This window comes from Catharus ustulatus, chromosome 6 (genome assembly GCF_009819885.2).
Source record: "Catharus ustulatus isolate bCatUst1 chromosome 6, bCatUst1.pri.v2, whole genome shotgun sequence".
NCBI lineage: Eukaryota > Metazoa > Chordata > Aves > Passeriformes > Turdidae > Catharus > Catharus ustulatus.
This window is the reverse complement of record NC_046226.1, coordinates 19,187,331-19,331,485: the sequence shown is the minus strand read 5'-3', so window position 1 is coordinate 19,331,485 and position 144,155 is coordinate 19,187,331. Positions and strand designations below refer to the sequence as shown.

The following is a 144,155-nucleotide window of genomic DNA, read 5'->3' as shown; positions in this document are numbered from 1 at the left end:
GCAAACTGCTGATTGAATCTGGCTTATACAAAAAAAAAATACAGTCTTGGTGAGGGAACTGGTCACAGCCCCAGACTGACAGTTTTCAAGAACCATTTGAGCAATGCCCTCCACATCTGTTGTGACTTTTTGGGGATGGTTCTGTGCAGGGCTGGGAGTTAGACTGGATGGTCCTTGTGGGTCCCTTCCAATTCAACTTATACTGTGAGTCTGTGAAAGTGCATCAAAACAAAAAGAGAAGTATGAACAGAAGTAGCTTATTTCCCAGCTGTATAGAAGATGGGCAATACTTACACTGAAATAGAAGTTACACTTTAAGCTTTCATATATTAAGCTTTTTAAGCATGTTTGAAACTTCATCTGAATTATATTTTGTTGTAACTGTAAGATAGGTGCACCTTAGGATAGTCTATGTGCAAACTTGAGTATTTGAGAGTAGTGTATTTTTGAAATGCTATTGGTAAAACATAATTATTTCATCTTATCCCAAGTGGCCCACTATTCTGCGAGGAGGCAAACTAAAGCAACAGTTGAAATTAGGTTTTTTTTTTTCTCAAGGAAAAGGGGAAAAAAACCCAACCATGGATAATTAGCAGAAGATGAAGTGTTAATTATTAATTAAAATATTTTAAATTTTTTTCTATCTATATTTTTATTGGAATTTTAATGTACCGAAGGTGCTGTCATTCCAATAAAATAAATTTCATATCCTGCAGTTACAATACAAATAAATAAATTGACCATAATCTTAGTAGTCGATGTATGTAAGTAACCAGTTAGTTCAAAACTAAAATAAAATTTTAAAACTTGCATATACTTTGTCAGGTAAACTTAAATTGATCATATCCTTAATTAGATTGTATGAACATCAGGGATCACATTAATTTTTTTATAAATTTAGAGTACGTCCTGCATACTAAATGGACCTTCAGCATAGTACTGTCACTTGTATTAGAAAGTGACACCAGTATTAATTACCATAAAAAATGGAAGCTTCTCTTGAATTATATTTTAGAATCTCACAAACCTGAAAAAACCCCAGGCAAATTAAGGTAGAAGTAATGATGGGAACTGGACATTTTTGCTCCCATTGAATTCAGCCTCTGCCAGCAGGAGGCTATGTCCCTTAGCAATTACCAAGATGCTAACAATGCCAGCACTGCTGCTTTTTTCTTAGACATCCACTTTGAGTACTATCCCTTGACAAAAAAGATTATTCTGATAGTTCAGTGTCACCAGACTATTTTCAACTCTCAGCTAAGCTGGGAGTTCTGGGAGCTTGTGGCGCAGAAGGCCAGCACAAAGTTACATTGATAGTCACAGGAAAGAGACTTACATAAGTGTAAGAGAGATGACAGCAAAATAAAGAGACTCCCTCTTCTTCAGTGAACTAGGCAGCAAATATGTTGTGCAGAGTAAAGTACGAGTCCTTTGATATCTTCATTGTCTTGCTACTGCCCCAAGAACTGCAAGGATAACATGTGCTCCAGGCTACAGTCTTGGTTTCTTTGCAGCTGCAGTTCTATTTTGTTACATAATTTGTACTTTGGCTCTAGGAAAAGATTATAAATGAAGTGTTGCTTTCAAAGTTTCAGACATTGAGATTTTATTTTTAATATTATTATTATTCTGTTTGGCAAAGGTGGCTTTAATTTGACTTTCACAAGTGCAAAAACGTGTCCCCTCAGAAGTTGGTCAAACTATTAATTTTATGGCAAAGACAACAGAGTACAGTAAAACCTTTTCACAAAGCCAGACAGCTTAACCTAATTAAATGGCTGTTTTGGCAGGTGGTTTAAAGTGGAATGAATGCTATTGAAAATGGCTACAGAGTCATATACGATGAGTGTCTGTGTTTTTATGTGTGCAGGTGAAAATGTGACTGTGCGGGGGGTGACAATAGATCTGTGTTCATAAAGCATGTTTTTTCTCCAAAAGTTGCAGCTGTTCAAGATTTATAGATTTATTTCAATTAATTGTGTTGGATATATTGACTCAGGTGAATGACTACACCTGGACTATAGTAAAAGAAAGATGTTTATGGAGGTCTGTGATGTTATAGATCAAGGCATATGAGATGTACATTTTACAAGGGGAAACAAGCCTTGTAGAAAATATATAAACATTGTCATAAGGGATCTGATTTCTGGTTCTGCTCAACATCACAAAAGATTTTTGCCTCAGTAAAATGGTGCATTTATAGTAGGAGCTAATGAGCATTCACATCTCCAAAAGCATGCTGAAAGGGCCTTGAATCCATCAGAGTTTCAGCAGTTTGAACAGCAAGCCAGATTAGTAACCTTAATCCTACATGGACAAGACCTCTCATCATCCATCTCCTACCTGTCTGAATTCCCAAGCCCTCCCTTCTGGAACTGCTGCCTATGTATGCAGGATTGGCAGGAAAAGAGCTGGCCAGATGCAGTTGCAAAAACAGTGAGGGACTTAGGGCCTAAACTGCTATGTGGTCTCTCTATCCAGTTCTGTTTAATTCAGATAAAATCTTTATTATTTTACCTTTACAAGTCAAGCCTTGTGTAATTTCATAAAGTCATTTCATCTAGTCTTTATTGTCCTCTAATGGCAAGGAAGGCACTTTGCTATGCTTTCTCCTATGCATATTTTCAAGGAAGATTACCTGTTTCTTTTAAGTGATGAAGATTCAGCTTTAGTATCAGAACAAACACACTGCAGCAAGGTAACTTGACAAAACTATGGTATGATTTTGGCTGAGTTCACCTATTGTGTTAAGAAAGTTGAAACCACTTGCCCCCGTGTCTTTGAAGATTTTGTGTGGATTTGGTATGTGTTATTTGTTTGCTTGCTTTATATAGTGCTTTCAGCACTGAGGTTGTGCAGTGGATACAGTACTTTCTTTCTTTTAGCTCTATCTTTTAATATCTGCCTACAAAATGACTAATGAGAAGTAATTATGAAGATAAGCAGGCTGCTTGAGGTTAACGTTCCGTCTTCAATACTCTGATTCGCACTCTGTTCATATATTCAAACTTCCTTATCTCATTCTGTATCAGCTGTGGCATCTATTATATCACTGAAACAGAAGAAATACTTAGTCATCTGGACACCCCTCTGGTGGGGTTGTTGGTTATTTCTGTTTTCTTGTGTGAATGTTAAAGAGCAGTTCTGTCAGATAATGTGAGAATTGCAATGGTGGATATGACTTGTGAACTTCTAACCAGCATCTGAGAACTATTCATTCATTGGGAATTATATGTTATATGTCTTTTAAGTTATCAAATTGGTAATTAAAATGGAATAAATTCCAACAAACTAGAGAAATATATAGATGTCAAGCTGAGTAAAGACATATGTTATACAATAAATCAAAGGGAGACAGGGAAAAAAGTAGACATACTAAACAAAGCATAGGAAAATCTCATAGAGGAAGAAGATTCTATATTTCAGATACTTTATTTACATATATATAAAGCTACCTAATTTTTATAACAATACCTAAATATTTTACTCTTCGTCTAATTAATAATCGTTTTGTTCCAACTCACACTGCCATTTCGCTTTCCTCCAAGATATTTCAGCATTTTTTCTCTACATGTCTGTGAAGATAAAATAATTGATATTCAGAGGCAAAGTTTCCATGTTCTTTTCATGATAATAGGTGGCACATATTTTTCACTCAGTGTTGTGAGATCTCTAATAATAACATCAGAAGAAAATGCATGAAGGACAATATGTTCAAGAATCTAAGTTTCACTGTATCTTGATTGATGAAATAAATTAACACAAACCACCAACAGGTTAAAAAGTCCAGATACTATCTTTTATTATACCTGAATCCAGGAAACTGTGTTCTCCCCTCCAAGAACGGGAAAAAACCTTGATTTTTATTCAAACTTGGCTAAGGTTCATGAGGAACTTGTTGTCCCAAAACAATTTCTATTTGAGCGGTCTGCCTCTTACCTATGTACAGGTTCTTAGGGGTAATGAGGGATCAGGGGAAAGCAAAAGCTAAGAGAGAAAGAGCAGATAAAAAGAGAGAAAGGGCAGAGTAAGAGTTTGGAATCTTTTCCAACAGGTGTACAAACCACGATTATCAACAGGATCCCCTGTTTTACTGCCAATGCTCGTGGAGCTCACTGAAGTAATCCCAAAGTATGAGAATGCTGCCAAGGAGTATAGAAGATTTTCAGTTTCTATACATTTCAAACAATAACAGGGAAATTTCAGGTCAATATGGACTTGGAACATAATGCACTAGTGACAAATTAATACAGAAAAAAAACTGTCTTTTAAAATGTCTAAGCTGTCTTCTGTTTTCTATGCCTTCACATTCCACTGAGAGCAAAAATAAGAGGGTTTTGCTGCACAGGGAAAGGTTGGAATCCATTGGAATCTTGGCATAAATGTAAGGAAAAACAAATTTAAAATGGATCAAGGCCAAGGCGAGAACTGCAGGTAAGGAAGGACATTCAAGGAGACAATATAAATGCTTGACCTTGGGCTGCACTCAACTTGCCCAGGAAATGGGCTGTAATCAAAGAGAAATGTCATTTTTTTTGTCTGCAATTAACTCTTAAGGCCAGAGGTACTAGTTTTAAAATAATTCACTGGATGTGTCCCTTCAACATAATTCCAAACATGTCTTTTCATGGTCAATCTAAAAGAGCTCTTAAAAATTTGCCTCCATAACACATTTTCTTCAAGGTAAGCAAAGAACCATTTAACATGATTGTTTCTGGTTTTTATTTTATCATTGCAAAACAACTATGAGTGCTCTATGGTTAAGAAGGGTCACAGGCTTGATTTTCTGCAGGCCATTTTTCAGTCAATCTGCTTTGAAACATGGTCCAAATCCAACATTTCTGATATTTAGCATGCTCTATCTCAGCTTCATAGAATAATAAAAGATAAATCAGGAAAGGAATTTTCAATTTATTGCTTTTCATAAAATTAGCTTATTTTTGATTATTTTAAAAACAGAAAAATCCTAACTTTTCTTCCCTCTTTAAGTCCACAAATTCATTTCCTTTTACCTCTACATTTGTATTGATGGCATTGTAGAAGTTATAAAGAAATACCTTTTCATATATACAGTGCAACAGTTGAAAGAAAAAAATCCTCTCAGATATAGTGGACCTGATTTTCTTTTACACATTTCTGGCAGCATAAAAAAATCTTAGAGTGGGCATAAATTTTATTGAAATACACTCTAGGGTTCCTTTGTGCTGCCAGAATCTGTAAGGAGGTCTTTGTGTAAACAAGAATCAGGGTCAATGTGTTTGAGGACAATGTTTCTTTGGAAATCTTTTCTATACTTAAAGACCTCATATTTTGACATCTAAGACTACTCACAGATTAAGTGTATGAGACTCTTCCTACAAATCAACAATAAGTGAAATCATACACATACAGCCAACAGCTTATTTCCATTAAAAGAAATGGCAAAAATTCAGCAAGTAGACCTGAAATTTTCAAGGCAGTAGGAAAAGGAGATAGATTTTAATAAAGGTAACAATCAGCAACTCTGAATTTCTTAACACATAGGCACTGGCAATGCTCCATTCCTGCCATTTCCCATACTACTGGCATATTAATGTCTTCTATCAACATTTTCATGATGACAAGTGGGAAAAAAGATCACTGGAAAGAACTGAAAATTTTCCCAAAACTAATAACTCTTTCTGGGAATAAGAGAAACTTCATAATAGCCCCAGAAAAAAAGTATTATTTTCATGAAGCATTGAAGGACACGTGGTGAGCAACTACAGTGACTGAAATTTATGAAGGAACTTTTCTTTATCACCTCATAATTCAAATTGCAAGGTAGCCACATTAAATTCCGAAGGTCTTTCTTCTGTCGTGAGGGGCAAGAATGGCCTTTCTGATAAAATGTGATATTTATTCGTTTTATTTGATTTGACTTTGACAACACCTGAAAGTATTACTCATTATTTTCTCTATGAGTGTAATAATGCATATGTTGATTTTTATTAATGTTGACCTTTAAGGTATGCAATTCATTAAATTTTTACATAGGTTTTTTTCCAGACACATCTCAGCAACATAATGAGTGGATAAGTTTCTCATGCAGTAGCAACACATATTTGCCCAGCCAGAGTTTTTATTTCAAAATTGTTGAATTAATCATATTTACAAGACTGGAATAAAAACATTAACTTTTTCAAGGAATATTTTTTTTTCATAAATTTGGAATAGTCATTATTAAAAAGAAAGGTGTTTTTATATTAAAGAAAAAAACCCAAACAAACTAAAAAGTAAGAAATGTAGCTCAAAATGATACACGACAGATATATGTTAAAGATCTTGATAGTAAGTGGGTACTTGAGAGTATATAATGAAACTGGGAATGTTTCTGAATCTTAGCCATGGTCTTCAGTGTGAGGAAAACCAGCAGTGGTTGCAAGAAGGTAATTCATGTGTCTTATCTGAAATTAATCATGTGGTTTCACCAGGGAGTGAATTCACAAGGGCCCTGTATACCTGCATTCCAGTAACAGGTTTATCTACCTCCAAACATACAAGTGTTAAGCACTTGCTGTAAGATCCCAAATACTGGACCTTGGCTTTCCCTGTGGGATCTGGGGGAGACATCTGTCACCAAGCCACGGTGAGACCTGTCCTCCCCATTCACCTTCTCACTTTACACACGGCTCAAAGTGGGAAAATTTCCATTTCAGGAGATGAAATTTTTCTCATATCTGTCCAAAACAGGGACAAGAGACTATGAAGCCACCTAGTGTTACACTTGAATTGATTAAAGAAGAAATGAAATTAACTTTTCAGAGAGCAGATGATCCCAAGGTTATTATACTTTACTGATACAGGGGCAAAATAAAAGAGTGCTCTTTTCATCTTTTTAGCTCTCAAGTAAATACTCCATTCTGATAAGCAAATGATATCCATTTTGTACTGAAAATGTAACCACTAGAGGGTATCTGTTCAAAGTCACCACACACAACATCCTGGGATTTGAGCAATGCCAAAAGACACAGACAAATCTTGCATGCAGATGCATTAAGTTAGGTGAGGGAGGAAAATAATAAAGTGTCACTGCCTTGACTGGTTAGACTTTTCATATATTCTTCTGCAGATTCTTGACTGTCTTGTCAAAATGTAATTGTCCCTGCTAGAAGAAAAATTAATGATGTCACTATAAAAATGCTTTATAATATATTGATATTTATTGATTCTATTCTGCTGTATTATTTAACATCAGAATGAAGGATTGACACAATTTCCTACATTTCTAAATTAACCCTATATACATCCATAGCTATCACTAGTCAAGACATATTACTTTTGCCTTGAAATTTAAGTTACTCTAATGGCCAGAGTTACAACCAAGGTCAAATAAATACACAGCAGATTTAATTGTCAGATGCCTTCTTTTTCACATGTGCACTTTTGAGACCTTGTGTGGATTCACACTCAGCACATTAGGGACAATCTGTGAATGACAGGAAAAATGTGACTTTCATGGTGATTTTGAACCTATTCCCCATCCAATAATAGGAATGTAGGCACAATATGCACATTCTCTGTAATTTGAAGTCTGTGATTTTTTTACATGAACCTATTGTCTGCTTATCATTTTATTAGGTTCCTCAGCTGAAAAAAATAAATTATGATAATGCCAAGTAACTAGTTGACAGGATTCAACTAGTTTACGGGACAGTATTATATTACCATATAATATCAAATAATGGAATATTTTCTGTCCCTTGAAGATACTGTCTACAAGAACATATATGTTAAATGCTCATCTGTGTTAGAAAGCCATATAGCATCTAGGTTCTTTTACAAAAAATAGCCAAAGGAGTGATGTGGCTTTCTTAATTTTCTTACCATCTTTGATGTCTCAGCTGAAATAGTATGACATCTGTTTGTAAACAATCAAACTGGACATAGTTTATAGTACAGGCATAGATCAAGACTTAGACTCAAGTGAAAAGATTTTTCAGTGACCAGGTTGTAAACTGGGAATCTAAGTCACATGAGCTGCACTAAACTTTGACAAATACTGTGTCACAGTGCTATACAAGAGACTAGGATAATTAGTTTTCTCATTTTGAAACTGAAAATAATTAAGCAGTGAATTGAATTTTTGCTCCCTCCCCTCTCCCCCTCCTTCCCTCCCCCTGCCAAAAAAAAAAAAAAAAATGTTACTTGGAGAATCTTTCCTGGCCAAACACAATTCTGAAAAATTTAGATGTGTAAACACAGTTTCCATGTTTTGGTGAGCATGTAACCCAGCAAACCCCTGTTCTGACCTCTTTACTGCAGAGGGGATATGGTAGACAATGAATCCCAAACTTTTTGTCTGTGAGACCCTTGAGCACTTTGATTTCAATGTCAATTCTTGTAACTACTTAGTGACATTTAAGTCTTGAAGTTTCTGTACTTTGCTTCAGTACAGTTACATCAGAGTAAACTGACACTGAACTATTTGAATTCAAGCCCTTTCACTACCCAAACTTGATCAGTGCTATTTAATCATTTGTTGCTTTATTACTTAAAATTACTTGGCTTAAAGAAAAGTCTGTAGAATAAAAAATTGACAGGTCAGCACAAAGTTCACAGTGAGCAGACACTGAAGTTTATCAGCCAAGTTCTTTATTTCTTTAAATCTAAAAGCCGTTCCTCTATTTCCTAAATTATAATTATCCACAACTGATTTTTAAAAAGAAGTATTGTGCACATAATCATGTGAGACAAACGAACCATGCCAAGACCTGGATCCAGTCTTATCAAATTCCTTTATTTGATATAAAATAACATAATTAGGATCAGGTGCATCCTGAGATGGACTTTTGTCTTTGCCAGCTCTTGATGCTTCCTTTGGGTGACTGTTACTAATTTAATACATGCTGGACATTACGGAAAGAAGAATACGTATATAGGAAACTGCAAGAGTACTTGGTATTAGGTGCATTGACGTTAAAAAGGGCTTACAGTCAAGAAGACAGAGCTGTTTTAGCCCTGGATTGAATGCAAGTCATAACATTCTTACCAAAATTAAAGACAAAGTAATAACACAGAAAGTTAAGAAGAAAGAATAATGACTCAATTAAGAGTTAGATTTTGTTTAATACACTAAATATACTTGAAAAAGGGAATAAAACTCATGTTTCAAGACTAATTTTTGTGTTGCTGCATATATATATCAAGAATAGGAAACAGAAAAAATACTCCAAATCATCAGTGGAACAGCAGAAACAGCATGATTTTAGAAACTGCGGTTAAGACATGGTTGTTAAAAGCTTAAATTTTCACTGAAGATCATTGCAAACCATGTCTCTGAAAAATCTAGCAAATTCGTGTTGAAGCCTATGTGACCTGAGCTTTTTTGAGAATATGCCCATTGACCTCAAAGGCACTACTTAACTGAATTAAGTAACGAATTAGGTAACTTTTAAATTAGAAAACCGTGATAGTTTACTTAAGATACTTTAGCTGCAAGTAATCTTGTTAAAAAATGATTGAAGAATAGAAAAAATATGGATCTCTTCTCATTCCTCACATTCTAATGTCTTCATAGCTGGTTTCTGAAATACATATCAAGGTCTAGCTGACATGAAAATTAAGTTGAGGCATATTTGCCCTTCAGATCGCTGTCACTCAACCCTTCCTTTTAATATTACCTAATTGCACTGCCTTTGCTTAGTGGTTATGAGATTATCACCTCTTTTCAAAACAGTTTCAGAGGTTTTGGTGCATTAGTTATATCCCTTTCTTTATTCATTTTTCATCCTTACTAAGAAGGGTTCCTGTCTTACCTTTGTCTTTCAGTAATAAAGAAGAAACAGATAATTGTTTATTATTTTACAAAAGGACATTAACAACCTTGGTTTGCTCTGAGAACGTGAGAGAGGAGAGTGAGGTGAAATTGAGTGAAGGAAAATTTAGTTTGAGTATCAGGATACAATTACTATAATTGAAATTTATGTCTGTGGAAAAATTTCCCACAGGACCCTATACAAATAATGCAAAACTCATTTAAGTCATTTGTGGCTGTACTAAATCAGATGACCTAATATCTATTCACCACAAATATATGTGACTTTAGGAAACTGCATTACATGGCCTTTAAAACTAAATATATCAATAGTATCTTTAGTCAACACCCTTTTTCTCAAAACGCTAGCCAAATTGATAAACAGGAAGAGACTAATTTATCAGTGAAACACAACAACCATACAGCGGTGAACAGCTCTATGAACAAGGATTAAATTTTGAACAAGACTTTAAAAGTAACCTCATATATAAAAAAATAGTGATTGTGAGTCAATCTGAAATGTGGGGAAGATACAACCAGAATTACTACTATGCATAACAGATTTTATTTTTAAAATTTTATTTTTAAAATATTGTCTAATTGTGTAAAAATAATACATGAAGTAAAGGTCTTTTGCCTCATCAACACAGCCAGTAACAAGAGAGTACATTACTAAAAGACTTTGGTCTTTATTGATACAAAAGTTGGATACTAAATATCAAATAATTTGATGTGGTTTCAGTTGAATGTAGATGCTTTCAGTCTTCTCATATTCAATATTTTATAGAAACGAATTTTCATTACGAAAAATTAAGATTAAGATTAAAGAAATTGGTGAAAATAGCACCGTGAGTTCATGTAATTACATTGCAAATTTTATATGGATGCGATTAAGGTCAATTAAGCCTACAAAGATCGAGTCAATATCTATATTTTATGATCTTTTTAAATTTCTTAATGCCATGTTTAATAGTAAAATAAAATCTATGCTTTTTCTATAGTTCTAGTGGATTTATAAGAGTGTATACCTTTTTTAGTGTGCCATCATCTTTAGAAAAAATTCTTTACGGGGAAGTACAGAGGCCTTAAAATTATTTTTCTAATAGACCTTATTATTTAGTACAAACGTATGACTAAGACAAAAAAGTAAAAGCTGATTGCTTTGTCAGGTATTGACCAAACTGCATGGCTAACTTGTCCTAATGCTTTGTCTATGAACCTTTTCATTGATTTCTAAAGGCCTCATTTTCTGTGTAGTGTTGGCCTTCTGCACTCCAAAATTAGATCTGAGAAAAACAAAGGATTGGCCTATGCATTCTTTAGGGACAGGATAGTGGTATAGGTGCAGTGTCAGTCTAGACCAACGCAATAATTCTTTTGTTCTATTTTGATTCCTGTCAGTCTTTTTTACCTTTTATTAAATTTCTCCCTGTTTTCTTTCTAAGTTGCCAATCAGAAAAATAATTTCAGAAGGCAATTATAGTTGATACTTTGTGTTTAATATTTGTTACACTGTGTTTAATCGGATTCATAGTCCCATTAAAACCATATAATTAGATGCTGTCTAATTTTGACTGCAGCTTTCTGTTGAAATTTCACCCTGATTTTTGTTCAAACTCAATTAGTTTATTGACATTCTCTGAGACTTTTGTATTTCCTGACTGAAGGGCATTGAATGGATTATTATTTATGATTGTAATTTTCTCTGCCCAGGATATGATTGGTTTTGAGATCCATATTCCACAGTTATAAGCTGGAACTACAATGGTTTGTACTCCTGCTAATTTATCTCTGTATTTCATATGATAAATTATTCTCACATGTGATTAATTAACTTGGTATAATGCAAGTTTATTACACAGGCATCTTGGATGGAATGTGCAATATATTTTTACATCCTCTCTGTTCCACAGAGGCAGAAGATATCCCTTATCATAATTTGCTTTTTTTTCTGAAAAACACCCTCATTCTTCTGGTGGTACTTCCCAGTCACTTTACATCATATCTAGACTACATAGTCTCCTGTTTTGCTCTGTTAAATCTCAGATTGCCATTAATTGAAATGAAAACTAAATTCTCAAGGGCTCTATCTAGACTCATGTCCATATCATGTAATTAACTAACACATTTTGAACAATTACATTGTGGAAGGTATTACTATTATTAAAGTTGACCTGTAGCTATGTCAATAGGCATCCTGTAGACAGTTTTCCATGCTGCCAGCAATGCAGCTGAAAATGTACAGATCTGCACAGACTCATCTGTAGTGTTTGATTATGTATTTTCTGGCAGTTCTTTTATAATTGCAACTTTAAATGGGTTTTTTGCACTTGAAAAGTCATTACAGTTTTGTCAGAAAAGGATATGTAAGCATTTCTGCCTGCCTCTCTGCACTAGAAAATCACTGTGTAATTCAACAATATTTAGTCCTAAAAGATTTTGAAGGGTTTTAAAGCTAGAAACATTTCATTTAAAAGTTCATTTTTCAAGTAGAAGTGAAATCTATTAAAAAGTACCTCAGCTATTTGAATTGGTTCAATTATCAATTTTCTCACTAGTTCAATTACAGACTATGTGCTGGTGCTATCAAGCACCAGGAAAATGGGTTGGATGCAGCATGCATTTTGTAGTCATATACTCATATACTTTTCCAATGAAAGCTAAGAATATTCCAGAGTAACTGAATATTCATTACCAGAGTATGTTTCTCAGATATATAAAAGTTATTTGTAAGTAGGAGTTAGAAATGTGAACAGCTTTGTACTTGATCTGCTCCTGTACAAGTCACTGAATGTTTCACTACTGATTTCAGGGCAGAGACCTACACTTCATGCTTTTGAAAATTCCGTATTATCCATGTCATTTTTTCATATACGTTCAAATATTATTTTTCTTAATTTGTGTTTTATTCCATTTTATATGGAATGCTGATTCTATATCCTGTCACTTGATGTATGCCTATCTCAAAGTGTTTCTTTTTTGAGCTGAGCATTGAAAATGTAGCAAGGAAAGTTATCTCAAACTTGTCTACCTGTTACAAGATTTTAAATAATTAATTTTCTCAAATTGTCTGTAGAGTTTCTCATATAATAGGACTGGGAATCTAAATCATTCATTTATTTAAATTTTTGATGGTTTAAAGAAGTTTTGTATTTGCAAGAGCCTGAAGGTTGTCTTAAACAATTCATAGATGAATAAATAACCACTTATCAGTTTTTCTAGCTTATATGCAGAAAGTAAATTTGAAGCCAGACAGAATATCTACATTTTAAAATGTACTGGTTGTGATTCAGGACCCCTAAGGCAGGCTGCCCAAACCTCTTTGTTGGTGTTGTGGTGGTGGTGTCAGCAGATGATGCCTCCTTGGGTGACTCAGGCTCTCCAAGGGTGATCTTAGAGGCATAACTCAATTTCATCCATGATTATAGACTCGAGAGTAGAGTTATTCAAGGAGTAAATATTCCCCATGTAAATTCAGCAAATTCAAAACAGTCTACTGATGGTGATGTTCAAGCTCAAAACTTTGTCCATGTTTTAGAGTTCACAAACTCATTAGAGAGGATGGCCTACGTGGCCCACCTGTGAACTGGCTGCACCTACAAGGCCAAATGGCATCATGGTGAGAATAACTTCAGTAGGGATCCCTTGCAAAAAGAACTCCTCAGGACCAGTGCCTGCAGTCACTGATAGAAGCATCACAAAATTGCAGTGAAACCCATGAGGCTGTGGAAGTTGTGTTACCTCCTATGGGAGACCAGTTTTCTGTCACTACAACAATCGCTTTATTTTCTGCTGGACAGAAAATTTGGATAATGCCCTGAAGAACCACGGCCATGAGACAGACTGGTGAAACTGGGTGACAGGGTCAGAATCAACTGTGACAGTACCATCCTTTGAGCTAGGACAGGGGAGGGAGGTTCCTGTGCTCCTGAGGAAGGGATATTCAGCAGGTACCTGCACTGATATCTTCAGAGTGCTAAGTCAGATAGCAGCTAAGACCTTATGAAGATCACAGTTACTCCCACACTTTGTGCTCCTGTTTCCCCAGAGGCACAAGGAGGACAGCAGAGTGAGTGAGCAGCACAAATGTAGTCTTCAGAGCATGCCTTTAGAGGGGGGAAAACAAAAATCTGCTGAATGAAATAGATTATAAGAAACTTTTATTATTTGGGGCAGATGGATAGAATACATTAAAGAGTAGACTAATTGCTCTTAATTCACAAGCAGCAAATCTCATTAGACAGAACTGGGAAAAATCCAGATTAAATAATATTTTGTAAAATTATTAATGCTTTGGTGGGCATCTGATATTACTTCATTTGTTTATTGCAAGAAGAATTTTCTGTAATTTCAGATAAGGTGATAGAACTAATAGTAACTCTCTTTTCGTAACGTGATAAAATTTTCTGATATTTAAGGAGGGCAAATAACATACCTTGTCTTTTTTCTGAGGGAAATAACTGAGTTTTTATTATAGTATGTGCTACTAATTATTCTGGCAGATAAAAATGTTGCCAGCACCAAGGACTGAAATGCACAGATTATTCCTTAGAAAGTCATGAAATATACAAAGTCTCCACAATTTTAGCTCATGGTAGCTTTTGTATTTTTTTTTTTCTTTCTGGTATTTTGAACCTTCCAAATTCCTAGTTTTTAGCTTTTAATTTTCCCAAAAACTGCAAAGAGAAATTGTGTTACAGGATCCAAAAGAGAATATTTAAGAAAAAGATCAGACCCATATCAAGATCAAAATAATAGACAACACCTGAATCTCCTGGCTAGGAATATGTGCACCTCATTTCTATTGTGAAGAAGACATTTTCATGTTTGTTAATTATGCCACAAACATAAGATTTTGCAGAAATTTCATACTTCAGTTTTTATTTTCCTAACCCTCATTCCTCAGTCACCTAAAAAACATGAAAGGGATTTTTAGTGCTTGTTAAAATGACCTTTTTCCCCCAGATGGACCCTTATCATAAATATATTCAAGCAAAACTAATAGAAAATTTGTCTAAAATTAGCCTTATTAATATTGTTTTTGTGAAAACAATTTCACAGAACTCATACAGACACAAGAAATTGTATTTTCCTATACAAGGTAACTCTATTTGCCTGTATGAAAATTCATTACTTCTAGAAGTAAAATTATCTTGCTCTTTGGTTAATTCAGCTCATAGTTTCTCATTAGATTAGATTTCCTTTGTCTAAAAGTACCAAGGGTGTGAACTGACCTCATTTAGGCAGCAGCCAGAGTTGCTGTCAGTCAGAGTTTTCCCCTGCCACTGGTATTCTGCTTCAGTCTCACAGCAGGTTCTGCCCCTAGAGCAGCCCAACAGAATGGTATTACTTGTACTGCTAGAAGTGTTACCCTTTTGAAAAGATATGTAGAATAATGGTTCATAGTTTTTGAATGTACAGGAGATAAAGATTTTTTCTAAATATAGAGAAGACAATGTTTGTCTAGCCAGCATTCTACATAATAGAAGAAAAGGTTCTTCATATTGAAAGGGGTAGGACAAATGTCTCAGAAGAAACAGCAGTAGGCAAACCATTTTTCATCTGAAAACAGTAAATATAAAATGTAATAATTATTTAGGTTATTAACATACTTTTTGTTTTGTCCTCCACTATTTCTTTCTTGCTAAATCCAGAGTAATATTACATACAGTGAAAAACTTACTACCCATATTTCCTGTTTCTGCACTGGATGCCACATTTATATACTTGATGCAACATTTTATAACACACTTGGCATGTTGGGTTGACCCTGGCTGGACACATCCACCCAGCGTGGCATTCTCCGTGTGCTCCAAGTGACCTCTGCTCCCTCTGGCCCTCCGTGGCAGCAGGGGCACAGCTGCCTCACCATGGTGCCATGGTGCTCACCAGAGGCTGCAGAGGAACCCCTGCCCTGGCACAAGGAGTTCCAGTTCTTCCCCACTGACCTGGCTGTCTGCAGAGTTCTTTCTCTCACTTGCACTCACTCCCCTCTCCCACTGAAGATATGCAGGGTGTTTTCACTCATTTTAAATGCAGAGGTGCCACCGTTGTCACCAACTGGATTGGTTGTGCCCAGCAGCTGGTCTATCTTGGATCCAGCTGGCATTGGCTCTTTTGGACATAAGGCAAGTTTCTAGCAGCTTCTCACAGAAGCCTACCAAACTATGAAACTATGAAACCCTGGTACACTTGCATATCTCTATAAATTTGAGGATAGACAGCAAGATCTCCATCTGCAACAAGTTAAAAAATGTATCAGCTACAAAATAAAAATTTCCACGGGTGATTATTGGTTTGGTGGGTTTTGTGGGTTTTTTTTTGATTGTAGTTGTTTTGGTGGGGTTTTTTGTGTTATGCATCTTCAGAATAATTTTTTCATGTGAATTGCTTTGCCATGCGAAGTCAAGAAGTCATAGTGCTGGAAGAGACTAGGGTAAAACTCTCTGCATCACTAGCATTTTTATTTAATCCTGTTAAATGTTATATAAGCTAAACCAGTACTTACACTTTTCCCCTCCTGATTTTCTCTCTGGCAAAAGTATTGTGATGTCTCTTGAGCTCTTTTAAGGCAAAAAAAAAAAAATTTTTTTAAAAAATCTTCTGAAAACAACAGAAACAATCAGTTTCCATCAAAATTGTTGAAATGAAACGTTTTCTCAGCTTGGGGTCAGTGCACACATCCTGGTGCAATTCCATGCAAACCTCAGCCCAAAAAAGCTTATTTCCATGATCTGATAGAACCAAGTATTTTTCTGCCAGTAAAATTCATCATTACCAATCTGAGAGCAGTGCCAAATGTATAGAAACACACATTAGAGCACATTGAACATTTAAAGTGATCACTGTAAAAAAAAGAACAAAGACACAAAAACCTTGCAAATACTACACACTGACTACAACAGGCAATTTCCTCTCAAGATTCATGCATGGTTTTAATTTTGGATTTGGTTTGTAGTGGGGTAGAAAGAAGTTTGACAATCCTTTTTACCATGCTAATTAAATGCACATTTTTGCTAATGGGGTTTCAGTTGGCCGTGCCAGCTTGTACATTGCAGAAATCTAACATTCCTTATTATTAAATATATATGTCTGTGTGTTCCAGTTTCTGCATTACAAATTTAGTATGTACACAGCTTGAATTCTGAAAAAGGCAGGTGAAAAAATGCATCATTAAGTCTTTTAATCACTTATTCATTTTTGAACTGTGATGCTAGTCTTTTATTAAACCTCTCCCCCACATCTCCAAATTCAGATTGTATTTTGTTTGAGATTTATAGTCTTCACCAACACACTTTAGACAGATATTTAAAAATGTTGCCATTAACTCTAAAAGTGCATTTTTTCTCACCTTTTGCTGCTCATAACCCTGAATACTTCATGGATTAAATGCATGGGCAGGAAGAGTACCCAAGAGCCAGAATGTAAGATAATCACACTGGATGGGGGCTTTAGTTCTCTCCATCTGTAGCACAGATTCAGAATCCTCTCCTACCAACTTATCCTCCATGCTATCATAACTCCTGCATAATATTTATTTTTTGTAGCCTTGTCAGCTTTTAATGAGTTCTGTTTTATCCGTCACAGTGCATTTGTCAGTCTCTCTTTTTTCTCAGTGCGCAATAGACTTTTACCTGTTAGTTTCTTGCATCTTTTTGTGTTTCTTGCCAAGTTCTTACAAAAGCAAATAGTAATCATTCTTTGTGAATGTTGCTGATAAAGAGAAATGAGATATAAAATCTACATATAATTGTAGCTCTTCTGGGATTATAAGTGAACACATTTTTTTCCTTATCTCTTAGCTTCATCACCATTTTCTTTTGTTTTCTATAAGGGATGACAAATTATGAAAAGTGGGACAAGGAAGTGTCATTCCAAATCAAGTGTCAGTAAGTAAACCAGGGAATGAGATGGATGTCAAAAACAAAATTTCATATTCTGTTCTTGTTGTTTCCTAGCTCAAAAGAGAAAGAAATTTTGTGAGATTATTTGCTTTCACACAGGTTCGACAATTCCTAATCCTGGGCATTCTCCTAAATTAAGTTTCAGACACTCTTTTGTATTGAAAAAGACATGACAAAAACCCCCAAAGCACTCAAGACATATTACAACTTTAGGTTTTTTTTGTCAAAACTGTTTAGAAGTTTAAAAGGAGTTTTGTTTGAGTCTGGACTTTTACTTTAAAAAAAAACAAGCCAGAACAACAAAGCAACACAAAAAAAACCAAACCAAAACAAAAAAACCCCGCAAATCCCTAGTGCATCTATATCTCTATCCATACACCACTGAATATATTTCACTTTTTCTAGAAAAATACCCCAAACTATTAATCTCTCTATCTTTATCACCAACCATGCAATGCTGTAATTTTGGAAAACAAAGAAGCGTTTGTTATTCTGTTTTTCTTTGAGGAAAGAGTGATCTGCTTGTACAAACATCAGCTTTTCCTTCACTCATAAGGTGATGTAACAAAAGGTATTACCGTTTCTCTAATATCTTTCTCTCCCTCAAAACAATGGACCAACCACTATCTCATTTTCCTTCCAGTTAATGAATCAAATTTGCAAGGACTAAATAATCATGTTACTGTTCCTTTTACAATAATTTAGAAAGCTGCTCAAACAATATTACTCTCTGTTTTTTGTATTCAGGAGGTATTATGTTTGAAATTAAACAGCATGAAGGGTGTTGAAGGAATGGCAAGGGAAACTTAAAACTGTGGGGGGGAGATACAAAGTTCTGAGACTAACTCTGAGCACTCCAAGCAGCCGTGCTGTGTGATCCACAGTGTGCCAAGCACACACAGCAGCATGTGCAGCTTATCTTCATCATGTGCAGAGCACTCACTGAGCCAACTGCTTGATACAGTGCAAGATGGAAGAGGACCCTGGGGAAAGGTTCAGGATCAAAATTACAGTTAAACAGCAAAGCTTTTTTGCTGCTGACTGCATTCCTTCCGTCTGTTGTTTTTTCTGGCTTTTAATTTTAAATATAGTTGCATTAACTTCTGATGAGATAATAGTTGGTCCATCTCCAGATAGTTATTCTGGGATGATGTCTTCTGTTTCTGTTGACTCACAACTTTATTTTTTACAGGAGAATGTGAAGATGGCAGATTACCAGCTTGGTAACATATATTTCAGTCCAAGCTCGAATTTTTGTCCTTATTGCTATAATTACTGAAGGAAACAAGGATTTAAATTACACACAGCTTATTATGGAGACTTAAAGCACCAGTTGGTCTACACTATTCATCTTTCTCCTTTTGCTTCAGGCTGTGATGTGAAGAAGATAGAGGTCTCACATTAGATTACTTAGATAGGTCCATGTATTCGACTCCCACTAGAAGTAGACAGACATTGTTCAGCTCAATTTTGGTGGTGTTTTCTTATGAATATATATACATATATATTCTCTTCTTTTTGTTAACTTTCATAAACTACGCTTTCTTTGCAAATCAAATTTTATTTCCACAACAATAAAAGGAAAACAAAGGAGATTACAGAAGAAAAGGAAATTGAAATTAAGTTTCAGTCAAAAGATATAGGCTTAACAGTCTTGCATTACGATTTCTCCTTCTTCCCATTTTTTATGTACAAATTTGTTTCATCTTCTAGTCTAGGAGCCTAGGTGTTCTAATTAGAGAATGGAACAGAAAATATGTCATCAAAGAGCTGCTCATCTCACTTAATTGTCACTTGTTTATAAAATTAAATGAATTACCCTTTGGATGTATAACTTTCAACAGCATTTAATACAGGAAAGGAAAATTTATTTTCTTAGACTAGACATTGGAATTTAAGATAGCCTGAGTCATAAAGATAGGTTTTTATTCAAGAAGACTGAACACCTTTCACCCAGAAATAACATGTGAAATGACAGGGCAAATTTTATATACAGTAATTTCACGAATACAAGCCGCAGCAAGAAGACTAAAATTTTGGTGGAAACCCAGAAATGCGGCCAATATTCCGGTGCGGCTAATCTATGGACAAAAATGTGATATCTGCCCTTACCTAGTATCATGCTGGTCCAGTCCCGAGCCAAAACAGTCTGAAATCCATGGTTTCCCATTGTTCCGACCATGAACCAATCAGAGAACCGCTTATTGCCTGCCTGTGGATGGCGGCGTTACTGAGGGGCGGGGGTTGTTATCGGGGTGAGTTACCTCGGCGAGTTACCTCGGCAGTTCGATAAAAGTGTGTGATATTTCTCTGTACTTTTTAAAGTGTTTTCAGTCTTGTGCAGCTACGGGGCTGGCTGGGCTCGCAGGGAGAGGGCTGGGGGAGCCTCTCTCCCCACAGGGAGAGGGATGAAGCGGGCAATCGGCTCACAGGGAGAGGACTGGGGGAGCCACTCAGCCCGCAGGGAGAGGGGTAGAACGGCCACTCGGCTCGCAGGGAGAGGGCTAGAGTGGCTGCTCGCCCCACGGGGTCACGAGGGCTACAGCGGCCGCTCGGCCGCGGGGCTGCGAGGGCTACAATGACCGCTCACCCTGCGGGGCTGCGAGGGCTACAACGGCCACTCCTGTGCCAGCACGGAGATGTGGCTCCGCTCGGAGCTCAGCTGCCTACCCGCATGGCTGAGCGGCTGTTTAAAGGTAACGCGGATCCATTGGGAATGCTCGCAAAATGACCACACTATTGTTCCTGTCTTTTTCGGCTTGTAAATAAAGGGTGTGTCTTTTTTCACTTGGAAACAATGTTTCCGAGGTCGGCAGTAAGCCAGTAAGCCCCGGCGATCCCGTGATTGTGTTACTAAATGACGACTTTGTGAAAGTTCGCGGTGAACTAAAGTGTGGCTAATATTCCGGGTGCGGCTTATCTATTGACAAAGACATCAATGTTACCAACACACCGGATATGCGGCTTATACTCCGTGCGGCTTGTATTTGTGAATTTACTGTACTCTTTTCTTCCAGACTTTAAAAAGACTTTTCTCTAAAATTAAAACAAAAATTCAACATCTATAGTCATAACGTCTTTTAGAACTCTGTATGTATGATAAATGTGATATTTTCTACCTCTACATGAATACTACTTTTTGAAACTCTGGATGTAGACAGCTGTTGATTTTGAACAGAGACTGGCAGCTCATTTTCTAACAAACAACATTAAGCAACATCAACCTCCTGCTTTCTACCAATTTGTATTTCATTCAGAAGATTTTGAAATGTGAAGTTCTTAGCTCTTCCTGTCCCTCAGACACATAATTTATTTATTTATCCATTGTTGGTTAAAAATTAGATGGGTTTATTTTCCTAGATAGCTGTGAAATATACAAGCATATTTTAAAGTAATTTCTTACCTGAAAATCAACCTAGATATTAATTAAATTCCTGTAAGACAGATGCTAACATCCCACAGCTGCTGCTAGCAGGAATCTCTGCACCCCATGTGCTGCCATGGCAGTTCTGTGGACTTTCCTACCAGCTATAGCAACAATGCATGTTTTCTTCGCTTGGGGAAAGGTAATGAACAGGACACACTTCAATAAAACCCATGGGTTCCACCTATGAAAATATGTGCTAAAATCTGGCCTTTAATTTACCAAGGAGAGTTTTACATTCCAACTCTAAATTCCATAGTGACAGTCATTGGTTGCAGAACATTTCCAAATTACCTATCTGATTCCAAACCAGCCTTTATCTTCTTTTCCACCTTATGGGTGGTGAACTTAGGGGATAGAAACTCTATCTCCAAAAAGGCAAAGCTATAGGTTCAAATACTGTTTTTAAAACTTACAGTTTTATTCTTTTTGGGCTTTCTATGATCTAGATTTTGTACGATACTTGAAGCAAAAACTCAGAGTAGTTTGTCTGAGTTTGACAGAGGGCAAGCAATGATAAACAAGTACAAATTTAAAATAAAGAGAACAGACAACTGTAACTTCTAACTGATTTTATATGTACATATGTGGAAACTTATTAAAGATTTTCCTTCAATAAAAAAGGGTATCACCCAATTCAATGGCATAAATGTCAGTACATTTTTACTCTGACTCCTGTGGCATTTGACTTATCTAGAAGCAGATGAAAAGTCAATTTAAACAAGTGGTCTAAAGTTTTTCCAGAGGGTTAGGGAAGAGAACAAATCTTTCCAAAGGGGTCATTACCTGTCTGTAAAGCATGAATATGCAAATAGTACTTCCATTTCATTTCTAACATCATTTTTTCCTTGTTAGGCATATGGAAAGATACTCTTCTGTCAAAGATATTTCTTTGTCCACAGAGATACTGATATTTAATTTTTTTCTCTCATAATTTTCTTGCTGCTTCAAATTTTGTACATCTCATAAGAAATTCCCAAGTCTAATTAAAATAAAGCCCTGGTATAACAGGAAAGATATTTCGATCCTATATTTCATTGTAAAGGAAATACAACCCCAACAAAAATAAAATTAAAAAAAAATATCTGAATTAGAATACAGGAGATTTATCAAAAACTGCACAAAACACTTTCATCCAACAGCAGCTAAAGTCTAGATTTTAACAAGTATTAAAAACTTTTCACAAGCATTACCTTGAATAAAGCTTTTATCTACTTGAAAACATTTATTCACTTTCATCTGGAAAATATTTACAGAAATGTTAATTTCAGAAATATTTGCTACATAAAATAGAATTTTTTTACTTGTAATTCATCTAGCAATAGAGCAAAAACAAATCATTGGGGTGACACAATTCTCTGTTCAAACAGTGAGTTACCTTGAGCAATATTTAAATCATTCATGAACCAAGCAGAACTTGAAAGTTATTTTCACAAAGTTTTGACATAGATTTATAAACAATGAAGCAACTTGCTCTGATCAAAGGTAGAATAAAGACCAGCCCTCTGCTGTAAAATTATGTGTATGATTAGGGAAAGGAAAAACCAACAGTGACTATGGGTGTAAAATATAATACTAGATAACAATTTAAGTTCCTGTCTGCCAAACTTCTACTAAAAGAATACAGTTAGGATTACATACAGGACAACAAATTCAGGACATTTGCAAGTTCTCACATTAATCAAAGTTGATCCAGAAAATAGTTTAGTTTTTTAGATAATTTATCTAATAGAAAACTGTTCAAAACCTCACATTAAAGGCAGTTAAAAATTTTCTGGGTTTCACCCTAACTGTTATAACTGTGTTATTCAATTTTTCACTTTCTAACATTGGCTTCTGAGTTCTTTCCCATGGGACTGATAAGATGCACTCTTCCCTCCATTTTGCTAGGGAATTCTAAGTGCCTTGGAATGTTTTTGTGGAAAGCAATCTGTCTTGTATCTACTATCAATTTCAGGAGAAAACATTGCAACAAGCATTTATTAGCCTCCCTTAGGTGAATAACTCGACAGAGGCCATGGATGGGACATGGATGGGATGATTATACCAAATACTGTAACATGATTGAGACTGCACACACCATAACTGGACTGCAGCATGGGAGGATAATGCCCCCTTAACTGTTGATAAATCCACAACTTGTCACCTCTACCAGTGACAAAGTAGCATAACAGTACAGTTTGTTAAACTCCTGACCTTTCCTAAGGATACCAAAGTACTTTTGTGGTGTCCAAGCCATTTAGAAGAATAGAAATGGGGTCATCAATCAGTTTAAATTGAGCATGCAACAACCTCAAGTTAGTAATGTTGCCCATCAAAGTTTGTCTTGACACAGAAATGATGTGTGAACAGTCTATTAACCATCCCTTTGAGACCTTCTTTGCCACAGGTTACACTCATGTTTTTGTTTTTTTTTTAATCTAGAGAATAGCTCTGTTATTTTCACTGATACATAACAAGGTGAAGAGGTATGAGAATTTAGAGCCTAGGAACAGCAATGAAAAGTATCACAGATAATTTCCCTGTCTGTCATAAGAATATAAAATAGTTGCAGTTCAAATACTAAATGTTCATGAAGGACTGCGTTTCATAGACCTAGTCTGGGAGGACAGTTCTTGGGAATGGGTGTCAGCATGAAATGAAAATTGATATAATATTCAGCTTTTTCTCCATTTCAAACAATGTGTGGGTGATGCATAAAAAAAAAACAAAAAAAACCCCCTCAAAATCAAACAAACCACACACACACAAAAAAAACCAAAACAAAGAGAAGCATAAGCATAACATAAAAGTTACTACAATTTTTTTTAAAAATATTTTTAACATGAAATTAAATACAATTTTTTTTAAAAAAATTGTTTTTAGCATACTAAATAAGCATTCATTCAGTGAAACATTAAAATAGTAGTAAGCTATTTTAATATTTTCCCTTCACATTTATGAAAAGTTAACAATTTCTTCCTCGTCACTCTTTTTTGAATAATCTGTCAACTAAAAAGAATGCAAATTTCTTATCAAAAGTTTTATAGGCATCGTCAGTATTCAGTCTTTAATAATCTCAGAATGGTCAGAGTAGTCATATGGTGTTGTTTCTGTTCTGTGGGTGCATGCATAAAAAAGCATCGTTATTGTCACTTCTTGGTTTCTGCAGTTAGTTACAGACAGGGATCTGGAAGCTGCCTTCCAGAAGCATTACAGACAGCAAAATTCAAATTCAGTAGAAAATGCAAGTCCAGTGGGTGAAAATTCCATTAAGAAAACCACATTAAAACCTTTTTTGAGTAGTACAAACTATATAAAAATAATGAATTGTGTAGGCCATGGAGGCACTTGTTACCTTCAATGTTAATGGAACAAAACATAAAACCTTGAATTGTGCATGGAAACGACAATTTTTAATTAAAAGGTAAGTCTTGAAAGGCAATCAACTTTCTGTTTTTCTAATCAGATTTTCTATATGGAGCATTGCACTACTCATCTGCTCTGAGAGGACTCCACAAAAAGAGAAAAACAACAAATGTGAACCAATATGCATTTTGCATTCAAAAGAGCAATTCCCAGAACCAGGTCTCAATTAAGGCAAATTGAGATAGTCAAAAGACTGTGAAAGTGAGAATTAAATATATGATCTAAGGAAAGGAGGCAAAAAAAAGTTCAAAGAAACAAGAAAATAAATAGTAATTAAGAAAAAAACTGTAATGAAAATTAAAAATTAGGAAAAATCAATGTAATCTGTAATTTGTATGGAAACAGCATTTATCTCAATGATTCTGAAGTCAACTCTGTTCTGGGGAAAGTCTCACTGCATGCTATACCTCAGTCTCTTAACCCATCACTAAATGCAGCTTTTCAAAGGAAAAGGAATAGCAGATTTCCTCCTTGAGGGCTCTGAAATAAAGGAGATGAATCTACATGCATTTCTTTCTGTGTAGCGGTTTGTGTGCTAATTGAAGTCGACATGAGGAAATTGGACCAAATGGTGGTGTTAAATCCATTAGCAAAATGACATGCTCATATGAAAACAAAAAAGGTCTGAACTTTAACAGTTTGTGCAAGGAAAAAATGTACAACCAGAACAATTAACTCCCTCGTGAGTTATTATCCTATTAAGTATTTGTTTAAAGTTTCACCATATGTAGACACTTGGCACATGTTACAACTTGTGTTCAGAAGTTATTTAACAAGTGTCATCCTAAACCATCTTACAATTGGAATTATACCTATTTAATAAATAGAGCTAATTTAACAGAAAAGCTGTACTCTTGGACATGGATTTCTTTGTAAGCCACAGGATTTTAAATGTAGAGCATGTGATAATTTTCAACAGAAAAAATATTAAGGTGTAGAACCTACTTCAACAGACCTCATTACTGAAAATATTTTAGAGAACGACCTGAATCCCTCAGTGCATATATTTCCAGAATTGCATACATTTCCAGAATTGCATACATAATTCTAGAAATCTATTTCTAGAATTAAAAATATATAGCTGTTGAGGTGGTAAGAGACTCATAAATACTGCAGATTGCCTCACAGTAGCTTATCTTCCCCAAACAGAAGATGTTCAGTGCTCAAATGTTTCAGCTGCTGGTCCCTTGGGAAGCCTGTACTGATACCAAGGGAGCTACTAACAAAGGCACTGTCCAGTCTGGCTATGAAGGTAGTGAAGCTCTCAATGGTTTTGTGAATACTCTTTATCAGGCTTACATCATGAACATTGTCTAAGAGAGCTGGAAAACAAATGGAAAACAAAATTCTTATCATCTTGACACAACAGAGAATAAAAAGATTTTTGGGTAGGAACAGGGGGGTGTTAAAAACTAAGAACATAGCATAAAGATTCTATAATTCTTAAAAGAGCTGCCTCATCCTATAAGGAGTGGTAAGAATATCACTTTGTGAGTGGCAAACTGAGTCATGTCCCCAAATGATTCGTGCTGTGGTTTTCCCTGCTGTGACTGCATGAACTCACTCTCATCTCTGCTACAGTAGAAAGAGGTCTTGGTGTTTGGCCACAGCATCGTCCATCCCTGTGATGTCCTGGTGCCTGTGCTATCAGCTGTGGAGTTCTGTGTAACCCTCACCATGGCAGGGCTCTGCAGCACGGCTGGAGCCAGGACATGCAGCACCTGGTTTGACGAGCAGAAAGGCAGGTGCCACAGTCACTCCTGATATGGAGGCAGCAGGGATGTGCTGCTGAAGAGCTCCTCAGGCTTGTTGAAAACCAAATCCAGCTTTGGTCAGAGGTAAGGGTGGGAGACTTGTTATTCTTCTATCTGATGCTCTAGCACCCTGACAATGATTTTTGTTAAAATTATGTTTGGGTATTTTAGTTAGCATTTTTTGAAAAATACTGAGTTGTTTTTAGCAGTCCAGAAAATGAACTTTGTTTAGTAATACTATCTTTCTGCCTGCCTGTCCTTCACTATATCTTATTGACACATGACAGATAATTCACAAGGAAATGAAGTCCCTATGAATTTAGTGAAAGTACACAAACGTGTAAAAGAGGAGACACTGCCTGTCTCACTGATGGGACCATTCTGCTAATTAATGCCATTGTAAGGTACCAGAGAAAATGACAATCCTTAAGTTCAGCTACCTGTTATGTGAAATTTTAGATTGCAGTCAGGTCATGGTGATGTTGACAGAAGCAGAGGCATTCCATTTTGCAGGATTTCTCTAGAATCTGATACTTCACAGAGCTGCACTTTCTGGCAACTAGCTGTGTTAATGATCTCCTAACATGAGCTCACTCCATGCTGTCTCAGTCTTGTAGCTGGCAATTGCCATTAAAGGGAATTAGGTGATTGCTAAGGCTAAGTGCAATGTGGTGTAAAACATCCTTGTTATTACAATGTCGGTTTTGAGGTTACATCTAAAGTCTTTGGCAAAAAGCCTGATGTGCTGCATAAACAAAATGTAGTATTTGTAGAAAACACACGATGTCTGCTGTCAGAATCAGCCTGTCAACACATGAGCAAAAGTCAGGTAGACATAATTCAAAAGTAACCTAATTTATAGTACAGTAGTGCTGCTCTATCCCACTAAATCCATGAAATGCTATGGCTGCCAAAAAAGAGCCTTCACAAAATGAAGCAGGCATATTTCATTGCATTTACTCTTTTCTATTTTCTTGACGAAGGATTTGTGTCACAGATATTTGATAGTTCATAGGTACTGAAGAGGAGGAGATCTATACAAAACAGACTGCCCCACACTAACTTGTTTGGTATCCACATCTAAAATATAAAATAACTGACATTATTCTAGCTGCAGAGGTACATTCTCAGAAAGTGTTACCACATTCATCAAAAACTCAGCAAGACTGAATCTTCAGTGTCATTTTTGCAATTCAAAAATGTTCTTGAATGTTGAACAGCCCTTGTACCTGTGGCACCAAAGGGTGTAAGCACATTGCTTCTCTTTGCAGAGACACTGCATGATGCTTTTGGTTCCTATAGAAGCACAGTTAATTTTACTATAAGAATTTATTGTTAGCTTTCCTCCTATGTGAATTCTGTCTTGGATGCCTGGCACACTTCACAGATCATCTGTACTGAGAAGCTTTTGTTTACAGGAAATTAAGCTGGTGAGTCATGAATTGTGGTTCTTCATTTACCCTAGTGTGGTATGATTTCTAGCTGTATCCAGACAATATAGTTCTATTTAGAAGAAGAAACTGAAAAATATATTGAAAAGGTGAGAAAATATCCTCTACATATCAAGTTAGACAGTGTTTTCAATTTGAATAAAGAAGTTACAACAGAAATATTCAAGCCCCTGTGACAATACTCATGCATATACTGCCATGCAATTCTGAGTCAAGCCATTATTACCAACTTGAATCACTTTGCACTTACCAAAGTTTTATCTGAAACCATAATATTTAGAAATACTACATAGAAGTATTTAGAAATCCAATTCATTATTTCAGTAACATAGGATCTTCCCATGAGCATTCCCAAAGCCTGAATGCCAGATATCTTACATCTGCTTGTCTCCTGTGTCTTGCTACTTTTAAGAGTTGCAACCTCACTCTGAATTTTGTGTACGTCTTAAAAAAAAAAAAAAAAAATTATTCTAGCTGAGGAAATTATGTACTCAAAAGGAAGAGTGCTAAGGAAGTGAAAATTCTTTTTCAAGCTAAATGACAGGAATTGGAGTCTCCTTGTAATTAGTCACAAACAGGATATAACTTTACTGCCTTGCTTCTTATACATACATGCCTGTTTTTGGAAAGCTCAGCTTTGTGACTTTCCGCTTACAGCTATCTGTCACTAATGATTGGTTAATTAATTCTCCATCCAGACCACAGAAAAGTTATTTAAGCTTTAAGGATATTTTATTCATTTGAGTATATTTATGTAAATAGATGCTGTCAGGGAAAAGAGAAATTTTGTATCAAAAAGTCTGTGGATGTATAGTTTGGAAGTCAAATGTGTGTTATCATGATTTTGTGATTTCATGGTACATGGGATTGGATTAAGGTCTCCAGAAATGTCCCCCATTTAGTGGATTAAATTATGCTCTGTAGTAACAGACAATTGAAACAGTCTGTGCAGGTTTGTATGTTCCAGATTGGCCCATCCAGCTTTTAGTCTAACCCCAGAGCATTCATGATTTTTTAGGCGTCAATAATAGTGATCATACAAGTAACTCATGGCTTGGAGTCACATCAGCCAAGCTGGTCAGCTGGACGCCAGGGATGAAGCCTGTACCTGCCTACTGGTAACTCTATAGCTGCTATCAGTTCATTTTTGTTTGCAGCACAAATGGGAAAACTTGTCAATGTTGCATGTAACTTTTTAATGTGCTGTAGCACAGAGACTGCATAATTGTCATCCCTGAAGGAATGAGGTTTTAGTACAATTCTTCAGTAAAAGCCAATTACCCAAGAAATAAGTTCCAGCAGAATTTTCATATAAAAACAACATGAAAGGAAACCCTGCAAATTCTAAAGAACAACTGTTACTTAACTTAGCTAGAATCTGTCTTTCTCTGGATGTTTTCCAGGTGCAATGAGAAGCAACAAGACCTTGTCCAGAAATAAATGAAATAATTGACTGGTTGGTAATTACTTGTTTTAGACCATTGTGCGTGGCCAAGAACAGTCTTTGCATAACAGAAAAGATCCTCAAGCCCACATAATTTGATTCTGATCGCACATTCAGGAAGATTGATATGCTTCTATATGAAGATTGTTTATATTTGTAAAAGGAAACACTATTAATAAAAATATTTGCAGCAGTTATGCTAGAAATTCTAGCTCCTAAAATACAATATTTCTATGTGAACAAAACAAAACTCATTTGGAAAACATTTCTCAGCCTTAACTTGCACAGGGAAATAAAAATGCACACAAAGATATCAAATGAGGTCTTTGTGTCTTTCCATAAAATTTAGCAATTTAAATCATGACTAAATCTTTTTCTCACATTTCATTATTCCCCTGCTCACCAATGACTTCCATTTAAAACCGGAGTGAGTAATTTTAAAAAATATTTAGATAAAGTCAATATAGCCTTCAACCTTAGAAAATGACAGGTAATTTTCCTGCCCTGTAAAAATCAATTATTTAAATGTGGCTATAATTAGACCTCTGTTATTTTTAAGTTTCACTTTAGGTACAAGAGTGTATTGAATATCAGTGAAAAACAATGTAAATGCTTGAGCCAGTTATGGAATTGGTCAACAGTAACTGCTTTTACATTACATTAAAAATGTACATATTTTGTCACAACACCACAGCACTGTGTGCCAATGTTCAACTCACAGATTTTTAATAGTCCCTGCAACAAAACTATGCCTTTTTTTGTTTATTTGTTTGTTTTTATATGGATTTTTTTTAAGTTCTGGAAAGTTCCTTTTCCTAGTGCTACTAAAAATGATGGACAGCAGTCTGCACCAAAATTAGATGCTACTATCTAATAATTTCTGAGATTATTCTCCCTTCTCTGTTTTCCCTTAAGCAATGTTAATCAGTGCAAAAAATTGAAACTAGCTAAATCAGAATGGATGAAGAGAAATAACTGAATGCTTACCTTTTCTTTCCCCTCACAAATGGCAGCAGAACAGAAAGCTACTGATTCCTGATGTTGGATAGTGACTACCTGAAAACTCAGTGCTTAGTTGGTGACCAAGTTCATAAACCTATTCAACAATCTACAGACCTACACAGGACACAGATACTTAGACAGAATTCATGACTCCTTCTCCAAACTCTTTCTTTTTGTTGTCATCCCCACCTGACTCCATGAGACTGCTGCTCCATTAGGAAGCAGATTTTGGTTCAGAGAGATATTGTACCCTGCAGAATCCAAGGCAGAGCTAAAGCACCTTGAGCTGGCTGTGAAGCTGGGGCAGTGTATCCCACCTTGTCTGTGGGAAGCCTGGAGGGAACCTTCACTGAGAAGTAGGTTACAGAGACACATATGCTTTACACATAAATGTCACTGATAAAAACAAAGCTCTTTTTTTGATGCTTTTCTGTATGTCAGGGGACCTTTGTTGCTAGCTGAATATACATTATTTTCTCCCTTGCCACATAGGCGCATATGACATATTTAATCAGACACATAGAATATAATAGTGTCAACTATTCAATGACTGTGGGTTTGGATTAAAGCAGCACAGCTAGTTTTATTTTCAATAGGTCAAGCTGTCTTGTGCTGAGAATGAGATAAGTCAATTTGCCCAATGAAGAGAATCCATTCTGAAAAAGTGCCTAAGAGGCTTTTAAAAACAAAGAGAAATGTTCATAGACATGCTTATATGCAAGCCCTTAGAAATACCAAATGGTATGTCCTGTTAATATTTAAATCTGATAACACAGGCTAACTGGTAGCTGCAGTTCTGTGGGTTTTCAGCCATTTTGCACTGAGCCATCTTTGCATTCACTGTTCTATTTCTCAGCATGGAAAAAATATCACATGTGCTTCCAGCCCAATAACACTTTTGTTGGTCATATATCACTAACCTACTGATGCCATAAAAATGTAAAATGAACAAATGAATCATATCTAATGAGCTAACACTCTTAAATTTTTTTAAATAATTTTCTGCTTTTGAGTTGTTTTGGAAAGAAATAGGTTCATATCTGGAAATTGTTGCTTACTATTGCTAATAGTTACTAATTTGAAAACAGTTTCTCACTTGCTGGCGACAAAAAGAGGTAGGCCATTTCAAAGAACTTGCTATGTCTAAAGTGTCTAGTTACACTTTCTATGAAAAAAACCTGTAGACAATGGTTGTACTGAAATCGGACATATATTCTCTAGGTCAAAGTTCTCAACCTTTTAAGTGTCACACAGTCCATGTGACACTTTAATGAGTTTTCTCTGGAGATGACTTTACTTTTAAAAATAACTGTATTAACTAATATACTAATATATGTAGTTGTTATTATTATTATAGTTATTATTATAACTATCCCAACTATGGAGTTGGGATGCAGTAGGTCCAGAGAAATGTTGCCATTTTTTATAATCAGCATGTATTCTGTGTGGATCTAACCTTTTATGTCTATAGAAGAAATAGTAATTCAACACTCTGTTGGCAAAGCATAGAGATAAGGATAGGGGATTTTGCACTGACAACAAAGCAATTTATTTTTTTTTCATTTGACAGTGTCTGCTGTACCCATGCATGCATTTCTTTGTATGCATAACAGAACACACAGATCTAAAGAGAATAATGAATTCTAATGTGCTGTATCATTAAAACTGCATCTCTCAGACATGATGTCTGATTCATATGCTGCAAAGCAGAACATGGTATAAACTTCACTATAACCTTTCATTCAGTTTTACAGAATAAATTTGTATTAATTAACCAGTGCATAAATGAAATTCATTCCACAGTGCTGTGGTCAAGGATAATAGATTTATAACAATGATTCATTCAACTTTCCAAACCCCTCCCCACCCAAAAAAACCTAAACCTGTAAAAGAGAATTGGAATACTCCTTGAATTCAGAATTTTCTACCTCATTTAAAACAAGTAATCCTAGAGACCAGTTCTCAAGAAAGGCCTTTGTTTATTCCATGCCACAGCCTCAATCAAGGAAGGATTTCAGACTTCTTTTCCATCTGGAACACACAATACCCCATGATCACTGAGCTCACCAGTCACCAAAAACTATCTGAGAATGTAAAAGGTCACAGTGGGTGCACCCTTTTGATTTCAATTTATTATTATAACACTTAAGGGGGAAAAAACCCAAGCAATTTTACGTCTAGTATTGAAGTTTCCAATGCAAAGACTGAAAGCTCTTCCGCCTGCTTTACCAAGGGTGCTGCTAAGCTTCAGATTTCATGCCTTGTTTATTGTCAAGCTTTCTTAAAATAACCTGAAGGGATACAGATAGTGACAGCAGGCTGTCAATAGCACTTTGGGTTCCCATCTCCTACAACAATTCAGGAAGTTGATAAAGCAACAGTTGTAACAGCCTTAATAGTCCTCTATCATCATATGTGCAAAATGAAGGTTATTAAACATAGCCTGAGTTTCCTAGAAACTATTCATTTTTTATTTTTCTTTAGACAAAGATCCTCAGAAAATTGTCAGCTGATAATTTTGAGTGGCTGAAAACATAGAGAACTTCTCTTTGGTAAGGACTGATTTATTTTCTAGACATTTTCTGGGACATTTTTATATTGAATATTCAGTAGCTGCTAGTCTTTTGTGCATTTTTACCAAAGTTTAAAAGTACTTAAATGAAAAGCAAAGCTATAACTGTGTAACTGAAAGTAACTTAGTAGACAAAAACCCACCAAAGAAACACAAACGAAAAAGCTCAGACCTGAGGAGAATGTGAGATTTTTATTGGTTTTAAAGTTATTTTTGCCAACATAAATTAAGAATAATTCTACAGATTTCAGTGGACTTCAACTGGTATAAAATAAGCATTACATTAAAAGAGTGTCAATATTTAAAGTAATCAGCTTCTGAATCGGAGCTAAAAGTGTGTGATTGCTGAAAAGATCATTCATTCAGTTTCATGTTTCATTGAATAAAATTAAATTAAATTTCATTAAATAAAATATTTGTGGTTCCTCCAAATATTTATGTCATGATTTGCCTGGAAGTGTTCTTGCTCTCTGTTCAGGAAAAGATTTAGTGGATTTTTTGTCCAACTGAGTCCCCAGGTCAGCAATGATGTGACCCACAAAATCCTTTCACCTTTGCAAACTACAGTCAGCCCAACACAGGTTTTGTCCTGACCTAAAATGCTGAAATTTTGGGTATTTCCTGACTCTGGCCAGCACAATGATGAACGTTGTGTATTGCAATGGAAAAGTGTCTAGTAGTGGTTACAGCTTCACAGTCATCATCTTATTTGCAGTCCCTGTTATAGGAAAACAAAAAATCCTGGAAAGAAGTGGTGATGATTAATCATTCATTCCCTCGAAGTAAAGTTGGAGATGTGCTGTCCCCGAGATTAATTAAGCATAATTCACATATTTCTACATATTGAAAAGGACAGCTGTACTTTTATGAGGCATGGGTTAGAGTTCTTGTTCCAAGTAAAAATGTGTAAACATTTATATTTCAGATTTATGGACACATTTTTATTTTCATATTTTATATTGTATATTTTTCTGTAAGTATAATGACCTTCAGAGCTGGAGTGGAAATCTATTTAGCCTTATGCTTAATCCAGTCTTTCTTACAGGTAAGCAAAAGTTATTTCTGGAACTGCTCCTTCTGGCTTATTCATACACAATACTCTACTATATTTCCTATCGTCTCAAATTATTTTCCAGATTTTCTGGCACTCCACAGTGTTGTTTTAATGCTCTGTTGGCAAATTCTTCTCACATGGTTCCTTCTGTTTCTAACTCTTTAAAATAAATTCCTTTTCTTGTAAAAATGATCTTGTTTGTCCAGTGATATTCTCTTTGTAAATACTCATCTTTCTCTTCAATTTTAACAGTTGCATTTGTTATACCAGATTACCATGACCTAAACTGAAAGATGCTTTATGCCTATTGATAATGCCTAGAAAATTTCTGATTATATATATAATAGTCAAGACCTAATTCTACTTAACTCATGCTAAGATCCTTGACAGATATATAGGGAAGACTAAAACAGTACATATAATCCTAGTGCTGTTATGTTGAGCTATATCTGAAAAGTGATTGAAATAAAATATTAGTGGGTAGGGTGGTGTAAATATTATGCAATGCATTTAAAATACCTAGCCCTTTATTATGACATTTTTCTGACTAGCTTTGATTCTATATTCAGGTTACCTGGATTGATTTAAAAAAGGCACATTGACTGCAGTGGATTGAAAATACTCATCTATGCAATGGAAACAGTTTAGCATACCCTGATGCATGTCTTTGGAGACATATGACCCCCAAAAAGACTTTGGATGGATCAGCAAATTGTCAGTAGAATAACAGAAGTGGTAATACAGAGCCACCAGCTTATCAATTGCTAGTTCAAATTTGGCTAAGTCATGTCTGATGGCTTCAATTTCATGACTATATGATCTGACCTGTTCAAAGTCCTTAATGTAATTTGTTGCTGATTGCAGTCCAGGTCCCAGTGGAGCTGAGTCCAAGCCACAACAGAGATCACTCTAATTGACATTAAGTGTCAGTTTTCTTGGCAGGCGTGGATGGCAGGTCAAGGATTAACTACAGCGTGAAGACTCAGTTCCTTTCACAAGAAACAGAGCTGATAAAGGATACTTTGAGTGCTTCAGGGAAAGTCCCATCTTTTGGCTTTTGTGAAAGATTTGATCATTTATATTAACATGTTGATGTTTCCACATAGTTCATCCAGCAGTACATTACATTTTAGGAGATAAAATCACCTGTCCCCATATACACAGTGATATCTTCTGATTTTGAATCACTCTTTTATTAACTGAGGTGCTTCCCCAAAATCTACTTCCTCAGTTTTTTATTTCAAATATTTTCTCTGAAATATGTCTTAAGTTTATTTCTCATTTACTAGAATCTTGGAAGTAACATTATGTGGATTATCACAGTATGCTTTTGTATAATGCTTTTGTACTTTCATCTAAACATGTATTATATTGAGAAGATGTTAACTTTGAAAATCCCATGTATATATTGTCACATTCTTTATAAGTTCCTATGTTTTGCAATTTAATTAATGATTATCCATGCTGCTATTATTTTCTCAAAAAGTAACATATACTACATAAGGCATTATGAAATCCGAAATCCAGGAATCATTAAATATCATTCAAAAAGTGATATTTTGAAATAAAATATATAAATTCTTTTTATTATTATCCATTTTATTCAAATTTTTGTCTGTGCTTTTCTGAAATAGTGAGTCTTTCTAATTTTTTTCCTCTCTAGGGAGGTCAGACATTAATCCATTCCTTTCAAACGATTTCTCTTTCTGTTTGTTCCTGTACCTGAAGAGTGTAGTTGACTAAGATCACTAATGATCACAAAAAAAATTACTAAAATTTGCCATCTATTGCTTAAAAAGTTATAGTAAGAATATTACCGAATTATTTTTTAACTGTTAGCTTTTTCTAACTGGCTATTTTTTGTTGTCTCTTTATTGCCATGGGTCACTTAAGTTCCCAAAATCTGTCACTGCCTCCTCATGAGATGATACAAGCAAAATGCAACTTTGGAGAAAATTGCATAAATATTTTAATGTGATAAACTATATATTTAAAATCCCTAATATTTTTACAGTAGTCAGAGTATCATGCCAATGTATATACATTTATCTGCATGTTTATTGGTTCTTTCATTTCTGCCCAACCCTCAGCCCTTTCTTGTCTTCCCACTTGTGACTTTCAGAGCAGGGTAGCAGTATAATAGATTTTGCAGTTCTTTATCTCTTGTTTGAAAGCCTGAAACTTCCTTACAATATAAAAGTTCTCATGGCATGTATGCCTCTGGAAATAAACTGGAGGTTTTTTCCCAAATGGATAGGCACAATTAAATTGTCACGTGAGTGCTTCACTGAAAGCTGAGACTTTCGCAGGTAAAATATAGACTAATTTCCTGTGATTTCTGCAATCATAGGATTTCATAAGGATGTGTTGGGAGCAGGGAAGCTGCAAGAAGAAAATTTGTCCCTGTCAAAGTTTGGAGCAGGAAGGTAGGCCATTTTCCAAACTTTCCTTTCACAGTTTGACAGATATTTTTACTTGTTTAACCACCACAGTATGTATTTTGGAAGAATTCTAATGTTTGCCTTTTTGCTAGTGCTTATAAGAGGGATATGTGTGGCTGAAGTCCATGACTCAAAAGACCTGATAAGGTTCAAAACTTTTTACTCTTAAGCTAATGCACTGCATCAGCATAGCTATGAAATAATGTAAATGCAGTATGAATTTAGCCAGCCAATGCTCTGATAATGGACCAAGTCATCAACACACTATGAAAAGGTTTGTCCACATGATGATCCTGACCATGAACTAGAAGCAACACTTTTCTTTGTTTTCAGACGTTAGAGGGGTTTCAAACGTTTTAAGAGATACTTTTAACTATTTCTGTTACCCAAAACATTTTTTTTTCAGAGATAAAAATCAAGCTCCCACATTCTTATCTATTATCATTGCATTATTAAATGAATTAAAATTTTGATTGTCTTAAGTTTCTCAGAGTAAGCTATGAGAGTTAGTGAATACCTCTTAAAAGGTAAATCTCAATTTTTTTTACCTTGCTTCCTTAGAAATATTTTCTTTTCATGGAAATTTTTGCACTCATTAAAGCTGAGACATTCATGGGAAACTAAGAATTTCATCAAATCTTACAGAGAAACCTCTGGGTTTCACATCAGCCTTCCCACCCCCCTCTGCCCTCTTGTGTCGCACCAAGCTCTCCTGTCTTTAAGCAGAGCTCAGCCTCTTTGACAATGGGTTCTCTGTGAATTTCACCCCAGCCTTTAGCACATTTAGTAAGTAGAAAAGACAGCTTCTTGGTCCACAGGCATCTCAAAAAGTATTATAGATTTATACTTTCACTTTTCTTATACCAAGATTTGAAAGTCTGAGGATTAATTTCAATGCAGAGAACTTAAGACTTGAAGATTTTCTGTGCTAGAGTGCCAGGGATGAATATCCTTAAGCAACCCCCACAGACTTTCAAACATTTAATTCCAAATGCTTATACTTTTGTAACATACTTCATTATAATCCTTTTTCATAATACAGCTCAGAAGAAATGGCACTAGTTTGTTTATACATGCAATTTGAAATACAGCACCCTATTTTCAATAGATAAACTTTGTTGTAATATAAAATCTACTTTTCCAGGAATTTTTGTTTCTCTTCGCTATGCTCTCTCACTGTATATGGTAGAGAAGGAGAAAAATCCTAAATACACTGCTCTATTTTAAAAATTATTTTCCATTTCTTCTCTTTCAACATGAGTGCCACCATTCGTTGTTTTCCTTGTATGTGTAACTATTTCAATTTAAATTCTTGCACTAAATACTTAGACTCTGGGAAGGCACCTGGACACTTTCCTGGACAGAATTTGTTTTTCTTGCTCTGTTTTTTTCTTTTCTTGGTACCAGTAAATCTGTGCAATTTCAAACACCCTGTGGTCCATTACTCTTGGGATGTACATGAATTCCACTCTATCCTTCTGGCTGCTTGAAGCGAGACTCCATGAGAGGAAATTTTCTCTCTAATTCCCACACTCAAGCAGAATGTGAAATGGGAGTTTGAGTTCTTCCTGGCCAACACTGCTCATTCTGTTCTTCATAAATTGTGTTATTTCTAGACCAATTGTAATTATTATTTTCATTGGCCTTCTTCATATATGTTTCGTTTCCACATAGTCCTCAATTTGGTGTGTTGGCTTACCTTCTGATGTAAAAAGAGAATAATGAACTGTTTTTTTATCCTCAATCAAATCTTCATGGACTTCTCTATCAATGGATAGACCCTAAGAATCTACTCTTGGGATACTTCATATCATAACTAATTTATTAGCTGAAGTAAACATTTCAGAGATCTAATTTTTCACTTCTAACCCTACAAGTCATTGTTAGGTGATATGATGTATTGACTTGGAAAATAGCAGCAATGCTTTGTCAACCTTTAATAAATTTAAATATATCTGGATCCCAATGTTGTACTCATGAACTCTCCTCTGTTTGCCAATTTTCAACATGATGCTGAAGCTGCTTTGCATTACAGTGTGACAGCGGTATCCTATGGAAAAGATAAGAAGGTTGGCTTTTGCAGAGTGTAGGTTTTCATGTCACAGTATATTGAGAAGCATTAATCCTTCTCACTTGAAAGAAACCATTCCTCTAATCTACATCTGTGTCATGTCAAGGTTTTTTATTATTTTCCTCAACTTTTGGCGAAAAAACCCATTATAGTTATTGTATTATTATAGCATTTTATCTCTCTAATTTAAAATTACTTGATTATTAGGTTAAAATGTGTTTTCTGGTTTTATTTTTAGCAATGAGTCTAAACCACAAAGGTTTTGTTTTTTTGTTCTTTCTAGATAGATTACTTCTTACAAATTCTCCTTATTAGAATTTCCTATTCTCTTTTAACTATGACAAAGTTTTTTACAAAGTAAATCCTCAGACCACTCACATGACATTTCTCTTGACTTCTTGTTCTAAATTGCTGTGTATCTTGCTGTCTGCTATAAGAATAGCTGACAAATTTGACTCCAGAATGCACTTCAGTTGATACACGAGGGAATGTTCCCATGAACTGGGTTATGTTGTATTCCACTATAAACTTGGCTCAAGAATTTGAATGCAAATCAAATCTTTCCTACAACTTAACAAGTTCATGCAAAAAGTAGGGAAAAAAGACAAAATAAGACAAGTTTGTAATGATGTAATGATGTAATGATATAACAGAACCGTTTGGGAGGATTTTAAAACAAATTCTACTTACCTGTCGGGCCAATGTGTAAATTAGTGGTCATTTGGGTATAGGTCTGCCACATGTAGCTTGCATTTTCACCAGAAAGGGCTCATTGCAGACAACTATTCTCACTTATATTATTCTTTTTCAGTATAACATTTTTTGTCAGACTTAGTGAATATATTTTACATATTTTGATGTTTCTATGTAATAATTTATGATTAATTATGTATTCATGGAATATATATAGATTCTTGCAGTTTAACCATGTAATTGGAAGAGATAATACCAGGAGTATTATTATAATATTTAATATAATATTTATTAATATAATATTTATAAAAAGTATAATGAAATTTCAATTTTTGAAATTTATTTCCAAAAGAGAGAACAAAAAATACCACCTGTTATCATGGTTGAATCACATTTTTAGAAAGTGCAAGTTTTATCTTGAATGCAAAAATGCAGAAAAATGCAGCAATGGCCAATATGTTATGGAGAGTAATCTTGACTGTGGAGCGAACTGAGGTGATTTCTTAACACACTTAAATTCTGTCTGATGGATGAATTTCCCTTCAGTTCTGTAGCTTTAAAAATTCAAATAGAATTCTGAAGAAGCTGCCTTAAAGCCAACTGTGCAATGTCCAAGACTGTGCTTGCATGTATAGCCTTACAGTGAATTGGAGAATGAAACCCCAGGGGAAGACTAATGGTCTCAGAAAAGAGAATCTGTGTCCAAATTCAACAGACTGCCACTGACTCCTGTGAACATTAGTTGACAATTTGCGTGTGTTTTGGTTATCCACCTAGGGACATTACTGTGTGTCTGGGTTTTTATTTAACATTTTGTCTCCAATATTCTTCCCTGCAGTTGAGGGATAATTAATGAAAAGTTAATAAATTCAGTTAGGAACAGACATCTGGTGGAATGAGAAGTGCCTCAATTAAATAACTTCTGTCAGTAAAACTCTATTGGTATGAAATCTAAATAATCTGTAGAGGAAGAAAACTGCAGTGAAACACAGCTAGTTGAAAAGTTAATCTTAGAAGATTCTTATTAAAGTATCCAGAACTTTGTGAAAGCAATATTATTTAATCTTATTAATTGATTGACGTATCTCAACACATCAGATAGACAGAGAAACAGCATAAAGAACAAACAGCTATTTTACTTGGATATGTGAAGCAATTGCAATGGTCCCCTTAAATACTGCACCTTGAAGAGTTAATGAAAATATCTGGTCAAGGTACAATATTGAAGCATGGCCTTCTCTTGTAGGGAAAGAAGCAGATCCGTTAACATGACAGCTTAATGTTCAAGTTAACATCTCATTTCAACATATTCTGCCCTGTTTCTGTCTATGCATAAAGAACAGACATAGATTTATTGCTTCACTGTTCTTTTTGTTGGAAGAAGTGAATTTAACTAATCAGCAAAAGGAATGGACAGAAACCTGTGCCTTATTGTTTTGCACAAATGAGTCAAAGGGCCATCAGAAAATTTTCTCTGTCTTTTCTCGAATCTCATAAATGTATCCTGGTTTCTAATTGTTCATTAATTATTTTCAGAGAAAGAATTTAAAATCTGAGCTGAATCTCACTACGCTATTTCCATATATGCCTCAAAAATAAAAAAAATACATTCATTTGGCCCAAAGTCTTCTATTTAGCTAATTTCTACCAAAATTTTCAGTGTGTTTGGGAAATGGTTATGCAGTAAAATGCACTTCCTGCTGCACAGTAGAGCTCATATTTTAGTCAGACAAGATTGATAGAAAGCACTTGCTCTTTTCATTTTTCTGGTAGAAATCTGAGACAAAGAAATATAAAATTTCTGTAGCACAGTCAAGAACAGATACATTTGGAAAATACTTTGTATATGGGTTTTTTTCTGCAAAAAGGTATCTCTTCTCATTGTAAACTGAAAACATTTTACTCTGTGTCATTGTACTACAAAGCACCATACTCAAATGGTTTTAAATGCAAGCAATAATTATATTCCAAGAGACTGTAAGAAGGAAGACATGATTTCAGCAAGGCAGTTTTGGGCCAAACTTTAGGGTAATATATTTCCATACCACTCTTAGGATTGAACAGGTATATCATGGTATTTCCAAGTTAAGAGTAGGCTGAAATGTGACTACTGCAGTGAAAAAACACTAAGAAAGCCATGCTTTGCCAGTAAGGCTCGTTTGATTGGTTCCATCTTCCTCAAGAATTTTGGACTCCAAACAATATGTTTCCTGTGGTATTTGTAGGAATCTAATCAGTTCTTATTCATAGGTGATCAAATCTAAAATAGCAGACATAACAGAGCATTAGGGAAAAAAAACAAACAAATAAACGAGACCTAAGAACAGTGTCTGGGAATTTTACAATGAGTGATACTGTACTTTAAAATAAAACTAACAATTAGTAATGATAAGATGACAAAAAAATTAAGACCTGGACTCTCAAAAGTGAATGACAACTTGTCCCTGTACACTTGTTACAGGTTAATGCTTATGTTTTATAGTTTTTACGGTATCCCTTTAAAAATTATTTCACTGAGACTTCCCTGTCAATTGATCATAAAGTCATTTGGTCAGAAAGATATTGTCCTACCATCATGCATATGTCTGTACTTAATCATGTGCCCACTTACACACCAGAGTGAAGTACATTAAAAAAAGCATTAATTAACTTAGAGTGATCTATTACGTGAATGGATTCACTTCTGGCCATGTAAAAGATGATTATAAATTAATAAATCATAGAAAATGTGTTCTCTTCTTAAAAAAAAAAAAAACAGCTAACATTTAGTGCATGGTCTTCATTGCTCCAATTAAAAGAATAGTCATTCCAGTCTGACTTTAACTGGATAGTATTTCTGCTTTAATAGTCAGCCAACTCTAGCATAAACTAAACAGATCTATTATTTACATGAATTCAGTTTAGAAATGCTTTGTTTTTTAAGATTTGGAAATAAAAGTGTTTTTATTAAATAAAGTAGAATGTTTCACTGCTTTTAGACATTATTGTTCAGACCGTAAAGGGTGGGCCTGAAAAGGAAACAGGGCAAGACTGTCTTCATAAATCACACAGCTGGTTTTGGATTGGGTTTTGGCAGTGAAAAAAGCAAAAACTGCACCTAGCAATTCTCTTTCATTAAAAAATTATAAGCATTTTTCTTCAAACCAGAAATATTGTTGGTTAATTTAATTTAGCCAAAATCGTCATAGACCTGAAAAGTGATATGAAGAGGAACCACATTCAACAAAAATATTGATTCAGATCCTTCAGAGTGGAATTAACACAGAGAAACTTTGGACACAAATTATTCCTAATTTATGAGACTACACCGTATGTATGGGCGTTGGCAGCCTGACCATTTGCAATAGAGTCAAGTACTTTGGAACACCTAACAAGTACAGCTTGTGACATAATGGGATAACATTTGTGATTTGTTTGCTTGAATGTTCATATTGGCATGTAGCTTTGAGATATTCATGGCACAAGTACACAAAGGACAGCCCTTTCAAAATCTGAGGTCATATGTGCAGATGATTGGGGTGCAATTTTCAGGCGTTGGAGAGGAACAAATGGAAGTACTCTAGAACTTTATATGGTTGCTGAGTCTTTCTCTGTAATGTTTCCCAGCTGTTCCCTTCCCCAAAGAGAATGCATGACCCAAAATAGAAGGCAACCTCCAAAGATGCCTCTTCAAAAAGGTAGCCCTAACTCACTACTCCACAAAAATCTTCCACATCCTGAAAGAAAACCCCTAATCAAATTCCCAAGGAAAACAATGATCTTAGTATTTGGTCCAAACATCATGCAACACAGAAATATTTTTATATTAAGCTAGAAGCGTTGCTGAGCCAAGCTGTTGAATTCTGAGAGTGTTTAAAATTTCAGTGTAGCTCACTCCCTGACCCTGGTCACTGGCCTGGATCCAAACCAAAGCTCCAGACCATGTACCTTGGAAAGCAGACAATCATATTGCAGTTCTGTACTTCACATGTTGGGATTTTATTTTTTAAATGAATACTTTTGCAAATTTAAGATAAATTTAAGGTGAATTTAAATACATTTACAAAATCTACAACTAAAATACAGAAATTACTGATGAGCACAAGCATACTTTGAGAAGACAGTAAAGTTACAAGATGGGGTCAGTTTCTAATGCTACACTGTTGTTCCACTGAAAAATATTGGCTATCTATAGTGTATGTGCTTTTCCCAGTAACACATTTTTATTCTTCCTATAGTTTCACAGGAATATATCTCAGGATTTTCTTGGTTAGGTGTGCTGTTGTTACTGCTGCTGTTATTGTTATTTTGTTAGGGGATGAAGAAGGGAAGGGAAATACAAACTTTAAATGAGAAACAGAGCAACAATGATAATAGCTGGGGTGCAGAAGTCAGAAAACATGTATTTTATATTCTACCTCTTCCTTTATGCCTACTGTTATGAAACGGAATGAGAACAGCTCCATGATTTAAGAACAAAGAGGAAATCCCTCCTATCATTTTAATTATATTGGAACCTGCTGAATGCTTGATCTTTGCAAACAATAAAAATGCATTTTTTTCTCTCTTTCCATGGGAGAAAACACATAAGAAATGACATCAATATCCTTAAATATTCAGTATAAACTATTTCAGTTGATGTTTGAGTTGAAATGTCTCATTTTGAGAGGAATGCATCTACTGGCTTTCCGTTCTCTTTTGCTGGTTTAAGTTACTAATTTAATTTGACTGTTGATTAATCAATAATAGATCTATCCCCTTCACTATTTCATAGAGTGTTTTGGAGGTGTTTGTACAGAAGTAATGATACTGAAAATGTCTTGTACATATATAGATTTATGGGTTTTACCTCATTGTCATTATTTAGCATTATCTTTTTAGATCCAGAAGAAATATATGCTCTCATTGCCCCCCTGGCCTGTCTAACACTCCTGAAGGCTGGACTGGCAGGCTTCTAGTGATTTAGTTTACTTCTGATCTATTCCTTTCTTAAGGACAGTTATACCTCTAAAGAAAATAATAGCACTATACAGGAGGATGATTTAATTGCTACAAATTCACTTTGTTTCAGAAGCTCAGTTTCTTGTTTGCTAAATGTATTTCATCTTGACTATCACAAGTGATTTTCTAATGCAAAGAAGATTGTGAATATAGCAACATCGTGGAAGAGCTGGGTTATAGGGTAAAACAATAATGAAGAAAATCAAAATAGCTGGTATGGAACTGATTGACTGCTTCTGAAACTGACTGAAAGCAAATGTTAACAGTGTCCCTTGAAAATAATCTTGTCAGGAAATCTCAAAATGTGCATGTGTAAAGCTGCATATGTCACCAAGATGATTGCTAAGCTTAGATTTTTTAAACTAAGATTTTTGCCATATTGATTATTGTTAAATATAGTCTTCAGTGCTACTAGCATTAAAAAAAATCCACTTCCTTTCTTTTTGGTGGAATGGGAGTAGGTGTTGGGCAGTAAATCTGAATTACTGCTTTGTAGTCTGTATATTTTTATATTACTTGTGGGTATTGTCCAATAGCAACTCATTTCCACTTGAGAAATATCCAAATTTCAGAGCATCATATAGATTAATCCTGAAAAAATAGTATCGAAAAGGATAACTTAGATTATGAAGGCAAGCTTTTCTGTCTGAAGTGTTATGCATTCAAATTTTAAAATCCTAAACAATCCTAAGAATCGTTTAGGAGATTGAAAATAAGGATTGAAGATTGAAAATATAGGATTAACTATCTTCATTTTCCTAAGATAAACATGCTCTGAAAGAATGCATAGTATGAACCTGCTTATCAACATATACTTGAGCTAGAATTAATAAAGTGATTTAGGTAAGCAATCAGAACGATTCACTGCAGTTTAAATTGTAACTGCAAAATACTTAATAAATTAACACCATAGTGCAGAGTCTGAATTCCATAATTATTTATTTTAAATTACAATGACCACATTTAAAAATGAAATATTTTATAAGCATCCTATGAGCTAAGTAATGAATTTAGAAGTATCATTTGATTTAAAATATCTAAGATCTAAGAACTGGACAAATAATTAATGAAGATTTAAATCAATCAAAGTATCATTTCATATGTTACACTAGAAGTTTTTGATAGCTACCTTAAAAATCCAAGAAAAGCTGGCTTGATTGGCAGAAACAATTTATAAACTACAGAAGTGATTAAAAATAAAGTTTTAAGGTATTTTTAATGTTGGAAAAAATTTTGAAATAAACATTTCCTTATATAATTTCATTTTAAATTTATAAAGAAGATATTAAGAAATAATATTACTAATAATTAAAATTATTGAATTTCTCTTCAAATAAAGTTATCCTTTAAAATAATAACTTGTGATGAAAGGAAGTTTTAATTATAATAATTTTTATCATGTTTAAGCAAACAAATAGAAATCTTAGGGAGGTTCTTATCAGCGATCAATGTGTAAATATCTGATAGGAGTCTGTAGAGACTGAGCCAAGCATTTCTCATTGATGTTCAGTGGTAGGAAAAGATGCAACAGGCATAAATTGAAATGCAGAATATTAAATTTAAATTCATCTTTTAAGGCTTGTCCAGAAAAATTGTGCAGTCTGCCTCAAAGATACTCAAAACCTGGCTATATCTGGTCCTGAGTAACCTGTTTTGAGCAGAGGAGTGGGACAGGGAACTCTCCAGAGCTACCCACCTTCCTCAACTGTTCTCCGATTCCAGAAACCCTACAGAAAAATTACAACCGCTTCCCTTCTAAGCAAACCTATTTAAAAGAAAAAAAAAAAATAATTTAATGTTTAATTTCCACAGAAGGCAGGAGAGTACCCTTCCAGCTCCCCTGGTACCATGATCTAACTACATAAGCCAAATAAAACTAAAAACGCACTAACAAAGACTCACTAGCTTTTCTTTTCAACTCCATATTCTGTATATAGGTAATTAGTATTTGTTTACTTTTAGAAGTTCATACTACATGTTTTCATGCCCCAAAATGTTGGTATATGTAAAAAAGACAGAAAGTAGAAATATTGTAGTCATACGTAAGTGTTTGAAGGGCTGAATGTTGGAATCATGAGGTGCTGTGAATCTCTAAATTTCAATAATATCCATGAGGTTTGAAAGCCCTTTTTGTGAAATTCTCACTTAGTGTTCACTGACAAAATTCTTGCAAGAATCACCCACAACAGATAGAAAGAACAATAACAAATGTTTTCTGGATCTTATACTATCTTTATAAAAGCTTATTTGAGTCAGGTTTGACAGGGCAAATATATCCTTACAGTAGCTTAGACTCACTAAGCTCCCCATACACAGAAAGAACCTTTCCTAGAGTCACATCTGTATAGAAGTTAATTTGGTGTGACCAGATCCTCAGTAATCAAAACTGTTATGTGAATCTACTCTGCATATTTTATTATGTTTTTTTAAAGTATAGACACCAGTAGGCTTCAAAAGTCTGCATTTTATAAGGGTGTATATTTTGGAAGTCACAAGCATATATGTGGGAACAGGAAAGCAGCACTTTAAGCAGCATAAACCCACAGCTGTTCAATGAGCCAGAGTAAATAAAGTTCTGGAAATAAGTCTTCCCTTCCTCATGCACACAAGATGGGTCTTCTTTTTTTCATCCACTTTGCAGTTGATTGTGTTTAGTTCTGTCTTACACAAGCCTCACAGCACTATCTAGGTCACTAGAAAAGCATTTTGCTTTTTATCACTTTTGAGAATTAGTGTTAGATTTATTTGTTGCTGTAAGAAAGACCCTGTCAGGTTGGAGCTGATCCATCCAGATCTAAATACCCACCTCCCCTTCAGTTGTCTTTTTTATAGTGGAGACACCTAAGTGTTTTTACAGTGTGATTCATGTTCTTATAGATGTGATTCATCTATATGTGGTTAGAATAATACACCATCTCTAAAGATTGTGTTTTTTACTCTGTTTATTTTAACAAGCGATGACGGTGCAGAGCTCATAAGGCTCTATATGCATCCCAGATGCCTAAAACCAAACATAAGGAATATATATCCATCAGCCTGAACTTCTGTTGCAAGATTTCTGCTTTCCTCATGCTTACCTGAATTTAAATGGTGGTCCCACCACCGTAGTCTTATTGCCCAGAAAAGTCCAAATGTTTCCTCCTCACAGAAGGGTCTCTGTTGAGCTAAAGCTCTGAGGACAGGACGAGCCATAATCTCATTTCGTGCTGCCACCTTTCCCTTCAAGTGTGGGAAAGCAACACCACAGCACAGATTAAACAATGAGAAACTCCAAGGACCTATCAGCCATCAAACATGAATTTAATTGTCCTCTGTTGAATCTGCCATCACATGATAGTCTTTAATTAATTAGATACATATTTGTGCCAATCACACATTTGCAGTTACCTGGTGGTTCATTACCAGCTCCATTTTTTTGGCTTCTGCTGAACTCATGAGCAGAATAAGCAGAATTATTAGTGTGTCTCCAGACAGAGGCTGACTTGTTACAAGTTTTTTCTTGTCTATTAGATCATATAGAAAAAGAGTTTTAAGATTCTCATATTGATTTTGGAATGTTTATTGACAGAAACATTGACAGATATACTATTTAGTGGAAATTCTACTCATATATTTTGACCCTAATTTTTTTCGCTTCCACTTTATTTCTACAAAAGAACACTCTCATGAAAATAGTTTCTTTTTTTTTTTCTTTTCATGAAATACATGTGAACTTTCTACTTCAGTTTCCCACTAAATTTTCCATTCTCAATAAAGTATTTTAGTATCAGAGAGAGTCTGAAATCCAGCAGAACCAACTTCAAAATCCTTACAATGCCAGACTCTAATAGAAGAGGTTGGTAATATTCCAGTGAAAATATTTGAGGATATATATTAGGAGACATATCAGATTCTCTAAGTCTCCATCTGTTCAAAAAAAAAAGTTATTTTAATTTTCCCTCAAAGATACCTTAGCAACATTTCTTCTGTTATCTCTTTGGCTTTCAGCAGCCTTCTCTGCTTCATCTTTTACATTAATGGAAACATATGGCCACATAATAAAATGAATATTCATCTTGCTTTTGCAAGATGGAAAACTCACCAGTCCACATATTTCAAGTCTTTCTCTGGCTTTGTCACAATGTTCTCTCATTTGAGTAATAGTTTCTGCTGTATCAGTCATTATATAAAATTTTCTTTATTTAGTCTAAAAGAAGGCTGTTATATTGACCAGATTAATTTGTCTCTTTCTTTCTAAAATGCACCTATTTCTACAATATCGTCCAAATTAAAGTTTTTTTAGGTACATATGCTCTCAGAACCACAGAATCAAATAGAATCACGGAATAGAATGTGTTGAGTTGGAAGGGAGCCATCAGGACCATGGAGTCCAACCCCCAGCCCTGCACAGGACACCCCAAGAATTGACACGTGCCCAAGAATGCTATCCAAATGTTTCTTGAACTCTGTCAGGTTTGGTGCTGTGACCACTTCGCTGGGAGTCTGTTCTAGGGCCCAATATCCCTTTGGGTGAAAAATCTTTTCCTGATGTCTGGCCTAAAGCTCTCCTGACTCAGCTTCAGGCCATTTCCTTGACTTCTCTCATTGATTGTGGGGTTGAAGAGATCAGTGCCTGTCCCTCCCCTTCCCCTCACAAGCAAGTTGTAACTGCAGTAAGGACTCACTTCAGTCTCCTCCAGGATGAACAGACCAAGTAACCTCAGCTGCTCGTCATATGGCTTCTTCTCCAAAACTTTTACCATCCTCATTACCCTCCTTCGGACAGTCTCTAATAACATAATGTCTTTTTCATACTGTGGTGTACACAATACTCAAGGTGAAGCCACACCAGTGCACAGCAGAGAGGAAAAATTCTCTGCTGCTGGCTGCTGATGCTGTGCCTGATTCACCTCAGGATATGGCTGACCCTCCTAGCTGCCAGAGCATTTTTCCTTTTCATATATTTGGTTCCATGACCCATCCCCCCACCCACCTTTTCTCATCCCTCTAAAAGAGGTTTCTCTTGTTTTCTATCAGCTAACAGGACAATCAAAGCTGCTGAAATTTAGGCTTAACTTTTAACAAAATTTCCCTTTATCTCCTTTTCCTTATTCTCTTTAACTTTTCATGTCTCTCTTTCATAAAGGTTGAGATGTTACCCTGACTTCAGGTAAATTACAGTAATTTCATGATTATAAGCCACACCTGATTTAAAGGCGCACATCCAGGTGTCGGCAACTGTCTTGGGTAACAATACAGAGAGTGATAAAAGGTATCTATTCTATCACCATCTGTTGAGGGTGGGGGCGGTGATCCTTATATCAACGGCAGATATTCTGCTAATGGGCCATCCATTGAAACCAGGTGGAGCATTGTTCTTTATCTTTTCACAACCCATCCTTCCTCCAGGGAGTCATTTTCTGCTAATGGCCCATTGAGTCCCACTGTGGGACTGATAAAATTCCTGCATCCCATTGGAAGTTGCTCCAACCAGGGGGAAGGGCCCAACATTTCTTACCAAGATAAAAACAGAGGTTTTGGAACACTAAGGGAGCCCCTTTCTCCACTGGACTCCAGAGGAAAACTGGATTTCTCCACATCACCACTGGACCTCCAGAGGGAAACTGCACCTTCTACAGGAGCACTGCTCCAACTGAACCACATCTGTCACTGCAAGAGGACTGCAACCACCATTTAATGGGACTGCTACCAACACCCTGCCTGACAGGGTGTCAGGTTGTACTCTGACTTTGTCAGGGTTTGGAGTTTGTTTCTTTGTAGTACTATATTTCTATTTTAATTTCCCTAGAAAAGAACTGTTATTCCTAATTCCCATATCTTTGCCTGAAAGCCCCTTGATTTCAAAATGATAATAATTTGGAGAGAGGGGGTTTACATTCTCCATTTCAAAGAGAAGCTCCTGCCTTTCTCAGCAGACACCTGTCCTCCAAACTAAAACAGCAACTTTCTGTTCTTTGTCCATATATAAGCCACACCTGATTATAAGCCGCACTTCCGGGTTCAGACCAAAATTTTAGTCAAAATGATGCAGCTTATAATTGTGAAATTACTGTACTTAAATCTGCCCAGATTACCTAACTCACCCTGCTTTTACCATCAGGAAATTTTTGAATATGCATCCTGTACAATTCCTTGATAACAGGTACCCAGCCAATACAACATCATCTGGACAATGCCTAACATTCCAAGCATGTTATCCCTTAGATTCATGAAACTAACTTCCTAAAAAATCTCCTGTCTTCTGCATGGGCCTGATGTGAAGAGATTTCCACATCTACACTTCCTTTTCTCTAGAGAGTATCCAAATAAGGAAAAGTCTAACTTCTGAAGTTGGAATACTGTTGGTAGTATAATTCTGGGTGACTGATTCAGGGTGAGGAGAAAGGGGCAAATTTCACTGTGTAATTTGTTTATACTTTAGAACCAGAATATAGTAACAGCCTATCAGAAGTACACCAGACATAATATATTTGTGTGATTTGTAAAATTGGAAGCAAATAATTAAATTCTTAGCATCTTTAATAAGGGTGTGTTTTTTTGAAATTGATAGAAGCAAACCAACTTGTACTGAGGCCAAAATTAATTTCATTTTGAAAGTGTAGATAGTATGTGTTAATATACAAGATCATTCTTTTGAGTTCATTATTATTAGTTGAAATCCAATGGTAGAAAATGGCATATTTAATACAAAGTTTTGTCTTGCTTTAGTAAAAGAAAAAATCAGTGAATCTGTTGAAAAAATGCCATTGATTATACGGGGACCATATTTTAATATGACCTGAGAGTGCATGCTGAAGTATCAGTCCAGGCTGAAGGGCTGGAAGAAGCATTTTGTAACCTCCTGTCTGTCCAACCCCCGGGTTTCAGTTGTGAAAAATCCAGGGTACATAGGATGAGGCAAATAGCACAAGCCCGAACCTAACCCTGATATGAGAGTGTTGCCTTCGTTGGGGGAGAAACGAAGGCAAGTGGTGACCTGGCTAGAGCGGGCCACGGCGAACACACACATACACTCTTACAATCCCGGTCGCTGGACAAATCACTCGCTACACTGATGCAGTCGACGGTGAAATGCGTTTATTTCTCGGCAAACACGGGCTTAAGTAACTTCGATACAGCTGTGATTGGCTAACGCCATGGAGAGGGCGGGGTCTAACTCCTCGTGCATAACGACGTCTTCTGAGCGAACTTTCTAGCTCACCACATGAGAGTCAGAATACAGGGTGGCTGGGAGCCCAGAAACTCTCCTAGGTCTCACAGTTTGCACATAGCCTGAAACAACACAGAAATGCCAAAAGCGATCTCCAAGACAAGGACTATGCCACCTCTTTACTCCACAGAGAGAAATTTTAAAAATATATATAAAAAAAATTACCTTTTATTGGATAACAGTGATGGTGAAAAACAACTGTATTACAGCTCTTTGCCATTATATAATGTACTTTCAGCCACAGTGCATAAATATTCATGGTATACTTTTCCCATTTGGTTCTTTACTGTGGTGTGAATTTTTCATGGATGTGGTAATCATTTATTAGTAGTATTCATTGCATTCTGAAAAGTGAATCTGAAGATGTTTCTGAATATCTGAAGAACATAGATGTATATCCTCTAATGCAGAAGGGGAAATTTCAGAATCAGATTCCATCCTTTACCATCTTCCAGAATGAGTCTGGGCCAGATTCTAATATCTTTACACCAGGCTAATCATAAAATTTTGGCCAAACATGTGAAAGATGAAAATAAAGAGAGCATTGACACTTAGGGGACAATTACCTTTAAGCATCTGAGCTTAGGTTCAGAAGGCAATTCAGAGATGTTAACCTGTTATAGATGGTAGATCACAACAGGAGCTATGCTTTCTCCCTTGGCTGCAGCAGGAGCTCGGAGAAAACTAACCTAATTTAACCTGTGGTTATATGGTCACTTGAACTCTGCATAAATCTCCATGAATATGGACAGACAGTCTGCCTGTCTTCCCACACATATTTCAGAAGTCCACATCTGTGCTGGCAAGAAAGTAAACCGATCAAAATGGGGAGATGGGAGGGGAAGGGAGGAAAGTAAAGATTTAGAGATTATTTTTTAGTCATGGCAGTTCCTGAATCCTAGTCTGGGAACAAGAGCCTGCAAGAAAGCCATTACTGACAGAATCAAAAAGAAATACAGAAGGATAAGGGGGAAGAGAGGCCTGCCTCGTTATACAGCACCATGGTGTATGATATAATATAATACGACATGATATGATATGATATAATAAATATAATATAATAAATATAATATAATATAATATAATATAATATGATATGATATGATATGATATGATATGATATGATATGATATAACATAATATAATATAATATAATATAATATAATATAATATAATATAATATAATATAATATAATATAATATAATATAATATAATATAATATAATATAATATATATGTTATAATACTGTGAATGTGTAAGACAGACTTAATTTACTTATAGACAGTATGTAGCACTGAGTCATGCTAATAATGTACATCTCAGTGGAACTGATTGTGGAATAAATTTCCAAAGTACCAGAACATTGCTGGTGTTTCATTACGTTTAGGAAGTACTGCCAAAACTTTGTCCTTGGTAAAAGACTTCTACCTGAAACACAGGCATATTCATCGTATTAACTAACCTTGCTCCTGCCTGAACTATCAAAACACTTCGGGCAAAGAAGAGTTTCAGTAAGTCAAAAGAGAAATGCCAAAGGCTGCATGAATTGCTGCAGTCCTTGTGACCCAGTTAAAAGAAAGGTGTTCAGACATTACAGTGCAAAAAACTTGTCCTACAAACTATAGCTAATATTCCACAGCGTGATGTAGATGTTACCAGGTTGACTTCTGTTGCATTCAGTTTGGGATTTTTGCAGTGGAAAGCAACTTGGGTTTGGCTTTTGTTACATACTGACATTGTACTTTGTTACATGCTGACATTAATCCAGGAGTTTAGGCCCCTAGTCTACCCTGTTCAAAGCACTTAGGAGGACCTCAGACTACTACTTTAAATTCATGAAATAAATATCAGGTACTTGCAGACCAGAATCATGCCTTGAATTCAGAGTATTCCTGTTTAGTTCAAGTATCCATACTACTTGTCCTGCCACAAGAAACTACAGTTAATACCCACTCCTACATAGATATAAAAACAGATATTATGGACAAATTTTTCAAGTTAAAAAAAACCCCAAAACACAACATAATAATGAATGAAGGTTAATACAAGCAGTTTGTGTAAGCTCATTTGCTGAGGGCTGAATATGACAAATAATATATGCATGGTATAAGGAAAATATGGAGTTTAGCTCCTGTTAATCTGTCTTCTAGGTCACAAGTTCAACACCAGAATATAGATCCTTAGTAAAGATATTATGATTATTTATTGTATGTTTTGCACAGGTTTTTACAGTTTCAAGCAAAATCTGGGCCTTGCAGCCCTTAACAGTTATGAGTTCATGGTTTCAAATGGCTCCAGTCTCAAACACAGCTGAAGAACATTCATACACAGCCGAATTTTTTTTTTTATTATCCTCAGCATTATGCTTTCATGATTTAGGATTAAATACTTGTGTTCTTACATTTTGCCCCTTTATTCTTTTTTCTCCCATTATAGAAAGTATGATTTTTTTTCTTCCTGAGGGATTAAATTTTGAAATAAACTGCTTGAGTTGGCCTAGCAATAATAATGTAAATGTTCACGCAGTAATGGAAGAATAAAACATTACCACCTTCTCATTTCCCTCAGAGAATTCGGCAGTCCTAATTTTGCATTTGTACCTTGAAACCTGGAGTTGTTTTGAATTTTAGCATCCAGTGACTTTGTTCTATTTGACCTTTTCTTCTTTACCTAATGCTGAATTACATTTATTTCATTTATAGAAACATTGGAATCAGGTTTTAAATTGATGTAGTACTCTAAGCTAATGGCTATATTCAGTTTTTCTGTATTCTGCGTTTACATAAATTTAAAACAGTCTAAACTAATATAAGTGGAAGAAGAATAAAATAGCTTCATGACAGATAAAGAGAGTATAAAATCAAATAAACCTTTAAAATAATTAAGTGTTTGTGTTGAAATATGCTGTTATTGCAGGAAGTGGAATATTAAACCACTGCAGAAATCCCTATAAGTGAATTCTCTCAGAGTCATTATAAAGATGCAGAAAAATTCACACACAGACACACAACTTTACACCAATTGTTAATAACTCGATAATTACCCACAGAGATGGTAAAATAAAGCTCATCACCAAGAAAGAACAATTGTACTGCATAATAAGAACAGAGATGTCCATGACAGAAGTGCACCCTCTAAATAATTTTTTTAAAATTCAAATAAATACAGACCTATCCAAATTCTGTCAAAACCAAAACGTGAAAGTGTTTGAAATCTTAACCTTCCAAGCTGTCCATTTCTAGGTACATACTGTCCTTCACTCCTTTTGAAACTTCGAAGGTAAATTGTTTCCATTTCTTTCTAGGTCTCACACTGAAAACCTCAGCGTTAGATGTCTGGCCAGTTAAGAGGTATGGGGGGATGGAAGGACCAGTGAATGAGAGGGAGGGAGAGACAGAAAGAAAGTGAGGAATGGAGAACAAATAAGAAGAAGGAAAATAGGAAGGAGAGGACAGGATTGGCATTACAGCTCTACTACTGTGGTTAATGTGTGTGGACTCTCTGAATGTGCCACATGCTGCTGCATGCTAAGCTCAGCACCTTTTATTTCCAAGTTGGAAGTTATTTACAAAACTATTTTTTGCTTCTGCTTCCTTTTTCCAGTCTTTGTAGATCAAAATGAATCTTATTCACAAATAATCTGAAACAAGGTGATGCAGACCATTAGATTATCCTGTCAATCTATATCTCTGTTGGCCATAAACAAACAGCTGTAAGATCATCTCTGTTGGCATCTGAATGGTATGTTCATATTTGTTAAGGCAATAAGCTGTTTTATAAATAGTCTTTGTGATTCTAAAGCAACAACATGTCTGTGTCTTGCCCATGGGGAGATTTAGGCACCTAGAAAGTCCTGTCATTGCCTAACTTCATGAAAGTGGTGTACAAACAAGGGTTTCTGCCACTTCACTGAAGCAGGGGTAAATGCCTTCCCCAGCTCTCCACTCACTGCTGTGAGACAGGTGCCTTCATCAGCCCTTCCCTTGGATACATAAAAACTGGAAGGTCTGGTCAGGTAATAGTTATCAAGTTCAGTGGAAGTCTGGACCAAAGACCTATTTGTGCTTATTTAAGTTTTCACTGGCATGAATTAGGAGCATTCTGTACCACCAGACTGCAACAAAACCCAGGCTCTCTGCACACTTCAGAAAGATGACTCCTAGGACAGCATGAATAAAAATTACTCGGTGATCCAGTGACAGGAAAGCTCATCAAAGATACAGAGGACAATTTTAATTATTTTAAATAATTAATAATTAATTTTGAATATTTAATCATGAATATCTATTTTGATTTCATGGAGTGACTCCAATGGGTATGATGCCAATCCAGAAAAACTAAGGAGTTAGAGCCCTTTGAAGCTTGGGAAAAGATTCCTACTCAGATTCTGGGTTCATTTAGGCAGTAAATAGACTGAATCCTAATCTTTCATATGACCTGCAAGTTAAAGTACCACTGAACTGTGTCACATAAAATACAATCCTCTTGTTTAGTCCAAATATGCCATATTTACTGAAACTTAACAAGTTATTATGTCTGACAAAATAAAGTTGATTTAGAACAGAGCGGGCTATCTAATTTCATTTATGATAAGAGAATAACATCTTTCCCTGTGTTTTCATCATGTATTTTTCAGGATTTTCTTTTAAGAGCTCTTTTTTTTAAACACTGCTATTTTCCTTCCCAAATATCCATCTGAGTTTCTGTTTTCTTCTGAAGCAGTAGATATCTTCATATGGAATTGGGCATTGAAATAAAGAGATGCGTACAATGATTAGAAATTGCAATTTAGTTAAATAGACACTAGTTTATATTACATCTAAACACTTTAAACTATACTTGTTGCAAGAGGGAAATGAGCTTACAATCCTTAAATACGTCTAGTTTCCTACGATTTATAGAGAATAATGGAAGCTACTCCAAGAGGAGACATTAAGAGAAGCTTTTCCTGTCAAGGTGGATATGCAATTGTTCAGAGCAAGCACTTCAAAATTAAAATAGATTTCTGTTTTTATCTACCATGTTTTAAGCCAATTTTCTGCCATTTGACTTAGTATTTAACCTTTTTATTAACAAGAGTGAGCTTTGCTTTCCATTTGGCTCCAGTTCCTTTTTCAAAAATAACCCAAAGTGCCACAGTCATAATATTAATTGCTCCTTGGGGGCTTTGGGTCCTTAGGGGGTTTTGACAATACAATTGTATTTAGGATTCTGTCAGGAAGACTACAACACTATCTGAAGTTGTCTTCAACATTTTATGATCTTACAATCAGATTTCTTGATGAAAGTCAAAGCAAAGTGCTCCTGAAGCAGACTTTATACAAAGGATTCCAACTTTAAATGTTCAGGGTTCATATTACTGAAATTTATTATCATGTTAGAGGTGATTGCTTCAGCTGCTTCAGGCACTTTGTAGGGAATGATGTGACTAATACAGATATAGAAAGAACACAGATCTATTATGTGGTGGAAACTTCCAGTGAAACATCAATTTGGCATAGAGAGGGTGTTTGACAGCCCTTCTATGTGCTTATGTGAAGCACTTGGCATTTTCATCCTAAGCAAATCCCACATTGTCATTCTTATAGAATGGTAACTTAGTGATTTTTGTACATGGCAGTTTACTCCTATTTTAACTTCATCGGGTGCTAATTCTTAACAATGGAGCAAGAGTCTGATAGTTGCTCCTAGAAGATATTACCTATCAAAACCATCTGTTTTTTCTGGTGGATTTCTATTTAGCTGTGTCAATCATGGAATTTGCATGCTTCTCTAGGGGTTAGTAAGGCAGATTTAAAAAATCACCCACAGCAAATATATTGTTAAGACCACATGAGACCTTTCTAAGAAAAAACACTGTTTTTCTGTGGATGTTTAGACCCCTCTATTTATGAACACATTGTGGGATTTTTGTTTATTTTGTTTGTTTGTTTGTTTTTGTTTATTAGTTGAAAGGCAGTAGAGCTTTTTAATATATAATTAATTCTACTAAAAAATTTTTCAGCATCTTAAAAGATAAGGAACCATCCTTAAACATTTAATCTCTTTTACATTTCTCTGGAGAAACTATTTTTTTAAAACTCTTTCCACAGACTTGTTTGAGATTGCTACAGATTTTGTGACTGAGTTACATCAGTTAAGTCAACAACATTTCACTAAGCAGCACATGATAATAATGCAAGAGGACCATTAATAATACTTAATATTGGATAGTTTCTGCATAATTGTGCACTTAGTGATTTCAACATACTCATGTCACCTGAATAATCTGGCTATTTGGAATCACCAGAAGGGACTGTGGAATTTCCTTAACTTTGAAATCTCCATCAGTCTATCTCTTCCAGATGTAAACTCATTAAAAGATATGGGAAAGTGTAAAAATATGAAGTTGATTTTCCTGACATTTAAATTTGGAAGTAATTATAAATTTAACAGAGTTATATTGTATAACAGATGTCCTAATCTAAATATTCACACATATACCTGATAAATAGGTCAGAGATGTGGCCACTCCTTACAACATATTTGTATATGTTTGTTTTAGATACACTAAAGACAATGGACAGCATTATGACAAATGACAGAGCATGTATATAGAAAGGTTTCGTTTCATTTCTTAATGAAGAGGTGTAAGGATAGGTCTAAAACTGGTGTGAACTTTGAAATTATCCATTCAGGCTCTATCTCCATCAGCTGAGCAGCTGCTCTCTACATGGTGTTGTGGCCTGCATCACCCAGCTCTGTGTAACTTTATCCAGAGGGATAGAGCTGCCAATGCCCTAAAATCAATCTGGAAATAATTCAATTCCAGCACATGAGAAGAGTTTCATCTGTTGTTGTTGAAAATACCTTAAGAACCTGACTAATAAAATATCACATAAGTGTCCAAACTTCCACCAGTTTTTACGTTCCCACATATGGATAATGATGTAACCTCAATTCATTCAGAGGCAAGGCTGGAGACCACACTGGGGCAGAAAGGAATGTGACCACACCTTTCTAACTCAAGCAACCAGTTACAGACACGAAAGAGAATCCCAAAGTGACAGAAAAACAGTGTTAAATTTGAGAGAACGTATGAGATTATGGGATTTAAGACAGGAAAGAGTCAAACCCTCTGTCTTTTCTCAGACTTTTCCATTTATCCATCCCCCATATTTGCAGGTACCTGCTGCAGGCAGTACTCTTCTAACCCGTTTCTAATTAATACTTCACCTAATCTTCTTGTAATACTGCTAATTGTTCACAAACAGGCGATTTAATCAACACTCCGCTAACAGGCAAAGCTTTATTCTCTCCACTGTTTTGTGCTTTGACACAAGGAGAACTGAGTCAACTAGGTCCCAATTGCTTTGTTTCTGTGTAATTTAACAGCAAGACATTATTTTCTCATAAGAGATGCTTTGAATTTTTACTGCTAATGAATAAATTAACTAAAAAGGTTAATCTGCCTACATGTTTACGAAACATTATGCAAATTGCTCTCAAAAAGGTTTAATGGTAATTGAAAGCAATTGAAAACCATGGTACATTTCACTCAATTTTAACTTTTTTTAAAATTTTAAGTATACAAATTGTACTCACTTTAGATTTTACAGATGTGTAGGGCAAGAGATCCTTTTTATAATTTGAAGGAGCTTTCTTAAAAATTTCCATCTTCCTAGATTTCCAAGGTCATGGAGATTCACCTGAAAGTAGATGAATGAATAGTTTACTAACCCAATTATATTAATTTAACACACATTAAGGAAATTTAAAAAATATTTGTCATAACTCTTTTTTATTACTAAGATGCTCTAAGGTCTGCTATCTACTCCAGAGCAGTGTGAGTTTTTAAGGTCTGAGTCTTGAAATTGTGAAATGGCAACTCTTCAACACTTAAGTAAGTTGCTCAGTTTCCATGGCTCTATTCTAGATTCAACAAGTTAAAATGTTAAATGTACTCTCAAGGAGATGAGTCATGTTTAGAAGTGCAAAACGAGCCCCAGTTTCTATCAACAAATGGTTCTGACCTTTGATTGAAAAAGAATGAAGAAATAGGGAAAGGGAAGGGACAGAGAGAAATGTAGTATAGCTTGGTCCTCTAACTGATTTAAAAAGGCATTAATGGCAAACCAAACAAATGGTCTATACATAAAGGTTCTCATTCAAAAATAAAAAAGCAAACAAGAAGAAAAAAACTTTCACTCAAACTGTGGAATGAGATAGCTCCACGGCCTAGGAAATTTTTATCAACATTTATTTCATCACCAAGTTTCCTTATAGGGTGGATTTCAAAGCAATCTGAGTATTTGTTCTGTGAGAGAGGGAAATGCGTTTCTTAAAGACCATAATAACCCTACCTGAGAAATTAATACTTTATTTGCCCAGCGCCTAAAGTATCTTAGGAATTTATATAAGCATTATATTTTAACAAAAAGAGGAACATTTTTTCTGCTTGGGGTTTTTTGGGGGGGTTGGACCTTTTTCAGGCTTTTCTTTTGGGATATTTTGGGGTTTCGTTTTTTGTTTTGCTACTTTTGAGGAAGGGTGTTTTTGGTTTTTGTTTTTGGGGATGTTTTGTTTAGATTTTCCTAAAATTGTATAAAGACACACAGAATCTAACAAAGATGATTTTTTAAAAATTTTATCCATTTTCTTTCATTAATTTTTGGTGAATATTTGTCTCAATTTGCTCCTATTTTGAAAACATTTCCTTTTTTTGATATGATAATTTTTGTTTATTTAACCTTTATTTTTGTCAGTCACCCCTTCTTCTCTCTTTTTCATTCTTTTTTGGGGCAGGACTTGGTAAATAGAAAAAGGGAACAAAAGAAATAAAGTAGGACAACCAGTAGCTTGTTGTGAATATATTCAGTGTTGTGTAAAGTATGTTTGCAACCGGTAAGGGTTGATTAAGCGAACTAACTAAGTGAAGATTAGTTAGCTGCATTGAATGCTGCTCAGAGCACTGCCTTGGATCTGTTTTGGAAAGTAAAAACAGTGCAGAATGTGTTTTTGCAGTACATTCAATCTGTGTTGACTGTCAGCAGATGGGACGGTGAGGGACCCTCCTGAATTCAAGAATCCTCTCCTTTGCATGGCTGCAGTTGGGAAGCAGCAGAGCCCTGGAAGGCAGCACAGAGCTCACATGAACAGGCAAAGGCTGCTCATCCTGCACTGGCCTGGTCTGGCAGCCCCTTCCTCCATCGCCTCCAGTGGCCCAAAGCTGCCAACTTCTGCATTTCAAATCCCACTGCAACTATGTCATCATAACTTTCACTGAGGGGCAGTCTTGCTTAGGAACTAGTTCTAGAAGATCCTATGGTCATTATCACTTGAAGAGGAGAGCAATTTCTGCTTTCTACTGTCTTAATTAAGTAATGAGGTTTCTTGATTTTTTTTTATACTCTAGTATGTTTTTATTAAAAAAAAATGTAGTCATAAATAAGAGAGGGGGTTTTTTGCTTAAAAGCGATTATCATTCCTCCTCCTACTTCTCCTGCATGGTGACTCTCAAAGCCAAATCTCTCTGACAATGTTTTTCTGATATGTCCCTTAGGTGTTTTCATGGATATTTTATAACCTTTTCTACTTGTACTTCAATAGGTTTTGTAAATCATTGGTGTTCTCTGATTCCCTCCACGTAGCTATAAACATAAATCTCCCATCCTTGAGTCTGTGCTGGCTGCTTTTGTTCTGCTCTTATAAATTTTGCTGTACCTTACCCTGATAACTCCAAAATGAGGGTTTTTTTAGCACAAGGAATCAGAAATACTTCAAAGAAAATAAAAACAATGTATTTAGTATTATTGATTCTTTCCTTTAATTAACTGAAGTTGATCAGCTGGTTTATAAAATTTGTACAAAAAACAGATGAACTGTGAGTAATTCAGAGATTGGGGAACTGATCCTCTTCCTTCTGCTCAATTCTTCCTCCATTTCCCACATTTCAAAGCACTGATTTGTCTGTGAATATAAATTAGAGAAGTCTTAGATATGCTCAGAGTCACAACATCATGGTGTAGCAGGTGGTGAAGATTATTGGTGCACTTCCCACTTTGGCAATCTCCTCTCACCTAATCCAAGAGGATAAATGAAAATCAGGGTGGCTGGGAATCAGGCCCCAGCTTCTCATACAGTCAGTAAATACCTAAAGGCTGTCTTCATGTTTGGGGTACCGATAACCACAAAATATTTTTTCTCATAAAATTTACATTATTGTCTACTGCTTCCCATGTCAGAGAAATACCAAAAGAGAAAATGTTCTTTCAGCAATTTTCTCCCCAGAACTGGCTTGGAGCCAAATGTTCACAGTTCCACATTAGCAGCAAAACAAGCTGCCAAGCATGTCTCCTGTTTCAAGAGGGGGAAGAGGAGTTTACTTTGTATTTCTGCTCTCAATCTGGATGACTCTTGACTGAGCATAGAGGAGCTTGTCACCTGGGTACTCCTACTTCTTTTATGACTGTCTGGGAATCTGGCAGAAAAATATTTACCTGTTTCCAAATCATGAGCGTGATTTGTGGATTGTGGTTTGTACTTTGTCTTTTTACACCAGGTGCAATATACTACAGCCCTCTGTGCTTTCCCCAGAGCCAATTGTGTCATTACTCATCTCAGTAGCAACGTAGCCCAAGGAGCACTTAGAGGGTTTAAAAGCAGTACTACTCAGACCAGAAGGATGGTTTTCCACCCTGTTACAATGTTTGGCACACTTGAGAGGCATGGGAGGACACGGTCACTTTCCACCTAAGACCTGGGCAGAGGACCAGACCAACTCACAGTTTCCAGCTTGGAGAGCAAGGAGAGGTCACGGCGCTGGTTAGCAGTGCCTGAGGCACGCAGCAGACAAGTGACCTCACGGATGTAAGATTCCTCTTCTTCCTAAAATGTTCCTGCTCCCAGTATCAAGAAACCCAGACAGCAAACAAAAAGCTGCCAGTAAGGTTTGTTATGCAATGATAAACAGATAGCATGTGCTCTCAAGTATTTAATAGGTCTGAACTGAAATATCAGATTTTCCTCATCATTTCTGATCGAATTTCATACCTCAAAGGCCTCAACAAGGCCAGAAATTCAGTTGACTGGGACTTTTTACTATCAGAATGTTATTTTTAATAAATTGAACTCTTATTTAAAATTTGCAGAAGTAGACAAAACATTGATTGCTTTTCCTGTATCTTCTTGTGTCTCAAAAAAATGTTGAGCTTTTGTATGCTTTATTTTTTCTCAGACCTGACAAATCTTATGCCAGCTTACCCCAAGGGGGAATATTTACCTGTTATATTGGGAAGCCTGGCAGCTTTAACACGTTACTCCAGTGTCTGCCTCAATTATTTCTGTGGTTACTGGACACATTTCAGATAATTCTTGACCATCAGACCCTTATAAACTTACATTGCTTACAAAGTTACCCAAGACAGTATTATTGCAGAAAGATTTAACATTCTCCAGACAGAGCACATTAGCAAAAGGTGACTTATACTTTTATAGGCATTAAGAAAGAGACTTGAATAAAATAAGAACCAGTTTTCAGTTCAAACTTTGTTTTCAGAATTGAAATTAGTTAGTTAGATTCCCAGTACGTAATTTTATTGGCTCTTTCTCATTGTCCTTTTATAACTCTCATAGTCCTCCTTCCACTTCAGTAGAATATTGTTTGAAAAAAAATGGAGTACAGAGTGACTTGAAGTTAAAATATTTTTCAAAGACAATGTTTGTAAATATGCTGGACATAGACATTAAACCTCTCCATACTCTTTTTTCCTATTTGTAAATGATCGATTGTCTAAGTTCAAATACAGGTAGGGAAAACAAGAGAGAAATTTGGATAACCTAAAATGGGAACCAAAATGTAATTCACATAAATAAAATTGCCATTAAGAATGCAGAACGCAATACCCACTTCCAAACTTTGATTGATAACTACAGGTCTGGGCAGTTTCACTCTAACCATACAACTCCTTCCCCTAGACCTCACTGGGCTGTGGGTGGTAGGTGGGGTGACACGTAAATTTCTTAATTATATGGGCAAATCAAACTCACATTTTTGTCACTGAATTTGGAGTTCTCCATCTATTGTCACTGAATGTTGATAGCAGCCTCTGACTGTCACAGAGTACTTTTGTAACCAGAGCCCTATCAGGGAAGTTTTCTCCCCTGAGTCGCCTAAGAGTGGATATCTTCCACTTCCCAGGAGAAGGCAGATATGGAAAATTAATTCTAACTTAGGTTGGTATCTAAGGGTTCTGACTGAGATTTTCCTTCTGCTCTAAGGCTTGAGCACCCACCTACAGGTTAAATACCGAGGTGTTAGACATAGTGATAAATCTTTGCTTAACTCAGACCTGAGATACAAACTGCTTTGACTGTGTATTGTTCAAAGACTGGATCTGGATCACGCATTTTTAAAAAAAAAAAAGTTGATCTTGCCTTTGGTATTCAAACCCCGAAAGTGGGGCTAACTTCTCCTCCATCTCTGTTACCGTAATTCTAGACTCAGCTTTGATTGAGCTAATGATATGACCCATAACATTACAGAAAATAGGCATGGCATGGAGATGGAACTCCCTGGAACATAATTTACAGATAATCAATGTATGGAATTTAACACTAGTATAAAGTATGCAATTAAGCACCTTTAAAAATCTGATGTGCAATTAGTAAGCATTTCACAGTAACAATCAATAAAAGTAAGTGAAGCTAACAGTTCAGAGTAATCATGTATCAGCAAATCAAATGCAGACTGACATGCTATACCAGAGTAATTTATTTCTGCTATTGATTTCAGGGGAGGTTTTGTCTGATGACCTACATATGCTATGTTGAATTTAGTCCACAGAGATTAACAGCCATAGAGGTTGACATAGAATCAAATAATCAGGTTCCAAACAAGCATCGAAGAGTGAATTTTTATTTCTGAATACTTAAGTACTCAGGAACACATTAGCAATCAATTAACAATGGAGGGTCATTGAAAATATATTTGGAACTTTGGATTTCTGTTTTCCAGAAAGTCAGAATCCCAGAACAATCTTCTCCTGCAGCACTCCACGTGTTAACACAATGAAGCACTTTGTTTGCTTGTTGGTTTGTTTGTTCGTTTGAGTTTTCTTCTGCTATCATATTTGATACTTTGTTTGAAGGTAAGTAAAGAGAGAACAGAAGAATCCATCACCTTGCAACTGAAAATTGTCAGAGCAAGTTATACTTTTTGTTCTGATTTCTCTTACATTTAAGTTGGCAGGCAGGACTCACTCTCCACCCACACTAAATACAGGAGTATGAAACTGGCCTAAGCAAAATAACTTGATATGAACTCTGTTGCTCTGCGCCCTTTCTCTCACCCTTTGGACAAGTGGTAGCCTTTTTAAACTAGAAGAGGGTAGAGTAAAAGGAAGAATTTTTAACAATGAGAATTTTTTTACTAGGTGAAGCTCTTGCACAGGTCACCCAGAGAGGTGGTAGATGCTCTGTCCCTGGAAACATTCAAGATCAGTTTGGATGGAGCTCTGAGAAACCTGATTTAGTTGAAGATGTTGCTATTCATTGCAGAGGGTTTGAACTAGATGGTTTTATAATGGCTTCCACCACAACTTGTTCTATGATTCTTTCTTCAAAATCTCCCTTTTTTCTTCCATTTTATATATAGGTTGCTATTCTTTTAGACCAGGAGACATCATATATAAATATGACAAAAACCTGTCAGAATGAAAAAAAGTTTGTAACTGCTACCTTAAATGTTTGCGCTGAAAGGAAATTATTTTCTTTGATATGTTATGCAATGCTGTGCCTGTAATCACGGAGTTTCAAAATAATTTCTCCAAGAGTAAACCATAAATGTATTTGGGATCCCTTCCACATCCAGTTAACTGAGGATTGCAATTAACATTGTCCAAGTATTAGCCTTGAATTAAATTTGTGTTTTATTTAGGATACTTTTCTCCTATCTAGCCCACTTGTAGGAGCAAGATGAACATTTAAATGCAGTTATAGAATATGTAGAAAAGCAAGAAAAAGGAGGGGAAACAAGAGGCACAGAAATTCCTACAATAACACCATAGCAGCCTTCTTTACCTTATAAGAGTATTGTGCTGAACTGTCCATAGCTTGCTGTATGGATCTGGAGCCTAAACGGCTTGTGGCTACTCAAGGATGACCTTAAATTTTTTAAAAATAAATTATGTGCAAGGGATAGAGTGGAAAACAATAGAAATTTTAAGATTTTCATGGCTACATAACATCAAGTTTTTTGACTTCCCTGAAATTCCAGACAGAGAGCAATTCTATTCAGGCTGTATGATGTTGCCCTGCAGCATGTATTAGAGCTGCCACTCTGCTGTTTCACTTTTAGTGCATTATATATGTGTACAATATAGTTCTGTTCCCTGAGGTTAAATTTTGCTCATTGTACAACCAAGACCCTGAGGGCAAACATGAAGTTGAGAAAGTGCTATTTTGTCAATTTTGCTATGGAACTCTATCAATACAACCATATGAAGAAATTCTTGGTTTACTGTTCTTGTCCATGTGTTCTTTCTCTGAAACAGATTATTTTAATATTGTTAAATTTAAAAAGAAAAAGAATTCAAAATTAATCTCTGAATAGCATTTTCATGTTGAATGAAAAAAAGAGATAAAGGGAAAGACAGAGGACAATGGAAACAGAGATCAATAGCATTCTCTAATCTACAGTAGACACTTTCTGCATGACTGAGTGCTGCAGTCAGGACTAGAATCTCTGATGTCCATATTCATTATACATATGAGTTCAGTTCAGATACACAGATTCAGCTGTTTAGATGTGTTTGACAAAGTTAATCCTTCTAAAATTAAGAGTATAGACTCCTGTGCACTGTATTAAAAAAAAAAATGGTAAGTTGGTACTAACCTAGCCCTCAGCCATGTCCTTTTACAAGAGTTTAACACATACAGTACTTCTCATTTATGTCTTATGCCCCAGTGGTAAACAGAAAACATCAGGCCTTCTAAAATTATATTAAAGGTTAGCTAGTGCCACATCAACAAGAGTAAGTCATAAATAAAATAAAAGGAACATGATGGAAGGAATCAATCTTTAGATGAAGGGGCAGCAGACTTCTGTCATGTTCAACTGCAGTACAGATAGGGGAAATGGGGGCTGTCCAACACAGGGCCAGGAGGTTTTCAATATTTTATGTATAGCGTCTGTAATTCTGTTACTGACTGGACATAAAAGTTTTCTTACCAATCAGAACTTTGGTAAGGAGTGTGTCTATAATAGAAGGAAGGTATGTGTTAAATACTAAATTGTTCCAGACCTTAGTCTATAATCTAAGTGTCCTAACCTGAGGCTTTGAAAGGTTGATTTTTTTAAAGTCTCCTTTTTCCTTTTATGTAAGTGAGCTAACCTTTTTGCAAAGCACTCTAACAGCTTACCTTGAACTATGTATTGTACATAAGATGTTACTATGGAATTGTTCTTTTGAAAACCAGTTAATAGGAAATAAGAAATCTCAGATACATCAGTCATTTGGTCTGTGTTATTTCTTCGGACTTTCAAATAACACATTTGCTTCCATAAAAATGGTTAATTGTTGTCATTAAGAAAAAACTTTTGTTGTATCCTAAAAATCCATGGCTTATGTATGGCCCCATGATGAAAGGAGGCATACAAAGGGGATCAGGTGTGACAACAGTCTTGTGGAGGAGCAATGAAATTGTTTTGACTATCTTATTACCTAACCAACTCTTTGCAGTATTTAATGTTACACATTTGAAAGTCTGAAAGAAAAAAAATACTGAGAAGATTGGAGACGTAATATATAAAATTGACTCTTCTATACTCCTTACTTTTTTTTCACAGTAGTGTAACTGAATATTATTGCTAAATTTATTATGAATAATTTACGAACTTCTCTTTCAGGAAACATGCAAGGTATTCTAGTGGAGTCCAAAGGAGTTTTTTTCTCTACAATGTGTTTGATATGTCAACAGAAATTCCTCACCAAACATCAGACCAAGGGAGCAGCTTTTCATCACCTCAAACTTCTGTGGTAAAATAACACATGTGATATCAAAAATAATATCATAATAAATCTTGAATAGGTATCTAACACCCAAATGCATGTCAGAAGCTCTTTGCTGTTGTATATCTGTGGGAGGCTCCACCAGCTATGCCTTGTACATAGGGAATGCAAAAAAAAGTCTGTGGTTACCCTTTCATTTGTGCCCTCAGAAGATAAGCATCCATAAAAAGCTCTTTGATCCTCTGGATTTAGATAACAATGTTGTAATTAATTAATGAATGGCTATTTTTACAATATAATTGACTTATGTCCCCTTACCAGAGTCAGCTGAACACCAGTATTTGCCAGCAGTCAAAAATTAATTTTGCAAAACGTTAGAAAGATATTCAGGTTTATGTTGAAGGATACTAAAATTGTATCTGTTTATGGCTACAAAATTCTTCTGTACTATTTTTTTTTCAAACTGACTTAATGTTAATGTAGAGCTGAATCTCCAGAATTTTTCAATAAACATTTCAGAATGTCAAAGATATTTGAAGTGATGTCATGGAACAACTTGACATTTCTTAGCTCTATATGGATTAAAACTGAGATTAATGTAAGGGATGAATCAATATGGACCAAACCATTAAGTGTGCCTTATAAAAATTAATCTGCTGAAATTGAAAATACACATTTAAAGTCCTACTAGCTTAAATTTTGCCTAATGACAATTCTAGCTGCTTCCAGAAAGGGATAGTTAGTAGATGAAATCAGAATTGAGTTTCAGAATGTTGCAATTGGAACCAAAAACACTGAGGAAAGGGATTTGTGTGAAACAAGCCACTAAAAGAACCAAGGCACTGCATATCCCAACTCTTTAAATTATTAAGTATTACAAAGGTGAGAAGTTAATTAATTAGACTCTCAAAAGAAACAATATAATCTCACCAAACTCTTCACTCTGACAATACTCCCACTGCACTATCTTGTAAGATATTTCTTTTCAAGAGAATAGTCAGCACTTAGACAAAAGTTTCTTTTAAAAATAAAACTGAAATCAACAAACTAAGGATTTCAGGGCCATGGAAAGTTAAATAAAGCCTGAAGAGTTTACAAATATTAGCAGCAGTTATTGTTTAAGATAGTGGGAAAGGTTAAGGAAAACTATATGGATGACAAAGATAAAACCTTGCATAATTAAGAAACAATTTGCATAACCTGGTAACTATTGAGATCTGATTTCTCTCTCGGTTTATTTGGGTTTGTTTTTTCCCAGGTATGACCTTGTTTTCGCCCCAAAAAAGCAATTATTGGAATAAGTACTAGTGCATGAGAATGCTAACAGGACAGGTAATGTTTGGTGGAGTAAATAATGGTTTCATTTTGAGAATCATGACAGATTTTAACTAAATTCTAGAGTTACTCAAATGTATATAAAATGCTTTTTTATATAAACTTAACATATCCAAATGAGGAAAAATCTTAAAGCAATTTGATTGTTGTATGCCTACTGTACTGAGAAGAACCTACAAGGTATTATTTGGAACCAAAGCAGGAGGGGTTTTTTTTGCACTCTTTTGGAGTCAGGAGTTTTGTATTTTTACTCTTTAAATATATGATATTTATAGAAGTCCTCAAATCCTTCTGGGTCACCCCATGTTGATCTGAGTCACAAGCATCAGTGCAAACAATAGTTTATCCAAAATTTATATTACTTCAAACTAGCACCATTGATCCTGACCCTAGGAGAGGCAGAATTGGGACTAAAACTGACAAAGAAATGGCAATCTGGGCAAAACCTCTGGTGACCTGTGAATGCATAAGATTTCCAGGTCATTCTCTGTCTGTCAGAGCAATATAGAAACATAGCTATGGTTACATAATTGTTATAGTGGTCACCTTAGGGTCTCTTTTAGATAAAACTGATGCAAGCTTTGCAGATACATTTCCTGATTAAACACACATAAAGTCTCTTGAAGTTCGGGATTTCAAAAAAATCTTTAACATTTTAGGTTTTCATTACTAGAATTGTTGATATCATTTCAAGGTAAGGTAATAATGTAATTTGTTCATGTAAAGTCAATATAATCTCATTATAACATTGCTGTTGATTTTACCTAACGTTTATAAATCACATCATAATGGAAATTAAGTCATAACTATAGAACTTTAAAAAAGAATCAATATCTCCTTTTTGTTATTAATTATTTTCAAGGAAAAGAAAATTTTCTCTAGACTTATTTAAAAAATCTTTTTTTTTTCTCTCATTTAATGTTGCTGCTGCCTTTGAATCATTAAGACAATTTCCTTGCGGGCCACCATTCTCTGCTAAGTTCCATCAGGCTGTAAAATCCTGTAAACTAAGAGTGTGGTAGAAATTTTTTTTGTTCTGTTGCTGTTCTCAAAAAATAAAAATAAATAAATTTCAAAGGTTTAAAATTACCACCTCTTCTACAAAACATAAGTACAGATGTTTTGAAAGTTTCCAAGAGTGACATGACAAGCACTTGGGTTTGCTTATTGTTTTTCCATATTCTGTATCAATGTCTATGTGCATAATTTTATACATGCACTCTCTGCTTGTTTCCTGTTGAATTGAATTATATGAAATAAACATTGGATATAGCAATGTTCTCTTCTCGGGTTTTTACTGTCATTCTTTGTTGTACATAATTATGCTGGACAAGGACTCTCACTGATGTACAGAATGTACAATTCAAATTTTGCTCTTTTTCCTGGATCAGAGATCAGATATTAACACAGATCCTTGTGTTTGAGATAAGTGGGGCTGGTAAAAACTAGTGAAATATTTTGCCCAATATAATATTTTGAGAAAAATTTCTGAAGACCATATGAAAGACATGATGATCCACTGATGCAGTTAGGTGAGACAAATGCTGCAAATGTAAATTAATTATCTTGGTAGAAACTCTAGAAAGACTAAATTCCAAATACAGATATTAAAGAAAAAGTCTTGGTACACAGAAATAATCTCAAAGTTCTTTTGATAGCGTGAAATTCCTTAGCTTCACAGATGCATTATACCTAATTTAGATTACTTTACATTTGTGTGCAAATGTATTGGCATTTCCATGTGTTAAAACATACCTAAATCCCAAAGAGATGACAATCTCAAATGTCAAGAAAGATAAAGTGAGAGTAAAAGGAAAGGTTATTATATCTATCGGTACGTGCCTGAGGACTGAGGCACCAAGAGATTGCATGAAGTCAGACAGGTCCCTTTAATGACAAAGTGAATTGATATCAACTTGTCTGAAGTCCTGAAAAGTACCTTAATTATAATCACACTTCTTTTTTTTTTCTTTTTTTTTTTTTTTTTTTGCCAGTATTACCCATATCTTTGTGCATGCATGCATATTCCTTATATAATTTCCAGGGAAAGTTTTATGATGCACAAAGAGTTTTATTCTTTTTTTTTGCTTTTAATACCTACACTCAAAGTTACCACTGATGTCAGTAAGCAAATATACATGTAAATCTCCCCTTTCCCAGTACTGATGACAGAACTAATGCAAAAGTGTATTCTACTTTTTTCACCTCAATGATTCTGTTTCAGATGTAGCATAAAACAAATCTCTGGGACTGGAATAAATCGAAACAAAATGGAAACCCTACCTTTTCCAAATAGCTATTAGTCTATTTTACTTTTTATCTATTCTCAGAACTAAATTTTTTGTTTTCCCCAGAGAGGTAAAAAGCATAAAGCAAAAAACAAGACATGCTTTACCCCACTAGAAATCCCACTTTACAGCTTTACATTTCTTTTGTGTTTGTAGAGTTTATAATTAAATGTTTCATTGCATGAACTGTTTCCCCTGAACCTTTCAAGGTGAAGTTCATGCTATGCTCCACTAGATTTTCTTTTAACTTCCATTTGTTAAGTATGAGATTTCTCCTAAAACTCATTGATTAAAATCCTATGCTCTGCAAACTCAGTCACCATCTTATTTAATTTCACCCTATTTTGGCCCTTAATTTAACAACTGATTTAATGTCTTTTTCTATATGAGACAATACAGCACGGATTTTGAAACACAGTTCCTGGAAGTGAATACCCCTCTTTTCCTCTTGCCCCACACACTTAAACACTGCCTAGGTATATCTTTATGAGAGCTTTGGGATTATGAAATGTCTATAAAACAAGGGAAACTAATGAGATTCAGATTTATAAACATCCAGCCATGCAGGTGGAATCTAAGGGTCAGTTGTCTCCAGCTCTAGTATTCACACAACTTCTGTTGATCATATAGTATTTCCAAAGGAAAGAAGTAGGAGGAGATGGTCATGTTGTATAACATGGTGTGAAAGCAGGTCTGGAATGTTCTGTAAGCACCATAGTTTACAGAAAAAAATGCCTTGTAGATCTCCCACATAGATCTCTGTGCAGTGACCAGTCATGTTTTCCTATGTGTGAGGTGCTTAGGCCTCCAGCCCTGTCTGAAACACTGTTTTTTCACAGCAGTGTAGATGTACCAAATTACTTCATATTAGAAACACTTTTTCCAGTCTACTTTGGAAATGAATTAAAATAAGCCATGAAGAAATTTGGAGAAAAGTCACCAGGGAACATAGCACAGAGGAATTGAAACTTGCATTTTAGCTTTCCTTGGAAATATCTTATTCTGCTACTGGCCAGATAGCTAAGTATTTTCTGAAACTGTGCAGAATACAGAATATCTGCAGGCTGATCACAGATTGTCTTCTTCAAGAATTTTAGAGGCAACTATTTTCTGCAACTATTTTCTGCTGTATCTCAGCTCCCAGTTGACTCCTTTGTTATTCTCTCAGGATCTTCAGGTTTATACTGATATTGAATCATTTGTTATAAACTGACATACAAAAAAGCCCCCAAACAAAACCAAAAAATGCCTCTAGAAGGTCATAATAAACTCTGCTTTGTTGAGAAAGGTGAACTTTAGCTCATTTGTAAAGTACCACTATACAGAAAGCAATAGAGTAAGCGAATTCAGCTGTCACTTGTGATTAGGAGTTTAGGCATCATTGCTTGAAGGCTGAACATGAAAATGCTCAATGCTGATTAAATGACCATAATTCCTCAAGGTTGTGACATATCTGAGAGCTATGGGAAACTGTGATCAGAAAATCCAAGCAAAAGAATCTACAGTGGAATGGGATTGTATTACTCTCTGCCAGCCCACAGAAAAGATAAACAAAAGAGAATCTCTAGATATTTAAAATGTCTGATTTCTGATTGTGTTTTGAGATAATGTCAGTTCATTTAAAAAAAATTTGATTTGCTATTGCACTGGAAAAGAAGTACTTTTCACCAATTGCTCATTATATTCATTAGCATCCTTAGAAAATAACTGCTTGCAGTGGAAATTTGGAGCTGGCATCATAACACATCAGGTGATGCTTGCTATTGCTGCTGGCCTACATGCCTTCCAGGAATTCTGGATTTGCACCTAAATACTCCAGCCAGAAATCAACGTGACTCAAATCAAACAATACTGAATAGTCATATTGGCAGTGCTGCTCAAGTGAAGCTACGCTGCCAGTAGGAATAGAGCCAGTGGGCAATCACAGAGACAAATGTTGGCTTTAAATCTTGCCCTTGAGGATTGAATGAGTCCTTTTACCTTGGGAAGATTATGTATATTTTTTACACAAATGCCTTTCTAGCAAAACCAAGAGAATCCTAATAGCTCTACTTCACATAGCCCAAAGCTCTAAGCATTTAGTAATTTTCTGAGATTAATTCTGAACAGCTTCTTAATTTCCTATTCATAAGAAATGTTGATTCCTATCCTACTTGCCCTCATTTAACAGTACTACTCTGATTTAGACCATGAGTTGTTTTCTTTTTTTTTTTTTTTTTTATGTGTGTGGTAATGTAAAACTGTCTTTAAAAAATAAATCAGGAGCATGGGAGGAGATAGCTGGGTTTAAATTTATGGGTCCCTGGTTGATCCTGAGTAGGTCAGAGTAATCACAATATCTAAGCCCCTGCAGCTCATTTGTACTTTGCAATCACAAAGTCTTGGTGAGTAAGTGGTTTAGGGAGACACCTCAGAGAAGGAAAAGACACAAATTAATGTAATAGCTTACTGAAACACAAAACTGAATAATCGTTCCTGTCTTTCAAGAACTGAAAGAGTTTGCATAAGGAAATGCTTTCCCTTTATAGGAAACTGCTTTAGACTGATTACTCTAGAGATTACTGATATCAAGACAGCTAAGGTATTGAAAATTCTACCAACTTCCTTGAGGTAGAAGAATCTTCTAAATTCTCGATTGAGAAGGATAGCATGTTATACATGGATATGGATCCACCTACCTAAATCTTGTGGTAGTTCTCAATCCTGTATCTTGCATTGCTCTTGGATGGAATATCCATTGGTCTTGCTAACTTAAGACTTACCTTTCAGGAAAATAATATTATAATATTATCAATTATGCTAACACATAATGCTAGCTTGTAGGAAAGCTCTGCAACCTTCTTTCTCCTCTAAGACTGTATTTAGACACATGGAATGATAAGGTGAAAGGAAAAAAGGCAACCTGATTTTGTCACCTGGAGTTGTATGTGTGCAAATACCTGTTCTCCAAAAATGCTTGTAGGTTCTCAGGTCTTTATAGAACCTTTTCATTATAAAACTCTACCCAGGCTCTGGCAAATGCTGTTACCAATGCCTTTCTGTATACATTTTGCTTGCTATTAGATTGTATGATCTTTATAGGTTTTTTACACTTCCATTTTGAAGCATCTAAATTCTACCCACTGGACCACCAAATGAAAATTATAGATATCTGGTTTGGACCTTTGGATTCTACACCATAATCCCAAATCCAAATGTCATCAACTGACAGGGATTCTTCTTATTATCTATATACAATTTAATGCATGTAGCAAGTAAAGAAGGATCATAGCTTTAAAAAATCATAGCATGACATAAAGCTACACTGTCATCCTCATCATTGAGTCAACTTTAAAAAAATCCATGTATTTCACTTCATGATACACAGGGTGGCCGGTTGGAAGAATGGTCCACATCGTGTTATAGAATCAATGACTCTTAAATGCTCAAATGTGATGAAATGGTGTAAGAATAATCACAAACTGTCAGAATTCACAGTTGTTTCTTTGGGGTCTTCTTTATGGTTGACATAAGTCTTGTTTCAAATTCTCCTGAGCCTGCTTTACCCCTTAAACCTTGTCTAGCAATTTTTCCATCTTCAGATGTGTTGGAGGGGTGTGGCTAATGCAAGGGTACTTGTGGTTAGAGTAATCCCAACTCTTCCCAACGTGTAATACAATGTTAGAATCTCTGGGTTTTCATGTAATTTTTTTAGGAATTGAATGTCTCTCCTAAGTCTTTCTTCTGCTTAGAAATGGTGCAATGATTGTATTCCTACTTCTTAGAGAGAGATGTCATTCCTTTACTCTTTTGCTTGTGAAGCAGTCTCCTCTCTCTGCCATTGATTTGAGCCATGAGTTGGAATGTATTCCAGCGAGAATCCATGAGTCAACAAAAGTACTTCAGCTCTGATTGCATGATCAAACCAGACATCCTGTCACAACTGTGAGGTTTAGACTGATGATACCTGGTACTGCCACTGCTGCAGGTGATCTCACTATTCTAAAAGCAAACAAATAAAGAATTGTTTATACGAAGGGATAAATCATTTGGAAATTCTTTGGCCTAAGAATTTTTTTTTAAAAAAGACTGCTCCAAATGTTTGACAGTCATTAGAAGACAGGTCTCTGACAGAGAAGCAAAATGAACTAACAGCATAAACTGCCCTGAGGAACTGGGAGAACTAAGAAATTAATGTTCTGGCTTTACTGCAATGCAAGAAGTTTCATGACCAGAAAACACCAATTCTCCGTGTAGCTTTCTGCTATGTTGGAAAGATTTATTCTGGGTGATATCTGAGGCAGGTGTGCAATTACAGTCCATCAATGAACTGGGAAATGCTTCACAAGAGCAAACAAATAATGCTATAGATAGAAATATTCCATATTTCTCTAACTTATTTAATTTTTAGTTTTTAAAAGTGTTTAGCATGGCATTCTTTAATTAAACTTCTGAAATGCCTCCTAAACTAATAAATAAACTGAGCTCAATTTTAGAAAGGGATAACTAGGATCAAAATATTAGTATGATTTACCAAGGTCATACCATTTATCGAGGCAGGAAGAGAGTAAAAGTCACTAAATCCCAAAACTTTGTTTTTACCACTGGTGTCTGTGTCCTGTATTAATTTTTATCTATTTCATAAACTATATTTGAAATGGTTTCAGGAACCACTGGAACCAACATTACAAACTCAACAGAAATGTAGTCAAAATGTAATTTAGTAAAGGAAGTCAGCTGGAATGAGTCAGACCACAGTTCTAACTCAGCCTAATTACCTGGGTTGTTTTCCTCTGTTAGCAAAGAGCAATGATAGGTTTCACAGGAGTCAGATGGCAACTACAAAAATAGACCTTGGAATCTGGAGTCAGAGAACTCAGTGTGGCAGCCACTAGATGGCAATGAGATTAAATGCTGCCTGTTCCCGTGGGTCTGGCTCAATAGTCCAGCTCCAGCTGGGGGAATTGTCGCACACCAGTGGTACAAGTGGTCCTGCTCCTAAACTGCAATGGTATCCTCTGGTGTACAAAGGAAAAATGGAAAATGCTTCACAAAAGCTTACAATCAAAGCATTGGAAACTACAACAGGATGTTGATCTAACACAATTACATGATTGATATTTTGTAGCCTAAATGTGCACAAAGCTTGTGCAACTAAAGCTCTAAGTGGGATGAGTTGCATCAATTTTTTTCTTAGATAATAGGTTGAGGACTTGTGCTCAAACTATCACAGATTTTCTGTGTAATGTTTGTCACCTTATTTACGTGTGGACATATGCTTTTTCCGTAAAATTCTCAGCTTGATTTAATGGTAGTCAAACCCTTTGTTTTGAAAGTGGCCTGTTTCCAAGCCAACACCCCTGTGAACAAAAGCTAGCAAAAGTGTTCTAAAAGGAATAAAATGAAAAGATGATAAAATAAAACCAAACTCCAAACACACAAGAAAAAAAAAGAAACAGAGAGAAAAAAACCAAGAACATTCTGATTTTTTTTTTAAATGCAAGATCAAATTTTGAATACTTAACAATTTTTTTTTTTTTTTGTCTTAAGGAAAGAATAGAAAGTATAGTAAAACTCTCAAGCTCCCACTCTCAGAATCTGGTAATTCTTTCAAACTGTTTATATTTATATTTCCAAAGACTGTTAATTTTTTACAAAATCCAGCTGTGCTACTAAAATTGAAGGGGAAAGTAAGGTTTTTTCCCATTCTTTACCCCTTATAAGTGGCAGCTGCATTCTGAATCATAGTAGCAATAAATTTTGTGATCCAGCTCAAAATTTCTACCCTTACCACCACCCCCAGTGAATTTGAAGCCTGAAGATCTTTCATAAGCCTAATTTATGGACTACTAAAAGGCATTTTTGAGCCAGAAGTAAAATATATAGGGTGGGAATCCTTTGGCAACTTGGTGCTTACCTAAAATGAATAGAGAGTTTTGGCGATATATCAAATGCAAACATCAACTTTTAGCATCAAAGGACAAGACAATGTCTTCTTCTGACCAGAAAAATGGTGGGCTGAACATATTTGTAGTACTTCATATCTATTTTCTTCCTGGATTAACCTCTTCATCCACAGAGTTGTGTCAATTTTTTCTTTCTAGCTCTTAGGCTTGTTTCTCAACACCACAATTTTTTCCATGTCTCCTTGTCATCTTCAACAGAATTATGGTCCTGGTGAAGGTTCTCCATAGGAAGACTTTGATGTCTAACAGGGACAGCAACTTCTAAAAAAGTTGCTTAACATAGAGGACAACTCATAATCACTGCATAATTTTCAGTCAATTTGCCTGTCTCTTAAGCTTGAGGTACCTGGCTGATTCATCATTCTTACAAACAAGGGATGGAGAGAGGAAACAGGATGGCTGAGCTGCCACCATCTGTGACAGCACGGCAGCAATGCTGCAGCTGCTGATTCTAAAGGGAGGCAAGGGCTAAACCCCACTGCTGGTAAATCTACATCTGCAAAGATGGCATTTCCACATGTACCAATAATTCATAGGTGCAATTTTTATGCCTGCTTTGGACAATGATAACGCACTACCTTCCTTACCAACAATGGGAAAACATAAATGAAAGAATTCACAGTAAGCATTGAAAAGCCTCAGTATTTGCTCCCAATCCCTCTTTTGGCTTGAAATTAAATAGTGAGATTTTTTACTGCTTTATTCTATAACTGTATCTACCTGTTTCCCTTCCCTTCCCTTCCCTTCCCTTCCCTTCCCTTCCCTTCCCTTCCCTTCCCTTCCCTTCCCTTCCCTTCCCTTCCCTTCCCTTCCCTTCCCTTCCCTTCCCTTCCCTTCCCTTCCCTTCCCTTCCCTTCCCTTCCCTTCCCTTCCCTTCCCTTCCCTTCCCTTCCCTTCCCTTCCCTTCCCTTCCCTTCCCTTCCCTTTTTCTCTCATAAGTAAAGTAATGATTCTGCTACAATGCTTTGCCATAGTGATGTGGAAATTTAAATTAAAATAATATGGTCTCTTGGCTAGCTTCTGAGACCAACTGTCTGGATTTTTTGCTAATATTCAAAACATTTTCTCTGTCTTCTAGTGTTGCGATTTCTGTCTCTGCTTTATCTGTACAATGAAGATAGTAATATTTCCTGGATGCATAGGGAAACTATAATGCTTAGATCATTTGTTAGAAAAGTACTTTGAGACCCAAACAAAATGTAAAATATTCCTTTTCAAAGTGACAGTGTAATTTCTTCCATCATTATCGATGTCTCTGGAGTTATTATAAATCAATAGCTGAAAGGGAAAGAGTATGAGAAAAAGTTATAGGAAAATAAACATTGGGAAAAAAAAGGTAAAAAAAGAAAGAACAACAGAACTGTTAAATGAATAAAGAAGGTTTACTTGAATTCTTAAAGAGAACTATCTGTACTTACGTGGGTGTTTCATCAAGGGGTCAAGAATAATATGAAAGGAGCAAAGACAAATTGGAACTGTAGAATAGTAGTGCAATAAACCCAAATAAATCAGTTTTAAATGACCAGATTTGTGATCCTCCAGAGAGCACTGTTGCAAGAAATCCCAGTCTCATCTCTTCCTGCCCACACGCATTCTTTCTAATAAGATCAAGAAGACACAGGCAGCTCCACGGCCTATTTGAGATTTATGCAGCTATCCGAAGGAACAGGCCCATTTTTCATTCATCTTAACCCTTCCCCTGCCCTCTCCCTATTCCACTCAAACAAACCCAAGCAATATAATAATGGCAACATCTGCCATGCAGTTATGCAGCATGAGATCTGAAAACCTTTGCTTTCCTGCTGTGTATCTCCAGAGCACAGCGAGAGGTTTGGGATTCCAGATGCTGGGGATTGTCATCATCATCAAGGTAATGTAAGATCTACCATATTCCAGAAATTCTGGATAATTTCACAGATATCCAGTGAGGAATTTTATCTAACACTGATAAGAACTAAGCTGCTCTTCACCTCTAAATATTTTTTTCACGAACATTTATATTCTTATATCAAAGAATCAATAGTAGTAGGTAATATAAAAGACAAATTCTTTGGAAATAATCAGGTTATCTAAGATGGTTCATTTCTGTGAAGAGTAAGCAGCTTATTCAATTTATTTTTCCAAGCTTTTTTGAGACAAAGTATTTTTTAAAACCTCATTTGACTGAAATTTATTCATCACTGTATTAATAACCAGCACATATGGCTGCTAATTTGCATTATGTCATCTGGTGGATCAAAATCTAGGACCATACTGATACAACTGACTTAAGCCAAATTCCTCTATATCAAAACAACCAAACCAAATAAAACCAAAAAAATAACCCTGATTCTAAATTAAATGAAAGACTAGAGATTGAGAACAACTTCCAACTGAGACATAAACTTTCTAATTTAACATGTCTTTCTGTCTAAGAGTTTGCAAAATAAATTTTGCTTTATGTCTGACCTTCTTCAAAGTTTCCTCTTCCTTGAAATATATAAAAAACTGAAGAAGTCTCCTCCTTTGCTAAAGTTCAGTACTAACTGGTGATGTCTATTAAAAGAGAGATTTCTTTCATTTGTGACTAAAATAAGACCTTGCCCAAATTACTCATATTCCTTCCAGCTGTTTCTTTCTCCTCACCCTCCTGATATGTTGCTTTCCTTTTTCTTACACAGTATCTGACTACATTGGAACAGCAAACACTGAAGAAATCTTGCTCTTGTTGTACATGATATGACTTAAATGAGGTCTTATCAGATCCTTGTGTCTCATTTAATTTCAAATCAATTTTGGCTAAAGACAAAATTGTTTGGCAGAACCTTACTCAATCCACCAAAACTATGACTATCTCAGAAACAGTTCTGGTAATAGTATAATCTGGTAATTTATATTATTGTCATTTTCTATAATATTTTATGTATCTCTCGACCTAAACATTTTAGTTTACGGAAATGACAGCTAAAAAATAGGAACAAAAGAGAATAAGGATAATTAGATCAAGATGCATCCAAGGGCAAAATCTGTTGAAAAGACTTCAGATTTAAACTCAAGTTTTGCAAAGCAAGCATGACATGGGAGAGAAGAATTCAATGTCAAGAATTAAGGATGATTTATTCACCAGGCCAAGAGGGAGGCAGAAAAATGCAGCAGCTGTATGTTGTACTTTCAATGACTGTGAGAGAGCTGGAGAAGAGAACTAGCTTGAGAAAAGGGTAGTAGAAATCCACTTGAGAGTAAAAATACAAATTTATGCACTGCAGTGTCATGTAATTAGAAACTAAAGATACTGGTGTGGCCTACTCGTCAGAGTGAAAAAAAACAGTCTCCCACCACTGTGGGATTGCTATACTCACACTGATCTGTCAGATATGAGTGAAATAGGATGCTCATACATTTTGCTGAGTTCTCCTCTGTGTCAGTATATACTGCAGACACAACGTGTTGGAGTCTTGACACTGTTGTTTTCTTCATATAATTTACAGATCTACATTCTATTCTCAACTATGTATATTTTTTTTTTTTCTCACTGCATGCTTCTTTTGCATTGAAAAAGTCCAAATAAGGGTCTTCACTTGGAATACTGAATTTATGTGTATCCTAGGCTTCCAGTCCATGCAGAGATATCCTCCCACCACCACTGTAGATGTTCTTCTTACCTCTTTACTAATCAGCTATATTCTAAAGCACCTACTAATGAAAAATGTGCAAAAAATCATGGTTAAATTTAATGACATTAACAAATACTTTGGTACAGCCAAGAGAGAGAATTAATATAGACATCAGAAGTAACTTTGAACACACAGAGAACTGGAACTAGTCTTCTGCTCAAAGAGCTTCAAAGTTTTATTCTTTTAACATTTGGTCTACAGGGTATCTTTCTCAAGAGGAAGTTATAGGTACCTAATATTCTCAGTGAGGCAGACATTTTACTATCATGTGAAAACATACACACAATCTTCATTGCAACAGGTTAATCTTCAAAGGTTCAGAGATCCAGTGCAGATGCTTACAAAAACAAACTCAAGCTTCTGGTTTAAAGTTTCTAGCAATCCTGTGGGTAAAAGTTACCTTGAATGATTTACAGTACTTCGCATTTTCTTTCTGTTCAGAAATACACTGAAGATAGCAGCATTTGCTTTCAGCTGAAACCAAAGCCAGAAAAACTGGCTAAATCTCTCTGTGAAAGCCATAAAAGTCAGAGTTCAGTCGTGTGAGGTACTGGCTCTGATGGCTTCCTGTGAGATATAACATTCCCTCAGTGTAGTCAGTGGGAACCTATGAACTCAATATTATTTTGTCTGATTTTCAACTGCAAACATTGCAAATTAAAGAAGGTAAAACTCCATTAAATTCAGGCAAAGTCTTCTTTGTGTCAAGTTACTTAAAGCTATTGTTTTGAATGGAAACTGAAATGGTATAATTTTTGTGATAAAGCAATTCATTTTGTGATAAAAAAATTCATTCTGGGAAAAAAATGGTCTTTTTTTCATGGACCCAGTTCTCACCCTTCTTGAAAGTAGTTTTCATATATGAATATTGCAAAAAACTTCTCATATCAGTTAAATGTACATATTTAATTCCATTTCAGTCTAAAAATAGTAATGGGAACCAATTTATTTTTTAGTTTTATCTGTATGCAAAACACATGGATGCTGACTGGAGTTTAACAACCATGTTTGGGCTTCAGTACGGTTTTGTACAATCTCAGTGGATCCTGATTCCATTCTTGGAAATTAAGTAAAAGGGACACAAAACAATATTCCAGTATTTTTTAGGAAGATCATATGCATAAGTGTATTATGACTTAAAGATTCAGGAACCAGGATTTTTCTTGATGATACCAAGATAAAACATTTCTGCATTAAATTGAATAAATATTAGAATTACTAAAAAAAATATGTCAAGGAAGACCCTGAAATTATAGGTAAAATAAGGAGTGCAAGTATGTTTAACTTTTGGTACCTTTTTGTTTTGTTTTGTTTTGTTTTTTTACTCCACATCACTTGGCTTACAAGTTTAAGTTTGCACTTCAGTAATGCTGGGAGTAAAAGACAGACCTTTGTCTGGGATGATGAATTAAAGATTTGAGGAAAGTATGAACATGAACACAGGGAAACCACTCCTTTTATTAAGGGGTCATTTTATGGACCATATTGCTAGTGTCCAGAAAGAGTTTAATGCCCCAAACTCTGTAACTCATATTCAGCTCAAAGTATTTCAAAACAGTCTAAAACTTTCAACACCCAAATTATGTAAAGTGTTTAACTAAAATCTCTAAAGGGATCTCTAAAAATATTCCAGGCTCAATACATGCATGTGATTGAGATTTTCCTGATAATGACTAATTTTCAACAGTATTCTTGATATGTATTTGTTATTGAGAGAACGCTGGTCCTACCTGTAAATGTATGCTTTTTCTTTATATTTATGATTTGTACTTACTGATACATAAATGTGGTCTCTCATCAGGTTGTAGAAACTTGAGTTTAGGCAATTTTTGTTGTCCTACATTTAAAATTCCATGAATTAAAGAAGACAAGGGTTCAGAAGACTCGTCACAAGCAGATCAAGTAGATTGGTAGATTCCTTTTATAGTGGTACCATAGTTTTGAACAACTTTTTTATCATCCTTACCTAGCCCTCATTTTTCAGCTCTATCATTTCCCATCAGGGTAACAGGTAGTTTGATCTCTTGCTATTTTTATTCTTTCTACGTAAGTCGGAGAAGGCAACTTTCAGGCAACAACAGTATATGATTCTTTGCTGAATAATTCCACTGAGGCTGAGGTAATATCCTCAAAGATTCCTGAATTAGTCTTAAAATATTTATTTTATAACTAAATTATGAGTAAGTTTGAAAGCTTCTGAGTCTTAACCATAAATGAGGGAACAACACTGCTTACAAGATACTGATTCATTGATCTTATTCTTTCTATTTGATAGAGATTTCTGATGTCATTTACAAGTTACAAGATTTTTGTGTGTTTTGCCCCAATTCCCTGTAGGTGGTGTTTACTTACAAATCCATGATATTTTTAAAAAATATGAACAGCTTTTCAGATTTATCAAATTACACCTGAATATGATTTGCACATTAGTTTAGAAATAGATAGTCAGTTAAGAAATCTTCAAAGTTTTTACTGGAAATTATATTTTTCTTGCATATTTTAAGTTACCACTTAAAAATGGGTAAGGTAAAATTTAGTTTCAAAGTCTGTTCAGGTAGTTAGTGGAGTAGTAGATTTTTAGAATAGGAATCAAATGTAAGGGAGAGAGTATCAATCCTGTAATTTTTGCTATTACCTATCACTGAGGATTATTTTGCTCTGCTATAGCTTGGTCCTAGCCTGCCAAAGTAATTTCAGGTAGTTTCAAGTTCAACATTAGGTAGAGTGCATGTAAACAGTTTGACAGATCTGTTTAAATAATTTAACATCATATTTAAAATTTAATGTTAACAAATGTTTGTCCAGAAATATTTGAAAACACTTTGCATGAGCATTTAAACCAGTCTTACAGAATGAACATGAACATGTCACAGCAAATCTATCATAGAAGGTGCAGTAGTTCAGGGTAAATTTTTTTTTTTTTTTTTTTTTTTTTTTTTTTTTTTGGAGAAAGCTCATTTTTAGAACTTTATCTTTTGTAGCACTTGTCTTTCTCAGCTCAAATGCTTTTATGATCTATGTAATGCCCCTGATGCTTATCTCAAATGGAATTGTCTGAGCACTGCCAGGACTGAGAGACTCAGAAAAATATATGGTTACTTGTTTCCTCCACACCCTCTTCAAACTGAAACTGAACCCTGTGTCATCTTTTAATGGAAACTTTTTGGTTTGAGTTTGTTTTTTTCTTGCTCAGTTGACCACAGTGCATTCACCAGGTTATAAAACACCTTTTAAAAGAAACATATGAGGCTATATCCACTGAACTCTAGCACCATTAAATATTTATCGATACAATAGTGCACATTTCAGTGTGAAATAAACATCAGGCTCTGCAAATTTAATAGTTTCCAGTGGAGAAAATAAAAAGGATCAAAAAGGAAGAGAAAAGAAAAAACCTCCCAGAGTTTCTGTAATCTCAAGAACTTGCCTTAACAAATAAATAGTTCATGATGTGCCAAAACTGAATTGCCACATGATTGACCACATCCTATATTGCACAAGGAAAAGGCTGCTGTTGTTTTTACAAGTGTGTTTAATTCAGAGTTTGACTTCATTGTGTAAATACTATGGAGCTCGCTTTTCAAAATTAACCTTTATTATAGATTAGCTGTAGACAGGGTTGGAGGGGAAAGGAAGCACAGAAATTAGGGGACAGGAGCACCCCAGAAAGTCTTAATCCCATATTTCCTGAACCGAAATTGCTGAAGTCTAAAAAAATGTTCTAGGGGACTTAGAACAAAGAAATATATTTTAAAAACTGCTCGCTCTCACATCTGAAAAGCAACAAGGAAAAAATACTCTCTCTATATATACATGTTTGCACTAGGCAGTAGATGGAATTTCCAGAGTAGTAGATAAATATATGTTACTAAAATCCTACTGCAGTGGAAAAAAATTTAGATTCATTCTTTCCAATCAAAACATTCAAAGGATATTTAGCAATTTTGAATGGATTTTCAAAAAAAAAAAAAAAAAACCAAAACAAAAAAATGTAGATTCTTCATTTTGGTGATAGTATCACAAACTCCTTGAATTGATAATCACAGAATTATAGGTTGGAAAGATCTGTAACATCACCAAGCCAAACATTAACCTTAATCATGACTTAAATTACCACTAAACCATGTCCCTACGTGCTGCATTTACCTGTCTTTTAATTATTCCCAGGGATAGTGATTTAACCACTTCCCTTGGCAGCCTGTTCCATTCTATCAGTGAAGAAATTTTTTCTAATATCCAATCTAAACATCCCTGGGTGCTACTTGAGGCCATTTTCTCTTGTCCCGTTGCTTGTTACTTGGGAGAAGAGACTACCCCACCTGGCTACAGCTTCCTTTGGGCAGTTATAGAGAGTGATAAGGTCCCCTCCGAGCCTCCCTTTTTCCAGGCTAAGCATTCCCAGCTACCTCAGCTGGCCCTCACAAGACTTGTGCTCCAGACCCTTTCTCATCCCTGTAGTCCATCTCTGACACAGCCCAGCACCTCAATGTCTTTCTTGCAGTGAGGGGCCCAAAACTGGACACGGGAGTTGAGGTGTGGCCTCACCAGTGCCCTGCTCCTACTGGCCACACTATTGCTGATCCAGGCCAGGATGCCACTGGCCTTCTTGGCCACCTGGGCACTCACTGCCTCGTGTTCAGCCATGGCTGTCAGGATGCAACTCCATTCACCATCACTCTCTGGGCTCAGCCCTCTGCCCGGCAATAAGTGCGCCCATCCAGGCCAGGAGCAGCCAGTTTCTCCAGGAGAATGCTGTGGGAAACAGTGCCAAAGGCTTTACTGAAGTCTGTGTAAACAACATCCATAGCCTTTCCCTCATCTGCTGAGCAGGTCACCTTGTCACAGAAGGAGATCAGGTTGGTCAAGCAGTACCTGCCTTTCATAAACCCATGCTAGCTGGGTCCAACCTCCTGTTTGTCCTGCAATGCACTCAAGATGACTTGCTCCATGACCCTGGCACCAGGTCAGACTGGCAGGCCTGTAGTTCCCCAGATACTCCTTCCACCCTTCTTATAGATGGATGTCACCTTTACTAATATCCAGTCAGCTGGAAGCTGATCAGGACTCCTGATAAATGGTAGAGTGACTCATTGAGAATTTCTACTGGCTCCCGAGCAGTCTTGGGTGGATCCATCAGGCCCCATGGACTTGTGCAAATCGTATTTATGTTGCAGGTCATGTACAATTTTCCTTTGGGCTGTTTCATTCTGCTCCTCATCTCTGTGCCCTAGAACACGGGCAAGGGTGCCCAGAAAACAACTGCTCTTGTTATTAACAACGTGAGACAAAAAAGTTTTAAGTAACTCAGCCTTTTCTTAATCATTAGTAACTATGTTTCTCTCCCACTTCAAATAAAGGCTGGAGATTCTCATTAGCCTTCCTTTTGTTGTCAATGTATATATAGAAACATGTTTATTGTCTTTGTGGTAGCAGCCAGATTAGGTTCTAACCGAACTTTGGCCCTTCTAATTTTTGCCCTGAATAACCTCATAACATCCTTGTAGTCCCCTGAGTTGCCTGCCCCTTCTTCCTAATGCCACAAACTCTCTTCCTCTTCTGAGATCCAGACAAAGCTCCTAGTTCAGCCAGGTGGGTCATCTTCTCCATCAGCTAATCTTTGGAATTAAGGATACAGCCTACTTCTGAATCTTTCAGACTTCCTTCTTAAACCTTCCTGGACTCCTTTGCCCTTCCAGACTGCCTGCCAAGAGAGATTCTCAAGGCCTCTAAATAAGCCCAAGATAGCAGTTCTGCTAACCACCATTCTTACTTTTCTGAAAAGTTTAATTAAATATTAAAATCTTTCTCAAAAGAGGTGCAACCTTTCTGGAATCCATGAATAATTTTGAGAAAAGTGGGAAAAAATTATTCTGACAGTTGTTATTACATTTGAGGCAGAAATTTTAAAAAAGTATATTAAATAACTAAAATTCAACAGCTTTTCAAATTCTTTGTAGATTCCATGTTCTTCCTGTTTTGAAAAGTGAAGGCATGAAGTAGCAATGAACTTCTGCAAATAACTCCTTTCCAGCCTTTTGATGCCACAGTGTGCTCCAGCCAGGATGGATTTACAAAGTATGAGGAAGATGGGGACTGACTTCCTTTCCTCCCCTACTTCAGAAGGAGTAAATGTTTCCTATTTTTGGGTCACAGACCATAGCCACAAATCACAGTCACAGATCACAGCCATTCTCCCTTTCCCCTGATTCCAGCAGATCAGGCCTTTCACCCAGGCAATTTAATTCCTTTCTTTCTTAAGAAACCATGAATATAGAAATTAGCAAGTTATATACAATGGATTGATTGCTTATTATAAAGTCAAAGTGGAAAGGAAATGGTATAATAATTTCAGGTAAATCTTTGTTTTAATGTAATATTTGTTACTAAGAAATTACTTTTCCTAACCTTTCTTTGCCTTGAGCGTCAGATGCTTGATACAAACCAGAACTAATACCACTGCCTAATGTCACAGACTATGTATGAGCATTAATTAATTATTACATAAAAATCTGTTCTGAGAACTCAGTTAATAGAAGTGAGGGAACCAGCTATTATTGTTGGTATATGCTTTTTAAAATATATATACTCATTTACCTGGCTTTTGGGAAATCTTTTAAGCAATATAAAGAAAATGAATTCATATATTATGCATGTGCATATCTTACTCAGATTAATACATCTTAAGGTCACTGACACTATTCAGAAAAAACCTAAAGGAGTGAATTTCTATGTTGGAAATAATAACAGTTCCTAGATTCTGAAAGCAGCCACACTGTGTTGATTAAGAAAATGTGCTGCTAATGGTATGCTTTGCACTGGTTAGCTATGCACAACAGTTCATATCCCTTCTGAATTGTAGAGACTTTTCCTGTATGAGTGTTAGTTTTTGGTTTGGTTTTTGGTTGGTTTGGGTTGTTAGGGGTTTTTTTTTAAGTCATTATTTGCAGGGCAGAACTTTCATTTGTGCGACATTGTTCTTTGAAAATGCAGAGCTAGTGTCTATTACAGCTGCATGTAACAACTTCCTCCCCTGGGCTCAGCTGTGATCCAGTGATAAAAAATTGATGATAAAGGTAGAGAACTGCTGGAAATTGTAAATCATGTTTGGTAAATAGTGAATGGTGTCAGTTCTGAAGACAACAAAAGAGATGATAGGAAAAGTTACATCTGGAAGTGGGTTAAATGGTAGCTGACTTATTGCATATATTACAGAAAAAAATGATAAGGTTGCAGGCTTGGAATATATTAGTAAGAAGTGGAGTTTAGTCTAGTGGTTTATGGAATTGTAAGCTGTGGATAGAGCTCCTAATTTCAAAATGAAATCCAATCAAATTTAAGATTTTGAGATGATCCATTTTAAACTCCATGTCATATTCAAAGTGGAAAAGTTATGCTTGACAATATATTAGATTGTAATTTCTGAAACACCTGGTCAAACCTGACCTTTGTCTAGAAAGTATTCGGATTTGCTTTTTTGCATTACAAGCAATTACAAAACAAACAAACAAAAAGCCCACACCAGTACCCCACTACTGTCATAATGAAGTGGTAGGGTACTGTACTGTAGAAAAAAATTACATCGCGCATGACTGATAAATATCTATTGATTTTTCCCTTACCCCAAACCAATACTCTATTGAAATTTTAAAAATCTAAAAATCTCTTCCAATATGGGCATTTTTCTCTCTCACTTCCACTAATTTTCAATTTTTTGCCACCAAACTACAATTCTGCAAATGTCATGACTAAGACATATCCCCACTTTGAACAGATTCATTATTATTTGCTGCTTTTAGAACTGCAAAACAGACTTAGTTCGCAATGTCCGAATGGTTAACTTAAAAATGTAGGTTCTGCCATAGCCTCTATATGACTTTGACAAAGTTTGGAGGAATCCATTCAGTTAAGGTAGCTGGGGGTACAACTGCAGCGTGAGCTGCAGGTTGAGCTCTGAGTGAGGAGAGCCAAGGCAAGAGCCCATGAACTGCTGACCCTTTGGATGACAAAAGGCCCCAGGACCTGTGGCCCAGCCAGGTGTCCGGACACTCACAGAGGCAGAGAGGAGCCGAGGATCCCAGTGAGCCCTGCAGACAGTGAGAGTATAAAAGCCCAGGGGTTCCTTTGTTCGGGGTCCTTCCTCAGAGACACCCAACTCATGCTATTATTTTGTTAATTTTTGCACCAAGATTAAGTGATTTGAAGGGTTGAGATGTCTGAGATTCTGCCATGGGAAATCTGGGGTTGAGCTGGTAAGGAAACCTTGTCTGACTGGGTGAGTGTAGGGTGTGTAGGGAGTCAGATAAGATCCATTAGAGTACTGGGGCTGGACTCTGCAGAGGGGCTTAGATCCTTCCTCAGGTGGTGCAGTTGTGCCTGCCAGAGAGTCTCTTGGATGGTGAGACAGGAAAGTTTTCTTAACACAAATGATGTAGTTTCTCTGTGTTTCTTTTGCTTTTTTGCTAAGTGGTAATATTCTGGCCATCAACCTGTTGTACATGCTTTCTAGTTCAGTTGGAAAAAGATTTGAAGATGTGTATGTCTAATTATTTACGTAATTTAGAATTTATTTTTAAATATATATATTAAATGTTATGCTAATGGACTTTTGCTACAGTAGGTTTATTCTTCTTTCTCTCTCATTTTCCCCCTTGTTCAGCTTTTTATACCACTTTAGTCTAAATTTTCTCAATCCCAGTATGAATATATAGGTTTCACGAATATAAGGGAACAAAATCTAATGAGGACGATCATTGGGTTTCTAAGAGGAGTCACAGAATATCCATGTGGATACTCAACTGGATGAAGACCTGAATAGCCTCAGGTAACATTGAAGTTGATTCTGCTTTGTGTGGATGCTTGGAAGAGATAATCTTCAGGGGTCACTTCCAATCTAAATTATTTTATAATTTTTTTGTACTTGAATTCATTTACCAATATGTTCAGTTGTTCCACCAGTCTATTCCCATAAGATCATTAATTTTAAAATGCTTGGTTTGAGAAGCCAGTCACTAATTATGGGAGTGACTTGATCATTTTAACACAATTTTATAATACCCTGAAGGCAATCTGGAATACACAGATTTTGTGTGCCTGGCGCCAGATGTGATAAAATCTATAGTCCCTCTTTTCCATCTCTGAGTGTAGATCATAATCCAACTACTGCGTAGTCTGTGGCTAATAATGCCCATTATAATATTCAGAAGTAATATTCACTTAGAAATAAGAAGACTGTATGAGATTGTCACATTTTAGGTTTTATTTTCTGGTAAATAAACTGTTTCTTCAGAGGTGACGAAGGTCCATTTATATTACATGTATTTCATCATGGTTCATCCTAGCTGAGTCTAAATGAAATCATTTGCATACGTTGAAATTGGAACTTTTCTCTAAATTTACAAATGATGTAATTTTGTTCATCTTGCAAGGCTGAAAGCAGTTCAGGCCAGTGTGATCATTTTTCTCTTCTTAAATTAAACCACTCTGTAATTTAACAAAATTCTTACCCATGCAAATTTGATCCACTATGTGTATTGTAAGATTTAAGCCACAGCATTAGCAGGAAGACTTGAGACATATCTCTGCTGTGAAGGATTTTCACAGCTTGGTAATATCTTGGTTATGTTTCCAGTGTTTTTCATAGATGCAAACCAAATTTAAGCAAACATTGAATATAAATAATACCTACTTGTGTGTCTCACTCCATTCTGTTCAGATTCCCTGTTCTCATCCAACTGCAAAGGCGTGTTTCCACAGAGCTCCACTTCCCTGCAGACCCTGTAGAATTGCTGTTCAGCTCTGACTTCAGCCAACGTAGGAAACAATCGAGTTCAAAACAATAACCAACGTCTCTTACACTTCTGCTCACAATAACCTTACATATGGAAAAAGTAGTAATTTATCTTAGCAATATAAGTGTACAGTACAGAAGTCTAAAAGAGGCACCTCTAAGTATCAAAAAGTAGTAAAAAATAAATAAATTCTTTCATATAATTTCTCCTCTGACAATGTCCCCATTTTCAGGATAGAATACGCTGTTTACACAATCAAAGCTCCATGGAGCATTTCCTTTTTTAAAGGTTACAGTCAGTGTGACATATTTTGGTAGCTGCCAAAGGAACTTTTTTACTACAACACCTCACTCTGAGAAGAAAGTATAAACTATCTAAGTACCTAGAGACTGCAGTCTGAAGAAAAACGGGGTGTGTAGGGGCAATAAGGGAAAGCTTCAGTAATATAAAGCCATGAACACTCATGTTTTCATTTGAAAGTACATGAACAAGACTGCTTATTTTAGCCACTTAAAACAACAATAACTAAGTCAGGAAAGATCATTATACTGGAATTAAGGAAACTATGCATTTATAAAAACAGTCTCCAATAACAAAGTCCCTTCTGGAGAAATGCTACCTTCCCTGCTGAATGCTAAGCAATCATTTTGAGCTCAGCTAATTATTAGTAGCTTGAAATGGACAGAGTTAATAAAGTGCAGCCCTATAAAGTTTTCATTGTTGCTTGTAGTTACTCTGTTACTTTGTCCCTAAATATCTGGAGATTTTCTTTCCTCCCCCTGCTGTTTCTCTCCAATGAATTTTTAGAAATAGGTACATTTGACTATTTTCGATTTTGTATAGAAAGAAAAAAACAGTGAAATAATGGAAGCAACCACCAACATAGAACTGGAGTAAATCTCACCAGAGAATGACAATCTTAAATAATTAAATCTTGTGTATTTAGGAAAAAAACCAAGACCAAACACATCCCCCTCCCCCAAACAACAAAAAAACCCCAAAAAGCCAACAACACAAAAAGTAATGTGTTGTTAGAAAGCAAGGACATAATTGCCAAATAGCGGATAAAGTTTTATGGCATCACCAACATTGATAGATGATATTCCATGTAACCTCAAAATTCAAATAATGGTGCTACTGAAATCTGGGCAAAACCAAATTCTTTGCAAATATTACTTAAGGTTATGAGTTTTAAATTATTTCCTGTTAGAAAGCAATCTTCATGCTTTTGGAAGCAATATTTCAATAGGAAAGTTTTTATTTCATGTAACTATGTGCTGGTAATAGATCTTCCATCACAAATATCTTATCTTAAGCCTTTTGGTCATCAGTCAGTAACAAACCATATAAATTATACTTACATACATTTGAAAACAGGAAGCATGTAAGCTTTTCTGAATAAAGATCTAGTAAAATATGCACGTCAAGTTAATGGCATTTCTCAGAATACCTAAATTCTGAAGTTAACCATTTAGATGTATCTTTACGTTTTTTAAGGAAATCAGTACATATCATTCCAAATGCCATTGGTTGCTATTTTTATGGAATGTATACTTGCTGGAGAGTTTTATCTTGGTGTGTTTTCCAGTATAATTGCCTTGCTATAATTTGCTTCTATTGAAAACATGCTTGTTCTGGTTTAGTGCCTAAATAGGAATTAAAGCTCTTATCCAGCGGCACATATGTGTGAAAACACCAGCCTATGTAATTTCCACATTGTAAATGTACTTGTTTTCTCTGGGCTTGTAATAAATTCTGTAATTCACTTTTAGAAAGTGTTTTTCCAACTTTTTCATCTATTTTAAAACTCTCACTTGAAAACATTTTCGACCTGCTAATAATAAAACTGCTCAGAAAAAAAGACTTCTATATTTCACAACAATTCTACTCACAAAGCCCAGTAAATGGAAACCTGCATATTGGTTTCTTGCAGATAAGGTAGTAACAGTTAGAAGTGCTCACACAGTGTAGGTACACATATTTTATGCATTTTCATAAATGAATAATAACATATTTTATATTTTATATTATTTAATATTTTTATTTTATAGGTTATAGTTTATATTGTAATAATTATTATATTATCTATTATATTAAGTTGGACACAAGTATTAATTGGGAAAAGAGTGAATGGAGAGGGATCTGGGAGTGCTGGCTGGCTGGCAGCAGCTCAGTGTGAGTCAGCAGCCAGGAGGGTGAACGCCATCCTGGGGTGCATCAGACCCAGCACAAGCATCTACTCAGCAGAGATGGTTATCCCACTGTAGTCAGTGGTGGTGTGGCCTCACCTTGAGTCCTGTGTGCCAGAAATTCACAATTTAGAATGACACAAAAATACTTGAATGTGTCCAAAGGAGGACAAAAATCTGGTGACAAGGCTGAAAGGAATGTCCTGTAAGGAGCAGTGAATGACTTTGGATTTGTCTAGTTTGGAAAAAAGGAGGCTGAGAGGTGACCTCATGGCTCTCTACAGCTTCGTGAGGAGGGGAGTGAAGAGGGAGGTGCTGACCCCTTCTCTCTGGATCCAGTGATAGGACTTGTGTGAATGGTTCAAAGTAGTATCAGGGAATGTTTAGATTGGGCATTTAGAAGTCAAATGCTGCAACAGGAGGTCAAACACTTCCTAGAAAGGTAAGCAAGGTTTGTCAGTGCTTAAGAGCTATTTGGCCAAGGTCCTTAACAACAATACTTTTACTCTTGATTGGCTCTGAATTGGTCAGGCAGATGAACTAGATGATTGTTATACATCCCTGCCAACTGAAATTTCTATTCTATTCTATTCTATTCTAATTTCTTTGTGGAATTGTATTCATTTCACTTTGGTCCCAAGAATAGCTTAGCATCTAGTCTCCTTCTCCAGAGAAAAAGTGAGTCATCTCCATCCTCTTACAGTATAGCTCCTTCTTTGAAAGTGTCTCTTTTAGCATGCATTTAGTGGATGAATCTATCAACTGACTGCTCAACATATATGCACATTTCAGGCATTTCAATATCATAACACTGGGCATATATGTGCTTACAGTTGGATGGAAATAATCATGACCATCATTTCTATCTTTATATATAAGAATTTCTTTCAATAAGATGACAGGAAAAACAGGTAAAGCAGTGCTTGTGCTGAACAAAAATATGGAAAATGATGTTACAAGACAAAGATGGGTTTCTTTGCTTTGAAAAGGAAGGCTCAGATTCATTAAGTACTCTTCTGGTTAACAGTAGGAGCAATTAATTACATAATTTTAGTGGTCACAACCATACTCTAGAATTAAATAATGTCTCTCTGTGCCTCTGTATATCAATTTCAGACTTTTCTGTTTTCAGGAAGGGAGAAGAGGTGTACAATGCTTAAATCTAACCCCACCAGTATGAAAGGAGAACTTTTCTATTCACTTTGTTCAGTTCAGGATCAGTTCCTTGAAGTCTTTTTCCTTCAGCCAGAAAATGTTGTCATGTCCTTAACAACCGAAGTTGATACAGGTCTTGAGCAGAAACAAAGGCCTTTGTGTGCCTGGTAGATTGGATTTGTATCACATAGTACCACAGAGATGGAGTTTAAAAATGTCATCACTCTTAATGAAGCCTGGTAGTGACAAGTTTGAGTAAACACAGCCCTAGTGTGCTCTGCTGCTGGGAGGCAGCACTTTCTCAATGTTTGTTGACATGTTTGTCCAGTGTCAGAACTTGCCAACACTGGATTTCTTTCTAAGAATGATGAGAGTTTTAAAGATCTGTCTGGCAGAGGTTTTCAAACTCATTGCCAGGATGAGGAAAACGATAAAAGAGAGAAGGAAAGTGACTCCAGGAGGGAAAGTTTTGAATTCTAATGTTTAGTTTCTACAACGTTGTAGGAAGCTTGCTCCTAAAAACAGAAGCACAAAAGGAAAAGAGAGCTTCCTCAACAAACATTTAGCTTTTATTACTTCCTTCTCATGAATTAATTTCTAGCTTTTCTCTTCCCTGAAAAAAAGATCCACAAGTTTGCAACAAATTCTACCTTTATTTACAAGGGACAGAGAATTCTTTAACACTCCTCAGAGCTCACTACTGGTTAGTGCATGGAAATCCAATGAGTTTTCTGAGGGTCTGAACTACAAATATTCAGTTTTTTTTACTGAGCCATGAGAGAAGACTGAATATTATCATGGACTCCTAAATGGACAGCTGGAAGAGCCTTGATGAGGAAGTAACATCCAAAGTGCATTTCTATTCCAAATGTATTTATTTTATTGACTGGCTATAAATGTTTATGTGTTCACATTGCAAAACTATACTGTCAAATGCATTTTATCTGGAAGAATATTCTTGAACAATGCGTTCAACCACACTTGCTTGAAAGTTGCAGAACTAATCAACAAAAATGCAAATTCTTAAATACCTTTATAGTTTCTTTTACCCTTTGAATAACAAAGTAAATCAAAGCCCATTCTCCCCAACTGTATATGAATATAAGCAAACTATTCAATGAGTAGAAAAAAATAATATCTAGTTATATAATCAATTACTATAAAATTGATCAATTAAGAAATTTATTATATCTCATGGTGACTGCTATTTTGCTTTCTTTTGCAGGTGTATGGGTTGTAATGTTTGACCTATTTCATCTTAGCTCCAGCCTCACCTCTGACCATATATTATTTTCCAGAAAATTTTGATTTCTCCATTCTTCTACCTCTTCTAAATGATCTGTCACAAAACAATGACATTACATCTTCTCCAAACCCATTCTTCACTGCTGATCAGCAAACCTCTGATCTTGCCCTTGTGTAGCTGGGATATCTACGTCTCTTAATGTCTACAACACAGCCACAGTAGTCCCTCTGCCATCTATATTAAAATAGTGGCTAAACTATAGATTTTCTCCAAACATCACTGTCACTTTTTCAGAAAAGTTCATGGCATCATTTCCCAAGACAAAAAATGTATTTTTTGTTTGTGAATTCATCTAATTTTTCTCCCTTAACTTCAGCACTGCCTGACACAAACCTAGTGAAAAACAATAATATTTATACAGAATGAATTGCAAACAATTCTCAGACAAAGAGTTATTTGTTTAAATAAATTTAAAATAATTTTTAATTAATTAATTAGGATTTCAAAAAAAGCTTATGGATAATTTAAGTTCTCTGGATAATTTTTCTGACAGCTGAGAAATAGCCCAGGTTTTTTAATCAGCCAAATCTGCAGAATAGTTTTACTAAGACAAATGCTCTTCTAAAACAGAATAACAAAAAGAATTTTTATTTTAAATTTGTTGGTTTTGTTGGTATCATCATCATCATAATGAATGAGATAAAGATCAGAGCTGCATTGTGATGAATAAATGTCCTTAACCAGCAGCTCAGGAATATGTTGTAGATGAGAGCTTTGACATCATTCATTATCTTGGATAATTGAAAAGTTGAAGTTGGGATTGTCATTATCACAGCTGAGATCTAAGGAGATAATTTTTCAGCAGTTTTTTAGTTGTTCAACATTGTCAATGACAGGCTACAAAAGACTTTGTCCCCTGGATTAAATTATGTTTAAGAGCAGAACAGAGTCACAAGTCTCTGTCTTGAGAGTCTATGCTGTAAGATGAGATGGGGCAGAAACAATGTTTGCACATAAAAACAGTATTTTCATTAGAAACATTATGATTTTTTTTATAGTGTCTTCTTTTTGTAAGTAACTACCTGTTTTTTGTTGCTATTGGCATTGATGTGAATCAGGTACTGAGGCAATCCTCAATTGGTTAACCACTGGCCAAAGGGACACTTGCTTACATTATAAATCTGACTTTCCTACTTGCTATAAAATGATTTAAAAAAAAAAAAAAAAAAAGAAAGTCATGTTTCTGCTTAACAGCATGAAATACAGACGTTTCAAGACACTTATGAAGTGGTTGTCCCCATGGTTAAGGATTACAGTAATTTCACGACTATAAGGCACACCTTTTTGACTAAAATTTTTGCCCGAATCCGGAAGTGCACCTTATAGTCAAGGGCGCCTTATATAATGTACAAAGTTTGGAATTTGCCACCCCAGAAGTGCCAACCGCGAGGGGGAGCGATCCTGCAGCTGCACTGGGCTGTGAGGGGGAGCAGCTGCGGGGCCGTGCCAGGCTGTGAGATGGAGTGGCCCCGCGGTTGTGTCGGGCTGTGAGGGGGAGTGGCCCCACAGTGCAGGGGGGCCCACAGTACCACGGCTGCCGGGAGCAGGGGGGCCCGGGAACCCGCGGGGCCTCGGCCAGCAACCGTGCGGGGGGTGTTGGAGGCGGATCCTCGCTGCAAAAAAAAAGGTGCGCCTTATAGTCCGGTGCACCTTATATGATCTACAAAGTTGCGAATTTTGCTGGCTCCTGGAGGGTGCGCCTTATAGTCCTGCACCTTATGGTCATGAAATTACTGTACAGGGGTCTGCCCAGGCAGAAATCAAGAAGGTTTTTTTGCATGCAGAATATACAATACTACCTGAGGTTTTGTCCTATCCTGTCATATTTTTTTTTACTATTGTACAGTATATACATATAAAGATACCGTAGTTTACACCCTCAGCTGCATTACATGACCATGAAAAACTGGGACTCAATCAGGCTGTCAGTCAAATTCATAAAGATATACTAGTGATGGGAAGCATCATAGACTAGTGTTTGAATTCATAGGTTTTACACTAGACTCATTTATATTCATCATAATATTCAGTTCTAAAATTTCAGATTTTTTTTCTGCAGTCTCATAAAAGGAAAATATTTCTTATTTCCCTACACTCGTAGTTATTTAACATCTTAAGGGAAATTAAATCTTTATGTATGCTCAAATAATTTCTAAAAGTGATAATTTTGATTAGAATTAATTCAGTTTTGTAAAGCAAGAGAGAGGAGAAAACAGAAAACCAGCAACTTTCAGCAGTTCTTTTTGCCCTGCAGTTTTCAATCTCATTCAAACTCGAAAACAATAATTCTCAGTAATGAGGCTCACAGAATTTGAAGATAGAGACAGATTGAAGCTGCATTCACTCGTTGTATAAATATTCTAGCTGATATCAATTTATTTATCTTGGGTCAACTGATCCACAGTTTCTCTTTGATGTAAAAAAATTTTAAAATCTGGTTACTTTAACCCAATATCTACTTTCATTCTCTCATGTTGCAGCTATTGTTACATTTGCTTTTATTTTGCAACTAATTCTAGGCAATTATCATATCCTCATCACACTTTCCTCATTAGTGTTTCCAGTTGCACATATCCAGCCTATTTAAAGTATTTTTGTAAATGATTCCTTCCAAACCCTAAATACTTATTCTTTTTCTCTCTTGCTTCCAGTCTGCTGACTGGAATTTGAATGAAGTGCCTCAGGTTCAACAAACTTATTTTAGGGACATCTCAGCAGTTCTCATCTTGCTTGGTAGTTCATATTGTAAGCCAAGTATTCAGATATATTTCATATTTCATATTCATATTTCCTGAACACATTTGTGGAAACATGACCACAAAAGAAACTGAAAGAGTGCTCAGGTAAGAAAAAAAAACTTATTTTGCTAGCAGTTATGATCATCTGGGATGGCAGTTGATATGAAACTGAGCAGCGCTATCTATGAGATACATGCTGTGGTGTGCCATGTGTTCACCTGTATCTTGCAGTAGACTGCAATCATCTACCTTGCTTATCTAATGTAGTTGGTTGGCTGCAAAAGTTGTTGGTGTCAAACTATATTAGTATGATTGTCAGTGTAAAACTAATTGACAAACCTGGCAACTGGCAGAGCTAGGCCTTCAGGGTTTGGAGGTTAAACATCTGTGTGAAGTGATGTTTCCTGAAAAGTTTTACATGACTGTAGCACTGTTCTGGGCAAGCATTTGATGTTTCAGCTGATGGAAGTCAGCAATGAAGACAGAACAAAACACAGACAGTGAGTGAGTGTGCTGGGTGATAGCTCGCTGACAACATCACCATCATACCAAAAGGGTAGAATGCTCAGGACATACAGCCTTTTAAGGTCTATCTTCATGTCTGTATATGATTACATTTGATACAAGGTGCTCGAGACCCAGACAATTTGTAGCATTTTTTATCCAAGGAGTCTTTGTCTTGAAATAATAATTTCTTACACACGGGTAAGAAAGGTTAGGTCAAACTTTAATCAGCATTTTTTGTTTGAGAAGAATGGTAAGAGATAGAAACCAAGAACCTTCATTTTTTTTGAATCTTTATTATTGATCCACTACAATTGTAGCTCAATATCTTAGCCAGGAAGCAATGATGTTTTTTTCATTTGAACTCCAGATTTTTTTTTTGCTAAAAATAGTTTTTTATGATGCAAGAACATATAACGTATACACATTTGTAAATCATGAATAAAATGATTGATAATACATCAGAGTTCTTGTTTCTCTTCTCTTATTCCTATTTCAATTTAGAACTATAGCTAAAGATGATACAGATCATAAGACAGCTCGTCATTGTTAGTCTGCTGTGATGCTGTTCTATGGCCACTTCAACCCATATCTACTTTGAGTTACTAAAAGAAAAAATATACTCTTTTCTGAAAGCTCATTAGTTCAGAGCCATAGGTAGAGCCAGGAACAATATTTACCAGAACCTTACCTTGAGTCATAGAATTATAGAACCACACAATGGTTTGGATTGGAAAAGGCCTTAAAGATCATTCAGTTCCAGCCCCCCTGTCATAGGCAGGGACATCTCTCCCTAGACCACATTACCCAATGCCCAGTCCAACACAGCCAGAGTGGGACAAAGGGATGATGATTTCAGAGATGAGGCATACCCCAAGTAAAAACAAAAGCAGGAATCTATATGTTTCACCCTGTGCCTAAATCTGATGACATCCAAATATCACACTGGAATTTATTTCTAAAATCATGCAGTATGTTTAGTGCAACAAGGTATATGAAGCAGTAGCTACAGTGCACTTCCTCATCATTTTCATGTCAGAAAAAACACATGGCAATATAATAATTGATTAAAACAAGTAATTCTTTTGTATTCAAGGTTTCAAGCACCAAAAATACTGTTCAAGTTTTGAGCTTTGAGCTCAAAATTAGTCAGAATTTGAAAGCGTATATTTGAGTAGTAGAGATGATTCAGGGATTTTTTTTTAAATAAGCAACTTAATTTGACTGTATCAGGGTTTTTATTTCTTACTCATATACACTTGCTGACATTTTGTGAGTCTGTGATGGCTTCTCCCTAAAGAAAGATTTTAAATGTCCAAACTCTAAGATTGCTTTTTTTGAGTAAGTTCCATTCTGTTCCTTCCAAGTCATACTGTACTCTGAAAAGGTTGGCATGCCTTCCTCAACATTTGCAGTTCATCCATTTCAGCTTGCAGATCACTCAGCATCCCATCTTCCCTGGAGAAAGGCTTGTAATGTGAATTCATGTGGGATAGGAAATCTTCCCATCATTAGAATACATGTTTTTATGAAGGAAAAGCAGATCATGGATTTATGGCCAAGAGCTAAAGTCCTAAGTGAGATGCCTGTGGGAAAGCAGAATAGGTTGTAGTTAGCAAAAAATCAGTCCAGCCATCAAACTTCATTTATATTATGCTATGTTGTATTATATTATATTATTTTATATCATTCTCAGTGTAAAGACAAGATTGACTGAAGTCAAATCAACTAATTAAAACCACAAAAAAAGACAGTCATGATCATGAACTTATGATGCAGTCTATTAAGTTTTTTAACCTATCATTACCTCAAGATTTAGCATTTCTGCTGGTTTCCATGTTTGCAAAAATCTTTTAATTTTAGACCCTTGAGCATATTGGCAGTAACTATGTGAAAGGTTGTTAATTTGAAGCATGAAGTAGTGACTACACTAGGGAACACAGCAAGAAATATTAGGTTTATGCATATAGTGGTTTCATTTATTTGTATAAATGAATCATATATATTTAGTAATGCTAAAGAAATTGTTATTTGCATTACCAAAGCAACAAAGTACTTCTGCCAAAAATCTTTATTTTTATTTATTGAATATTAAATAGGGCTGCATAGGAAAAAAGAGAAAGAATTAAAAATTCACTGCCAATGGTCAGTATTTTTAGGTATCTATAAAATTTATAGTTTCAGCCCATGCTACAAGGGACATATGAGCACTGAGGGTAGAAATTCAAAATAGCCTCATTACACCTGATTTTACTAGCAGATGGCTCTAAAACCAAGCATAATAGGTATGAACACACACTGGAAATTCCATGAGAAGATGTGCTATCCCACTGCATGCTCAAAGGAAGCAACACCTGGAATGCATAGACTCGAATTGGTCTTTCTAATATACCATATTTCTAGCAAAAGACAGACTACCTCTAATTTTTGAGTGGACACTACAAAGAGAGACAGTGAAAGAAGTCAGGAAGATGGTTCAAAGCATCTAATTATTCCTTTTCTGTGATTAGCTCGCCTTCTGTAGAGAAAAAATATTTTCAAATGGTCTTTTTGTTCGTTTTTCTTTTTTTTTTAACTGGAAGAAGAAAGTAGGTTATTTCCATATTTTTTCAAAAGAGAGACTTATGAACATTTTCAGCAACAGTTGTTAACCTGTAACCATGCAACAAGCAAAATGCAAGACAGAGACTAGAGGTCAATCTGTTAAGTGAAACCTTGCCTTTAGAAACTCAGGAATTTCAGTACATAAATACCAATTTTTAAAAGAAACTTTTTGCATCTGCCAATTAAGGCAGGTGGGGTTTTTGGATTGTTGGTTTTTTGTTTTTTTTTTTTTTTCATATAATGGCCTTTGATGGCAAAACTGAGCCACAAAATGCATCATAGAAAGCCTAGGAAATAATATGAACATTTAAAACAGATCAGCATTTGAATCCTGTCTCTTTTGGAAATGTGACTTGATGAGTGATAGGTGAATTTTTCAATCTTCAGAGGCTTGGATTAGGTAAACAGAAGAATTGGGTGATAGTCTGGCAGCAGTAATTTGAATTTTCTGTAGGTTGTCTAAACAAACTTGTGTCTTGGAGGCAAACTCAGACTTTGTGTTTGTGAACTAATCCCATTGTGTTCATGTGTCTGCTGCTCATCTACACCAGAGTGGAGCTTAACCCTATCCCATGGCTAAGTTGGTAGGCGGTTGGTTGCTAAGTTGGTAAGTTGGTTGGTTGCTCCCTTTTAAGAATAACTATTCCTGAAGAATCAAGGGAGTCACTGCAGCCTCTCTACCTCCCCTGAGCCACCAGCACCTTCTGCCAGTTGTGTTCATGGCTACACCAAAGGGGGAACTGATTAACGAGGGGGAAACTTCTAGTATTGCTTTTTTTGCTTTTGTGGGGCTTGTTTGTTTCTGCTATTGTTGCTGTTCATTTTGTCTTGTTGCATAGATATATGTATTCTAGTAAAGAACTGCTCTTCCTTTTCCCATATTTTTGCCTGGAAGCCCTACAATTTTTGAAGTCACAATCATTTGGAGGGAGTTGTCATCCTTCCACCCCAGGAAGGTTTCCCTCTTCCTTGGCAGGCACTTGTCTTTAAACTAAGACAACATGACAGGGGATGCTAAATCCCTATTCTTAACATAGAAAATTTTCTGCATGTGGCACGACTGAAGATTAAATAAAGGACAGAAGTACCCACAGCACTACCTTACCAGTTCTTAATTCTCTGCCAACACCCTTATTCTAAGTAAAAAGTCATCAAAGTATTCCCAAATTATATTCCTCTCAGATGCATATAGTAGCAGATTTTGGCCCCATCTGCCTTGGCCAGCATCTCTTTTTCTCTCTTTCTCTTTGTCTCTCTCTTTCTCTTTCTCTTTCTCTTTCTCTTTCTCTTTCTCTTTCTCTTTCTCTTTCTCTTTCTCTTTCTCTTTCTCTTTCTCTTTCTCTTTCTCTTTCTCTTTCTCTTTCTCTTTCTCTTTCTCTTTCTCTTTCTCTTTCTTTCTCTTTCTTCCTTTCTTCTTCTCCTCTTTCTTCTTCTCTTTCCATAAGTGCTTTTTACATGAGAAGTACAGAGTTTTGGTTTTATGATCATCTTTACTTCAGTGTAATTGTTTCAATATGCTCACTATAGCTTTAATGCTTCAAGCCATAAAATTTAAAGACTTCAGAGAATTCACCTGAATGGAAAGAGTTTGTTATGGTTGAAAATGACATACACTGCTGTTAATTTAAATAAATACAAATAAACCCACAGAAATGTTGTCCAAATGGTTTGTTTCTTTAGCAGAAATAATGCGGTAGGTCACAAATCCAGAGTTCATTAAGATTTTAAAAATCCATTTGCTAAAGAGAAAATGCAAAAGCTGCCAATAAAAGCTTTTGCACAGCCACAAGAATAATGCTTTCAAACTTCTTGAATTTTTAATGCACTTGGGAAGAAGGGGGAGTGGAGGAAGAGAATTAATACAGACATTTCAAGGTGAAATATTTCAACATTTCTAATGGACTCCAAATGTAAGTGCTGAAGCTTCTGTGTCTATTGCAGTTTTGTCATTTAAACTCAGAGAGTCCTTTTTCATTTCCAAGGAAAACACTCTGACCACACAAACTTAGGAAACATTTTAGCCGGCTAAAATCTTCATCAAATAAAAAATATATATTTTTGAATCTTCTCCTTTTGTTTCTTTCCTCTTTTTATAATCAGTTTTTAACGCTTAAGGATAATTTTTACTATGTACCTTCTAAATTCTCTAACACGAAGACTATCCAGAAAGTTATATTTGAAAAATGCATGTTTTCATATACCAGCACACCTACTATTACAGTTTCTCAGAAAGATATATTTTTCAACTCTAATTGTAAGCCTGGGTGGCACAAATCCTAATGCTATATTCAAAAAGTAAAAGTTATATTGACCTCGGTGTTGGTTAATTTTCATCCAAGAATTTATCCCTTTTTAGCTTGTGCAGAATTTTCGTTTAACAGTTCTCTCACACTTTTGAATGTAACATTCTTATTGCTTGTTGTTTTGTTTTTCCTTACTAAAAATATATGTCATTATAAATTTCTGTGCATTTGACCTTACATTTAAATCATAGTCTGTTCCAGTATGAGTGTTTCCCAAATACTCATATCATTAGATATTATCTGTTTTCAGATAATTGTATGCCAGATTTTGTATGAACTGAGCTTTTGCAAGGATGAGTCTAATTTTATAACATTTTAGGCCATGATCCTTGTTTGTTCTGGTTTATTTGATGTGTTGCTGCATTTTCTCTCATACTGAAAAGTTCTTCCAAGTTATTATAATTTGTAAATGTAACTGAACTTTCAATTTCTTTTTCTAAACTTTATTATGTGTGTTACATAAGAAAGACACTATTACTGAATACTACAAATTGAAAACATTGAATATTTGCAAGCAACAAAATTGTTTACAGATTTAGTCAGATGGTTTTGATTTGGGCTCTTCCTACTGTCATGAAAGCAGTGTTTTATAAGATTGATATGAAATACTGATATGAAATACTTATAGCTTCCTAAAATACTCTATACACATACATATATATGTATGTGTATGTCTTTATTACAGTTATCTCAGGAAAATGCACTTGTGACAGGAGAGGAGGCAAAATAAAGAGGTGCATGTTTTAATGAGTTTGCAGTTGGCCGAGCAGTTATACCCGAGAAAAATATAATCAGGTCATTAGACATGGACTGATGTGATTTACCATGCATACTTCCAAAAAAATTCATGCTAATTAAATTATTTCTATGACACAAATCTGTGGATTTGTATACGCAGATGGATGCTTGCAAGCATTGTCCTTAAATATTTAAGGAGAATCAGTTAAAATATGACCTATCTATTGAATAATCTGACCTTCTAATATACTGGCAAGCATTTTCCCGCTTATAAGAGAAGAATATGAAGGTGGGTTTTCTAGACATCATGTTTCTTGAAAGGGCTGGTGTTATTTTTATCCCAATCTTATTCCTTCCTCTCCTTCCCCTAGGAATTTTTTGCTCTGTCTTGTTTACCTTTTTGGTCAAGATGTTTATATTTTTGGGCAAAATCCAGATCTTACAAAATTTTAAGAAGTTCCAGCAGAGAATTAAAATGTTAAAATGCCTCCCTGTTGCAAAAGTACTCACACCTTATTTTCCTGTGAACTTCATTTTATATTGAGTGTACAATCCTCAGATAAATACAGATTACAGTAATTTTACTATCATAAGTGGCACCATTTTGACTAAAATTTTTGGTCCGAACCCAAAGTGCGGCTTATAATCAGGTGCGGCTTATATATGGACAAAGAACGAAAAGTTGCTGTTTTAGTTTGGAGGACAGGTGTCTGCTAAGAAAGGCAGGAGCTTCTCTTTGAAATGGAGAATGTAAACACCCTCCCTCCAAATTATTATCATTTTGAAATCAAGGAGCTTTCAGGCAAAGATATGGGAATTAGGAATAGCAGTTCTTTACTAGGGAAATTAAAATAGAAATACAGTACTACAAAGAAACAAACTCCAAACCCTGACAAAGTCAGAGTACAACCTGACACCCTGTAGGGCAGGGTGTTGGTAGCAGTCCCATTAAACGGTGGTTGCAGTTCTCCTGCAGTGACAGATGTGATTCAGTTGGAGCAGTGCTCCTGCAGAAGGTGCAGTTTCCCTCCAGAGGTCCAGTGGTGATGTGGAGAAATCCGGTTTTCCTCTGGAGTCCAGTGGAGAAAGGGGCTACCTTGGTGTCCCAAAATCTCTGTTTTTATCTTGGTAAGAAATGTTGGGCTCTTCCCCCTGGTTGGAGCAACTTCCAATGGGATGCAGTAATTTTATCAGTCACACAGTGGGACTCAATGGGCCATTAGCAGAAAACGACTGGCTGGAGGAAGGATGGGTTGTGAAAAGATAAAGAACAATGCCCCACCTGGTTTCAATGGATGGCCCATTAGCAGAATATCTGCTGTTTAGATAAGGTCACTGCCCCCACCCTCAACAGATGGTGATAGAATAGATACCTTTTATCACACTCTGTATTGTAACGTGCGGCTTATAATCAGTTGTGCCTTATATATGGACAAAGAATGAAAAGTTACCAAGACCTGGAAGTGCGGCTTATAATCAGGTGCAGCTTATAATCGTGAAATTACTGTACTCTTTCTTAATAAACTACTTTTCTTAAAATTGGTTAATGTAGCAATATATGCTCTTGTAAGCATGAAAAGTGTCAAATTTAAGCCTGGGACATTATTTTTAATGACTATTCAGTTCTTTCTTGCAAATAAAAAAGAAGATTATATCAACATCAAGCATAAGGTAACATGATTTATTCTGACAGTGTTCATCTGTTTAAAAGTTGAACTGGATCTTTATTGACACACTTTTATTCTTAGTACCAAGTAGGTATAATTTGCACATCCATATACTTCATAGCACAGATGAGATTTTTTACATAATTTTCATAATGTGTAGATTTTACTTTGTGAAATATAAATATTTTCTGGTTTTGTATGAAATAAAATTATTTAATACTCTCCTGAAATTAACTAATTAATGTGGGATCAAAATGAACATGAATTGATTTAATTCCAAACTGTAGTATTTCCAGTTCAGGTATTTCCAATGTACTACATTTTTAGTTTCGATATGAATGCATAAACATACACAAAGTACACACTTAATAAAAAATGCAATATTTGTTTTAGCTGAGCCCTGAAAAGCAGCTATTATCTTAACTTCAAACATATTCCAGAGAAGTGTTTTGAAAAGCAATGTTGGCATCTTTCTTTATTTTATAAGAACAAGACCGTCAATATGTATTTTAAGAGAGAAATGTATTTGCCAAAAAAATATTTTCTCAGCTAGAATGAGAATGTGTCCTGCAAACAAGAATTCCTGCTGTCTACTGCTATTAATAAGTAATTAGACATGCCTTGACTCTTCCACACTTCTTCCCTTAGCCAATGAGTCTAATCCCTGAAAGTGTTTCTATGGGGGCATCCCATTTCCTGATCATCCAAAAAAAATCTGCTGAAGAAGGGGCTCCTTTATTTAGTCTGGAGAAGTTTCCTTCTCACGAACTTTGCTATTACTACAGATGTAATGTTTGATGCAATCTGACAATCTGGAGCACAGTCTGCCCAGCCAATGATATGGGAGAAGTAGCAAAACAAGGACTTCTCCTTGCTCTTGCAGAATGTTCATGCTTATTCTGAGCACACTCCCCAGCTGCATATAACTGAAGACATTCTTTGTTCTTCACTACTTTTGTATATTGCTTTCAAAAACACAATTCCCACATATTCAACATTGGTTTGGCAGCCTGAATAGTTTCACCAGAGCATGTTATAAGACAGTGAAATATTTATCTTGCTCTATTAATATTACTTAAATCCTGCTGGGAAAAAGACATCCCTGGTTGTGAAACATTTGACCAGCCTTCAACATATACATACATAATATCATTGGCAGCTCCTTATCACAGAAAGGTTAATTTTAGGATTTATATTCCTGAGCCATCTGAGACAATGCTTTAACATTCAAATATACATAGTGAAGTAAGATAACATAGAGCCAAACTGCAGGAAAAAAAAGATTTTTGCTATGATTCTTTTTACTCCAAGACAAAAACACTTCATTTGACCTTCTTTTATTTCCATATTTTCAGAACATTCCAGTATTGCTCTCATTTCTTTCAAGTACCACTATAGCCCTTGTACCCCCCAAGTACCATGTATAAAACTTTACATAGAGATATATAGATTCCTTATTATTTTTATTTTTATCTGGCTTTTTGTCTTTTTTTTTTTAATATAATATCCTATTTATGGTGCATAAGAAAAACATGTGGAAAATATATAGAGAGTTGTAATACAATGTGCAACATTTCTAATATTTTGCAAAATAAACATCTCAAAATTAAGGTAAAATCATTAGAATAATCTCACAAAAAGTTTTATTTATCTTTCCAGCAGAAAAAAATATCACAACCAAATACCAGTGAACCAAAGGAGAAATGCACAGTATTCCCTGTTTCATGCATCTTTAAAAAGAGTTTTGTCTTGTTTGCCAGGTTTATGAAAGTGCATAACTATTCTTTCTTTAAGAGAGAGAATTGATAAAGACTGGAATTGGGCTAACCTCTTGCTAAAGTAACACAGTTCTGAACTGAGCCTTCACCTGTGGCTGATTCTGAATCAACATTAATGAAGTACTCCATTGCAGGACTGAAGTTGCTCAGACTTCAAAATGCCAAAGAAGCTAGAGTAAAATTTCACAAATATTAGTTTAGATAGATAGATAGATAGATAGATAGATAGATAGATAGATAGATAGATAGATAGATAGATAGATAGATAGATAGATAGATTGATTGATTAGATAGACAGATGGATGAGCATGCTTGGGTCAAATCTTAGAAGTTACTATGGAAACTAACTTTTCTCTGAAGATATGAAAATCTCTTTGGGCATGATCCTGTGCCACCTAGTCTAGGTGAACCTGCTTTAGCAGGGGAGTTGAAATGGATAATCACCAGACATCCTTTCCAACACCAACTGCTATGTGATTCTGTGATATTTAAGGACTATTTGAGGAGAGTAATTTTCAGATAACTAGTACAACTGAAAAATTTTAAATGAGATGGCAATTTGTGGTTTTCTTAATTGCAGCTTACATTGGTCCCTATATATATATTTGCTTATCTTCTAATCAGGACAGTGATTCTCTCCATGGGTTATTTAGAATGTAGGAAAGGACACAAGCAGGAGAAAGAGTTAATCACAGTGTGAGAGCACTATTGCAGAGATTCTTAAAGAGAATGAAGACTAAAATAATAGACACAAATGTAGTCGAAATTTAATGATCCATAGAGTTGCACTAGCATTGAAGGTAGTACATTGAGCCATGATATTTGCTGTTCAGATGAATCACAATAAAAACTTTTCTTTAAGTGAAGCTTGTCGCTGTCCTCTTTCTCTGTACTGTATTTCCATTTAGTTCAACTGCCGTAGTCTATTGGGAAACAATGTTTTAAAACAATGGCAATTAAAAAAACAAGCTGAGTGACAAGGAATCTGGAAATCTTCCATTTCTTCTGTTCCTTAGACACTTCAGTGCAATCGTTCCAGTCCAAAGCAACTGACACAGGCAAAAGGAAAAATACCCTGCATTGACTAGATTTTATTAGATAGAACCTGGGAACTGAACCTACCAAAGCATTTGGCAAATAAGAATACAAGATATGAAAGACTCTCTGGAAATGCAGATATAATTGTAATGCTTATTTGCATTTCTTAAAAATTGTTATTAGAGCTTAAAAAATTCAGTGTTTTGTTTTGGGTTTTTTCTATATTTCCTTCTAGAAGTTTGCCCTGCGTCCTTTCTCCTATTTTAATGCAGTATTTTATGTTCTTGCAAACCTTTTATAGCTCTAATATAACAGATTCTATATCTCTACCAGGCAGTGAAGCTCACTCTATTGGTATTCAACATTGTCTCTGCAACAGCTCTCTGGAAAACCACCTGAAATTTCCACCTTTACAAGTTATACCTATGCTGTTGTACTTGATTTTTATTCAGCTAAATAGTGCCTGAATTATATAAACTGTTTAATATAGTTGGCATTCAGTAAATATTTAGCTGCAGTTAGTAGATTTAGCATTTTTTCTCATGAAGTGTGATTTTGCAATTTAACATGACAGCCTGACCAGGATCAAACTTTATCTCAAAAGAGGACAGCTGCTATTTGAGAAGCACGTTTGTAGTTGCTTTTTAACATCAAAAATTTGCACTTCAAAGTGGCACAGAAAAGAAGTCATTGCCAGCTAGAGGGACAACTGAAATATAAAGTGATAGATACATGAAGAACTGTTGCTCCCAATCTGTTTTTTTGGAAGGGAAAATCTTTCTATAGAGAAAGAAATATAGAATTAGTCAATACTGGCCATTTTACAGTGAACTTTTTTATAAAAATCATAGAATGGGGTGGGTTGAAAAGGACCTTAAAGATCATCTAGTTCCAATCCTCCTGCCTTGGGCCAAATCACTTTCCACTGGACCAGAGTATCCAAAGGGAAAACCAAAAGAACAGTCTTTACTGGTACAATGTCTGAGAGGAATTGATGGCAACACACATGTTACTCAAACATGTACATGCCTCATGATCATTTTTACCTGGAAATTAAAAGGCAACATATGCAGAATCAAAAAGTTGGGGTTTATTCCTGGGGAAAAAAAATAATAAAAAGAGCATATGTACCTTGGGTTAGCCACTGTATTTTAATAATATTGAAATACAGAAATGAAAAATGCATGAAAAATTACAGTCTTTTGGTTTTTGAGATTACAAACACAGCAGTTATGAAATCGGTAACCAAGGAAAGTACCACGGACCAGATTTCGAAAGTTAATTAATAAAAATTCCTCAGTATTTCAAATGCCAGACTACCATTGAATTGAGGTTTATCAGTCCTACCGCAAATTGTACTAAAATTACACTCTAGACACATAAAAATCTGCAGAAATTTGTACTGTGACTTTTTGTTTTGCTGGTAATGCATAAAAAAAACCCCACATGTAAACCATAGGAGCTGCTACTATGAAAGTATCTCTGCATTCCTAGTATTTCAGCAGTACATTAGAGCTCTATTGCTTTGTTTTGTTTTGTTTCCAGAGATTCCTAGCTATTTCTGGATGTTTATTTCATTGCATATGAAATAAAAGCTGATATAGCCAGAGAAATACATTTTTCTGTGTGATCTTCTTGTCCAAAAGACTGCCTTTTCTTTAAAATTCTGCTGAGAATTTTTATTTTATATTTCAGATAGTCTTCTTGAATAGTCACTTAGCTGTAGGTCAGTTATAAGTCAATCCTCCAGAGTTTTTTCTAAAGATTTTTTACTAGAGATTTTGTTAACTTAAAAGGAAGAAGTAGTATCATTAGTGGACCTGCTATGGACCCACTACTCCAAAAGCAAGCATCAGAAAGGATTTTCTGTGGTTTGTGTATCATTTTTGGATAATATTCTAGAATATTAAAACACATATTTCATCAAAACATAGAACAATTAAAGTGCAAATAGACATTTAACTTTATTGAGTCCAACTGAACTGTATTTTTCTGGGATCTAGAGACCCAAATTCAAACCTGTATTTTCAAATACATATTAAAAAAAGATGAAAGGAAAATTGTGGCTTTATTGTGAGGTATTTTGTGATAACCAATCATCCTGAAAGAGGAATGAGCTTAGAAATGGAAAGTTAACTGAAACAAAACTTTTAATAATAACTTCTAAAAACTCTGTATGGCAACTGTATTTCCTTTCAGTTATGCATTCAAGGTGTATTGCTAAAAACAGTAAGAGCAATAGAATTTAAGAGGGACTAAAGCTATGTAATCAGTTATTGACACAAGGATATTCTTCCTACAATTCTGATACTAGCCAAATTAGTCCCCTTTTATGCTCCTTAACTGATCAATTTCCTTCAGTTCTATTAACCTTAAATTACCCCATGCTTCAGTGCTACTATCCTGAAAACTTGCATGATTTTCATTTCTTGACGTCCTCATTTCCTGGTCAGTCTTCACCAACGTAAAACGTTAGTCTTTCTAAGAACAGGAAGTGCCCCTTTTCCTTCCATCCTCCATTTCCAATTCCTTACTTTCATTCCTCCAGGGCCTTTCTCTACAGAAAATGTGATTCACAAGAACAATTCACAGTCAAATTAGCCTTTCACTGCTTATTGTTCCAGTACAACTTTCTTACCTGACAAATGAAAGTCACTCCCATTACATCATGCCTTGGTAACAATCCCAGCAGGACTCTAAAGAACAGCTAACACAGTGCCATGACAGCAGCTCATTTTAAGTGCCATTTTTTGTCTTTGATATCACTCTGGCTCTTCAGAGCACAATTTTGTTTGCACTTGTTTAAAGGTGTATTTTTTTTGCAAATTACAGACCTAGAGATCTTGTCTAGATACTTATATACTGTGTTTCAGTTAAAACAATGTTTTCTCCCTTGTTTGACATCCATTGATAAGTCTTGACCCATTTTTATTCATCCATTTACTTTTTCCTGGCTTTTGCCCTCCCTTTTAAAATTTTCCCATCAGCTACTTCTCCTTCATCATCTCTTTAAAATCAAGCATAATCTACTTCCCTTAAAAACCTTGAAATGCTCAGGTATCATATGTTATTTATGACAAAATGTCACCTCATACCTCAGATGGATGAGCCACTATTTGTTATATTTTCAAATCAGCTTCATGCTACCTCTCAGACATGGGAGGAGTTTCTCAGAAATATTATCAGAGCAGCTAACTGTTATTATATTTCATCTCACCCCTTAAAATTCTGCATCATGATGCTTATGAAAAATGTTGGTACCCATTTGGTTATGTTCTCATTCCCACTGAATATTGATTTAGACAATACTGTGTCAGAGTTTTTTTATTTGTCTACCTTTTATGACTGGTTTTATGCATAAAAAAACAAGTTAATCATGACAGGAATTGTCTTTTATCCCGTGTTTGAAATGTTTTGCAGCTTGGATTATGGTTGCATGAAAGCAAAATTCAGCTGTGCTTTTAGGGTGACATGAGAGAGTATTATTCCTTCAGTAGTTTGCATTAGATCTTTGGTATTTCTGACTATGTAAAAGAAGGAACTGTATGAATTTAGAAAGGTCTGAATCTCAGCTTTGCTCACATGTGTTTTTGCAGTCATTGCTAGTGAATTTTTTTAATCATTCCCTCTCTTTATAGTTGTAGACAAATGCTTTCATTGTCTTAAGACTGAAAAAATTTTTACTTCCAGATTTTTCTTCATTTAAGGAAAAAAAAATTGTTCCTTAAGTTAATTTGGATTCTGATAGTAAAAAGATATAACAGAGGTAATAAAAGTGTGACAAATATAAGCAGCTTCACAATTAGCTTCGGGCATAAAAACCATAGAGAATGATATATTCAAGATACTGATGAAACACTGATTTGTGTAATGTGTTTATAATATTGTTATTTTATCCTTCATTATTTAAAAATACAGCTTGGCATCACTTGACTTCTTGTAACTGCTGCTACAAGTTGGACATATGTTCCCATTGCACTGCATGATGTAAGAGATGCATTAGGAAAGAAAAGCAAGGGTGAATAAATTGTAAGTAGCTAACTTTAATAGACATGTGCAGCACGTACACTGCACTCATCACCAGGCACTGTCAGGCCACGTTGCTGTGCCCAGCACAAGTTCAAGGTCTAATAGGCTGGAGTGATGCACTTGGCAAACAAGCAAAGCTCCAAGCACACAAAAGAATGTATTGACTGTAGTCCAAGTGATCAAACAGTATCCAGTCGGCCAGAGCGCTATGCTAAGTGGTCTAACTTAGATCAAAATGAAAATGGAAACAAATTGAAAATCTTCAAATAAGTCACTTTTCTCAATTCTTTTGATTGATGTATCTTTCTATTTTTTACTGTCCAACCGGCCAACAGACACACATGGCTTTGGCAAGGCCTCACCAAATGTGGAAGCATCATGTTCTAACCTAAAACCACAAAAAAGCAACAAAGAATTTTATCACACTAGCATCAGGGTTGGGAATAATTTAAACTGGATGTTTCACAGAAAACAGCACTGAATCTTTTTTGCACTGAATCTTTTTTTTTTTTAAACAGTCTGCAGAGACAAAATGAAAAAATAGCAACTTAGCAGGTCAATGGATGAACAGGCAGCAGAAATTACATGCAGAATTGCTACCTCGTTTTCCTAAAATGGATTTTAGTGAAATTTTATGGCTTAGTACCGAGAGATTCATCTACAAAACCTAGGTTTAAAAGGTAGACTACCATTTAGGATTGAGTACCAGGTGCAAATACTATCCAGGAATAAATCTTCTGGTTTAGCAGTGGTGTTTATTGTCACCATAAGATTAACTTCAACCTGCTTAATGTCCTTATAAGTGTTCTGAAGATCTATATTCTGAATCCAGTACAGTGCATCACAACTGTAGCCTCACAATTTCTGCATTTCAATATATTGGATAAAATATTCTCTCTGCAAACAGGATTCTTTCTTTAGTATTTTTTAGTAGGCCAAAAGTCTTTGAGCCCCCATGTCTCACTTACTGAGAAAAGAACTTACAGTAATTTCACGAATACAAGCCGCACCAATTTGACCAAAATTTTGGTGGAAACCCGGAAGTGCGGCCAATATTCCGGGGCGGCTAATACATTAACAATATTCTAAAAGCTGCCAACACGGAAGTGAGAGCCCGCGGCAGCCCCAAGCCAAGTTGGAGCCCGGCCGGCCCCGGCAGAGGTGGGAAAGCCTGGCAGAGGCGGGGCCAGCAGTGTGGGGGGCGGGCGGCAGAGCCTGAGCCAGCAGGGCGGGGCAGGGGGTGCGGCAGAGCCCGGGCCAGCAGGGCGGGGGAGCCCGGGAGAACTGGGGCTAGCAGTGCAGGGGAGCATGGCAGAAGCAGGAAGGCCAACAGGTGGGGCTGCCTGGCAGCGGGGGAAGCCCAGCAGAATCGGGGCCAGCAGCGTGGGGGAGCCCGGCGGTGCGGGGGCCTGCAGTGCCGGCCAGGGCGAGGAAACGCGGCGGCGGTGCAGATGGGAGGGGGCGGCCAGCGAGCCTGGCAGCGGCGGCAGCGGCTGGCCCGCCGGCAGGGCGAGTACGTAAACGCAGCGGCGAGGCGGCCGGCATGCCTGCCAGCGGCGGCAGCGGCTGGCCCGCCGGCAGGGCGACTAAACGCAGCGGCGGGGCGGTGCTGACGGGAGAGGGGGGCCAGTGAGCCTGGCGGCGGCTGCAGCACCACCCGGCCAGCCCCACCGAGCCGTGGCGCTGAGCTGGGCCACCCGGCCCCGTCGGCAACCATGAGCGGGCCGAGCCTTCCTGGCCCCGCCCCGAGCCAGTAAAGCCCGCTATGCCGCGATCCTGTTACTAATTGGCCAATTTGTGAAAGCTGCGCACGGATTCTCGCGACGAACGAAAGTGCGGCTAATATTCGGGGTGCGGCTTATCTATTGACAAAGACAGCAACATTGTCGAGGCACCGGGGGTGCGGCTTATAATCCGTGCGGCTTGTATTCGTGAAACTACTGTAACTTTTCCACAGGCTGAATGAGGATATTTTACATTTTTTTTGTTTCAGTACATCTTTTTCAGTCAGTACAGATCCAAGAATGGTGGAGCCAAGGGCCAGAAAGAGTGATGTAACACTGAGCATGGCATGTAGAATTATGGAATCATGGAATATGCTGAGTTGGATCCCATCAGGATCATTGAGTGTAAATCCTGTCCATGTGCAGGACATCCCAAGAGTCACAGCACGGGCCTGAGACTCTTCTAAAACTGTGTCAGGGTTGATGCTGTGATCACTTCCCTGGGTAGCTTGTGCCCAACCACCCTCTGGGTGAAACACTTATTCCTGATATCCAACCTAAACCTCCCCTGACTCAGCTTCATGTCATTTCCTTGAGCTGTCAGTGGTCATGAGAGGAAAGCGATCAGACTTGCCCCTCCACTTCCTTTCATGAGGATGGTGAAGATCAGCTGAGTGGCTGTTGCTCTCAGTTTCTACATTCCTCCTGGGATTATCACAGATAAGACAGATAAAACTTGTATTTTCAGACAAGAATTGAAAAGAAAAAAAAAAGAACAGCAAATGTTTCAATACCAATAGTTTGTGTGAGAATAAATAAGAGCACAATAAAACCTGTGCAAGGTCTGCAATTGCTTCTTAACAAGCACACATATAAATCCTGAAGATGCAGAGAACAGAAGTATCTATAATCATAAATGTTGTTATTGCTGGTACCACCAACACACAGACACTACAAGGCTGTCATGCCAAATGTACTTCAGTAATTTCAGAGAAGAAAGAATACTGGAGATTAACATCTCTGCAAATATGTTTGCATGAAAATGAAGAATACTGATTTCTAATTAAATGAGAGATTTAAATGTAATAACTGGAAAGAGATCACCTATGAAGTGAAAGGGGCACTGAACAACTGGCACAAAGGGTTAAAAGAAAAGGGGTTGCATCAGGCTGGCACTTGTCACTAGTGGGGTTATGCAGAACTCCGTCTCAGGGCTGGTTCTCTTCAACGCCTTTATTTAATGACCTGGATGAAGGACTTGAAGTGTTACTAAGTAAGTTTACAGATCACAGTAAATTTGGAGAAAGTGTTCACTCTTTGGAAGGCAGAGAAACCTGAACAGATTAGAGGTCTGGGCAATCACCAGCTGTGAGAAGCTTAACAAGGACAAGTGACAGATTCTGCACCTGGCATGGGGCAACCCTGGATGTATGGGCAGACTGGGGAATGAGAGGCTGGAGAGTAGTGCTATGAAAAGGGACCTGGGGGTCCTGGTTGATGGCAAGTTGAGCATGAGTCTGCAGTGTCCTGGCAGCCAGGAGGGCCAACCCCATCCTGGGGAGCACCAGACACAGCCCCACCAGCCAGGCAAGGGAGGGGATGGTCCCCCTCTCCTCTGAGCTGGGCTGGCCTCACCTTGAGTCCTGTGTGCAGCTCTAGGCACTGCAATATAACATTTAAACCTTTTAGAAAGCATCCAGAGGAGGTGGTTGAGAAGATGGTGAAGGCTGTGAAGGGCTTAGGAAGGAATCCATGCAAGGTGTGGTGATGCCACTTAGTCTGCTCAGTCTGGAGGAGACTGAGGAAAGACCCCACTGCAGTTGCACTTCCTCATGGGAGGAGGAGTAGGGGCAGGCACTGACCCCTTGTCTCCAGTGATCCAAGGGAATGGCCTGAAGTTGTGACAGTGGATGTTTATTAGGGAAAGGTTCATCAGTCAGAGGGTGGTTGGGCACTGGAACAGGCTCTCCGGGAAGTGGTCACAGAAAGTCTGTCCAAGTTCAAGAACAGTTGGACAATTAACTGAGCACATGGTGTGGTTCCTTGGGCTGTCCTGGGCAGTGCCAGAAGCTGGACTTCAGTGGCCCTTGCAGGTCCCTTCCAGTTCAGGATATTTTGTGATTCTGTGATTTATTACATCTGAGAAAGAAATAAAAATTGGTTCCAGAATGAATGGATGTAATCTGATCTTATATTTATTAATCACATAATAGTGACTTGCCTGTTTTATCCAAGTTGTCTTCTCTGCAATGAGAATGGTAAACATTTCTCAGTAGGCAACCCTTTACTTCATGCTCTCATCACCTCTCTGATCTTTGATGCTTATCATAGTTTCCCGTTGAATACTGAGACACATAATGGGCATATTCAGCCAGAATAGCAACCCATTGTGGCTTTCTGTCCAGAACTCAGATCAAGTATGCAACAGTTGGAAATGATATGACAGTGCTATTCCTGCCAACATGTGATTGTATTTTGATTTATTTGTTTTGTTAGTGCAGAGGTGGATATTTTTTTACAGCACTTTTATTTCACTTTACCTTTTTCTGAGAAGAAAGTATGTTCTTCCAGAATTTTCCACATTTTTAAAAACACTGATAGTTCTCCAGTTTGACCATGTGTTCTAAGTTATCCAAATACCAAAAATGTAAAAAAATATTAAATCTAAACTTTACATCTGGTTTCAAATGCACACCCGTATTTTCAAGAACCACAGATGTGAATGCAATAAAACAAAGGATGTTTCTGAATCTTCTATTGTTCTAATCCTTTCATTTCCTCCATAATAACCTTTTTGTCTTTTTTCCCAACTCTTGGGCTTACTGGCAATGATTTGTTTGTGCCAGGGAAGTTGTCTGATTTATACTGGCTGAGAAATTAAGCCTCTGTTTTCCAGTAACTGTATTCTGTGGGTCATGTTTTTAATTTTATTTTTCTTTTTTCCCCCTTTAGTTTATGTTTCTGAATTCATTTTTTCCTTTCTTTGAATGAACTTTTTTATAGTGCAAATACTGGACATTGTATTTTCATTAATTGGAGGGCTGTTTTCATCCTATACTCCTTCATGAAAAAGAAGAGTGGTGTACTGCACAGCAAGAGGCTTCCAAGCAAGCTGTCAGGGCTCGGGTGTGTTTCTCTGCACGTCTTTCTCTGCTGTCTTCAACTTATACTGAAGTTATTTCTTCAAATTTTAAAGCCTTTTGCTTAGTAAAACAAATTCAATGGGCCTTAAAATTTTTCAGGACTAAATCATCATGACATTTCCCCAGTAAAATATCAGTGTAATACTCTTGGCATCTTCAACATTATTCCAGCATAAACCTCTAACTATTATTTTAGAAAATTAGGTCTTTCATTTTTAGAGGTCTTTGTAAAGCAAGAAAAGTGTGAGTGTGTGGAGTTTGTGCCATTTAATTGAATATTCATGAAGAAAATTTAGAGTATGAACATTCAGTGCTAATCTGCAGTTTTCACTTGAAGTCTTCAACTTATTTTTAAATATGTGTTCCTCATTTAATTAAATATAAAATGAATTGGTATTTCTAAAATGATGTGGGTAAAAATCCATCACTTGAAGTTCCATCCAGTGCCCACTGAAATAAATGTGCATAATCTAATCTACATTCCAATGTTTTCATAAAAATGAGTTGTGATCTTTTGTACTCTGTGTTAAATCTAAATCATCAAGTTGACAAAGAAGAATCTTCATCATAAAATTAAGAATCTTGTTAACCTGGAGTCAGCAGAAATGAAAAGTTAAAAGAGATGTTTTGTAAATCACTGTTTCTGACAAAGACTGCATCATGTTTCTCTATTGGTATGTTGGAAAATGTTTTAGATCTCAGGAAATAGATTTACAAATTGTTAAAATGATAAGAAAACAGGATAGCTAACTGGGCTGAAAACTATTTTATTCCTTAAACATTGCTGGTGATTCTATCCCACAGTTAAAGTATCACTTTAGAAGCTGCACAAACATACTGTTTTCTGCACCTCCTGTGACAATAATACACTGGCACACAGTGAAATGTGCTGTCTTTTCTGTGAAGTGGCTGCCACAAGAGTAATAACTGCGAACCCTGATACTAATCCCATTTTTCAGATTATATCTGACACCTCCATATGGGCTACTGAAGATGTGTAGGAGGATTGGGATGCTACAGAACATGCTCAGTTGCCATTCTAGTTTTGTAACAAAATGCAAAGGAAAAGTAGAACAACAATAAAAAAGAAGGAATGGTTTTATTTGCCTTCTATATGGTTGTAACATAAAAGAAAACCATACCCTCAAATTCCTCCTGTGTGCCAGCCTCCAAACACAATGTAAAGCTTGTATCAAGGCATAGGTTCAGTTTTTATATACTGCATTATTTATCCAGTGGTATCCTTCAGGCATTACATTTGCTGTTTCTCTCTCTGAATAAGTTATCCATTTATGAGGGTTTATACTACCATCTAGTGTAATCTTCTTTCTTTTTAATAAAATATTGTTCTTACTCATAACCAAATCCCCAAGCCCACGGCTACTAATATTACTGAATATATTTTGCTGAAAATACATTTGTCCATGTGTTAGAAAAAATTATCTTTCCTTGAGGTCAAATTTTAGTTTAGTGTATGATTGTAACTTTTCAGCATCAGAAACATGTTTTATTAATTACAGAAACAAATTTGGATTAAAGGCAAATTACTGCCCTCCACAATCTTTAATTCAATTAGTGAAGAAATTGCCTGTCTTTACTGAGATAACAGAGGCTTAATTGGTGCCCCTTCCTTCCTTCCTTCAGTATTCTATATGAAAGAGAAGGAGATTAATGTCTGCCAGGAAAGGATGCAGAAATCAGAAAGAGAGATGAAGAAACAAGTCATGTTTTAAAAGCAACACCTGCTATTTGACGCTTGAATTAAGCAGTTTTCAGGCATACTTTGCTGTTTTAATTTTCAGGAGGCAAAGAAAAAGAGGGTAGTTTACCCAAGATACTTTCCCATTCCAGTGGGACTACTCAGAGTTTAGAGTTTGCCTGCGAGTGCAGGTAATGTGCTGTGACTGGAAGAAGTTGGAAAGATTATGTAATGAATATATAATACATGTAAGGGGGGTTCTGGGAACCAGGATTTTATCTTCCTAATTGATGCACATTCAGACTGGACTACTATAGTCCCACCAGGAATTCCAATATAACCAGTGGGATGTATTCTGAAGTAAGATGCACATAGAGGGATGGGTTAAGTTTACTTGCTGACTATTCATTACCTCATCTAAATCTAATTCAATAGGAGTCATAACAGCCCCCAATCCAAAATCTAGTTAAGCATTTCTTCAGCTTGAAAAAGAAACTGTGACCATTATCACATAGTGATTAGATTAATTAGATAATCAGATTAATTTAGATACTCCAAAATTTAAAAGATTATGGAAAAGAAGGGAAAAAAGAAAAGAAGAAAGAAAAAAACCAAACAGCTTTTTACTACAAATCAATATTCTTTTTCAAAATAGAGATATAATATCTTCCATCCTAAATTTCAAATATCTGACCCTTGCGATCCTTTTAGGGCTATTAAGTCACCAAATCTTCTATTGGTGCAATCATTTTAGAATCTGATAATGACAATTATTTTTTTACAAGAAACATCTGTTTCCTGTCTGGAAGGGGTGTCTGATCATCCTCAGCATTATCTACTTTCCCAACGTTAATATTCATCCTTACAGGTTTTTTACAAAGTCTAATTTGCTGATGCATGTGTTTGCTTGCTCTCTGCTAGCTGTTTCACTCTTTTGTGAAAATCTGCAAAGAAAATACAGAACCTTCATCCAGGAATTAGGCAGCTCATTGTCTTTCTAACTAATTTCAAGGCATGATCTGGCATTTTACTGTTCAAGTGAATTTATTCAAAGTATTTTTACCAGAGAGCACACATGATTGCAACAGTCATATTTCCAAATTTTTATATATTATCTTTAAATTAGCATCTGACAGAAGTTACTGTACATGGCAGCTTCTGACAGGGAGCTGGAAGACATGAATGCAATGTTGAAACTTCAAGATAAAATCATTTTTAAGCGTGCAACTCAAGTTTTCCACAATTTTAGTTTCATCTCCTGCCTTTCACACTGAGGCAAGTTCACAGTATTGCAAGGGTGGCATCTGAAAACTGAAGAGCAAATACTTGCTGGAAAAGTTTATTAACCTGCCATGGTATTGATCTAAAACACAGATGGCATCTCCTATATGACACTCTATATACTGACATAGAAATGCTTGAAAACTGATATTTCTAAATGTCAACACAACACCACATCAATTTTACAGTAGCCATGAGTATAAATACAGGCTGTTTACACTGTATGCTATGGTAGATACTATTAAAGATAATCTGGTATAATGTATTTCAAGTCATTGCAAAGAAAATTGAATTTTTAAATTCCTTCATTTCATGATTTTCAACAGAACACGTACCTTTCTTCCCTTTTAAAAATGTTCAGAAGAGTAATTTAATGTGAACAAGGTGGATGCTCTGTCTTTAAAAAGGATTAATTCTAACTCTTTAATTATTGGAGATTACCTTTCTTTTAGAAGAACTAATTAATGCAAAGGATTTTCTTTCCACTAAAATTTTAATTGAAAATGCTCTGAAATGAATGAAAATCACGCCTTACAACATTTGTATAATATTGACTCTGTTTTTTATGCTTCCAGTATAGTTCTACAATATTTTCCTTACACTTTTATTTTACTTTTTTTTCATTTTACCACCGAATAATATCTTTTATAAAATATATCTATTTAAATAGATTAATTTGCTGTAGCTGTTCTGATGTTCAGTATATGATCTCTTTACTTGTTATTGAAACTACCGGAGAGCTCATTACTAAACTAGATCTTTTCTAAGTGGATCTGAGCTTGCATGACAATGATTGCTATTAAGAATTCACACGTGAGAATGTGAGTTCTGTGGGAACTGATAGCATTTTGGTCTAGTTCAGCATCATAGCTAAAAGAATAAAACTTGAATTATTCCAGGAGATTTAGGTTTCATTCTCTGAACCATTTTTTCTAGCTTTGTAGTATCAAGTGGGTGTATTTTCCTGGGGTTTTATACCAAGCTGTTCAAAATAAAGATGATGTTTCCTTGTGACATGAGGTGGTATGCGCCATTGTAGACTTTCTGAATAATTATTATCACTTTCAAAATGGATGAGATATTTTTCTGAAAAAAGACATGCAAACTTCTGTGGCTCTCTTAGTATACTTTCAAGTAAATCCTTGGTTTAGTATGTGTACTATAAGCAAAAGGAGTAGGCATAGAATTTACACAGCTCTTTCAGGTGCTGCTGCAGTCAATGGATTGTGATACAAGAGCAACAGGGCACACTAAAACTAAAACAAGTAAAATTCATGGCCTCTGAAAGAAACGTTCTTCACTCAGAATGAGAGTTTGTTTTGTTACATTCTCCCAGGAAACTATAGAGGTCATGATTGTTAATAGATTGGATACTTGTACAGATATTAATGACCTATTGAACGTTGTAGAATATGGCTAGATATAATCAGAACTAACAGCTATCATTTGTGGTGTTCTGCTGAAGGATGTGGTCTTGGGTCCTGCTGGATATATGGGAAAGCACGAGATAGATCCACAATAATTCTTAAGTCCTTGGGAAATTCTGGGAATCATTTATATCTGAAAATCACACCGCAGAAATAAAAGGTGGCTAAAACTCTATGCTTTAATATTAATAGAAGACAGATTTTTGTACTCTATCTATGGGTAGATTTCATCAGGAAATTGCAGGAAAAAACATAATTGAGTTTCTTTTTTTTTTAATGAAAAATATATCCCTGTCAAACAGGACTTGTTCTGATGAAAAGTACTGCCAGTTTTATGAACTCTCTTGAAATATGGTTTTGGGAAGCTGCATGGTTGCATGACATTTTCTCAGGTAGGACATTGGAAGAGCAACATTGTGGAGTGTGTGACTTCAGAAAAGCTCTGTTGCACATGTGGAGCACACCTTGTGGTGCCCCAGAGCCTCCTACTTTCAACTCTAGATTCACAACTAGGCTCCTCTGTCACTTTACATGCTTTAGCTGCCCTGTCCTGATATTCACAGGAGGAAGAGGTTTAATAAAAGTGTACAATTGCTGTAATATTGTAGTCCTCTTTTGTTATGATTAAATATTGGAGACAATTTTTCTCTGAAATTTTCTATTTAGTTTTTCTTAGGTATTTTTACCCTCTTCCTGTTTTTCAATGAATGCATGCACTAGTATCTTAATCCTGTACCAATCCAAATAACAGCAATGTCTTTTCTTACTCTATTAATAGACAACATCTGCATACAAGAGGTCCACTCACAAAGTACTCAAAATTAATTCTGGGGAAAACACATCTAGTTTGATACAATGGATGTATTTTTAATTTGCAGGGTTGATAAGCAGACAACAAAACCCAGCTAAAAAGTAGGAGGCTCTCTAAATGTTGACTGCTGTGATGCTGAACTGTACTATATACACTGTATATGATGTTACCACATATTGGATGAGTTTTCTCAATCAAAACCCATTTGTTTAGTACAGTGTTCACTAGGTCTCTTGATTCTTCGTTTCTCATAGAAGTTTCTGTGGAGAAGGGTGTTGCTAAGGCATATGGCATCAAATCCATATCAAAGACATAAGGTAGAGTATTTATCTATTTATCAGAAAGATATTGTTAATTTTATATACCAAGACACTTAAAAAGAGACAAAAAAAAATTATACATGCTTGGTTGGTAGAAACATGGAAATTGAAAACTCACACAGAGAAAAGAGACAGAGAGAGGAACTTGTAGGTGTTCACTGCTGAGATTCTATGGAGCATGCATTAGATTGCATAGAGTAATAATAAAGGCATCTCTTCAAATCACTTCAAAAATTTAAACAAATCCAGATGACCTAGTGAGAGAATTAAGAGCTAATTACATTAAAGCAGTGAAGATCAATTGCATGTATGTTGGTAGCTTCACTTTATTGTCTTGAGGAAGCCAATCATAATAAGGAAGGATAAAGCATAGCTAACCTAATTCTGAATCCTTCTGATATACAGAATCCTTCTTTTCAGCATCAGATAAAAGTTTTTCAGTATTTCCACAATAATCTTTATCCTAAGAACTTTACATTTTTGCATTATGAATTATCTGAAACTGGAATTAAGCATTGAGTTTTCTTATGTGTAGGATGGATATTTTTGACCTATTTAAACAGGGATGAAAAATTACTCCAGAAAACTCTAAGCTGCAGATTCCAAAATGGTAACAGCAGCATCTGGACAGGCACCACAATTTAAGTAAAATCTATACACTTTTAAGTAAAATAAAACAAAGATAACCTTATGGCCACTTTAATGACATTTTTTTTTTTTTTTACATAAGACTAGATTTAGCTTTTAATCAGAATAAACCAGTATAAATAGACGATGCTAAAAATGTCTTTAATTTGTGTGAATTGTATATTTACCTCCTCTGTAGTGTCCAAGTTTACTCTGATACCATTAAACAATGGTAGTCAGATACCATTTGGAGAAGCCAGTATGGTTCCCGTGTTAATACATTTATTTTTGTATGTGCCTGTCTGCTAGTGCACATCTGCCTCTGTCTACATTTCTTCTGTCCAAAAGAAACAGAAGTTGAATTCTGCCCTAGCTCCAAAATATCACTTCTGTTTTGTCTGCCTGGCACAACGCAGAACTGTATCAGACCTAGCCCATATAAAAGTGTAATAAAAAATAAAGAAACCCCCATATAAATCCAATCAACAAAAATACCAAAAAAATTTGACACCCTAACCAGTTACTATAGCTCTGTCTTCATATAAGGCTATATGATACTTCCTTGTATCATATCAGTGCACTCATTATTTCTTTACACTTAAGTATATATCCTTGTAAAGAAATATATAAGATACTTAATGTGAAATATGTAACATATATCATATAGTTTAATTAATTTCACCAAATACTTTAATACCTCTAATGGAAAAAAAACCTGGATAGAAAATTTAAAAAACAATTCTATAAATATTGTTAATTTTAATGCAACAGCATAAAAGCTTTCCTAATATTCAGTAGATGCAAAGCAGGAGTTTGTATAGTAATTGTACAATATCATATAGACATATAAGCCTGTTTATTGATGGTCTCCAGTAAAAATAATGATGTCTTTCAAATACTTGTGCACTTGGAACTTTATAGGAACTGAAACCTGTAAAGGTATCAGACCCATAGATTGCATTATGTAATCAAATTTTTATACACAAAATGTTTTGAGATTTTTTTGAGGGAAGGGAAACTGAGCAAAAAAATTTATAAGAACCAATGGTATATTGGCTAGAGTTTTCTGTGGAATAAAATCTCACTCTTTTTCCACACACAACTAGCCAGAAGCTTCTTATCTATTTTTGTTTCACTGCTATGTACTGAAAGTGAAATATGTATTCCATACAAAAGGAAAGTTATACTTTATCTGAGCAGAAAAAAACAAAAAAAAAGAAGAATCAAGTGGAGCTTTAGAAATTTAAGACACATTTCACTTTTACATATTTAAATGGAAATAAGAATAATTTTATGATTTCTTCATGCTTTAAACATTCTTTTTCTTTGAAATGCAACATAGTTAGTCTTTCTAATTCAAAGGATGACATTGCAAATCTGATGAGAAAATCAACAAAAAAGCACTAAAGTAATAGTTTGCAAAATATTGTCAATGTCAATTTCTTTCTCCGAATTGAAAAAGTGAAAATGTGTATATATCTACCTCAAATATTGATGTACTATGCAAATGCCATCCCTTCCACACAGCCATGCTCTACTTGTGGGTTCTGTATTGTTACCCTGCTTAGACATATTTTTTCTTAAATCAGGTTCCCTGTACAGATAGGTTTATGCTTTTCCTACTTGCTCATGATTAGGGTTTTTCTGATTAGTGTCCAGATGCACTAACTTCTTTCCAAAACAATCCCAATCCTAATTCATTGTGAACAATGTGAAGATCAAATACAGCAATGAACATTTCATTTCAAAATATAGATGAACAATTCTGGGATTGTTCAGTACTTTGTCTTTCTGAACAAGACAACACTTATAGGAGCCAAGTTTCTCTGTGCAAATACCTAGCAACACTTAGGTCCTATTCTGGCAAAACAAAACAGAATGCAATGAGTGGTGTGTTCCACTATGTTTTATTTAATGTTTCTTTATGATTATGAAGACTAAATGGAAAAAATAAGACATGTAGCTTTCAGATTATTTTTTCATTTTATGTTTCAATATTTTCCATTTAATTTTATAAAATACAAGGAATATATACTATTTTTATTTTTAATACTTTATAATAAACATGTATATTGAAAAAGTACTTCAATGGTTTAATATTTTGTTCTTTTTATTTTAATAATTAAAAAGAGGAATTGTGAGAAATTGTGGTTTCCCACACCCAGCATATAACACTAGCCCACTAGGAATAAATATCTGAAAATCTTGAATAGAAACTTAACCATAAGGCAAATAAGTTCTAACAACTACAGACTTTTAGAGTTGTCGCTTTTAGTCTTACACACATATGAAGTGTTTCTTATCAAGCACACATGAACGTATATTTAAAATAAAAATAGATTACTTTGTTCTCAATGATGTAAAATAATAAATTTTTGCTCATATAGAATAAACACTGTGACATTTATACTATTCTCTTTTGCTTTTTTGTGAATAATCCCAGCAATACATAGTGTATATATACAGTCTGTATGTGTCTATATAGAAGGATCACTTTAGTTACCTTCTGGGTGCAAATATTCAGTTTAAACAAAAAAAAAAAAAGTTTTAAAAATTCAGAAGAGAGAACCATATCCTATTGAAGTTGCATAGAAAAATATGTAAGGATAATTGGAGTTTCAATTAAATTATTAAAAAAAAAGACATAAAGCCTTGAGAACAGGGTAGTTATAACAAAGCTCACTAATCACAATACCTTTTATATTCCTGACTGGATAGCTACAGAAGCATAGCTGATCTGACATGTCAAAATATATTTTATACATTTACTTGACCAATCTCTCAGGGGAAAAAAAAAAAGAAAAAAAGAAGGGCGACACAGGTAGAAAGGTGCCAAGATAGGTCTCTTTTTCCCTCCTTACGTTATGCTTCTGAGTTCACCTTCCCATCCCCACCCCTGCCTCCTGCCTTTCTCCACTCTGTGATTTCAGAACTGTCAGCCTTAATTCTGAATTTCCTGACTTTTATGGTTTAAGTCAGTCTCTTAATGTTATCTAAACATGCTTTCTTGGTATTTAATATAAAGAAGCTTTGGTTCTAAAATAGAAAGACTTTGATCTGATGCACTAGAGGGGGGCTGCTGGGGGAATGTGGTGTGATTTCCATTATTTCTCAGCTCTTTCCCACTGTGCTACTTTTGATATAATTTTCCTTTCGTTTTCCTTTAACCATCTTCCAAGGATTCACTCAGGACCACGAAGAACCCTGTCACATGAAGGATAGAACCGACTTTGCCAGACTGCCTTCAGTAGTATTTGTTTTTTTGATTCTTTACATATAAGTGAAAAGATTGGATCTTCATGATTAATGTAAGAACACTACATTTAGCCATTTTTTACACTCTCTTCCTGAAGGCATAGTTAAGTATGATGATCTCTGCTACAATTCATCCGAATTTTGGTTTAAATGTAGTTTCACTGACAATAGAAGGAGGTATGTGTCCACACAGATAGTGGAGTAGCAGATATCAGATCTGACGTGTCCATAAGGTAATTCCTAGCTCAAGTTTGGAAATTACAGAGCAACTTCTAGTAGGCCTATGGGCAGTACCTTTTGGAAGAGAAGATTAGTGTGGATGCAGCACTGAGCAAATGGGGTCACAATTATGCTTGGGTTGGGATTTTTCTGTTGATATTACAAGGAGCAGATCCAAAGTCATTCATGGTACCTCTACCACTATGGGACCAAAAAGTCTGAGATGTCAACAAAAAAAGTTAGGAAATATGCAACAAAAGATTCCATGTGAGAAAAGGTAAACCAGGCAGGGTTCCATACAGAATAGCTACTAAAATCACAAAATGCATTGTAAGTAAGGACAGACCTAAATACTGGGTTTTCAGCTTCCTTTGATGAAAAGAACTTTTTGAACTCCATGGAAACATTGAAAAAGATAATTAGCAACCTTAGTGATTGAGTGACAGGAGCAGGATTAAAAAAAAGATCACTTATTTACATGTCAAAACGTCCATCACAACCCGTTGGTATGGAAACATACTGCCTTTCTTTAGGAAATGAGAAAGTGCTAATAAAAAGTATATGTTCACTGAATGCTACATGAATATATGTCCTCAGAGGTGTTATCCTGGATTTACTGAGAAAACATAATCCAGTCCACATGTACCACTCTTGTTTGCTGCCATAGATGCAAGATGGACACCACAAAGGACTCAAAAAAACTTTTACATACTTTCATAATCATCAGCAAACAGGTCATGACTACCAGTCACAAAATGTGCAGAATCCACCAAAGTTAGGGAGAAAGGAAATATGCGAAATTAAACTTAACAAAAATACTTAAAAATACTTGGTTAGGGCCATGAAAAGAATGAAATAATATTCTGTAGAAGGTCAGCTATGATGCAATGCTCCTAACAGCAAGAAATCTTATGAAATTCTGTGAGAAAGAAAAAGTAAACACTACATTTGGTTTACCAGATAGTACTGGGTTGCAAAAATATTGATGGCGATATGCCTGATTGTAAGGGCTCATCCATTACAAGCTGCCTTCCATAAAAGGCTGACATCAATATCAAATAGAAAAAGATATTTTATTCAATGAAAACTAAGTGTTATTGCAAACTCTCAATAAATGAGTCCTGAAGCCATATCTGGGTTGATTAGACAATGAAAAACAGTCATCACTCAGTTGATTAGCAAAGGCTCAGAAAATGAATTATTAGAGTTATAAATAGAGTTGATAGCTGTGATCAAACTGTGGATCCAGACAAAATACAACATGGACATGGGGACAAATCTTTAGGGTTTGCTGAAAGTATATTTTGGAATACCTAATGTCTAAACACAATTATAGAAATCTAGATGTCTCTTTCTGAGAGGGAGATACTAAACACTGCTGTAAATCTAGCCCACGAGGCCAACATAAGGATAGTTGCTTTATTCAGCAATATCCATTTCGTGCACAGGGAGCAAAACACTTGAATTAAGTCACACAGTCACAGCATGGAAAATTTCTAAGGGAAACAATTGCAGTCTATGAAAAAGAATTATGTAACTGAAATTATTCAGGAAACGGCAAAGTTGTTTTGCCACTTTCAGAGACAAACTGAAGGTTTTAATAAAAAGAGTAATCAGAATAGATGTTCCCCATTCTTTCCCCTAAATATTCACTAAGCTTTGCAAAATTAATTTTGAACTGTTCTAGTCTTCATTTTAGCATAGTTATACCTTCACTGCAATAAACTGCTGTTGGATAAAAATACAAAGCTCAATGTGCAATGTACAAAGAAGCCTAAAACTGCTGTTGGATTATTACAATGTACACCTTAATGTCTATTTACATCCCTAAGGTATTACCTTATATTCCTGCCTGGCTTTTTACTGTGCAAGAGTTCCCTCTACTGGCTGAGCTACTGGCCTTGATTTCCATTTCACCTTGCTGATTCAAAAGATTTCAGAATCCAAGTCTGACAATTTTTCTTTCAGTTTCTCTGAAACTCTACAACATTTACATTGAATTCTTTTGAAACTGAGGAGCCTTCATAAAAATAAACATGCATCCCATCAATATAGACTAAAAATGCTTAGAGCTAGTGCAGTGGTGACAGACAGTCCCTAACCAGAGCTGATTGATCAAAATAAAATTCAATAAGTAGTTGAATATAGAGATAATTGAAATACCAGGAAAATTTTAAGAAGCAGGGTTCAGTGTATTGATTTAATTTTCCAGTCCTTAAAATGGTCAATTTGCAAGACTTACATCATCTAATACTTTATAGGGTTTTTTTCAAGCTGCTCTAAAAGCTATTCTCATTAATCTTCTTTATCCTAGCATCTTACACAGCTGTGCACTGGGTGAAAGGAACTCAAATGAAGATATGAGTTTGTGAAGACTCATTCATCTGTATTCTTCTTTCAAGGTCCACTGATGAAATTCCAGGATTTCCTTACTTAGTAAAATTGGTTATTTGATCTTTATCCATACTGGGCACAATATTCTTACAGATGACTAATAGAAATTCCTGAATCCTCTCCAAGAAGTGTATACCCTTTTGTTCTTGGTTTACAGGAAGCTGAGCAAATTTTTACCTGAGAGTGAAGAAATCTTTCTCGACCTCTTAGCCGAGGCATTTGGACATACTCCTAAGTTCTTCACAATCTATGCTCCATCAATGAAAGGCAATGCATTACTAAGGGAGAAAATGGGAGAAGACCAGTTTAAATATTAGAGAGAAAACAATAACACAAACCCTCATGTCCCTTTCACTAGAAAACTGGAGGTAGAAATTTTGAATGGGAAAGATATATTTTAGAGGAAAAAGATAGATATTATTATGTTACTGTTTTATCCCTATAATTGGACATTAGGAGCTGTAAATTTTGTTGCCATAATTTCATCAGAGAACAATAAAAATAAATTTTAAAAGTGGGATTTTGAATTATTTAAACACAAAATTTGAGCTCAGAAAGGTAGTCTTCTGACAGAGATCTCAATAAAGAAGAAGCTACCGAGTTTATTTTGTAATCAGACCTATTCCCTTCAAAGGACGTTTGTGAGCCTATTGAAAATGTATGAATTTACCATTTTATTTATGTACATTTTTTGAAATATAAAAGTCCATGGCACAGATTCTACTTTATAATGCATCCCTAGTCATACACTTCAGACAGAGAGCCTAGAGGACAGAAACACCAGTTCATACCATCTATTGCATCTCCAGGTCAAGATATCACCACAGTAGAACATGAATATGCATTGACTTGTGTCTTTCTCTTGCATCACTCTTGTAGAGAAGTTCAAGACTGAAATTTCTACATTAAATATAATGTGCTGTCTGGTGACAGATCAGTCTATAAGAATAAGACAACTAGAACAAGGGGATCACAGTGCAATAATCTCCCAGCTTCCAGAGGACATCAGTTTAAATCTGTTTTATTATTGTTTCAAAGTAAAGGAATTAAAGTTTGACTAAAATATTCCTTTCTTGAAAGAGAGTTAGGTCAAGGCATACTGTTAAAAATACTCAGACTGAATTTCAGAAGTGAAATAAAACGTAAACTTAAAAGAGTTTCTCGCTGGTTGAGGTTATTATTCTATACTGTTTCACTTTTATAAGCATAGTTTTACAGTAGAAGAGTTTTACCTATTCTGTTTAAATCAAGCAGTACACAAGACACAACACATCTGTGATGATAATTACAATAAGCTCCAAACATGCAACTACCCCATCTTCTAACAAATATGCTTTGTTTCATTATTGACATTTATTATCAATCTCTTTTCTAGTGCCTAGAACGCAACTGAAGCTGGAGTCTCATTGTGCTGGTTTAATACAAACATGCAATAGCAATGGCATTTTACAGAACAGTCACAACATGATCTGAAATCACAAATACAAATAATTCATTGTAAAAAATTACAAACTTTATTCCTACATTACACAAGGAGAGCACACAGTGCAAGAGATGAAGTGGAATGTGAGAAGAGCTCTGAAGTGAGAAAGAAAATTCATTTACACTTCCTAGCTATGGAACCAAAATGTCTAGGCAAGAACTGAACACTGCCAAAACACAGCCAACTCAAATCACCAGGCCCTTTTGCACAGTTTAGAAAAAAACATCAGAAGCCAGCACAGGAGCTGAAGCTGCATTTTTCAGTACACAGTCCATTAAAACTTTTGCTTTCTTAAATGTAAAGTTTTATGGTAAAGGGCTTTTAGTGACATACCCAGATATTTGTTCTGTTTGGACATCACAAACTATAAACACCAGTAAGTTCTGGCTACAGCTGGAATACTCTAAAGGATGCAAACATACTTCAAAAGATTCCATGCAATAATATCAGGAGACACCGTAGTTCTCTCCTGGACCATCATACATGTAGATAGCCAAAATTACCAGACTCTCTGAGGATCACCTGATCCAGCATTACTGCATTGTGATCTGGAGAAACTGTTCCTGGTGAACCTGAACTGCCAGGAATGGCAGTGGGTATACTTTTGGAGGAGCTTTGTGGTTCCTAACAGATCATTTAGGCATACTAAAGAAAGCCGTGGGAGCTGTAATATGAAATCTTACTGTGATCTGGAAAACTTTTTATGCCTTTATTTTTTTAAATGGTTATGTGATTCATATTGAAGAGAAATTAATGTGGATGGGGTGATGGGTAAAACGGGATGCCAAATTAGGTGAGATAGAGTTAGAAATGATTAAAAGTTAAAAGCAGAAAATATTGCAGATCTTTCTTAATATTATTCAACCATCTGCAATGAAGTCAAATAATGAACATGTTTCATTAGTGAACAAATGTATTCATCAATTAGTGAGGGAAAAGCAAGAATCAAATAAACAATTCACAAACATTACTTAGCCATATCAAGAGCATAAAAAATTCTTATGTTGAGGAAACATCTTATCACTGAATATATTTTCATAAAACAGATAGAGTACCACAGTGCAGATAATTAGAGAATTGTCCCTGGAAAGGGCCCTCACTCAACAAATATAAGAACATGACTTCTTTATCGTCTAAGTAAACTTAGGCAAAAGCTCACAAAAAAATGAAATAAAATATATTTACGAGAAATTAAACAGAGGACAGAGTAAGTAACCTAAAACAGATGTTACTTTGGACAAATGTATTTTATGAGAGTCTTCCCACTAGAATAATTAATCTGAGAGAATCAGTGGGGTTGTACTGGTGATGTTAACCATAGTAAGCAGATACAAAGGGAAGGCCATTTTTACCTCTTGTTGAGAGCAGAATCTGTCTCCTCATCAGATTTTGTTTACCTCTGTATTGTCATCTCCAGCAATGCTTGTGTCCATCAGTGTTACAGGAACCTACTCTGACCCATTGCAATCATTAGCCTTATAACTCACTTTTTTAGTTTTTTGTGGTTTTGCTTTTATTTTTATTTGACACATTTCAGGCTTTTTAAAAGTAGATTTTTAAAAGAATCCTACATTGGGACAGATTTTTGATTAAAAATATAAAGGGAAGTATCTGCTATGGAAACATGCACTTACATACAATCTTTCATCAACAGAACTCTCTAGCAGATCTCTAAATGTACAAATATCTGTTGTAAAAATATGGATGCGTTTCTTACACTCACCTTCAGAAAAAAGCTTTCACTTTTTTCCCCTGCATCCATATGGATGGATTTAAACATATATTTGGTTATTATTCAGAATCAAGGTTATAGAAGTGATACTCCTTTAAGTGAACATAATTAGAGGGAAGGAACTGAAAACTGTAAGTCATCAATACATTTTCAGTTATTTGTAACATAAATTCAGTTTTCTCTGTCTTCAGTTGCTAGAAACAAACCAACAAACATATTATTTCCAAATCACCCATCCTTAAATTTAAGAGAGCCATATTATAAGTGAAAATATTTTCTAACTCATTTTTAATCTTTTTTTAAAAACAATGAATAAAGCTAAATTTTTAAAGGGCAAACTCACAGGAGAATTTTTTTTTTTTTTTACTTGAACTACAGGAAAAAAAGTAAAGTTGGGATATTATTCAGAACATACTCTTATCAAGGACCTACTACATCTAAGTCCTTTATTCTACCACTGAGAAACAATAATCTAAACTCTGAGGAAAAACTGAATATTAAAAAAAAAAAGCCTACAAACTGATTAATCACAAAACATCTCAAAATTCCATTGGATGTTTGTTCCAGATTGTGGTACCATTTTGCAACTATATATATTGTTAATTTAAATTTGTCTTGGTTCTCATTCTTAGCCACATAAAACTTAGACATTAAGACATTACTACTCTAATATCCCATGTTTAACCTTTACCTTTATATATTAAACCAGTACAATTCTTTCAGCTTCTCTCCATTTTATGTTTATCCGGCTTATCAATAGCAGTTTACAGCAGGTAGTACTAAGCTTAAGCTGCACTAATGTTAAATAGAAAAGCTCAACTGCTTTCTGTGTTTCAGTGGAACTCACACTAATAATTAGAAATACCACTTATATTCACAGCTAGCTCCATGCCTACTATATGCCAATCACTTTACTGTAGGGCTGCTCTCAAGTTTATTTGCCGATTTTAAACTGGGTCTTTTTTTTTTTTTTTTTGGATAAGTGTAGCACATTATCCATTTAAATTTATCTCACATCATTGTGAGGGAGAAAACCTAAGTTTTCCATCAAAACCAGAAGGAGCAGAAGGACATATCTTTGTGCCAGATAGGTTGTCTGTGGCACTAAATTCCTTTGGAATAAAATTGCGTATTTATCCTGATCTCTGAAGTGCCTGGTGTACTTTGTGTGGCATTTAAATATCACTAATATTATGATTTCCTAGTGCATCCTATCCTAAAGATAAGTGCTGGATTTTAAATTAAACGCCTTGTAGATGAGGTCTAAATGCAACCTAATGCAAATTTACCAATAAACTGAAATGTTTCTGAATGGGCTGTCATGGAATCTAAATATGTATTAATTTTGCTTTGATAATCACAGTGTAAGCATATTAGGTTTCCTTGATTTTCTTTCAAACTCAGAATTACTTTCTCCAAATTCAGTGGCAATATTCAGTATTTAAAGTATTTAAAGCAAGATAAGTTGGACAGTTTTTAGGCCTATAGTGAATGATTTAAAAATTAAAAATTGTGTCAGAGAAACATTTTTTTTTTTTAATCGCAAGTCTCCAATAAAAAATAGTGTAATAATGTTGTGCAAAAAAATCTGTCCTGAAGCAATCTAAACTGGCTTCTGCTAAGCCTCAGGCTGCAGCTGATCGCGTGTGCATATATGTATTTGTGTGTTCACAGGTTTTCCCCCAAGGGAAAAGAAAGGAATTCACCCTGCAGTTCTGTCTAAACATTAATTTGAGCAACTGTGATATATTTTTTGGCAGGAAAATGTGAAATGGAAAAGGACAGATTGTTTACTAAAAGAAAGCAAACAGAAACAAGATACATTTATACTGGGCTGAAAATGACAGAGATTTGTTGACATACAAGCCCCTTGCTTTGTAAAAGTTCAAGGTAGCTCCTAGTATCATATCTTAATGAAGTGAACTGTGCAAATAAACAGCCAGTTCAGTGGTAACCACAGGGCATGATCTGGAAAGGTTAGACTTGACTTGAGGGTACTGCCTGATTAATAGGGAAACAGATATCTCTCTCTACAGAAGGTCTAAATAACTTTTCCTCCCAAATCGACCATTTATCCCTCATGCACAAATGTATTTTTTGTGGATTTACTTTTTCTTTTAAAGAGAAATATCTGATATTTATTACGGATATTTTCCTGGACCCTGTGTGATTGTATAAGGTCTGGAAGTCAAGGTGATAATGATCCACCAGTGTGGTTCTTCATAGGATAAAGCAACACCTGCTGGATGCTGGGCTTTTCAAACTCTTAATTCTCTAATAAACTACCAGTCAGTCCAACTCAGCATGACCTAAGAAAATGTTTTCCTTTGAAAAATGACAATTCTATTTTATTTAAATGTAGGCAAAAAGCTGTATCACCCACATTCTGTGCTAATCTAGTTTAGATAGACAGCATGATTTTATCAGCTTCATCCAGTACGTTTTTTTCTCCATGGCCCATCTCTCAGCAGAGACAGTCAGTCCCACAAGTTGTTATAAATTACTTATTTGTTCTTTAATGCCACAGTGGCACTCCTTTGGCAGAAATGCCACGTGAGCTAAAGGCTCCAGTTTCAGAAACAGACCCTTAGAAACAGTCCAGGCTGTCTTTTCATAGGAGTTCATACAACACATAGCAGAATATCTTCATTCTATTAATAGGAATGCTATCCTTAAATATTTGAGAAGTCTTTTAACCATATCCAGTGCATGAAGATCTATCCAAAAAGGGATATTAATAAATTAGCAGAGTAATTTTTGCCAGAAAGTGTCAGCAGAATCCATCACTATCTGAAAATTTAAGAATGATTTAGATTGGGAAGAATGTCTGAAAGGGATCTGTGCCAAACTCAAGACCAGAGCAGACAATCTTAATCTTTTTTTTTGCTGCTTCCTCATACTTTAAAGGTTATGTATGTACACATGCAGATCCATGTATGCAAAGAAGATTCTGACTAAAGAATCACATACAGAAATAACCTCAATTTGAATTTTCCTGATAGTCTAGTGCACCAGGTAGAACTGACTGTTCATACTGAACTTAATCCTTTGGTGCAACATTCTAGACGCTGGCCAAGGTGAATTAACGAGGTCAGCTGAAAGATTCTGTGGTCTTTAACAGAGGCAACCCTGTTCCTAAAAAGGACATTTTTACACATGTATATAGCTACAAGAAATATCTAAGATTTAAAAATACAATATGAAAAAAAGTTGAGAAAGAGACAAGAATCACAAATAAATGTATTACAGAAGCTCGGGCAATGTGCTGCAGCAAATAACTCAGATTTCTGTATTTGCTAAGAAAATTATGGGGAACTGAAAAATAAAAAGCATACATAATCTAGTTACAGCTGACTTAGTCTTCAATGTCAATGACAAAAAGTGTGAAAACTGAGGCAGACTGGCAAGAAATTAGAAACATTCATGACTGCTGATACCCACTACTGTCTCTGAAAGAAATATTAGTATTTTAGCAGTGGGAAAGATATTTTTCATTCATGCATAAAGAAGAGGTCATTGGATCCAGGAAGAATGCAACAAAGGTCATGCTGAAAATGTGGAAACCAAATTAATTTGTTTCTCCTCAGGCAAATCGCAGCTCAGCATTACCAGCTAATTACCCTAACCTTGACCCAAGTGACAGTCTGACTTCTCAATAACTTACAGGTGATTCACTCTTTTCTGTTACTTGATCTGTTTCCCCTCCTGAAACCAAGGTGATCCATTTGGATCAAATTATGCATGACAATTTTGGGATGTAAGTTAAGGAATGAATAGGAGCCAAGCTAAACTATTTTTTTTCTACCAGCACAGACTGAGGTTTCACAGGTGAAAGGGTTTATTTCCCCTCTTTATTTTTTTCTTCCTTTCAAGATTATCCTTTGCGTTTTTGTTTACACAGTTGCTAAGAATTGAGAGAAGCTGAGATCTCAGATGTTTATTAGAGTGAAGTGATGACATACAACATCCGCACAAATGGGGAGATTTGAGATGTGATTCTGTATGCCAAGCAGGCAGTAATTGGCAGCCTGGGTAAATCAGCAAGCATAGAAAAAACAGATCTGAGCATTCATCCAGAATGCAAACTGACCCTGAAATGGCAAATGTTCACTTAAGTATTTTTAAAATAGTTACAGGTGAATAGCCTGCTTAGTTTCTGCCCACAGCATTAATAAGGTTTACAAAATGAGGGAGTTTCACCTGAGGAAAGAATATTAGTAAGAACAAAGTTGGTCTAGTTAGAACAGGTAGGAAATTTGGAAGATCCTCTTAAAAAAAAACAAAAAAAAAAACCAAAAAACAAAAAAAAAAAACTATGAACACATCTACATGTTGTTTTCCAAAAGACTTAGTAATACTTTCAATTTAATGAGTTCTATATAGACAGAGAATAAATTTTGGAAAAAGCAATAACATCAGCAGTGTTTTGACAAATAATTATTTAGAAATAATTTATATTCTTGAACTGATTAATCTAAAAAACTTTAATGAGATATATGTAAACAGGAAGATTCCATAATTATTTTGGAGAAAATCAGAAAACACTTTTTCTATATTTTTACAACAGAATATTTAATCCTAGCCTTAAAATCTATCATTTTATCATTAGATGTTAGCTAACACCACACTAAATGCACGGTTGAAAAACCCCTGTAGACAAATTCTGGTTTCTTACTATTTCTTGATAGACGAGTTCTTCAACATCTAAGAAATTATTACATTTATTTATTTTTTGTGGTACATAGGTGATAGTCATTTTATAACCACACATTACATAAATGAAAACATGATTTAAGAAATAAATGCTGTGGTGTCCAGACATCTTCATATTAACATTTTAAATTGCATATAAATATGACAGGACATTTTCAGCCTGGAAGCAAAAGAGACCCAGAATGAGAATATTTCTTAAAGGAATAAAAGTACAACTAATATTTAGCATTGTTTGGGTCTGTCTGGTATTTGCATTGGCTTATAGCAAGAAGTTTACAAGTAGGCTGGTTCTAGCCTCTTACATATACCTTTGCATAGCAGCAACTCATATTTGGTATCTTTGAGAAATCGCTGTGATATTTTTATTCCTTCATTATGCTTACAAATTTACTTTTACAAATTAAACCTCCAGGTTTACTGAAGAATGGGGAGATCATTTGGATAAATCCACTGTGAAAAAGGCAGAGATTCACATTTTTTCCAGGGAAAATTCAGAGTTGCAGGACAGCTGGGATTCCACCAGAGAGGCTGACTCCAAGTCACTGTCTCTCATACTGAGCAGAAGTCAGGAAAAACCTCCTCAATTAGCCTTCTAAAATAGGGTGGTGGTCACATCATTCTTGGTTATGGACCTACATAAGCAGGATGAGAATTTTTATTTTAATAATATGTCTCCGTGTGTTACATTTTATGCTGCATATCTTCTGTAATTTACTACCCAGAAAAAAAATCTCACCCTTTGCTGAAAATTTTGTCAATAAATAAATCAAAACTGCTAAAACAGGGTGGTAATACTAATTTTCTTATTTATTGTGAAATAGCTCAGGTCTTTACACTGCCCTCTCCAAATGTCTAAGATCTTGTAATTTTTAGCTTTCGAAAATCACCCTTCAGCTTCTATTTAGGATGCTTGAGGCTCATTTGTGTTTTTGTTAACCTCCTCAAGCCACTTAAAAGATTTAACAGAGCAAATTCTCCTTGAATGGTAAGCTGCTGTAGAGACTGCAACATTTAAGCGTTTAATCTTATAGATTTAAGATTCAGGGAGGCATGGGTATAAATTACAAATCTTTTGTTTTGCTGTCTGTAGTATACAGTGATTAGACATCACTGGCATCACTAGCTGTCAGCTGTTTTACGTAATTAGAAATATTTTTTGATTAAAAATAAAAAGGTTCCAGGTAATAAAATGATCAGCTTTGGAGCGGATTCTCAGTTTGCACAGATCATCACAACACTAAAATCAATTGAATTACATTGATTTACCTAATCTAAGAAGCTACCATTTCATGGAAAGTTTTATCATTAGAATAAGTAAATCAATAGAATCAAGCTAAAATCAGATCTACCTGAAATTCAAGGCAAATTCGAGTTTAAGGTACAGAGACTTACAAAGCAAACAAACATTACCCTCTTTGAAATGGCTTTTATTATTTTTTTGATTCCAGATAGAAGAGTTCTTTTGGCAATTCCATACTGAAGAAAAAAGCAGAATTTATGGCAATATAGCAAGACAGTCAGTCTCAGGTAATGTGTAAAATACAACTACTGGGTCTATATCATCAAAGAAGTGGGAGATTATTCACAGAAAAAGACAAGATGTTCTCCCATTAAAAAGTTGAGGTTTTTTGTTTTTATTCTTTTTTGTTTTACCCCAAAATCAAGAACTTGCATTGCTCCTCTATGGAAAAATAAACACATACATTTAAAAAAATATATAAGAGTTGCAGCCTCAGGTAGGAAAAGATCCTGAGGTCTCTGATCCTGCAAACAGAATCTACACTCAATAACCAAATTGCCTTGGGCTTCTACTCAGTCTAAAGAAAATTGGGCAGTTCAGAATAGGGCCCAAAATTATATAACAATTTATTCAGTGGGAAACTACCTAAAGCAGCCTACAGAAAAACTCAGAAAAGCAGTAGTTGTGCTAAATTATGAACTCTGTGCTACTGAGATGTACTTCTGTTCACCAGGCCTTCTTGGCATATGACATCTAAACGCAAAATGAGTCACGGCTTTTTATAGGAGATAGCTGGAGGAGGGTCTGTTACTGTGATCCTGTCATTCCACACTGGAGCATCAGAGACCTCCCATAGGACGTGAAAGCCCCGGGCACCAAACCCCACATCTCACCCTCCCACACGGGTGTCCTAATCAGGAGGCTGAAGGTGCTTGTTGTGGAGGAGCACTCTCACTTCCAGCCACTCGTGATGAACCTTTTATTTTGTGTCAGAGGCAGATTCCTCATACCCTTGAGAGCCTACCCCTCCATCCTGCCCCCCACACACATCTCATTTCCTCTGAGAGGGGAATGATTCTATTTTACAGTTTTTTATTTGAAATCTACAGCTACAATCAGAGCTCAAGCCAGTGAGTTTGATGCAGTGGATCCAGAGCCTGTTAGAAGATTGGTGGATGACATTTCAAAACAGCTTAACCTCATGGTAATGATGATCAGAAGATTGCAAATACAAAAGTCATACTTAAACCAAGGTCTTTCAAATTGCCATATAGCCTTTGAAATACCAGGCACATGGGGAGAAGAGAGAAATATGTATTATTCCTCTTTTATATAACAAATTTGCATACAGAAACTTAGCCAAATAAGTGACACAATTTCTGTCTTATAAATCCCAGCATGTTTTATGCACATTATTCAGTATGATTGCTCTTTCCTAGTCAGATCTCAAAAGAAAGATTAAAAATTTCCCTGGTTAAAACAAAAGTTAATTCCTGCCACCCAAATATTGAAGCATTGTGTGGAAGCTTGGAAGTAGTTCTGAGAATTGGAGTTTTTGGGGTCTAACCTCTAACCCTGCCAGTGACAGTAAGTGACAAAAGCCACTGTCAAAAGGACTTACTCTTCTCATATTTCAAGAGGTGAAATGAGAAAGATATCTCAGACCCATGTGTAAATAAAAGTCTATAATTGTCTTTCTGAGGTTTCCAATTTTAATAGACTGAGAAAAATGAGATTGTCTCATTCTGTTGGCTGTGTTACTAAGCAAAGGTGCAATGATTCTTGTCATTCCCTTTGTTCATTTTTATCCAAGTAATTGCTGATACCAATTGCATCAAGTTAAAGCCAATTAAGAATCATTGCAAAAATTTCCTCACCAGCATTTTTCTGATCAGAATACTATAAAGAGCTTCTTCATGCATAAAAGAGTAAACATGTAAAAGAAAGCAATAGGCTATAGATTCGTGCTTCTTGCACTCACTATTCTCATCAAAGAATTTCTCATGAAAATCAGTTTCTGAGAAACTGTCAAAACAGAGCTGGAACTGATCATTTCAAAGGAATACGCAGCTTGTTTACTGGAGCCTCTGACTGAGACCTGCTAACAGCAGCTTATGTAGACATGCAAACAGCCTTGACTTTAATTTCACTCTGGAGGCACAAGCAGTCTTAAAACCTCGGCAAACAAGCTGAGAAGTCAAATCAACAAGGTTCACATCAGATCAATGCTGAAAATGTGATAGAAATCAGTGTGTGCTATATCATTTCAGAAATAGATCCTGCCCTGGTCTCAAGTGCATATTGATCTTTTATAATGGGGTATTATATTCTTTAATTACTTAGCAGCGTTCAAACCTGTAAGGTTTTCTATTTGAAACAGCATTTTCTTATTTATTCAGCCTGAAAGTACATCTATCTCTGTAGATGGAAATTGTGCATGGGACAAACCAAATATTTTTATGCAAAGCTTACAGAGGCATCTTTTCACATTTTTTTAATCCTTTATTGTTTTTACTTATTATTTATTTCTCTAATAATAAACTAAGCAGTTCATGTATTTGTAATGAAAACACCATTGATGAATTCAGGGATTTATTTTAGCAACTTGCCCTTTAAATTTTCTTATGCACACTGCATTTTCCATCAAGACATCTGAGACACCTTTGGGGCCTGGTAGGTAAAAAAAAGTGTTCAAATTTACAAAGCTGAGAATGGTACACAGCAATTTATCTACCTCTTGATAATTGTTCAACCACCAATCAGACCATGTCCTTGATTAACACCATTTTATCATATTTCATCAGACTCAGAGCTTTATATTTTCTTTCTTTCTACTTCTTGAGGGTTTTAATATATTTTTTGCTACCCATCTGATAAAAAGGTAAACAGGACCTCAAAATATATGCTTGTGGAGTCGCTGCACCTTTTCAGACATTTGAGGGGTTATTTTTTGTTGGGTTTTTTTTCTAATCAGTCAATGACTTACCAGGCACTCCTACTCCAAACTATATTAGAGAAACTGCACTTTGGACTCTGCAAACACCAGGTGAAAGTCAAAGACCCTTTAAAAAAAAAAAAAAAAAAAAACACAAACCAAACCAAAACCAAAAACAAGGAGAATTAAAAAATTAGGATGGAATAAGGTGCGAAAACTCTCCACTGATACAAGAACCATGCGCAACAAAGCATTTACGCCTAAAAAATATCTCAGTCTCTGCAAGGAAATAATGGCCTTTGCTGTAAAATGTGCATGTATGCAATGTGTTGGGGGGTAGACAATGAGCATCAGCCATTCATTGCATTTTAGAACTCAGACTATGATTTTGGGGTGTAGCAGAAGGAGGAAAAAGATCAAATCTGTATTCTCAAGCAAAATAAAAATCTGTCAATGTAATGTGTAATTAATACTAACTGGGTGCAGAGATACATCTGTACATCTGTCTCCAAGGCAGAAGTTACGTCAATGCTATTTAATATGAAATAGCTAAAACGTCTTCTCAGCAGCTCTTGTGATATTGGCACATTTGCTTGACAAAGATGTTTTCAAGCACATCAGCAGGAAATTCTTGTATTACATACATAGAGGCAGTATTTTCATGGTTATGTTTACACTTTACTGACAATCCAGATTGTGACTGCTGTATTCTTGTGGAAAATACCAGGGTAATGCCATTCAAATTACTTTCTAAAACTCAGTCCTTTACATAAAAAGAATGGGACTAAATCTGCTACTGGGACCTGGCAGTGAGGTTCTAGCTGACATATGTAGATGAGCGTATCTTTATTATTATATTAAATATATCCTGTAGTACAGCAGTTCTGGAAGATTTGATGTGAAAAATACATTGGAAAAAAATGAAACAATCAACCATATTTTTTTTTAAATATAGCTGATCAAGATGTTTTTATACCCTTTAAAGCACACATGATTCCACTAGTGCCTTCTTCCTTAAAAGTTGCATTGTAATTTTATGCTGCTAAAATGAGAGATACAAGAACATCAGAAACTGACATCATGGACTGGTGAAAGTCACTACTCTAAGCACCAATGTCCCAAAAAAATTATCCAGTCAAAAACTCTGATAGTACTTTTCTTAATATTAGGCATTAGATATTAGACATTAGACTGGTAATTAGACACAAGATATTAGACTGAAAAGAAGTCAGCTTTAGAGCATACCTTTTAGCATATCCTGGAACTTGGGGATGAGCTCAAGGCAATGCTAATTTATTTATTCTTTCTGGTAAGCATGCTGTTAGCTAAAGAAAAAAAATCAAACACCTCAAGATGATACCTTAGTTCCAGTGTTAGCCTCTAGGTAGACCCAGACACAAAAATTTTGATATGTTGAGGTACAGCTGAAGGGAAAGGTGAATCAAATGGAAGAAGCAATTTAAGGATCAAAGGTAAAGATAAAGAAATGAACTGTCCCTTAATAAAATAAATTACTCTAAAGGATTTTTTTGTCACTTTTCTGGTTATGGTGCTCCCAATGTTCCAGGGAGGTGTCTTGGTACAACTTAGTCCAAGGAATTTTAATACAGCCTGAGCTCCACAGGACTTAATGTAGTTAGGATTTATAATCTCTTCTCGCATTTCAGCCATATATCTACTGCTTTCTTTCTTTTTTTTTTTTTTTTTTTAAGTCCAATCTCATACACAGCTAGAAAAACTAAACCTGGTTTTACAATAATCTTTATTTCTTTGATCCTGATTTCTCAAGAAAAGGGATTGGACTTTATCTTAATGGAATAATTCTACATTGGATGATTTTTTTATCTGTGGAAGAATGGAAATTAAGAAATAAATGGGGAGAAATGTGTGTAAGAAATAGTACGTGCCACGTATCTAATTAATTCTGACATTCCATATCTTCTCCTGTTGACTGATTGTTTTATTTACAGGAAATCAAGGTGGTGTTTTTAAAGCATTGATATATGTAAAACTGTAGGTCGATTATGGAACTAGAACTCTAAAAGGGTCTTAGAACTGGTGTCAGCAAAAACACTAACACTTTGATCTGGAGTGGATTCACGCATTAAGATTTCCTGGGAAATTCCCCAAACTTGCTGGGTGGTACCTCAGCATCAACAGAACTGAGTTTGAATCTGCTTGGCTAAGATTCTTCCAAGTAGCTAATTCTCTCCAAAACCCCACAAAGATTCTCAAATTAATCTTTTTCTGTTTTACTTGAATTCCTTTAAGCCAATATACTTATAACCATTTCATGTGTTTTCCAAAAAATTATTCTGCTTTTAGGCAAAAGGGAGCAATTGTTACAAGATTATATTTGATTGGAGTCATGTGTTGAATTCCTGGTTGTCCTTCACTTTGTTTTCCACACATTTGTCAGCATAACTGAAGCCATAAACATGGCATTCCTCCGCTGAATCAAAATTAGCTATATTAAAAATAAATAAATAAAAGTTTAGGAAATTATTCAAATTACAGTAATTTCATGATTATAAGCCGCACCATTTTGACTAAAATTCTGGTCTGAACCCAAAGTGCGGTTTATAATCAGGTGCGGCCCATATATGGACAAAGAACGGAAAGTTGCTGTTTTAGTTTGGAAGACAAGTGTCTACTGAGAAAGGCAGGAACTTCTCTTTGAAAACAGAGAATGCAAACACCCTCCCTCCAAATTATTAGAATTTTGAAATCAAGGGGCTTTCAGGCAAAAATATGGGAATTAGGATTAACAGTTCTTTACTAGGGAAATTAAAATAGAAATACAGTACTACAAAGAACAAACTCCAAACCCTGACAAAGTCAGAGTACAACCTGACACCCTGTCAGGCAGGGTGTTGGTAGCAGTGCCATTAAATGGTGGCTGCATCCTCCTGCAGTGACAG

The 144,155-nt window shown here is 35.7% G+C and overlaps 1 long non-coding RNA gene across 2 annotated transcripts; it reads left to right on the top strand.

Moving 5' to 3' along the window:
• Positions 1-26,013: 26,013 nt before the first annotated feature.
• On the top strand, positions 26,014-69,784 carry LOC116997196. Of its 2 annotated transcripts, XR_004418121.2 has the most exons (5): positions 26,014-26,349; positions 32,647-32,714; positions 36,139-36,214; positions 64,179-64,311; positions 67,071-69,784. It is a non-coding gene; the product is annotated as an uncharacterized LOC116997196 (long non-coding RNA). The 2 variants fall into 2 exon arrangements; XR_004418120.2 differs by lacking the exon at positions 64,179-64,311 and having other exon boundaries at positions 26,023-26,349.
• Positions 69,785-144,155: the final 74,371 nt, after the last annotated feature.